Here is a 144179-nt window from a genome sequence, read left to right on the forward strand (position 1 = left end):
GCACCTGCAGCAATTGGAGAGACCACAAAGGTTCCTCACAAGGAAAATTCTAGATCTTCAGCATCTCTCCTATGTGGATCATCTGAAATCACTGTCACTTTATTCTGTTTCATACAGATTACTCAGAGGTGATCTCTGGCTTGCATACAAGGCAATCACTGACTCTGATTTATTGGAAATGCTGCATATGTGCAAGTCAAATGGTACATGGCTTACTCGCTCTAAAGACCTTAACTTGGTATTTGACATTAATAGAACCTGCTTGAGGGACAGATTTGTCTCCCAGAGGTTATTACACATTTGGAACAGACTCCTACTTTATGTCAAAGAGAGCACCTCATTGGCCCTCTTCAAATGCAATTTGGATGATCGGATGGGTAACCATAAATTCACCCCAGACGTTCCACCTGTGTCCCTCTTGGACAGGGGCAGTAGGTCCTGGAAATAAGGGTAGAACTTGACTAGGCTTGTAAGGGCCCAAGGGCCATTAGCCTAGTAACTTCCTATGATCCTAAGATCTTTTAAAGAAAGAATTTCTGAAAACAATAAAAAATGTGTATAAAAATTACACTGCCAAGTGAAAATAGGATAAACTAACAATTTAAACAAACAACCCCCTCACATCCCCTTTCACTTTAGATTTTATATAGATCAGATACCATGTGACTGCTCTTAGAACACTGTTTTTCCCATAACCATGAGCTCTTTATGCACTGTACAGTGTACACTAATTTATTGTATACCACTCTGTCACATTTGGCACATCCATGTAAATAATGGCTAAGATTTCCATGCTAGTTTTATTTATATGTCACCACCTTTTAAATACTCCTTTTTTTCAAGTTTTAATTTTATTATCTTGTGCACCAAATACAGCCAGTTTAAACATCTGCAAGAGGAAAAATATGGTGCTGGTAACACACATATATATATATGAATAACGAGCAGCAACTATTATTAATACAATATTCTATAGTAACAAACCATGCACAATATCTACAACAGTGCTACTAGGATATGAATAGGAAAGAGGGATGCAAACGTATAGGCTCAGTCTTGCTACATCTTGAGAAGAGGTGAGAGTAATATTTTATGACTGTTATATGTGTATGAGTTGTACTCGGTACACCATACTATTAGGTATGTTTATTAGAATAAGATGTAGCAATGTCATGTACTCAAAATATGCTTGAACAGAAGATTCCAATATTTCTGATAGTAAACTAATTTTTTAGGTTGGTTATAATTAGTCTTTGAGAGGATATATAAGTTGAGGCCATACTTCTAAACCCACTCCATGTAAGTTTGGTACAATCTAAACAATTTTTGGTTATATATAGTTTCATTAATGAGGTGATTAATAAGTGCAGTTCCATTTTAGGTCATTTAAAGTCTATAATGTGGAGAATGGCTACTTTCCAGGACAGTGTTGATTTGTGATAACCCATTTTTTCTAGATGTATCTTAAGCGATCCCCATAAGTTCTGTGAATATTTGCAATACCATAAGACATGTAAAAGGTCAGCTTGCATGAGGGAGATATTTTGGGATCAAACCTGTTCAGAGTCACAGGAGTAAAATATACATTATTATTAATCATTAATTGTGTATAAAGAATTTTTTTAAATGGGGAAAGGTTTATAGTAAGATTAATTACTTCGTGTTTTTGTTCATTTGTTAGCATCTTTCCTCTAGATTCCCAATAGTTTGCATAAAGTAAAGAACTTTCATATTTGATAGCACTAATATGTTTATATGTTTTGGATAGTGTTTTCTTTCTGCTACCTAAATTTACCATTGTCAAGTAATCTATTTAAGAGCATCTCATTAATATGTGAGTCATTTATTATTGGAGAGATTAGCTCCCTAATCTAACTTAGAATAATGATGTATTTTTGTTGGCTTTTAATGCTTTGCACAAATCATGCAAAAAATTATTTCTATATTTGTAGAAATCCCACACGGTGCATTCCTTTATTAGTGGAAAGTCCATTAAGTTTAGTGTTTTGTTATTAATTTTTATATTAGGATTTAAGTGGATTGGTTGAATAAAAGGTAAGGCTTCTTCTAGATTAAAGGTTTTTATCAACTCTTGAAAGCTTTTAATTTTTTGCTTTATAATATTGTTTATATTAATGGTTCTTAGATTTGCAGGGGTTATGAAGGGAATAGATTTGAGGTTTATTTTGTTTATGAGAATATGTTTGTGCCAGATCCTAACCCAAGCTGGGGATCAATGATCTCTGTCTTCAGAGTAGTTTGAAATTAGTACTGGTCTAATGGCACTTGTAATTTTTGGTATAATTGAAAGTCAGGTAGATTCAGGCCTCCTTTTCCTTTGGGGTAAATTAGCTTTAAGTAGGATATTCTGACAGACTTGGGGAACCAAATAAATTTGGCTAGTTCTTTGTTTATTTTCTGAAAAAACTAGTTTGGGATGGTTGACATTGATGAGTTAAAATGATAAAGTAATTTGGGTAAAATGTCCATTCTGATTATTGATGCTTTAGATATTAAAGATAGCTTTAGTTGTCTCTATCTATGTAGACCTTGTATTATGTTATTCCATAACTTGTTTACATTATTATGTAGCAATGATAGATGGTTGTGATCAAAGGATATACCTAGATATTTACTATTATGTACTATTTTGAAAGGGGAGTCTGGAAAGTAATTTTCCCTGTGATTTAAAGGGTTGATGGGGAAAATATAGGATTTATTTTCATTAATTTGGTAGTTCGAAGCTTTTGAATATTCATCTATTGATTTTGTAAATTTCTTAAGATCTGTATTTGCTGTTTCAAAGTAAACGTTCAGATCATCTGCGAATGCAGACAGCATAACTCTGGAGTTTAATAGTTTAGGGATTGTGTGAAACATCCTTTGTGAGATATGGAGAAAGGGTGGCTCAATGTAGAGATTGAATAGGAGTGGGGATAATGGACAGCCTTGCCTTGAACCACAAGTTATTTTAATGGGGGTTGAAAAAGATCTATTAATATAAAGTCATGTGGCAATTATTGTATAATATTTCTATTAAGTTTTTAAAGTCTCTAGGGAAGTTGAAATGTGAAAGTGATGCAAATAGGAAGTTCCAGTTTACTCTGTCATAAGCCTTGCAAGCATCTAAAACTAGTGCATATCTAGGGTTTCTTTCTTTTCTAATAAGATAGATCATGGAGTCTAAAGTCAGGGTATTGTCCCATGCATGTCTATTGGACATGAAACCAGATTGTTCCGGGGAGACAACCGAGGCCATAACTTTCTTGAGTCGTTCAGCTAATATTGATGTTAAAATCTTGATGTCTACATCAATTAGGGATATCGGTCTGTAATTATGAGGATTGGCTTTGTCAACATTATTTTTGGGTATGAAAATTGTTTTTGAATTATTTATATACAGATCAGTTAAACTGTTCCTTCTAATGTAGCTGAACACTTTCAATAGTATGAAAAAATTATGAGGTTAAACTTCTTGTAAAAAATCTGTGGAATAGCCACCTGGGCCTGGAGCTTTGCATGGTTTTAGGTTCTTAATGGCCTTGACTATTTCCAGTTGTTTAAAGGGGGCTGACAAGAGTTCCGTTTGGTTTTCTTTGATTGTAGGAAACTGAAGATTACCTAATAATTCTTCAATAACCATAATAGGAGTCTGATTTGCATCATTTCAGTGTAAATTTGTTTAAATATTTCTACTATTTGTTGATCAGTTCTGAATATTTTTGTCTTGGTACTGTATCGAGGCAATCCTTGAAGTTTCCTGCTTGTAGTTTATTATTCTCGCAAGGGTTCTGGATGGTACATGTGTCCACCCCGAGTATCTGGCAATGAATTTCTGTTCTTGAAGGGTATAATTCTGTTGGTGTAGATCAAACAATTCTTTTTGTGGTTTACGTAGTTTTTTCCCAACCTCAGGGCAGTGTTTAACTGTAGTTTCCTCTCTAGTTCCTTGAGGTCAAGAATTAACCTATTTTAATTCTCTCTCCTTGTTTTTTTAAAATATGAGGCTTTCTGAATTAGAATGCCTCTCAGCATTGCCTTACAGGCTACTCACTGGACATCATATGGAAATCTATGGAAGTTAGATTATTATCGAGCTCTGTTAAGATGTCAGATATTTCTCTTATCACTTCTGGTTTAAAGAGTAGATTGTTATTGAGAGACCAGTTGCTTGTATTACTGTTGTTTAGTGATTTAACTGACCAGTTTATTTTGAGCTTAATCAATGAGTGATTAGATAAAAATCTTGGTTCGGTGGTATAATTTATTTCTCCCCTCGTTATTGATTCAGAAATTAAGAAAAAATCCAGCCTAGACCAAGAGTTATGACACTTAAAATAATAAGTAAAATGTTTTTTCTTCTCTAAGTCCACTCCAAATGATATAGGGTCAATAAGGTACAAGTCCGATATGAGTTTGGATAAGGCTATAGAAGCTTGACTGTTGTACGAGTTAGTTTTACCAGTGCGGTCAATCACAGGGTCTATGATTGCATTCCAGTCTCCCCCTAGAATGAGGTAATGGTCTGGGAATTTACAAAGCAGGTTATGAATTTCCATCACGAAATCCTGCTGTTTTTTGCACAGGCCATATATATTTAAAACAGGGTTGGTTTTGGCATTTTGGGGTTAACTGTAATGAAGAAGCACCATCTACCATTTGCGTCAGAGTCAAAACTCTATGATAGAATCCTGGAAAGATTTTTAAATTATGATGGCGACTCCCTTGGAGTTAGTATAATCTCCCGCTGCTATGATATCTTTTTATCCATTTTTTGTTTACATCTTTTACCTACTCATCTTTCACCATATATGTCTCATGCAGGAAGTACACATTAGCCTTAATTTAGAGATATTGTAACATTGTAATATTGTAATTGTAGTATTGTAACTCTCATGGGTATATTTAAACTTCCTCATGAAAAGAAATATACAAGCAGGATAAATTAATCACAATACTTTTGTAGATTAACCACTGCGGTGGTGGTGCTGTGGTAGCATTGTTGCCTCACAGCAAGACGTCCTGTTCGATTCTCAGCTAGAGCGTCTTCTGTGTGGAGACCTTCATTGAAGGTTGTGCGTCAGGGCTGGTAACTCGGCATGTAAAATTCTACTGCCAATCATTAGCGGACCGGAGTTCCACTGTGGCGACCCCTAACCGGGAAAAGCCGAAAGACACAACAACAACAACTTTTGTAGATTAACCAGTAAGTTTTTTTTTTTTCTCAAAAATCTTTTTATTAAATTATGGAATATAACAAGACATCAACCAACAAACATTGTATATATAGTCAATTAGGAGTTGATTTAAGTTATACAACATTGTAAAAGCACATTTCAACTCATGAAAGTGAAAAAAAAAAAATCAAAAACAATAACACAAAAACAAACTTTATATACAATATAGAGCCATTGTCAAGGGACAATTGGTTCGAGCTGCAAGAATGTGCAGTACGTTGGAAGACTTTCATATTGAATGTGATACTCTTTCAGAAATGTTTATTAATAGGGGTTACCCTATACAACTTATTGATGAACTAGTACATGAAGTCAATACAAAAAGAACAGAGGGATTTTTTAAGCCTATTTTACCCATTAATAACCTTAGTGCTGAAACTTATTCTCTTGTTGAAAATATTTTTTCCTTCGATACCACTTCGTTAGATACAGTTATAAGTACCAGTTTTAGAGAGCCTTTTGAACCTTCCTTGAATTACATTACCACATTTAGTTTTGATTCTAGTGCTATTGTGACAATTATTCGGAAAAACTGGGACTTTATTTTAAGTAACCCTACTTTAACTGAAAAATTTGGATCATTTCCTAGATTTGTGTTCAAAAGGAATGCTAATTTAAAAGAGTTACTACAGAGGAACTTTTCAAACAGATCGTTCAACAAGAGATTAGGCATGTACCCATGTGGTTTTTGCAATAGGTGTTACAAAGTCAGAGCAGGTCAGACATTTACTGCTAGAAATAAAAAATATTCTATCAGATTGCCGCTCAATTGTGAAAGCAAATCTATAGTTTACATTGCTTTGTGCGATTGCTGTCCATCTTTCTATATTGGAAAGACCGATCGCAGATTACGCGATCGTATGTACGAACATCTGTATGCAATCAAAAACAGAAATGACAGCAACGCTTTAGCCAAACATATTATAGAACAACCTGGCCATAGTTTTTCTTTCATGGCCATTGACCAAATAACAACTTCTTTTAGGGGGGGTCCTACTCCATTACTACTTGAAGTTTGTGAACTTGAATGGCAATTTAGAACAGATGCTTTTCATTTTCCAGGTTTAAACGAGAATTGCAATATAATACCAGTTTTGAAATTGAGACGTTATTTACGATAAATTATATTTATTGAATGTATTGCTTTTTATTCAGCATTCTAAAATGTCTTTTTAACATCATTGTTTACTTAATCCACATGACTTTTATAAAAACATATGCTGATTTAGTATTAAGTCCCCTAATGTGGTTATTATTGCCTGTTACTGTTGACGTTAAAAAAGTTTTGACACTCTTTATTGTACTACTTGCTAGCCTTTTCAAAAATATTAATATGGTAGTTTAAACATGTTTTTAAACTTAGTATATCTTAATAACTCTTTTTATAACTACCTATATGGTGGTATTTTACGCCATTATTATTATTAGATTTTTGCGATTGAATGCATTTTTGTGTATATATTTACATATATATTTTTAAATGTGGTTATGACATCACTTCCCTTCCTACCCTACTTAAGCTTGACTTAAACTTTTGTATTTGTTGTTTTCTCTGATGAAGCCAAGCCAGTGTGCAAGGCGAAAACGCTTCTAAGTAATTAAAATTGCGTTAAGAATTTTAAACTATTGCCTTTTCCTTTGGCTCGTTTAAGCTACTTGGTTTACGGAAGTTCTTAAAGCAATTTATTTTCTGCCAGCTGGAGCAAGGTGACCGTGGTCTTTTTGTGTTTATAAACTTTATATACAATATATACAAATGGTAACCAGGATGCAAATGATAGAATGAGACCACAATCATATGAGAAAATAAAGTAGAAGAATAAATAAATCCCACACTGTACAAAAGATAAAAGTTTATAATCTAATATTCATAATTAATAATAGAAAGGACCTTTTCTAAAACTTTATTATTTAAAGCCATTTTTTTAGGACTTTTCAACATAGTTTTTTGTGCTGAAACATACAAGTATGCCATTGTTCTAAAGGCATTCCAATTCAATTTAGTACGGTCAAGCCAATTTCTGGAAATGTAAAGTTTTATAAGAGAACAGATAAATATGAGTACATGTGTATCTGGTTTAGACAGATGTATCTTAGGTATGTGTAGAATGCAGTCTCCCAGGAAAGAGTTGGCTTGTGATACCCCATTTTCTGTAACCTTACTTTCAAGGAGGTCCAAAGTTTATGAGAGAATTGGCAATACCAAAAAATATGTAAGAGGTCAGCATTAGGAGAGAAGCAACAAGGGCAGGAAGGCGAGTTATTTGCATCAAATTTATTAAGTTTGGAGGGAGTATGATAAGCATTATTATTTATCATCAACTGAGTATAGAACAATTTCTTGAAAGGGGAGTGTTCCAAAGTATTTCTAATGGCCAAGAGTTTTTGTTTCTCATTTAATTGAGGATTATGTTTGTCCCAGAAGTTAGAAAAGAGACATAATGAGTCTTGAATTAATTTGTTTATCAAATTATAAGATTTTGATAACCTTTTCTCAGGTAATAATAATGTTCTAATTACCGTATCAATATTATTAAAATCTTGCTGCCTTGGGATTATATAAGCACAATTAGCCAAAATTACATCTCTTAACTGACGCAGAATTATAGTATATTTACAATTGACTTTCAGTGTAGTTCGAAGATTTGCCAAAGACAAGTCTTTGTGTTTCAAAAGATCCCAAACATTCATATTCTTTATAAGGGGATATTTAGTTAAATTAAATGGTGCATTATCTAACTTTAAGTTAGGGTTCAGATGAAGTGGTTGTATTAGATGAAAAATATTATCAAATTTAATAAGTTTTAATAAGTCCTGAAATGCTTTGATCTTATGTTTTAGAAAGTTTGAGATTTTAAGTGAATTCAAAATATCTAAGGAGATAAATGGAATGGCAACAGGGTTTATGTTTTTGGATAAAATATACTGATGCCATAACTTCATCCAAATTGGACATTGATTATAATGAATGATATTCAGTTTAGAAATGGACAGTAGTTTGCTAGCCAAAATAATTAAATAATAGAGATACAAATTTGGTAAACCTAAACCACCCCTATCTTTAGAAGTTGATAATTTAGAGTAAGAAATCCTAACTGTTTTAGGGAACCACAAAAATTTAGCTAGTTCTTTGTTAACTTTATCGAAAAAAGATTTAGGAATGATTTGATCAGAAGAGTTGAATTGATAAAGAAATTTGGGAAGAATATTCATTTTAATAATTGCAGCTTTGGAAAGAAGTGATAAGTTGAGAAGTTCCCATCTACGCATGTCTAACATTATTGATGTCCATATTTTAAGTAAATTATTTTGAAATGAAGACAGATTATTATGATCTATATGTATACCCAGATATTTAACCCCAAAAGTAATATGAAAATAGGAGACTGAAAATAAATATGATTTATGTGCCAGATGGTTTATGGGGAATATATAAGTCTTTTGGGAATTAATGTGATAGTCCGACGCTAGAGAAAATTTTTCAATGGAATTAATTATTTTTTTAAGATCTGTAATAGGAGTTTGAAAGTATATAACTAAATCATCAGCAAAAGCAGAGAAAAGTAAATTATTGTTTAAAATCCTAGGAATCCTATGAAATGTGTTTTGTGCTAAGTATAAAAGTAATGGTTCTAAGTATAGATTAAAAAGAAAGGGAGATAAGGGGCATTCCCTGTCTCATGCCACTAGTAATCTTTATAGAATGTGATGTGGATCCGTTAATATACAATTTGGTAAAGGATTCTTTGTAAAGGGTTTTGATAAAATTAATATATGTGATGGGAAAATTAAAGCAGGACATTGTTTGAAAGAGGAAATCCCAACTCACTCTATCAAATGCCTTCGATGCATCAAGAATTAATGCATATATTGGGTTGTTGTCATTTTTTGTAAGATGAATAATGGATTCCAAAGAGAGAATGTTATCCCATACATGTCTGTGCGACATAACACCTGCTTGTTGTGGGGAAATTATTGATGATAGAACCTTCTTCAATCTGTTGGCAAGAATGGAGGATAAAATCTTGATATCTAAATTAATTAATGAGATGGGTCTATAATTATGAGGGTCTGTTTTATCTTTGTTGTTTTTTAAAATTAGAATAGTTTTTGAGGTGTTCCAATAAAGATCTGAAATATCATTTATTTTTATGTAGTTATAAACTTTAAGAAGGAAGGGTGCAATTACTGACTTAAATAATTTAAAGAATTCAGAAGTAAAACCATCAGGACCTGGGGACTTAACAAGTTTGAGTCTATCAATTGATTCAGATATTTCAAGAAGACTTAATGGGGCCGAAAGAATACTTTGCTGATTTTCATTCAAAGTAGGAAATGTTATAGAACTAAGAAAACTGTTTATATGACAATTTACTAATAAATTAGAAGATTTGGAATAAAGATCAGTATATAGTAATGTGAAGAGTTGCATAATTTCCTTGTCCGTGTTGTATAAATTATTTTTGAATTGTATGGGCGATATTTTGGGCCTATCAAAATTATTTTTAATTATTCTAGCTAGGGTTTTCGAAGGTACTTGAGCCCATTCAGAGTAGGTAACTAATAATCTTTGTTCCTGTATTGAAAGATTATTTTGATCTAATAAAATCAGATCTTTTTGAGAATTTATAATTTGTTTATAGACATCAGGATCAGAATTTAATCTATATTGATTCTCAAGAGACTGAATTCTTAGTTTTAACAATCTTTCTTTATTATTGAATTGTTTTTTAAGGTATGAGGCCTTACCAATAAACATACCCCTTAACCTTGCCTTACACGCCGCCCATTGAATATCATAGGGGAATAACTGTTGAGTCTAAGTTGTTTTTCATCTCTTGAATTATTTCTATACACAGTTTACTAACTTCTTTATTAGAGAACAAGTTGTTATTCAAAGTCCAACAGTTCCGTTTGAATGCATAAGCAAATTTAAACTCGAGATTCAATTTTAATAAAATTCTAGAATGATCAGAAAGAAATCTGGGCTCAATAATAAAATCCAAAACTGATTGTGTAAGAGAATTAGATAAGAGAAAGAAATCTAACCTTGACCAAGAATGATAACATTTTGAATAATAAGTGTATATATCTTTTTTCTTTGAGTATTTAATGTATTGTAAAGGGTCTATAAGGTTATAATCCATTATTAAATCATCAAGAGCAGAAGATGCTTGGTAATTATATGAAGAGGAAGAACTAGTTCGATCAATGTCAGGGTTAATTACAGCATTCCAGTCTCCGCCCACTATAACATAATGATCTTTGTAATAAGAGAGGATATTATATATTTGTAAAATAAACAAATGCTGATGGTTACAAGGACCGTATAAATTTAGAACCAAAAGTGGTTTATCAAGATTGTATATATTAGAAGTAAAGTAGCACCATCTACCCTCCTTGTCATATTTTTCTTCAATAATAATCACCTGAAATTTTTGTTTAATTATAATAGCCACCCGCGTGGAATTAGAGGTATCCCGCGAGGCTATTATTTTTGATCCATTTTTATTTTTATCCTTGTACCAATCATCTCTAGGTATATGTGTTTCTTGTAAAAACATATATGAGCTTGAGATTTATAGATTAAATGAAACAATAAAGATTTTTTGTCTTTATTTTGGATCCTCTTACATTCCAGGAATCTATTGTTAACAGATTAACCATACGTCAATCTAAGGTCCATTAATATTGATGGAATAAACTAAATAAATTTATAAATAAAGAGAAGATGAACGAAAGGAACAAACATAACTTAATTTTGTTAAAATGATTATTCTGAGTACAGATAAGTTTCAGTATAGGATTCATTGTAGTCTCATTTTCTTCCTTCTTCCCTAACCCAGTGCCTATCCACCTTAACCTAACGAAAGAAGGAAGACAAAAAAGTCTATACAAAAGAAGTAAGTACATGGTCACCCTTAACATCAAAATAACAAGAAAATTATGTAAAGTCCTAAAAAGGACTATAAACAAGTTATCAAAGCTAAACATATTTACATATCTATCAAAACACAAAATGCCCGGCATACACATTCCCTATTCATCTGTATATTCACAAGCTCCTATACAGGTAAATATGATTGTAATGAATATAAATAAACCATGCTAAAACAGCATTATGATATGAATTTGTAAGGAGATATAGTGGAACATAAATATAGTTAATAAACCAATAATATGGCTAAACACTGATAATCATAAATGTATATGAAAAAATGTTAAATGTATGTCATAAACCTTAAAAATATATGTAGTTTAATGAAATGGAGTATTGTCAATTAAATATAAAATTGTAATATTTTATGTTAATAATATATCTAAACAGTTAACACTAATTAATCTTCTTCACTTAGATTAAATTAATTAGTAAGGCTCTAGTAAATGTGGTGTCTAAATAGTAAGAATACTAACCAAACTAGTCTAAAGTCCTACTATAAAAATGACATCACGTGACATCTAAAAATCCATTCAAAATTAATAAAATATATAGCATGTTATTATAAAAATAAATGAGAGCCTCTTTATGTATCATGTTGTTCTTATATTCTATTATATATAAATTTATCATTCAGGTGTTTGAATCATACACATTAGAATTTATAACAAAGGCATCATATAGCCCTTAGCAACTATGTCTAAAAATATAAATTCAAATAGTACAAGTGACATATAAATTCCTAAACTTGAATAAAAGACTTATTATTTGTTTATAATGAAGGATCAACAGCAAATAACGGACCCCTAGTTAGTTAATCACAATCCCAGGTTCAGTGTGAAACAGATAATAATAAAATAAAACACATTTAAAATTATGCGCCTAGAGCGCTAACTAGAATATATGAAACAATATAAACATGAATGCTTGACTCAATGCACGACATACTGAGGTAATGGAATATGTAAAGAGAAGTTAAATCAGAGTCAGGCAGATAAATAGCCTGCTTCACAGGCACAGAGGCAGCAAAGCCTCCACACATCCGTGGAAGGCTTCCTGACCTCGTAACAAGCTTCTTGCAGTGGATAAATCAGAATAGCCATCCTCAGCGAGAGAAAATAACTTACTTGCAAAACTTCATGATGGATTAATCAGTTGCAGTCAACTGCGCAGAGTCTTAGCGGTTTTCATCAGGTGCAACAGTACGAAACCAGGAAGACATTGTATTTAGTGATCGGAATATTCAGGGATTCAAATTACAGATACCGATCACCTTAGAAGCAAGCAGTTAAGTTGCAGACAACGTAGCGGCACTCAGGATGATTTCAACAGGACGAACATGTCACAGTTTCCTTGGGAATCATAACGTCATCATGCAGGCAAAACAGGAGGGAAAATAATTTGAGACTATGAACAGAAAACAAAACAACAGAACTCTAACCAGGTTGGTGGCGCTACTTTAGCACGAGAGTCTAGAAGATTTTCCCTCCATTCTGTTTGGGTGATATTTCATACAGAAAACCATATATCCACATAAACAAACTATAATGGAGTTTCTCAAAAATGATGGCACCTTCATATATTGGAATAAAGATGTTTAAGATATTATCATCTCTATAAACCAATAAAAACAGATATTACACACTATAAAGTCAGAGTGTTTATTCGTGTGGTAAACCTTGTCATAACTTCTGTTATTTAAAGAATATTTACAATGTCATGTAAAATCACCAGTTAAATTCCAAAGTACTTACAATGGCTAGGAGAATTACTTTTGTATGACTGTGTCAGGAAGGATTTTGAATAATTTCAAAAAGATATCCTTAGCTTCTTGAGGTTCTGAAGCCATATAACTTCTGTCATTATAATTAAAAGAAAGTGTGTTTGGATACCTCATTCGAAATTTTATTCCCCTTTTGATTAGGTCAGCACAATAAGGTGATAATTTTTGTCTGTTCAGTTTTATTTGTGGGGGTAAATCCTGTGAAAAAGTCAGCTTGTATTTATTCCAGATGAGATATTTCTTACTTTTGGCTGCTTCTAAAATACTTTGAGTGTCCTGGTAATTTAGTAATCTTGTATAAATAATCCGAGGTAAAGTAGAGTCTTGTCTGGCACGCAGGGCTCTATGCGCTCTTTCAACAATTAAGGTGTTAGTAGTTGTCTCAAAGTTAAGTAATGCATCAAATATTTGTTTAGTCATTGAAATTAAGTTTTGGTTTTCATAAGATTCCGGTAATCCTCTAATTATTATATTATTCCTGCGACTCCTTGCCTCTAAATCCAGTAATTTGGCTTGTATTTCTGTAATGAGAACATCTTTGGATTTTAAATCACGTTCTATGGAGTCTGCTCTTATTTCCATATCCAGATTTTTATTTTCAATTATGTCCATTCTGTCATTAATCTGTCTTAGAGTTTTACCAAAGTCAGTAAATTGTTCAGAAAAAGACTGAATAGCACTTTGAATGGGCTGTAGTGCCATTTTCAAATCATCTAAATGAAAATTGGAGTCATTTTATCTTTAGTACTTACTTTAATGTTCTCAGTAGCTTGTTTGGTGGTTCTTAATCTTTTAGAGCCAGAGTCCTTTTCTGGAGAAAGCATAGAGGAGAATTTGGCCTTGGTTGTCTGCATCTCCATGGAGTCAGAGTTGCCAGCCATGTCCAGAAAAGAGGTGTGAAAACAGGAATACTGACCCAGATAGGAGCTTCTATAGTGCACATGTCCAGAGACTGTTGAGGCCAAAAGATAGTCTGAGGTAAAATAATATAAAAGTTGCACTTTTTCCAAAAATGAATAATCCCAGAATGAAGAATATATACCAGAGATACTTTCTGTAGAAAAAACTGTGGAAAAAATTATCTTAAAAGTTATTAAAAATTGCTGGTAGTATCAGAGTATTGAGGAGCTCAGTGAATAGGGAGCAGTCTATCCGGCGACCATTTTCATTATCCTAGATTAACCAGTAAGTTAAGTTATCTAGAATTACTGTGACTAGACAAGACTATAACAGTATTCATATGGATCAAAATAACAGTAGGACAATAGGAAGAAGCATTACAACAGATACAAAAATCCAGTCTTTTCACCAGACATTACAACCATCAATGATCATTTTTTTTCCAGTTTCTTTAGGAATCTGCCTTATGGATGAATGCGGATTATCAGGTTCTTCTATGTTAGTAACCTTTTTGTCTTTGGTTTCTGTTTATGTCCGTCGGCTCAAAATAAAGTATATTGCTAAGCATACATGAAGGTCTCATAGAGATTCTCTTTTTTAAAATATATCTAATTGAGCCCTAAACAGTAGGCAAGTACAAACAGTGATCTATCCAATAAAACATCATATCTGTTAAAGTTTGATCAGTCAAAGTCTAGTGATATAGGGCAAGAACAAAATCTCATCTATACAACTGCCTTGATGTGCAAATCAACTAATCAAAGTCAGACTAACATATTCTACATGGATAAAGGAAAGGTTTGAGGCTGCTTACATAACTTGACCACTAGCTTAATTGGATAGTGAACAATCAGTGCAGAAGGAGATGCGGTAATTACACCTACAGTCTCTTCATTCACCTCCATAGAAGGATGAAAAAAAAAAAAAACATGTACATACAAAGACCCTTTAAGATAGATTTATTCGGCAATAATAAAGCAGGAACATTTGAAATTATGATATTAAGCTCCATGAAATCTCCTTACTTTGAATTCAACTTGTGGGGTGAGTCATTTTTCTTTTCTGGGCATGTTTTATATAAGACCAGGAGTTTCTGAGAGTTCTGTCATCAAGATTTGCTGCTTTGTGTTCTATCCTGTTAACGTTACAATGCTAGGGTGAACTTGCAATGCAGGAAGTTGTTACATTAAACAGGCTCTACTGGACAGCACACAGTGTATTAATCATTCCTATGCTATATTCTTCAGGCAGAGTATGTCCTTCCAGTTATTAAGTAATAGGAATAAACACAAAACACAGCAGTTAAAGCTATGTGAAGCATAAAGGGAAGAAGCCAGAAATGTTACCTCATCTGTGGAAATTATACCCCATCCCAAGAATGACTATACTTCCGGAGCTCTGCCAAAACATTTATTAAATGCAGCCTTCGCTTCTTTGGGTGAGTTAACAGCATATTCAATGTCTTTATGATGAAATATAAATGTATTTGGGTACCGCATTTGAAATTACATTTTGCGACTGATCAGGTCAGCACAGTACAGGGAGAGGCATTGACGTTTCTTTTTAATTTCAAGAGGCAGGTCTTGTGCCAGTGTAATCTTTATTCCATTCCATGTTACTTGTTTTTGCTTTTTGGCTGCTGCCAGAATTTTTTGTGTATCCTGGTAATTTAAGAGTTTTACATAAATCTGTCAGGGAGTACTTGTGTCTTGTCTTTTGTACAATGAGTGGTGGGCCCTTTCTATGACTATTTCTTTAGAGTGATCTTCTTTCAGGAGTAAACTTCTGAATAACTGATTAATGACTGTTGGTAGCTGACTGTATCCGTAGCTCTCCGGTAACCCTCTGATCAGTATATTATTCGGGCAGCTTCTGGCTTCTAAATCAACCATTTTCTGTTGCATTTCCATTATTATGTCATTTTTGGTGCCAATTTCTTCTTTTAGTTTACTGATTTGATATTATCTTGCATTTTAGAGTCAATGGTATCCATGCGCTCTGCTATCTGCTTCAGTGTTTTACTGAAGTTGGAGAGCTAATCAGAAAAGGTTTGCATAGCTGTTTGAAGAGGAAGGAGAGCTTGCTTTAGTTCCTCCATTTGGAAATTAGATTCAGGCTTCTGCTTAGTCATTGTTTTCATGGATTCATGCAGTTTGCTAGTCTTCTGTCTTTTGGAACCTGTGCCTTTCTCTGGTGAGACTATTGCAGATATTTTTGTTTTTGTGGTCTGAGTCTTCATTATTTCTGTTTCTTTAGACATTTCTAGTGTTTTCCCAGCTCAGATTTGCACTTCAGGAATAAAATTGCTTGCTACAGGCCTAGTCTTCCACGAGGTATAATCCCAAAGGCTGCTCAGACAGTTAAATATTGCTTATTTCTCCAATCTGTTCTTATTTGGGATCCAAGCTGAAATTAGCATTGAAGATACATTGCAGTATTCTTTAAGACAGACTCTTCTTGTTCAGGAATAACTGGCATTGAGCTAGGATATTTGAATTTTGTTAGGAGCTTCGTGAAGAGTGTGTTTACTGCATATCCACCATCTTGGAATCCCCCCATAAATACTCCTTATGGTCTTCTGTGCAGCTGGGAGTCAAAGTTAGTTCCTTAGCAGTACAGGTGTTATCTTATGCCATGTTTCTAATACTAAATTATGTACTAACAATGCATATACAAATTATAATTTCAAATATATAAATTATTCTCTAAAATAAATAATGTTCATGGCTCTAAATAATCATTTATTTGTGCATCTTTCTCCTTTGGCCTTCATTGAAAGTGAAGAGTGACACGTTGCTGTCTAGGACAATAAAACATAAATAAATGAGACAGAAATGCTGTCCATGACAGATCAGTTTATAACATGAAATCACTGAAAGCAGCACCACATTAAAGATTCTGCCATAAAACTATAATGTCAAAAAACTATTATAAAATTGCTTAATTCTAGATCCTCTAGACTTGATTCTATCACAGCTGACACTACTCTCTCCTCAGCCAATAGGCAGGACAATTAGCCTACGTCATTATCCATCTTTTCTCTGTCTTCATCTTACAAAGTCCACCATGGAGTGGTACTGATTCAAAGAAGGGGCTTTTCTCATAGTGAAAGGAATGAACAACTCCAGCTCCCCCTTCAGTGAAGAGGAAGAATACTTGGACCTCATCTCTGATTTCTTCTGCCGATACAAGTCACCAGCCACTAGGCCACTCTTCAGTTGATTCTTGACTCGCTTTCTCTACATATTTCCCTGGTGGTTTTAGCTTTTTTGGAATTGTATAGGCTACTTGTTTACTCCATCTGTCCTTTTCAAACTGAGATGAATGTGGTGACAGATGAACAGACACCAAAAATAGAACAACCACTCTGACAATATGAGGTACACCAGGAAAATCAAAGAAAAAATATATTTTATTAAAATAAGTGCTTTCATCTGTATACAAGTTGAATCAGACTCTATCAGAATCTGAGTAGTGTTATCTCAGAATGTTCTTCTAAGGCAATTAGACAAGTTCAAAATGATTGACTGCAAACTATGCTAGACACCCTTATAACAGTTCTTAGGAAAAAATAATGATAACTGAACTGCATGGTATTCTAGACAGCAAAAATAAATTTAAAAACATCTTAATCATATCTGCCATGACCTTATCTGAGCCGTTTTCTTTCCCTGACTTCATTTTCCTTAGTGCTGTTCTTATTTCTTCTAGGGTGGGTTCTTCTTCCTCTTTTATTGTAGGCTGTCACAAAGAGGCAGGCTAGCAAGTACGGTAGATGCATGGGCCAGGCAAACTATGACAAAAAAAAAAGAGAGAGCCAGCACATTGGGAGCGTGAATGTTTATTGAAAAAAACAGACCCGTTTCAGCTTGTTGCTTTCATCAGTAGTACATAAAATGAGGCAGTATGAAGACTGCAATATATACTCAGTATAATTAAAGACAAATGACATAATTTCCTGTCTAATAAATATTTAGTCTGACACTAAATCATGAAAATAGAATATAATCAATATAAAAAAGTAAAAAAAATAAAAAAGAATGCAAATAACAATAAATTATTTTCTTTTTTTTTCTCTCATTAAACCAACAGATAAGATTAATAAATTCATGAATAGTATCAAGACCCAAAAAGAAAAAGGAAAGGAAATATTGACAAAACCCTACAGTTTGTCATTTAATCCCGGTGGGAATAAACCCCCTAATTTCACAATCTATTTCCTTTCCTTCATGTTTAATATACCATGCCACCCTCTTTTGAAAGATCTGTTGCCCGATATTTTATCTATGACTGTAAAAGTAAATTTGGCAGTGTGATGAACAAGTGAATGTCTATATAAAGCGTTGGTGGCCCTTGCATTCCTGATATCTCCTAAATTCTGCATCTGAATTGTTTACAAGTCTGCCCACGTAAAAGGCTTGACAAGTACAGGTGGCCAAATATATAATCCAGCCCATTCTACAATTGGCATAAAAATTCATGTCATACAGCTCCCCAGTATTTTTGCTACTGAAGGATTTGGTTTTAAAGACGAATTTGCAGAAGGTGTAGTGTCCACAAGGGTAAAAACCAACCAGTCTCTGTCCTGTTAATGTAGTTTGATGGTAAATGATATCCTGATGCATGTTTTTTTTATAGTAAGAGAAATGGGACCCTAAGGTTTTACCCCACCTGAAGGAATATGAGCATTTGTCCCCCAAAATGTCACCCAGTTCTTCATTAGTCTTCAAAATATTCCAATGTTTATCAATAACATCAGTCAAAAAGGCTGTATTTCTACCAAACGTAGTGACCATTCTCAAGATATCCTTATTATCCCTCCTGGTTGTATGTTTGTATTGTAATAGAGTACCCCTAGATAGATTATTTGCCCATTGCATTGCCAAGTTCACATTCTGTGTACCATATCCCCTGGCTAGAAATCTGTTGGCTAAGTCCTGATGGTATTGCGTCAAATCCTGCTGTGAAGAACAAATTCTATTCTATTGTACCTATTTTTCGTTGTCTAAACTACTCTTCGTCCCAAAAGACAATGCTTAGATTCTGTGGTCCTGCCTTCTTTTGGGGTAATTTAGAAATGGAAACAGCCAGTAAGTCTCTTGGCCCAACCCCAAAGAGACACAGGGAGAGCATGCAGACTTCACACAAGTATTGGTAAGATGTTGGACTCAAACTCTGTACTTTGGAGACAAATAGCTTAACCATTATACCAACTGTGTCTCTCAAATGAAGTCCTTATAAAAAGCTACAATAACTCATAATTCAGAAAATGTTAAGCTATAATTCATTATTAAAACTTGGTTTTCTATCACTATTCAAATACTGGGTTAAATAGATTATCACAAAATAAGAAATATAGGTACTTGTTGTGGAATCTCTGTTTTTCTCTGCAGTTTTCACAGATAACCCCTAAAATTGTATTTGCACATTTTTATATTGTCTAGTTCTTGTATAATATCCAAACATTTTAATTATCCCAGCATTGATTGTGGAACTTATTGTACTTTTTCTACATATGGACAAACATTTTAGGAGATTTTGTACAAAAGATGTTTCAATCTGTTTTATACTTTCCTTAGAAAAGGCCATAATGCATTAGGTCTTGCATTCATCAATAAGCAATTTTAAGCAATGCTTTCAAAATGTTCATGTATCTCTATTAACTTTTTAACTGACTCAGTGTAACACAACATTTCCCCCGATGTCATTTAGTGTCCCTCCTGTCTTTGTCTTGAATTTGACAGCACAGCCATTTATAGGTACTTCAGGGCCCCCAACATGGACACACCTCCATCCCTCTCAACGGTCCCTGATTGCATAAAATGCTCCTGAGTTTGACTCTCATACTTTCCCTGTCCCATATAACTCATGGACCATTACAGACTGGAACATTATTGTGCAGAAAATAAATCTGGAGCCAAGAGCAAGCCTGTAGCAAAGTCTTCAGATGGTGTAGAGAGCTAAAGCTCTCTTTGCTATGGAGCTGCTGTCAGTTTCAACAGTACAGGGTTCAATGGTTTGCTATCCCTTGTCAATATTTTTAAGTGACTTAATAGTACAGTTTCACTGGTGGCTAGTGTTAGTACAGAGATCTAAAGCTCTGCTTTGTTAATGAGTTGCTCTCTCTGCTGAGGGTGCAGAGTTTGAATTCCCCTACCAACTTTAAAGAGTATTCCTGGTGACTAATGTTGCCCATGCCAATATGTCTTTTCATAATGCAAAACTTTTATTCTATTAACTTTTCAAGTGACTTTAGAATAACATTTAAATAGTATCCCTGATGTCTAGTGTCAAGGGGAAAGTGCATAGCTAATTAGTATGAGTCACGTAGCTAATTAGCATGGGTCACTCACAGGAATGCCTGATTAGCTCTGGCAAGAAGATTACATAGGATCACCATGTTGGACCTGTGTATGAATCAGAAAGGGCCACCATCCATGGCAGCAGCCCATATTAGGGATTATTTCTGGTGGTGGCCCTTTCTGAATCCAATACAATACACACACACACACACACACACACACACACACACACACACACACACACACACACACACACACACACATGTACACCTACATACAAGCATGTAAAAATGATATTGCTTAGTAATATGGTGCAATGTAAAACATAACAGGAAATCCCAGTATTACAAAAAAAGTCACTTAAAAACTACAGATGTAATTCTGTAGTAAGCATGTATAACACATAAACTTTAATGTACATGTTGTCAAGAAACATAAGCATAAGCCATCATAAGAGACTAATGGTCGTATTAGAATAGCTCTGTTTATGATATCACACTGAAGAATCAGTTAACAGAAAAGGAAAATGATATCTCTTTCTAAAAGCAATGCAGCTGCTCAGAAACATCTATCTAAAAAACAAGTTCTAATTTAGACATCATTGCGATGATCACAATACTTATTGTCTGTGAGTTATACAGCAGCAGCAAACTACAACATCTAGAACAAGAAGTGCTGCTTATGAACTATTTACGCACAAATGTACAAGAAAGAAAGATAGCAAAAGCATAGCTCACAGAGAAAAAAAAAAGAGCTTCTGACATTTCAGCATTTATTCAGCATTCTCAGGAGGTCCTTTTGCAAGGGTAGGAAATACTTTCATTTATGTTGAAAGCAGGGGCAGACTGGGCATCTGGCAGTTCTGGCGAATGTTAGAAGGGCTGGTGCTCTTCAAAATTGTATGTGTAAAAAATGCTTTTTATTTAAATCAGTAGCCACAAAATCACAACTATCGTTGCCCATTGTCCAAATGCATCCAAAGTGTTATTAGTTATATTCAAATATAAAATATTTATAGCTGACAAGGTTGGCACTTGAGGTGGGTCGTATATTCAACTATGTATCTAGATGGTCATAGTCTCATATGTGTTTATTTTTATTAATTTATTAGTCTATTTTGGAGACTGTAAAGTGGTGACAGGGGAAAGTGTAGTTAGGCAGCATAGAATGGTGGTTTGTAGGATGACGTTGGTGATCAAGAAGAGAAGGAGGAGTGTGAAAGCAGTGCCAAGAATTAAATGGTGGAAGTTGAAAAAGGGTGTTTGTGAGGTGGAGTTCAGGGAAGAGTTAAGACTGGCACTGGGGGGCAGTGAACAATTACCGAATAGCTGGGTAACTACAGCAGAGTTGGTAAGGGCGACAGCTAGAAAGGTGCTTGGTGTGACATCTGGACAGAGGAAGGAGGTCAAGGAGACCTGGTGGTAGAATGAGGAAGTACACGAGAGTATACAGAGGGAGAGGCTGGCGAAGAAGAAGTGGGATTGTCAAAGAGATGAAGAAAGTAGACAGGAGTATAAAGAGATGAGACGCATGGCAAAGAGAGAGGTGGCAAAAGCTAAGGATAAGGCATATGGAGAGTTGTCATACCTCCCAGCCGTACCAAATTACCCGGTAAAATACGAGTTTTGGGGTCCAAATAATGGGGTGCCACAATTCCCGAGTGGCACCCCTTAAATTCCGAGTTTCCCAGCACTTGTCCTTTAATTTCCGAGTTTTCCGGCACTTGGATTTTAAATTTCCTGGCTTTTTGAACTGACATCATCACGTACGCGATGACGTCAGCTCTGTGAAACAGCCTGCAAAATTGAGCTGAAGCTAACGCGTGTATGCATTTCTGGATGAAATGCTTCTTAAATCCTTAGCAGGAACACAGCAGCCATTTGAAACAGGAACAGAACAGCAACCGTGTGAAACTGCAAGCAAGGTATGTGAAATTGCTGGGAAATTGCAAGCGAGCCTGGATGACTACAATGGGAATAACAGCCGTTGGATCTAGGCTGCACGGACTAGAACTGCCACCGACTGGATATCTCTATGCTGCCTGCTGTACAGAGAAAGAGCTGCTGCCAACTGAAAAAGTAGGAAGTGGTGTGTGTGTGTGTGTGTGTGTGTGTGTGTGTGTGTGTGTGTGTGTGTGTGTGTGTGTGTGTGTGTGTGTGTGTGTGTGTGTGTGTGTGTGTGTGTGTGTGTGTGTGTCTGAGAGAGAAAGAGGGAGTAAAATGGAAGTTATATTATAATAATAATTATAAACTCGATCCATAATCAGTGGCAACACTGAATGAATGACTAGTGCAGTGCATCACAGAGAATTCTAAACACTTTTCAGATTAGAAGAAAAGGAGGTTTCGCCATCCACATTTCTTAAAAAAATGAACATGATGTGCAATGCAAGGTTGGATAATCCCTGTCCTTGCTTGACGGCATGTATGTGTGTGCAGACTTCTGTTCCTCTGGTCACTAGCTGTTCCGCTGTTAACCTATTAGCTGACTGTGGGAAGGGAAGCACAGAGATGAAGTTTCGAAGTGTTATGTAATTCGATGTGGCAAGCTATGATTGGAATTGGGAAAGATGAAAACAGCTGGTATGATGCAGAAGTAAAGTGACTCATTATGACCAAACTGTAAAATGTTTTGCAATTTATTAGCTTTACTCACAGAACTACTGTTTACTATTTCAACTAAAATACTTGGAGCTGCCAGAGTCCTGCCGCAAAAATCTACTGCCAATCATTAGCGGACTGGAGTTCCACTGTGGCGACCCCTTACCGGGAAAAGCTGAAAAGACAAACAACAAACTTGGAGCTGCCAGAGTTTGCAAAAAAGAAAACGTGACAATTTATGAAAAACTGATATTTACATTGCAGTGCTTCTCTCATTTGTACAGTGTAACTCAGATTATTTTATGCTGTAGAACAAATAAATATATTGCACAAGTGTCAACAACAATGGGTTTTCTTTTCCAAGTCTGCATCACTGATAACTGTTTAGCTAATTATTACAACCTGTATAGTTATCCAGTTGACAGGTAAGTTAGCACTGGAAATATAATTAGGACCAAGAAATGGTGCCAATCCCAAAAATCACATTCTAAAGCTGGTATCCTAAATCTGTAACTCACTGACCAAACAGGGAGTTCTTAAGATACAGGGCGTTTCCGAATATTTGATTAAGGCTTTGTATATTATAGAACCTTGCTACAACTTTAAATTTCAAGGAACCTTGCAATGTTTTCAGTGCCTAATTTCTTTCACTCTCTCCACTGTTGGCCTATAGCTTTATATAGATGGTAAGAAGAGAAATCAATAATTGCAACACTTGCAAGTTTCACAATTACTATTCAGATTTGACCTTTACATTATTAGACTACTATCCTAGCAAGGGCAATGTAGTCATGCATTTTTCTCAAAGTATCTGTAAATGCAAATTATAATTTCCTTCATATGTTCATAGGTGTTTACTAGACTAATGACCACAAGGGCCTTTTTAAGCCTAGCCATGCATCCCAAATCTCTGACAAGTTCTGACACCCTTGATAAGTCTAAGCAGGATTTTAGAGATGAACCATTTACAGGTTATCTGTGTCCATTAGAGACATAGGTGCCAAACCAGGAATGAATTTCTGGTTTCCCGTACAATTGTCCAAGTTGCACTTGAATTGTGTTAGGGAGGATGTTTTTTGTGTGTGCAAGGGTCCTATGATTTGAATTTTGAAAACAGCCCAAAGGTAATCTTTATCCACCACTGGCCAGATGCATTTTTTTGGATGTGGCATGGGTTTCAATGCTGTTTCCATGAATGTGAGTTTCAAGGGCAGAGAATGTTTTAATGCTAAGTCTGTTTTCATTGTGATTTGTTGTGAGACAGTATTGCTTTGTTTAGCAGATGTCTTAGTGTTTGTGCATTATGCTATAAAATGTAAAAATAAAATCAAAATCATTGTAGAAGTAAAGCGATATGCACATTAGCGTTTATGGTAAATGGGGTACAATAACCAGGTAATGGGACATTGGAATGGCTGCAGGGGGACTCTGGTGCCATATTTTGGTTGTCTGTTCAGTTTTGTTTGAAAGTTGGTATCCCACAATTCCATTGGAGTGGGTGGGGTTAGGTAATTATGTACGCAAATTTTATGTTAATCAGCATACAGATTTGTACCTATTTTTCGTGGGCCTTGTCCAGATTTTTGAGGTTTCCATGTTGAGAGGTATGAGAGTTGTATGGAAGGTTGGACACTAAAGAGGGAGAAAAGGACCTGTACTGATTAGTTAGACAGAGGGACTGAGCTGGGAAAGATGTGCAGCAGGTAAGAGTGATAAAGGATAGTGAGGGAAATGTACTCACAAGTGAGGAGAGTGTGCTGAGCAGATGGAAAGAGTACTCTGAGGGGCTGATGAATGAAGAGAATGAGAGAGAGAGAGAATGTTGGATGATGTGGGGGTAGTGAATCAGGAAGTGAAACAGATTAGCAAGGAAGAAGTAAGGACAGCTATGAAGAGAATAAAGAATAGAAAGGCTGTTGGCCCAGATGACATACCAGTGGAAGCATACAGTTGCTTAGGAGAAATGGCAGTGGAGTTTTTAACAATATCCTGGCATGGTAAGCCAGATACTATTAGGTGGTCTATGTGTTTTGTGGGCTGTTGATGACTTTCTGTTTCTTTTTTTAAAATATAATATCCTGGCAGGGTTAACCAGATACTAGGGAGGCAATGTGTTTTGGGGACTGTTGATGATGATTTTCTGTTTCTAATATAATACACTGTCATGCTCAACCAGATATTAGTAATTAAGCACTTATTTTATGTAAATTGGTAAGTATTGTCAGGGTTGATCCCACTGTAACACTGCTCTGTCCCTTTCTAGTTGGCCCCACCCATTCAGCTGCCTCCTGCAGCCCCCCTTTGATCTGAAGTCACCAGCAGCCACTGGTCTCAATTTATATTCACAGGAGTTAACAAAAATGATACTTAAAGTGCTTTCTCTGAAACAAATACCATCAGTACAGCCATACTCATTGTTATTGAGGTCTATGGTGGCTTCATTAAAGATGGGTCACACTTTGTTTGAAATTAACGAAGAGTGTCTGTCTGACTAGCTCATTAACCTATGATACATTAAGAGTTTCACCTCTAAAAATCAAATATTTTCTAGCCTTGAATAAGTCTAAGCTGAAGCTTTCAAAACATTAAGCTACAGACATAATTATAAATCATAAAAAAACAAGTAAATTAATGAATGCAAATAACAGTTTGCTAATATTGTAAATTGGACATTACTGATGCCATTTCTGGCTTAACCATTAATCAATGTGCATAGCTAGCATTGTGTATCCTTTTAAGCCTGAGGGTATAGTCAATGATCAGTCTTTTAAATGTGAATATAGAGAAAGCAGCACAAGAATAGAAAGCAGTGAGAATATTGTAGTTCAGTAATGAATGTTGTTGGAGCATAAGAGGTACAAGAGATTGAAAGACTGAGCAGTGGACCAATTCATTGGCATCAGTACTACAGGCATTATACTGGGCTGTGGTGGTGAAGCAAGAGCTGACTCATTGGGCAAAGGTCTAAATGTATTGGTTAGCCTGTGACTCCATCCCCATATATGGTCATGAGTTTTAGGTAATATCAAAGACGATGAGAAACATGGCAATCCAGGAGTAGCTCAGATTGTAAATATTGCTCCTCTATGCTGATAGGAGTCATCACACCCAATAAGGATGCTTCCAGAGTATCTCCCATTGGAAACACACCAAGTGTGAACCACAGGAAGAAGCTTTTAGGGAAGACCCAGAGCACATTGACAATGTTAAATATCTTGGACACCTTGGCAGACACCAGGAGGTTCCAAAGGATGAACTGAAGACATTTGTTAGGCATTAGGAAGTCTAGTCTAGGTTACTCCAACATATAGAAGTTCAGTCTAGATTAGTCTTGCAAAGCAGAGTATATTCTGCATTACTGTGGCATTGGGAAGTCTGGTCTGGATTACTTTGGGATGGGAAACTCTAATCTGCATTACTCTGGCATACAGAAGTCCGGTCTATATTACCCGGTCATACGAAAGTCTAGTCTCGATTAATTGAGCATAGGTAAGTCTAGTCTGCATTGCTCTATCATAGAGACGTCTAGTCAAGATTACTGTAGCATAGGGAAGCATAGTCTGCATTTGTCTGATATAGGGAAGTCTAGCATAGAAAAGCCAGGTCTGGATTACTCTGACATAAGAAGGCCTGGCATAGAGACGTCTAGTCTGCACTACTCTTTCATGGGGAGACCTAATCTATATTAGTCTGGCACACAGAAGTCTAGTCTTTATTGCTCTGGCATAGGGAAATCTAGTCTGCATTATTTTCACACAGAGAAGTCTAATCTAGAATGCTCTAGCATAGGAATGTCAAATGTGCATTACTCTGGCTTGGGGCAGTCTAGTCTAGATCATGCTGGCATAGTGAAGTCCAGTCTGCATAACTTTGCCATAGGGAAGTCTAGATTAGATTACTCTGACATAGGGAGGTCTAGTGTGCATTACTCTGTCATAAGGAACTGTAGGCTAGATTTCTCTGGCATTGAGAAGTCCAGATTGCATTACTCTGCCAAAAGAAAGTTTTCTTTGCATTATTCTGGCATAGGGAAGTCTAGTCTATATTTCTCTGGCATAGGGTAGTCTGGTCTTCATTATTCTGGCTTAGGGAAGGATGGTCTGTATCACTCTGGCACAGGGAAGCCTAGTCTAGATTATTATGGCATAATGAAGTCCAGTCTGCATTACTCTGGCATAGGTAAGTCTTACTTTCTGGCATAGGGAAGTCTAGTCTAGCTTAGTCTGTCAGAGGGAAGTCTAGTCTTCATTATACTGGCATAGGGAAATCAAGCCTGTATTACTCTGGCATAGGGAAATTTTGTCTACATTACTCTGGCATAGTGAAGTATAGTCTGCACTGCTCTGCATAGGGGAGGTCATCTCTATTTTACCCTGGCATAGGGAAGTGTAATGTGCATTACTCTGTTATAAGTAACTCTAGACTACATTTCTCTGGCTTTGGGAAGACAACACTGCATTACTCTGCCATAAAAAAGTCTTCTCTTCGTTATTCTGGCATAGTGAAATCCATTGTGTATTATTCTGGCATAAAGAAGTCTAGTCTAAATTACTCTGACATAGAGAAATCTAGTCTGCATTACTTTGGCATAGAGAAGATTAGCCTAGATTACATTGGGTGTCTTATCAGTTTGTCGACCACTTATTTGAGCGAATCACTAATCATCGGACCGTATTCAGTGAAAGCTCAATTAAGTGAATGATCGTTTCATATAAACAATTTCCTAGGGAAAAGACATGGTTGGCCATCATCGGGGATTTGCCCTTTTCTCCACTGTAGTGTGATCTCAAAGTTGTTATATTTAGTGAGGGGGTGTAGGGGCAAATACCCCCACTTTGCAGGGCTTTAAATTTTGTTGTATTTGTTCTGGTAGCAGCTGGTCTACTTTTTTCCCTAGGAAATGTTTGGCTGGAACTGTCATTCGTTAATTAAGTTTGATGATTAGTGATTCGCTCAATTAAGCTTTTGACAAAGTAATATAGACCCTACATAGAGAAGCCTTGTCTGCATTACTTAAGCATAGTGAAGTCTAGTGTTCATTATTATGTCATTGTGATATCTACTCAGCATTACTCTGGCATAGGGGTGTCTAGTCTAGATAACTCTGGCATTCAAAAGTCCAGTCTGTACTACTCTGGCATAGGGAAGTCTAATCTAGATTACTGTGGCATAAGAAAGTCCACTCAGTACTGCAATGGCTTAGGAAAGTCTAGGCCAGATTACTCTGGCATGGAGAAGGCCAGTTTACATTACTTTCCCATATGGAATCTTGTCAGCATTACTCTGCAATAGAGAAAAATAGTCTGCATTACTATGGCATTAGGAAATCTAGTCTTGATTACTCCAGCATGGGGAAATATACTTTGCCTTATAGTTGCATAGGAAAGTGTAGTCTGCATTATTCAGGCAAAGGGAAGTCTTCTCTAGGTTACTCTGCTATAGTGAAGTCTAGTGTAGATTACTCCAACATAGCAAAGTATAGTCTGCGTTACTCTGGCATATAGAAGTCTAGATTACTCTGACATAGGAAAGTCTTGTCTGCATTATTCTGGCATAGAGAAGACTTGGATATATTACTATGGCATAGAAAAGTCCAGTCTGCATTACTTTTGCATGGGTAAATCTAGTCTTGATTACTCTAGAATAGGGAAGTCTAGTCTGCTTTCCATTGACATAGGAAAGTTAGTGATGATTACTTTATACAGGGAAGCATGATCTGCATTAGTCTAGCATTGGGAAGTCTAGTCTGCACTGCTCTAGCATAGAGAAGTTGTTTCTGGATTAATCTGGCATAGGGAACTCTAGTTTGCATTTCTCTGGCAAAGGCAAGTCTAAGCTGCATTATTGTGGCACAGAAAGTCTAGTCTAGATTGCGCTGACATAGGGAAGTTTAGTCTGCATTACACTGGCAAAGGGAAGTCTAATCTGTATTACTCTGGCATAGGTAAGTCTAGTCTAGATTTCTCTGGCATAGAAAAATCTAGTCTTCATAACTTTGTCACAGGGAAGTCCAGTTTGTATTATTCTGGCATATGGACATCCAGTCTAGATTATTCTAGCACAGGGAATTCCAGTTCTTATTACTCTGTCATAAGAAAGTCTAGTCTATATTTCTCTGGCATAGGGAAGTCTAAGCTGCATCGCACTGGCATAAGGAAGCTTAGTCTGCATTACTCTGGCATAGGGAAGTCTAGTCTAGATTACTCTGGCATAGGGAGTCTAGTCCGCATTATTTTGGCATTGGCAAACAGTCTGCATTGCTCTGGCATAGGGAAATCTAGTCTGCATTGCTCTGGTATAAGGAAGTCTAGTTTAGATTACTCTTCCATTGGGAATCTTGCCTGTATTACTGTGGCATATGGAATTCAAGCCTTGAAAACACTGGCATAGAGAAGTCCACTCTGCATTACTCTGGCATACCAAGGTCTAGTCTAGATTAATAATCAATGAGAAAAATTCACAAACTGATAAAAAAAACACTCGAGCCTTGTCCACAGCTATACATTAATCAGTTAGAAAAATAGCATAAATAAACTTTTATATTTTCTTTCTGTGCTTTTTTTATATTACATTAAACAATATATTAACAGGTTTATGTTTTTTTCACATGTATTCCACCTATTTTTTGTAGCTATTTTAAAAGAGGTTTTTTATTGTTTATATATAACTTATATACATATTTTTGTAGTAGTATATTTATTAACACTGTAATAATTAAATTGGATAGTATGTTTTTAAGTATTGGTATTTTAGAATAAATCATAAAAGTTTTGTCTAGAAGTAAATGACTGTTTTTTTAAAGAAAAAAGAAAGGGAATGAAATATAATTTTAATGACATGTTAAATTGATTGTAATTACACCATGTGATTTCTTTTGTAATTTAAATGAAGATGATTTGTAAAGGAGTTATCTGATGAAGTTTTGCAATCTGTAAAATGAAAGGGCTTACCAAATTAAATACTTTTGTTTTTTAGTGGACAAGCCTCAAGTGGTTTGGCATTTTTTTTCTTTATTTTCTGATGTAGTCTAGACTACTCTGGCATACAGAAATCCAGCCTGTATTATTTTGGCATATGTGAGTATAGTCTATCATATTGTGGTATAGCAAAGTCCAGTATGCATTACTCTGACATAGAAAAGTCCTGCAGTACACTGGCATGGGGATGTCAAGTCTAGATTACTCTGGCATAAGGAAGTCTAGCCTATATCACTACGATATAAGGAAATCTTGTCTAGGATACTGTGGCCGAGGAAGTCCAGTCTGCATTATTCTAGTATAGAGAATTCTATACTAGATTACTCTGGGATAAGAAAGTTGAGTGTGCATTACTCTGGCATAGGGAAATCTAATCTGGGTTACTGTGGTATAAGGAAGTCTAGTCTGAATTAGTTTTGTATGGAAAGTCTAGTCTTCATTACTCTGGTACAGGTAAATCTAGCGTGCACTATGCTAACATAGGGAAGTATTGTCTAGGTTATTCTGACATAGTCAAGTCCAGTCAGCATTACTTGAAATAGGGAAGTCAAGTCTAGATTACCCTGGCACTGGGAGTCTAATGTGCATTACCCTGTCATATTGAAGTGCTGTTTATATTATTCTAGCAGAGTGAAATCTAGTCTTCCTTTTTGCTGGGATGGGGAAATCTATTCTGCATTATTCCAGCATAGGAAAGTCTCGTCTAGAATATTCTAGCATTGGAAATTACAGTCTGTACTACTCTAGTAAAGGGAAGTCTAGTCTAGATTAATCAGGCATAGGGACATCCAATCTGTATTACTCTGGCATAGAGAAGTATACTCTAGATTACTCTGGTGGGAATGTCCAGTCTACATTACCGTGTCAAAGGGAAGCCTTGTCTGCATTTCTGTAGCATATGGAAGTCTAGTCTAGATTATCATAGTGAAGTCTAATGTGAATTACTCTGTTATAAAGAACACTATACTAGATTTGTCTGGCATAGAGATGTCCAGAATTTATAACCCTGTCATAGGGAAGTCTTGTCCATATTACCGTAACATAGGGAAATGTAGTCTGCATAACTCTGGAATATGGTTGTCCCATCTTGATTAATATGGCTAAGGGAAGTCTAGTCTGAATTACAATGGCATAGGGTAGTCAAGTCTAGATTACTCTGGAATACTGAAGTTCAGTGTGCATTACTCTAACATAAGGAATTCTTGTCTGCATCACTCTGACATAGGAAAGTCCAATCTGTACTACTCTGGTGTAGGGAAGTCTTGGTTGCATCACTCTGACATAGGGAAGACAAGCCTTCATTATTCTAGCATTGTTAAATCTTGTCTAGAGTATTTTTGATTAATATGACTTAGGGAAATCTAGTCTGTATTATAATGGTATAGGGATGTCTAGTCTAGATTACTCTGGCATATGGAAGTGCAGTCTGTACCACTCTGGCATAAGAAGTCTAGTCTATGTTACTCTGGAATAGAGAAGTCGAGTTTAGATTTTTCTGGCATAAAGAAGTCTTGTCTTGGTAACTCTGGCATAGGAAAGTCTAGTGTGTATTACTTTGTCCAGGAAACGTCTAGTCTAGATTACTCTGACACAGTGAATACTAGTTTAGATTACTATTGCATAGGTAAGTCAATTATGCATTACTTTGGCATACAGAATTCAATTCCACATTACTCTGGCATACAGAAGTCCAGTCTGCTTTACTTTTACATAGGGAAGACTAGCCTTTACTACTCTGGCATAGGGAAATCTAGTCTGCATTACTCTAGCATAGTGAACTCTTGTCTACTTTACTGTGGTGTAGGGAAGTCTAGTTCAAATTGCCTTGGCATAACAAAGCCTAGTTTAGATTATTTTGGCATAGGAAAGTCCATTATGTATTACTCTGGCATAGAGAAGTCTAGTCTAGATTACTGTAACATGAGAAAGTCTAGTCTTGGTTACTCTGGTAGAGGGAAATCTAGTCTAGAATACTCTGGCAAGGGGAAGTCCATGTTGCATTACTTTGCTATAGGCAAGTCTTGTCTGCATTACTCTGCCATAGGTACATCTGTTCTGCATTACTTTGGCATATGGAAGTCCAGCCTTGGTAACTCTGGCATAAGGGAGTCTATTTTCCATTACAATGATAGAGGAAATTCTAATGTAGGCTACTCTGGCATACAGAAGTCTAGATTGCATTACTTTTGCATAAGGAAGTCTAGCATGGATTTCTCTGGAAGAGGCAATTCTAGTCTAGATTACTCTGGTGGAGGAAGTTTTGTCTGCATTAGTCTAGCATAGGGAAGTCTAATATGGATTACTGAGACTTTAGGAAGTCTAATCAAGATTAGTCTGGCATGGAAAGTCTAAACTGCATTATTTTGGGCATAGGAAAAGTCTAGACTAGATTACTCTGGCATAAAGAAGTCTAGTCGAGATTACTCTGGCATATGAAAGTCTAGTGTAGATCAGTCTAGCAGAAGGAAATCTAGTCTAGATTACTATGCAATTTGGAAGTCTAATCTTAGTATTCCTTACTCTGGCATAGGGAAATCTAGTCTGCATTACTCTGGCATAAGGAAGTCAATTGTAGATTAACTTTTGTACCGGAGAGTCTAATGTACGTTACTCTACCATAAGGAACTGTTGTTCATTACTCTGGTATGTGGAGTTTGTCTTTTTTGGCTGTGGATTAATACTTCTTGTGGAACTATTTGGCGTAATCTATTCCATCTACCTTGCTATTTTGAGTTGGTTTGGTTTATTTGGAGCATTTGGTGTTTCTTAGTTTCTGGTATAGGGATATTTAGTCTGTGTTACTCAAGCATAGGAATGTTTAATGTAGATTACTCTGGAATAGAAAGTTTAGTCTGCATTACTCTGAGAATAGGTAAGTCTAGGCTACATTAATCTGGCAAGGGTAAGTCTAATGTATATCACTCCACTGTAGAGAAATCTAGTCTAGATTACTCTGCAGTAGGGAAGTCTAGGCTTGATTTTCATTACACTGGCATAGGGAAATCTGGTCTGCATTACTCTGGCATAGGAAAGCCTTGTCTAGGCTACCCTGGCATAGTGAAGTCTAGCCTGCATTACTCTAGCATAAGGAAGTCAATTCTAGATTACCCTGGTACAGGAAGTCTAATGTACCTTAGGAAAAGCTGAAAGGCTGCCAGCCCAGCTAGATAGAATTTTGTAGATAATTCTATGTCATTGTAAATATTAATATACTCCACAGGCTGTTTTACAAATGTAAGAAAACTAAATGTAAGAAAAACTGTGTTATATGTTCTGAACTTCAAACATTTAATTTAACCACAGTGCACCCTGCTGGAAGAAAGCTAATAAAGTAAAGCATTTTATGACTGTTTGATCTCAAAGCTTGGAGACAGAATGTCTGGATGAAGGAATTCTTTCTATTGTTTTAAGACCAGAGTTAATTGCTAAATTTTACATTTAGAGTGTCTTTTATTGCTGTGGCTTCCCGACCAGGTGCAAGCTTACTAAGAAATGTAAATTTAGAGTATCTGGTAGCCTGGGAACCAGAGAAGTGTCAAGAATGATGTAATCTAAAATGCGTCAGCAGTCATGTATTATCAATTTAAGAGATCTCAGAGAGAAAGAGATAGCATTTTTGCATTTGTCTTCAGAACTGACATTACCAGCACTTGCTTGCTCTGTATGTAAGTAGAATCTTAGACTTTAGTATTTCTCTTAGAAATAGAAAATAGTAAGATTAGACTTGCTGTTTTCTATATTTATGTCAGACTATTCTACAGTATTATTTTAAGCATTTTCCTTTTATCTCTGAACTCTTGACTAGCACTGTGTTGAATTGAGGAGATTTGTCTTGTGTTTTTATTATTTATTATTAAATATTTTTAAACCGTTCAACTGTGGCTGTTTTGTGTAGAGATAATTTAAGCTCTAGAGTACTTGCATGTATTTAGTGATACTGTACTAAGCCACTCCAATAGCCATAAAAGTTCTGGTCACACTTACTATTTGGATAATACTATTGCACAGGAAAATTGGACAGTAAGGGTATTATTAGTAGCTGATATTAGTGGTTGGTGGCAGTAATTACTACCTTATAGTCTGGGCAGAAAGGGGCCACAGCTGGAGAACCTGTGACAGCCTTCCCCAGGAGTGTCTGTGTGTTTGTATATAAATCAAATCTTAAAGTGAGTATGTTAGCCACAAAGGGGGTGCCACCACAGACCCTGGGAACTACCTCCCCATTAGCCTGATGAGCCTGGTCTGCAAGGCCATGGAATGTATCATCCTAGAGCTTATAAACAAAGACATAGGTAACCTCCAAACTCTGGACCCCATTCAGTTTGGGTTTGTAAAAGGTAGATAATGCCTCCTAAACCTAATTGACTTCTTCGAAGCAGTCACTAGAGCTGTAGACAAGGGTAAGGTAGTGCACACAGCCTATCATGACCTCACCAAGGCTTTCAACACCATCCCCCACTCTGGTATTATAGATAAACTCACTGAACTAGGAATAAATCCCTATGTCACAAGATGGGTGGCCAACTGGCTCACTGACAAACCCCACACAGTGAAAGTACCCGACTCCAAATCCAACTCCAGACCAGTGACAAGCGAAGTACCACAGGGTTCAGTCCTGGGTCCTCTCCTGTATGGTATTTACTTCTCTAAAGTCCAGGCAAATACAGCTGGTCTCTGATGACTGCAAACTAGGAGCCATAATCGATTCACCTAAGGATGTGAACATTCTACAAAGAGGCCTCACTGAGACTGATGCTTGGTGTCAAAGTCATGGCCTAAAGCTCAATGCCAAGAAGTGCAGTCATCCCCTTTGGGAAAAATACTGTACCCATGAACTACCACATAGGCATTAGCCTAATAAACACTGAAAGTGTGATAAGAGACCTTGGGACACAGGTGGATAGTAGTCTCTCCTTTGATAATAATGTCACCACAGTAGTCAGTAAATCCTTCTACATGGCACACCTCATCACAAAGGGGTTCTCCTCCAAAAAAAAGAGGTCATCGTTCCTCTCTACTCATCCCTTATTAGACCCATCATAGAGTACAATGCCCCATTTGGCATGTACCTTACAAAACATCTGCAACAGCTGGAAAGGCCACAGAAATACCTCACTAAGAGGATTACTGGCCTCAAACAGATGTCATACGCCGACCATCTCAAAGAAATCCAGCTCTACTCCATCGCATATCACATATCGCCTACTCCGAGACGACCTCTGCCTAAAGAACAAAGCCATGTCTAACCCAGACCTGACGGACATGTTAAACTTAAAGAAATTCCAATCTCTCTGAGCCACATGCTCCTGGGACCTAAACCTTGCACCACAATAAACAGAACATGCTGGAGGGATAGATTGCTGTCCCAGAGACTTCCCCTGCTCTGGAATAGGCTGTCCATTCATGTCAAGCAAAGCTCTTCATTAGCCCTCTTTAAGAGAAATTTTGACAATTGGATGGGTAATAGGAAGTTTAGCCTGGGAATCACTGCTGTGGCTCTGCTCGACAGGCGCACAGGAAAATAATTTTCTTAGGTGGCAAAAGCCAGGGAACTTGTTTGGCTAGGCTTGTATAGGCCCTAGGGCTGATAGCCTAGTACTTACCTATGAACCTATGAACTTGGGCAGGGACACGAAGCACTGGTTGGACAGAGGGAGTGCTGGGAGGACTTGACTTGGAACCCTAACTCCATTATATAGCTATGCCAGTGGGGAGTCTTATTGAGGATGTGGATAGAAAGGGAGAAACCAGCCCCAGACTGACTGTGATCTCTGTGTGCTCTTAAGGGAAATTGTACTTTACTGTGTGTGTACTTGTTATCCTTTCCACTCTGCATGCCCTTCACTGGTGCTAGTGGTGAGGATTGAGGCTCCTTGATTACTGGGCCAGTGCACAGGCATCACATATTAATTGGTTGGCAGTGGTGGGATATCCACATCAAATATTAATTGTTTGATAGTGGTGAGTTAGCCACATCACATACTAATTGGCTTATAGTGGTGTGGATAGTGAATTCCTGTAGCTTGTGGACAGTGATCACTGAAGGGGTTTTTGTACTCTAAATCAGCCCCCCAGTGAATATTCAGAGTTCATAACTTTTGTTAGCTGAGTTAGTCAGGGAAAGCAGGCAAGCATGTCAGCAGAGGAGTGTGGCAAGCTGACAAGGAGAGTGTTGGCTGAGATGTGCCATGCTAAGGGACTGGTGCATAGAAACCTGACTAAGGCAGACATGATTGCAGCTTTGGTCACAGCTGCATCAGAAAACAGCAATCGGGAAGATGATCAGACTGGCCGTGGAGATGTACAACAGTCAGGGAATGGACAGCTCAGCCTTTCTGCAGAGGACTTAAAAATCCATCTGGAGGTAAAGAGACTTGAGTTGGAGGCCAGGCATTTGGAAATAGAAGCTAAAGAGAAGGAGAGACAGAGGCAGCATGAAAAGGAGATGCTGACTCTTTGCCAGAGTCATGGAGGTAAAGGGGAAGGGAGTAGGTGGACTCCAGAATCACAAAAGGTCAGTAGATTTCTTCTGCAGTTTACAGAGGGGGATAATTTTGATAGTTTCATTTATATGTTTAAGGGGGTATGTAAACAGTAGGATGTTAACCAAAGGCTCTGGGTACAGTTCCTGACCCCCTTACTATATGGTAAAGCTGTAACTGTGTTGCCTAAATTATCTGATCATGAATTTTTTGATTATACTGCTGCTAAGAATTGCTTGCTAGATTTTTTTAAGCTAACACCTGAAGCTTATAGGAAAATGTTTCATGAGCATAGACGCAAGGCAGATGAAAGTGTGTTTGAATATGTTGCTGAACTAAGCACTTATTTTCATAGGTGGGTGAGTGGATGTCAGGTCACCACATTTGAAGGGATGGCAGATCTTTTGGTGAGGGAACAAGCCCTTAGCACTTTGCCTGAGGACATGAGGATCTGGTTAGCTGATAGAAAATGTGCTACTTCAGAGGAGTTGGGGAAGAAGGAAGACCTATACCTAGCAAGCAGGGCATCCCTGCACAGGAAAAAGACACCCAGTGCTGCTCATGGGTCTAAAGGAACCCAAGGTGGGCAGCCCAGACTGCCCCAACAGAATCTGACAGTAGCAGGGGAAGCCACTAGTCTGGGTACATATCCAGAACCTTGGTTTAATGTTTTGAATGCAACCAGTGGGTCCATGTGGCATATAGATGTCCACAGAGGCAAGGTGGGGAACAAAAGGTGATGGAGCCAGTAAGTGGGAAAGACAAAATGCCAACAGTAGGTTATCTTGAGACAACAAGGCTACCAAACTACCACAAGAGATTATATCCTATCATAGTGAATGGCAAAGAGACCATTGCTAAGAGAGACACAACCTCTGACATAACCATTGTGAAGCCTGTAATGGTTACAGAGGAGCACTACTTGCCTGGACAGTCTACTCCAGTCAGAGCTTTATGAGGGACCCCATTCCAAATACCTTTGGCTAGGATTCACCTTGACTGGGAGGATGGAAAAGGAAGCCAGCAAGTATGCGTGTTTGAGAATATCCCTGCAGATGTCCTGATAGGGAATGATTTTGATAATGCAGTACTATGTGCTCATGCAATTACACCCAGTTAGGCTTGGAGACAAGCATGTGGGTATGGTAGCCTGGGGGATACCCAGACAAAACACACACTTACAGCCAGGACTGGTGAGGTGGTTACTTCAGGGAGGGAGCTATGCTATAGCAGTGAGACTGAAGGTGAGCCACAGCTGCTTGTGTGTACTGATATTCACTTGGACAGAGTGACTGCAAAGGTAGAGGTGAGTAGTCGTACTCAGGCTGACAGAGAGTCACCACTGTCAGAGGATGCCAGACTTCCTGTGGAAGGGGAGCTAGGAAGGGTTACAAAGAGAGAGTTGAGACAGGCTCAGCTCTCAGACCCGACATTGCAAGGCCTGAGGCAGGTAGCTAGTGAGGCACCTGATTCTCAAGGGAAGGGGGAATTTGTATATTGGGGCAAAGGGGTACTGTATAGAGAGTGGACCTCTACGGGAGGGCTAGAAGGTGAGAGAATACAGCAGTTGGTAGTGCCTAGAGCCTACTGTCTGGCACTTCTAGCCATAGCCCATGATATTCCCTTTGCGGGTCACATGGGCATAAAACATGCAAAGAGACGTATTATGCAGAACTTCTATTGGCCTGGGATTTCCAGAGATGTAACAGGGTACTGCAGGACCTGTGAGCAGTACCAAAAGGTAGGCATGGCAAGAGACAAGGTGAGAGCTCCTTTGATGCCTTTGACTGTGACTGAGGAGCCATTTCAGAGGGTAGCTATGGATATTTGGCGGCCCCTGAGTACCCCAAATTCCACAGGGAAAAAGTATATCCTAGTGGTAGTGGATTATGCTACAAGATACCCTGAGGCAGTGGCTTTGTCCTCCATTGAGGTAGAAAAGGTGGCAAATGCTTTGTTAGAGATTTTTAGGAGGATAGGTTTCCTAAATGAAATGCTGACTGACAGAGGTGCCAATTTCATGTCAGACCTGCTGGCTTTTATGTGGAAGTACTGTGGGGTGAAGCATCTAAAGACTACCCCCTACCATCCGCAGACTAATGGTTTTATTGAGAGGTTAAACTCTACACTCAAGTCCATGCTACGGGCATTTGCAGACCAGATTAAGAGGGATTGGGACAAATATCTGCCCCCATCTGTTGTTTGCTTACAGAGAGGTTCCCCAAGAATCCACAGGTTTTTCACCCTTTAAGTTGCCTTATGGGCATAGGGTGAGGGGGCCTCTAGATTTAATTTGAGATGAGTGTGAAGGTGAGTGTGAATCTCACAAGGAGTCTGTGGTGGCATATGTTCTAAACCTCAGGACAAAGCTCAAGGAACTCATGGGCTTGGCCCAGGCGAACCTGGCAGAAGCCCAACATCTGAAAAAGGTCTGGTATGACAGGAATGCTCGAGCTAGAGAGTATGCTATAGGGCAGCAGGTAATGGCTCTCATTCCTGTCAGACACAGCAAGCTGCAAGCAGCTTGGGAGGGACCCTACAAGGTGGTAAGAAAGGTAAGTGATGTTAACCACATGGTAGAACTGCTAGGCAGAAGCCAGGGGCACAAATTGTACCATGTTAACATGATGAAACCTTACCATGATAGGTAGGTCCTTATGCTGAGTATTTGCAGTGGATTGCAGGAGTAGTCTGAGGTAGATCTGGTGACTGATCTCCTCAGTGAGGCTTGGACACCATGGTGGAAGGGGTAGCAATTTCCCAGCAGCTATCTCCTACCCAAGTACAAGACATCCAGGCAGTGTTACAGGAGTTTGGAGACATGTTCACTGGGAAACCAGGGTGCACCCACCCGGTGCAGCCCCAGGTGGATACAGGACCCCAAAGGCTTATTAGGAAGGTCCCTTATAGGGTGCCTGAGACAGAATAGGGTGCCTGAGACAGTCAAGTAGACTCTGAGGGAGGAGATAAAGGAGATGTTGGGACTAGGGGTAATCCAAGAGTCCAACAGTCCCTGGGCATCCCCAGTGGTGCTGGTGCCAAAGAGGGATGGCAGCACCAGGTTCTGTGTGGACTACAGGAAATTAAATAGTCACACAGAGTCAGATGCTTACCCAATGCCTAGGACAGATGAAGCCCTAGAGCAGCTGGGTGGGGCTAAGTATCTTACCACCATTGATCTTACCAAGGGTTACTGGCAGGTGCCCTTGACTCCCAGTGCTAGGGAGAGGTCAGCCTTTGTGACTGCCTTTGGCTTTTATGAGTTCACAAAGATGCCCTTTGGGATGAAAAATGCCCCAGTGACTTTCCAGAGGCTGGTAGATCATATCCTAGCAGGAGGGTTTACCCTTGCTTACCTAGATGATATTGCCATCTACAGCCATTCCTGGCAAGAGAAAACCTTCAACATCCAAAATAGACCGCCAAATAACCTCCAGAACCAATAACCACAGCGAGGAAGCGAACAGCTAACACCAAACAGCTTTATTGGAAATGTTGAGCACTTTCTTCCCTTCAATGACAAGGGACTTCTTCAGAACAAATTGCAAAAAACATACATACTAACTCAGCCTTATATATAAAATGATGAAACACTAATATAATACATCAATTAAATCTTAAAGAGACATAACATTTTTTAACCAGGATGCATGGAACATTGTTGATATTATTTTTAGTAATTGGGACATCTTATAAGTTGATAACAATGTGGGGCAGAAAGTTGGGGGTAAACCTAAAATTATTTTTAAAAAAGACCGGTCTTTTAAGAATATAATGGAAGGGACTAAGTATAATAGTGAGATTAGTATGAATAGAAGTAAAGGAAATTACAAATGTAAGCTTTGTAAGTTTTGCCCCCATATATTGGAAACAGGGGATAAGTTTTAAATGGAAAAACTCTGAGGATTAACGGGCATTATAATTGTAGTACCACCAATGTGGTTTATGTGGCAAAGTGTCTCAAGTGCCCTATTTTCTATGTAGGGAAGACTGCTAGATCTTTTAAGAATAGAATAAGTGAACATTTATTAGACATTAGACATAATAGACAAACGGATGCACTTGCTAGACATATTAATGAATGTAGGAATCATGTTTTTCGATGTCTAGATGTTCATTTGGATGTGTGTGAGTTAAGATGGCAACTGAGGCTTGACACCACTAGGTATCCAGGCATAAACAAAGCTATTAGTATAATTAGTATATCTAGCATTTTGAAGTTGAAAAATATATTAGGGTAAAGTCTTTTTACTATAGGGGGTTAGCATCTAGTTTTAATAACTTTTTCTATTGTATATTGTATATATAAATTCATTATACACATTGTCATATATGTATAGGTAAATTATTTAACCTTTATATGGTAATTTTATATAAGGTTCTATTATTATTTTTAACATGGATATTTCTGAAATTTTATGTCTCTTTAAGATTTAATTGATGTATTATATCAGTGTTTCATCATTTTATATATAAGGCTGGGTTAGTATGTATGTTTTTTGTAATTTGTTCTGAAGAAGTCCCTTGTCATTGAAGGGAAGAAAGCACTCAACATTTCAAATAAAGCTGTTTGGTGTTAGCTGTTCACTTCCTCGCTGTGATTATTGGTTCTGGAGCACCTTCAACATGTCAGGGAGGTGCTGGGCAGACTACAGAGGGCAGGGTTGACCATTAAGCCCAGCAAATGTCAGGTGGGTATGGCAAAGGTGTTCTACCTGAGACGTAAAGTGCAGTGTGGTAAGATCAGACCAGAACCTGCTAAAGTAGAAATCATTCAGGCATGGCCTGCACCTGTTACCGAAAAGCAGGTGAGGGCATTCTTAGGGACAGCAGGGTACTACAGAAAGTTAATCCCCAGTTATAGTACCATAGCTGTTCCCCTCACAGACCTGACAAGGAAAACAGGCCAGATAAGATAGTGTGGACCATAGCATGTGAGGAGGCATTCCAAAAGCTTAAAGAAGCTTTAGGTGGGCCCCCCTGTGTTAGCCAGTCGAGATTACAGCAAATAATTTGTTGTGCAGGTGGATGCTTCTAACCATGGGGTGGAGACTCTACTTAGCCAGATTTCTTAAAAGGGAGAAAAGCACCCAGTGGTTTATCTCAGTCATAGGCTGCAATCCAGGGAGGAATGCTATACAGCTGTAGAAAAGGAATGTCTAGCCATAGTGTGGGCACTGCAGAAACTTCAGTCTTATCTGTATGGAAGAAAATTCACTGTAGTTACAAAATCATGACTGACTGACTGTGATCTCTGTGTGCTCTTAAGGGAAATTGTACTTTACTGTGTGTGTACTTGTTATCCTTCCCAATGTGCATGTCCCTCACTGGTGCTAGTGGTGAGGATTGAGGATCCTTGATTATTGGGCCAGTGCATGAGTGTCACATACCTTACTCCACCATAAGGAACTATTCTACATTACTCTGGTATAGGGACATCTAGTCTAGATTGCTAATGCATAGGAAGGTCTAATCTAGATTACTTTGGCATAGAAAGTTTAGTCGGCATTACTATGAGCACGTGTAAGTCTAGGCTACATTACTCTGGCTAGGGAAGTCTAGTGCAGATCAGTCCAGAGAAATCTAGTAAAGATTATTCTGCAGAAGGGAAGTCTATACTTGATCTTCATTACGTTTGCATAGGGAAATCTAGTTTGCATTACTCTGGCATAGGAGAGCCTTGTCTAGGCTACTCTGTCATAGTGAAGTCTAGTCTGCATTATTCTGGCATACCAAACCCAATTCTAGATTACCCTGGCACAGGGAATTCTAATGTACACTAATTTGCCATAAGGAACTATTCTGCATTACTCTGGCATAGGGACAACTAGTCTGGATTACTCAAGCATAGTAAAGTCTAATCTAGATTACTCTGTCTTAGAAAGTCTAGTCTGCATTACACTGAGCATGGGGAAGTCTGGACTAGATTACTTTGGCAAAGGGAAGTCTAGAGTAGATGACTCCATCATAGGCAAATCTAGTCTTGCTTACTCTGCAATAGGGAATTCTAGTCTTGAGCTTCATTACTGTGGCACAGGGGAAATTTAGTATGCATTACACTGGCACATGGAAGTCTTGTCTATGCTGCTCTGGCATAGCAAAGTCTAGTCTACATTACTCCTGCATAGGGAAGTAAATTCTAGATTACCCTGCCACAGGGAAGTCTAATGTGCCAGTCTGTATTACTCTGCCTTAGGGAAGTCTTGTCTGCATTACTTTGATATAGGGAAGTGTAGTCTGCATAACTTTGGAAAAAGGTGGTCCAGTTTTGATTACTATGATTGTCTACTCTGCATTACAGTGGCATAGGGAAGGCTATTCTAAGTTACTCTGCCATAGTGAAATCCATTCTGCATTACTCTGACATAAGGAAGTCTTGTCTGCAACACCCTGGTATAAGGAAGTCCACTCTATATTACTCTGGTATGGTGAAGTCAAGCCTCCATTACTGTGGTATATGGAAGACTAGCCTAGATAACTGTGTCATAGGAAAGATGTTTCCCTTACTCTGGCATGAAAATGTCAAGTCTAGATTACTCAAGAATAGGAAAGTCTAGCCTAGATTACTCTGACACAGGAATGTCTAGTCTAGATGACACATGCATAGGGAAGTCGTGCCTGCATTACTTTAGTACTGGGAAACCTATTCTGTATTATTATTGCTTAGGAAAGTCTAGTCTTCATTACTCTGGCATTGGGAAGTTTAGTCTACATTACTCTGGCATAGAAAAGTCTAGTTTGCATTACTCTGGCATAGGGAAGTCAGGTCTACATTACTATAGCATAGACAAATATATACTAGATTACTGTAGCATGGGGAAGTCATGTCTATCTTTCTCTGACATAGATACATCTTGGCTGGATTACTTGGACATAGGGAAGTCAAGTCTAGATTACTCTGTCTTGGGGAAGACTTGTCTGCATTGTTCTGTCATAAGGAAGTCTAGTCTAGATTACAGTGTCATAATGGAGTCAAGTCTAGACCACTCTGCTATATGGAAGTCTAGTTTCCATTACTCTGCCTTAGGAAAGTCTTATCTAGATTACTTAGGCATAGGGAAGGCAAGTCTAAATTACTATGACATAGAGAAGTCTAATCTAAATTACTCTGGATAAGGAAGTCTGGACTGGAATACTAGGGAATAGGGAAGTCATGTCTAGATTACCCTGGCTTCCTGGTTTATGGAAGATGTGCCTGCATTGCTCTGGCATAAGGAAGTCTAATCTAGATTACTCAGGTATTGAGGAGTCAAACATAGATCACTCTGGCATAAGAAAGTCTATTCTAATTTGTGCTGATATTTGGAATTCTAGTCTGCATTACTCTGACATAGGGAAGCATAGTCTCCATTACTCTGGCATAGGGATACCTAGTCTGCCTTGTTCTGGCAGAGACAACTCTAGCCTAGATTACTGTGGCATAAGTAAGTCTAATGTACATTAATCTGTCATTGGAAATATTTGACTAATCTGGAAGAGGGAAGTCCAGCCTGTATTGTTTTGGCATTGGGAAATTTAGTCTAGATTACTCTGGCAAGTCCAGCCTGCATTACTCTGTTATAGAGATGTCTAGGTTAGATTAGTTTGACATTGAAAAATCTAGTCTGAATTACTGTAACATATGGAAGTCTAGTCTAGATTATTCTGGAATAGAGATGTGTAGTTAGCATAACTTTGGCATAGCCAAGTCTTGTCTAAATTACCCTTGACATAGGGAAGTCTAGTGTGCATTACTCTGCCATAGGTAAAACTAGTCTGGATTATTCTAGCATATGGAAGTCCAGTCTCTATTACTCTGCATAGGGAAGTCTAGTTTAGATTATTTGGCATAGCTAGGTCCAGTTTTTATTACTTGGGCATAGGTAGGTGCAGTATTCATTACTCTGGCACAATGAAGTCTAGTCAGCATTATTCTGACATTGTTGAAGGCTAGTCTATATTATTCTAGAATTGGAAGTCTATTTTGCATTATTTTGGCATAGGGAAATCCAGTCTGTATTTTTAAGGCATAGGGAAGTTTAGCCAACATTAGTTTGGCATTGGAAAGTCTAGTCTGCATTACTCTGTAATAGGAAACTTTATTCTAGCTTAATCTGCCATACAGAAGTCTAGTCTACATTACTCTAGCATACAGATGTCTTTCTGCTATGGTGAAGTTTTGTCTAGATCACTGTGGCATAGGGAAGTCTGGTCTACATTACTCTGGTATAGTGAAGTCTTGATTTCATTATTCCAGCATACAGAAATCTACTCTGCACTACTCTGGCATCTGGAAGCTTTGCTATGTTACTCTGGCATATGGCAGTCTAGTCTGCATTACTATGGCATAACAAAGTCAAGTCTGGATTACTCTGGCACAAGGAAGTCCAGTCTGTATTAAATGATTGTGGCATATGGAAGTTTAGTCTGCATTACAGCATAGGGAGTTCTGCTGTCTATTACTCTGGTATAGGAAAATCTAGTCTAGATTACTTATCATGGGGAAATGTTTTCCATATTACTCTTTCATAGGGAAGTCAAGACTACAATACTTTATTTATTTATTTATTTTACATTTGTTAACCGGGCTGGTCTAGCTGGATACATATCCGTTTTCAGTAGAGGCCCGAGGAGAAAAGCTCCAATACAAAATGGAAGTACATGTTTAAATTACAAAATTCAAAGTATAGTTACTACAAAGAGAATATAGATTACATATGCAGGAATGAAAAATTACATAGATGTTATATAAGACAAGGACAGACAGGAGGTTATACACAAAACATTGATTTTGTTATATTACTGGAAAATAGACTGAAATCGGAGAATCTTCCTAAATTGTTATAAGGAAAGAGAGATTTTAGAGATCTGCAATTAGGGAAATGGGCTAGGGATATGGGACTAGAAGGTATGAGATATGTAGTTAGTCAGGTTCACGACATGGGCATATCCATTGTGTGGAGAGATATTCTTTAAGGTTAAATTTGAACTGATTGAGCGAAGTAGTAAGTCTAAGGTTGTTTGGCAGGGAGTTCCACTGCTTGCCAATGGAATTGGTGTAGAGGGCATCCCCACCTAAGTTTTTGCTTTAATAGTTAGGATCTGGATGCTGTTTGATGATCGGAGACTGTTGAGGTTAGTATATGGAGTCAGAATTCTGCACAGTGAGGGAGTTCTATCAGGATGGTTGATTATTTTATAAGCTTGGTGAGTTGGCTAAGTTTGAGGAGATTTGGCAGTTCCAACCATCCAAGTTTCCTCAGGTTAAGGCAATGATGGGTTCGATAAGGGAACCTGTAATAAATCTGGCAATGTGGTTGTAGGCAAGAGAGAGCATGTTAAGTTCACGTTTATTGAGAAAAGAGAGGATCGGGGAAGCATAGAGGAGGGAAGAGAGGAGATGGGTACGGGCAATAGTTAATTTGGTAGTGGGAGTTAGGAAGTTTTTAATTCTGTACATAGATCCTAGTTTTTTGTTAACAGACTTTACTGTTTGGGTAATGTGTATGTCGAATTTGAGCTTATGATCAATAGTAACACCTAGCAGTTTGGTACTGGTGACAGGGGTTATGAGGGTCCCATTATTGGATTTAATATGGAAGGTTATGTTGTTAGTGTTTGGGAGTTCTTTACCTAGAGGTGAGAAGACGTTGGGGAAGAAAAGTAATAGTTTCGTTTTAGCTGGGTTAAGTAGGAGTTTTAAGTCAGTGAACCATTTTTCAACTAGTGAAAAAAATGTTGTGTGATCGTTTGGAGATTCGAGAGGGAGACGTCGGAGCAGATTAAGGTGGAGTCGTCGGCATATTGGATGCAGGTGGATTTAGGGATGACTGATTGAAGGTCATTTATGAAGATGGAAAACAGAAGTGGGCCCAGTATTGAGCCCTGAGGAACACCTATGGTATTAGGGAGCAGTCCTGATATTCTGTTTTGCCACAGGACAGCTTGTTGCCTACCAGTGAGGTAGGCATTGAACCAGTTTAGTGCTGGAGTGTCCAGACGTAGGGTTTCAAGGATGTTAAGAAGGAATTGATGATTGACCATATCGAATGCTTTTGATAGGTCCAGAAAGAGGGCAGAGGATATGAGTTTGTTATTACGATTGTTGTTGATTGAGTCAACAAAGGAAAGGAGGGCAGTAGTTGTACTATGGTGTGGGCGAAAACTGTGCTGGGCATTGGACAAGAGATGATTAGAGGTCAGATAGTGAAGAAGTTGTTTGTGGATGCATCTTTCCATGATTTTCGCTATCGGGGACAGGATGGCTATTGGTCTATAATTTGACGTTTCCAGGAGGTACCTCCTTTGTGAAGCGGAATGATATAAGAAGTCTTCCAAATGGAGGGAATGTTCATCTCAGTTATAGTTCTATTGATAAGGATTGATATGGGGTAGGCTATTTCATCAGACGCAATTTGTAAGAATTCCAGGAAGGTGGTCAGCCGCTAGGGTGGTTGGTTTGAGTTTTTAAGAGGGCGTACATAGGAGGAAGAGACTGGCTTTAAATTGAAGGGGTAGGGGTGTCAAGATGCACTTCGCAGCAGGTGGGGAAGTGGAGGTAAGTTGACTGGCTAGGGTTTGGATAGTCTCAGTGAAGAAGGAGTTAAAGGTGTTGGCTACTTCTTCTTGGCCTTTCTCTAACAATTTCTCGGGGGTTGGGGTGGAAGTTTTGCCTGGGTGCAGAAGGTTGTTAAAACCTGCCCAGAATTTCTTTGGGTTGTTCTGGTGTTTTTGCTGGAGGTTGCAGAAGTATTGTTTTTTGTCTTGGGTAATGGCAGTTTTAGTGGCGTTTCTTAGTTGTTGAAATTTATAACGGTCTTGGGGGGGTTTTGTGGCTCTCCATTTATCCCAGGCTTGGTCACGGAGTTTGATTTTGGATTTAGTATCACTAGTTAGCCAAGGTGCTATGCGAGTTTTGGTTCTAATTTGTCTATGTGGGGCATGTGAGTCAAGTATCTTAAGGAATGTGTCATTGAAATGGGACACACTGTCTTCTAGTGAAAGAGTTTTTAATATGGTCCAGTTGCAGGATTTCAGGTCGGCAAGAAATAGTTGAGGGACGAATTTTTTTTTGTTTCTGATTAGTCTATATAGGGGGGGGGTTAGAAGTAGGGCATTTATGTTTAATGATATAAGTTATTAGGTGATCGCTGAGGTCACAGGGAAGGGTACCAGTGGTGTAGTTATTAGAGTCCCTATTAGTAAGGATCCAGTCAATAATACTTTCTTTTTGAAGTGAGTTGCCTATTCTGGTTGGGGATAGGATATTTTGGGAAAAACCATGTAGGTTAATAGGTTGTGGAGTTATATGGGTAGAAAAGAGAGACCAGTCAATGTTGACGTCTCCAAGTACTATGGTTTCTTGTGGGTAGTTGATGGCTAGCCAGCTCAGGGTATGCTCCAGGTTTTCTGTGTTCTTCCCTGGTGGGATATAGGTTACAATAAGGTTGATGCATTTTTGAGTGTTTAGGCAGATCTGTAGGGCTATAATTTCTAGGTTTGAGATCGTAGGAGGTTGTACTTGGTTCTTAAGGATGTTAAGGGTATTTTTAAACATAATAGCTATTCCTCCACCTTTTTTCTTTGCACGATCAGCCCTGAGTATATTGTACCCGGGTGGGAGGATCTCTTTGGCATAGGGCAGTCCACTGTGCATTTCTCTGGCATAGGGAAGTCTTGCCTGTATTACTTTGGTATGTTGAAGTCTAGTCTAGATTACTCTGGTATAGAAAAGTCTACCCTAGATTACTCTTGCATGGGGACATCTTGTCTGCATTACTCTGGCGTACTGAAGTCTAGCCTAAATTACTCTGGTAGAGAGAAGTCTAGTCTAGATAACAATGGCATAAGAAAGTCTAGTATAAATTACTCTGGCATACAGAAGTCTATTCTACATTACTCTGGTTCACAGAAATCTAGTCCAGATTACTCTGCATGATGGCATAAGGAAGACTTCTCTAGATTACTCCAGAATAGGGAAGTCCAGTCTGAATTACTTTGGTATTGGGAAGTGTAGTCTATACTACTCTGCCATAGCAAAGTCTAGTCTGCATTACAATGGCATAGAGAAGTCTAGTGTGGATTACTCTGACATAGTGAAGTCCAGTCTGTATAACTATGACACAGGGATGCCTAGTTTTCATTACTGTAACATATAGAAGTCTATTCTGGATTACTGTCTGTTAGGGAAGTCTAGTGTAGATTTGTCTAGCACAGGGAAGTGTAGTCTGTACTCTTGCATAGAGAAGTCAAGTCTACATTACTCTGACATATGGACGTCTAATGTGCACTACTCTGTCATGGGTAACTGTAGAATAGATTAATCTGGCATAGGGAAGTCTAGTCTGCATTATTCGAGCATTGGGAAGTCTATTTTCCTTCACTACACTTAGGAAAGTCTAGTCTCAATTACTCTAACATTGGGAAGTCTAGTCTACATTAGTCTGACATATGGAAGTCTAGTCTATATTACTCTGACATAGGGAATTCTTGGCTGCACTACTCTGTCTAGTTTGGATTACTGAAGCATAGGGATGTCTAGTCAAATTATTCTGGCATTGATAAGTGCATTCTGTATTGCTATAACACAGGGAAGTCTAGTCTACATTACTTCAATAAAGGTAAGTCTTGGCCACATTACTCTGGCATAGGTTCATAGGTTCATAGGTTCATACTAGGCTATCTGCCCTAGGGCATTTATAAGCCTAGCCAGAATGTGTTTGGCTTTCGCCACCCATTTTACATTTATTTTGCTATGCCCTTTTTCGAGGTTAGTATACTGTGCCTCTGTCTAACAGTGACACAGAAGTGATACCCAGGGTAAACCTACGATCTCCCATCCACTCATCAAGATTCCTCTTGAAGAGAGTCAATGAGGGACTCTGCCTAACCTGGACTGGGATTTTATTCCAGAGTGAAGGGAGCCTCTGGGTTATGAATCTGTCCCTCCAGCATGTCCTATTTATTTCAGTGCTGAGGTTCAAGTCTCTCGAGCGTAGCTCGATGGGATTTGGATTTTCTGAGGTGCAGCATGTCCATTAATTCCGGGTTGGACATCGCTTTATACGTCAGGCACAGATCGCCTCTGAACAGGCGGTATGCCACTGAGTAGAGCTGGAGTTTCTTTAACCGGGCAGCATATGGCATCTGTTTGAGCCCTTTGATCCTCTTGGTGAGGTACTTTTGGGGTCTTTCCAGTTGCTGCAGGTGTCTGGTAAGGTACATCCCAAAGGGGCATTGTACTCAATTATGGGCCTGATGAGGGATGAGTAAAGAGGCACGATGATGTCCCCTGATCTAGATGTGAATCCCTTCATGATTAGGTGGGCTATATAAAATGTTTTTCTAACCACTTTGGCCACGTGGTTGTCAAATGAGAGATTGCTATCAACTTGGGTCCCCAGGTCCCTAATTACTTTTCTGTACTTAATGGATTACCACCTATGTGGTAATTTGTGGGCACTTTGTTTTTGCCAAAGGGGATGACTATATACTTTTTGGCATTTAGCTTGAGGCCATGGCTCTGGCACCAGTTGTCTGTTTCTATGAGGCCCTTTTGGAGGATGCTTGTGTCGGCTGGAGAGTCGATTATGGCCAGTTTGCAGTCATCTGCGAACTTGGTCAGCCACAGTCCTTCCGTGTTGGCCTGTACCTCTGAGAAATATATACCGAACAAGAGAGGTACCAGGACTGAGCCTTGTGGGACACCACTTGTAACTGGTTTGGAGTCTGACATGGCTCCAGCAATTCTAACCATGTGGGTTCTGTCCTTGAGCCAATTTGCAATCCATCTAGTGACATAGGGGTTTATATTTAAGCTGGTGAGCTTATCTATAATGCCCGAGTGGGGTATTGTATCGAAAGCTTTTGCGAGGTCCAGGTAGGCTGTGTGGACCACCTTCCCCTCGTCAATGGCCTTGGTGACTGTTTCAAAGAAATCATAGGTAAGCCTAGTCTAGATTACTCAGTCATAGAAGATTCTAGTCTAGATCACTCTGGCATAGGCATGTGTAGTTCAGACTACTGTGGTATTTGGAATTCTAGTCTGCATTACTCTGGCATAAGGAAATTTAATCTCTATTACTCTAGTATAGGGATATCTAGTCTGCATTACTCTGCAAGGCAAGGCTAGTCTAGATTACTGTGGCATAGGGAACTCTAATATGCATTACTCCATCATGGGGAACTGTAGACTAAATTACTCTTTGCACATGGAAGTTGAGCCTGTGCTACAATGACATAAGGAAGTCCAGTGTGTATTACTCTATCATTCGGAAGTCTATTCTGTATTAGTCTGACATATGAAAGTCTAGTCTTAATTACTGTGGCATAGGGAAGTTTGGTCTAGATTACTGTGGCATAGAGATATCTAATTAACATTGGTCTGGCAAAGGGAAGTTTTTTTTAATTACTCTGGCAAAGGGAAGTCAAGTTTACAAAACCCAGGCATGGAAAAGATTAGTCTTGATTGCTCCAGCATTGGGAAGTCAAGTCTGTATTACTCTCACATATGGAAGTCTAGTTTTCATTGCTCTGCAATGTGGAATTCTAATCTAGATTACTCTGCATAAAGAGGTCTAGTTGCATTGATCTGACATGAGGAAATGTACCTAGAATAGTCTACCATAGAAAAGGCTAATTTGCATTACTCTGGCAGTGGAATGTTTAGTCTAGTCTGTCATATGGAGGTCCACTCTATATTACTATGGTATAGGGAAGTCTAGTCTAGATTTCTCTGGCAAGGGGAAGCCCAGTTTGCATTACTCTGCCATAAGGAAGTCTAATGTTGATCACTCTGGCATAGGGAAATCTATTCTGCATTATAATAACATAGGAAAATCAGTCTAGACTACTCTTGCATAGGGAAGTTCAGTCTGTATTACTCTGGCATAGAAAAGTCTAGTCTGTATTACTATAGCACAGGGAAGTCTAGCCTAAATTATTCTGGCATAGGGAAGTCAAGTCTAGATTACTTTGTTTAGGGAAGTGTTTTTGGCATTGATCAAATATAGGGAAGTATATTCTGGGTTACTCAGGCATAGGGAAGTTTAATCTAGATATCTCTATCTTTGAAAGTCTAGTCTGCATTACTTTGGGCAAGGGAAGTCTAGTCTAGGTTACTCCGGTATAGTGAAATCCAGTCTGCATTACTCTGGCATAAGGAAGTATAATCAAGATTACTCTGGTATAATGAAATCCAGTCTGCATTACTCTGGCACAAGGAAGTCTAGTCTAGGTTACTCTGGTATGATGAAATCCAGTCTGCATTACTCTGGCATAAGGAAGTCTAGTCTAAATTACTGTAGCTTAGAGAAGTCTAGTCTGCATTACTGTGTTATAGGGAAGTCTTGGCTGCACCACTCTGCCATTAAGAAGTCCCAGTGTATATTACTCTAGCACAGGAAAGTCTAGTCTAGCTTGTTCTGACATAGAAAAGTCTAGTCTGAATTATTCTAGTATAAGGAAGTATAGTCTAGTTTACTCTGACATATGGATGTGTAGTCTGCACTACTGCATCATAGGGAAGGCTGGTATGCATTACTCTGTCATAGATAAGATTGGTCTGGATTACTTTGGCATAGGAAAGTCCAGTTTATATTACCTGGGCATGGGGAAGTCTAGTCTTCATTGCTGTGGCATAGGGAAGTCTAGTCAGCATTACATTGGCATTGGGAAGTCCTGTCTGCATTACTCGGATCTATATCCCCATGTTGACAGGGCTGTTCATTGAATGCCCTTATGTCAACACATATACACCAGAATACCAAAATCTTGAAAGGCCAGAAAAGTGATTTTTTTCCTCAGGGAAAAAAATCGCTTCACCTTTGTCGGGAATTTGCCATTTCCTCCACTGTAGTGTGATCTCAGAGTTGATATAATTAAGTAAGGGGGTGTGGTGTCTGTCAGTTTGTTTTGTTTATTGTTGGCCCAACGATTATTTTCCCTTGGAAAAAAATCACTTTTAAAAAATCACTTTTGTGGCCATTCGAGATATTGGTATTCTGGTGTGTATGTGTCAACATAAGGGCAGTCGATGAACAGCCCTGTCAACATGGGAATATAGTTCCCATTACTCCACCATAGGAAATATTACTCTAGTTTAGTCTGGCATAGGGAAGTCTAGTCTGCATTATTCTGGCATAGGGAAATCTAATCTGTATTTCTCTGGGATAGGGATATGTAGTCTGCCTTATTCTAGCATAGGCAAGTCTAGTCTAGATAGGGAAATCTAGTCTGCATTACTCAGGCATAGGGCACTCTTGTCTAGGTTACTGTGGTATAGTGAAGCCTAGTCTGCATTACTGTGGCATAGGGAAATCAATTCTAGATTACCGGAGCACAGGGACATCTAATGTACCTTACTCTACCATAAGGAACTATTTTGCATTACTCTGGCATAGGGACACCTCTTCTTGATTAGTCAGGCACATGGAACTCTAATCTAGATTACTCTGGCAAAGAAAGTCTAGTCTGCATTACCCTGGGCAAGGAAAAGTCCAATGTGCTTTACACAAGGCATAGGGAAGTCCAGATTGCATTAATTTGCCATAGAAAACTCTTGTCTGCATTACTCTGGTATAGGGAAACATAGTCTGTATAACTCTGGCATAGGGTAGTCCCGTCTTGATTACTATGACTTAGATAAGTCTAGTCTATATTGTAATAGCATATAGAAGTCTAGTCTACATTACTCTGCTATAGTGAAATCCAGTCTGCATTACTCTGGCATAAAGAAGTGTAGTCTAAATTGCTATAGCATAGGAAAGTCTAGTCTTTATTACACTAGCATAGGGAAGTCTAGTCTGCATTACTCTCATATAGGGAAGACTAGCCTAGATAACTCTGTCATGATGAGGTCTAGTCTGCATCACAATGGCATATGGAAGTCTAGTCTAGATTATTCTAATATAGTGAAATCCAGTCTGCATTAGTCTGGCCTAAGGAAGTCTAGTCTAAATTACTCTAGTATTGGGAAGTATATTCCACATTACTCTGGCACAGGAAAGTCTAGCCTTCATTGGTTTGGCTTCAGAAGTCTACTCTTGATTATTGTGGCATAGAAAAGTCTAGTCTATGTTATTCTGACATTGAAAAGCCTAGACTACATTATTCTGGCAGAGGGAAGTCTTGTCTACATTAGTGTAGCATAGGGAAATCTATGCTAGACTACAAAGGGGTAAGGAAGCCTTGTCTATATTATACTTGTATTGAGAAGTCTAGTGTGCATTACATGGGCATTGTAAAGTCTAGTCTAGATTATTCTGGAATAGGGAAGTCCAGTCTGTATTACTATGGTATAGGAAAGTCTAGTCTAGATTACTCTGGCATAAGGAAGGTCAGTCCACATTACTCTGCAACAGGGAAATGTTGTCCCTGTGATACTTGCATTTGAAGTCTAGCCTGCAATACTGTGAAATAGTGCAGTCTAGTCTGCATTAAAATAATATAGGAAATTTAGTCTAGATTACTCTGTCATAGGGAAGTCATGTCTGTATTACTCAGGCATAAGGAAATCTAGTCTGCATTTCTCTGGTATTGGAAAAAAATTCCCTTGGTTACTCTTGCATAGAAAGTCTATTCTGCATGACTCTGGCATAGGGAAGTCTAGTCTAGATTACTCTTGCATAGGAAAGTCTAGTCAACATTACTGTAGAATAGAAAGTCTTATGTTGCTCACTCTGGCATAGAGACGTCAGTCTAGATTATTCTGGTTTTAGGAAGTTTAGTCTGCATTACTCTGGTTGAGGGAAGTCTTGTCTTAATTATCTTGACATGAAGAAATCTAGTCTGCATTACTCTGGCATAGGGAAGTCGGGTCTTGATTACTATGGCAAAGAGAAGCCTAATGTGCATATCTCTGTCATGGGGAAGTCTAGTCTGCTTTATTGTGGTGTAGTAAAGTCTATTCTTGATTACTATAGTATAGGGAGGTGTAGTCTGCATTACTCAGGCATAGAGAAGTCTAGTCTAGATTACTCTGGCATTGAGAAGTCTTTTTTTGCATTATTCTGACATAGGAAAGTCTTGTCTGCAGTACTCTGGCATAATAAAGTGTAGTTTAGCTTACTCTGGCATTGGGAAGTCTGTTCTGCATTGTTATGGCATAAGGAAGTCTTGTCTAGATTACTGTTGCATATGGAAGTCTAGTCTACGCTACTATGGAATAGGGCAGTCTTCTCTAGATTAGTCTGGAATAACAAAGTCTAGTCTACATTACTCTGGCATAGAAATGTCTAGTCTAGGTTAGTCTAGCATAGGTCAGTCCTGTCTGTGTTTCTCTGGTATAGGAAAGTATAGTCTGGATTACTCTGAAATAGGGGGGTCCAGGTTTCATAACACTTGCCATACAGAAGTTGTGTTCTGCATTATTCTAGCATAAGGAAGTCTAGTCTAGATTACTCTGGTACTGGGAAGTATAGTCTGCCTTACTCTGGCATAGGAAAGTATTGTCTTTATTAGTCTGGCAACTCACAATCTACTCTGCTTTTCTCTGACATAGGGAAGTCTTGTTTAGATTAGTCTTGAATATACAATTCAAGTTTGCATTCCTGTGGCATAGCAAAGTCTAATTGAGATTACTCTGGAATAGGAAAGTTCAGTGCAGATTATTCTGTCATTGGGAAGTATAGTCTTGATTATTCTATCATAAAGAAGTCTAGTCTAGATTATTCTGCCATAGTGAAGTCTTATGTAGATCACTCTGGCATATGAAAGTCCAGTCTATATTACTCTGGTATAGAGAAATCCAGTCTGCATTAATATGTCATTGGGAAGTATTTTCTATATTCACTGGCATAGAAAGTCTAGTCTGCATTACTCCAGCACTGGGAAGTCTAGTCTGCATTATTCTAGCATTGGGAAGTCTATTCTAGATTACTCTGTCATAGGAAAGTCTAGTCTGCATTACTGTGGTTTAGGGACATCTGGTCTAGATTATTCTGGCATAGAGGTGTCCAGTCTGCATTACTCTGGGATATGCAAGTTTTTTTATAGATTAGTCTGGAGTCACAGGAAAGTCTAGTTTGCATTATTCTGCCATACAGAAGATTAGTCTGGATTACTTTGGCAGAGGGAAGCCAAGTCCGGATTACTCTGTCATAAGGCTGTCTAGTCTTCATTATTTTGGCATTTTGATGTCTAGTCTAGATTACTCTAGCATTGGGAAGTCTATTTTCCTTTACTCTGGCATAGGAAAGTCCATTTTGTATTGCTCTGCCATAAGGAAGTCTAGACAGCATTACTCTGGCATTGGGAAGACAGTCTGCATTACTCTATCATACAGAAATTTATTCTAGTTTACAGTGGCATAGGGAAGAGTAGTCTTCATTACTTTGGCATTTTGATGTCTAGTCTAGATTACTCTAGCATTGGGAAGTCTATTTTCCATTACTCTGGCATAGGGAAGTCAATTTTGTATTGCTCTGCCATAGGGAAGTCTAGACAGCATTACACGGGCATTGGGAAGACAGTCTGCATTACTCTATCATACAGAAATGTATTCTAGCTTACAGTGGCATAGGGAAGAGTAGTCTACATTTCACTGACATAGAGAAGCCAAGATTATTCTGCCATAGGGAAGTCTTGTCTAGATCACTCTGGCATAATCAAGTCTAGTCTATATATCTCTAGTATAGTGAAGTCTAGCCTGCATTACTCCAGCATTGGGAAGTCTAGTATGCATTACTCTGACATAGGAAGGTCTAATCTGCATTATTATAGCATAAGAAAGCCAAGTCTAGATTACTCTGACATAGGGAAGGTTAATGTGCCTTACGTTGTCATATGGAACTCTAGACTAGATTACTCTGGAATATGGAAGTCTACTCTTCCTTGAAATGGCAGAGGTATTTTTTCTTTAGATTACTCTGGCATGAAGAAGTGCTGCCTGCATGATTGTAGCATAAGGAAGTCTTGTCTAGATTACACTGCCAAAGGGAAATTCAGTCTCTATTTCTCTGGCATAGGAAAATCTAGACCAGATTATTCTGGCATAAGGAAGGCCAGTCTGTATGCATTATCTTGCTACAAGGAAGTATTGTCTGCAACATTCTGGCATAGGGAAATTTGATCTGCATTACTTTGGCATAGGATTGTCTAGTCTTCATTCCTCTGGCATTACATAGTTTTGCCTTTATTACTCTTGTATAGGGAAGTCTATTCTGCATGACTCTGGCATAGGGAAGTCTAGTCTAGATTACTGTGGCATAGGGGAGTCTTGTCTGCATACTCTATCACAGGGGAGTGTTGTCTATATTACTCTCACACAGAGAAGTCTAGTCTTTATTCCTTTGGCACAGTGAAGTCTATTCTAGATTACAATGGTATAGTCAGATGTAGGAAAGTGTAATCTACATTACTTTTGCAAAGGAAGTCTAGTGTAGATCACTCTGGAATAGTGAAGACTAGTCCAAATTACACTAATATTGGGAAGTCTGGTCTGTATTATTCTGGTATAGGAAAGTATAGTCTTTATTTCTCTGGAAAATGGAAATCCTCTGCATTACTCTGGTGTAGGAAAGGAATGTCTATATTACACTCACATAGGGAAATCTAGTCTACATTTTTCTGGTATAGGGAAATCTAGTCTAGATTATTCTTGACAGGGAAGTCTAATGTCTATTACTCTGTCATGGGGAACTCTAGACTAGATTACTCAGGCATAGGGAAGTTCAGTCTGCATTACTCTTCCATAGAGAACCCTTGCCTGCACTATTATGGCATAGGGAATTCTAGTCTACATTCCTCTGGTATAGTGAAGTCTAGTCTAGATTACTCTGACATAGACATGTTTACTGTAGATTACTATGGCATAGGGAAGTATACTCTAGATTATTCTGGCACAGGAAGTCTAGTCTGCATTAATCTTGTATAGGGAACTATAGTCTGCATTACTCTGGCATATGAAAGTCTAGTATAGACTACTCTAGTTAGGGAAGTTTAATGTCCATTACTCTGTCATAGGGAACTGTAGACTAGATTAGCCAGGCATAGGAAGTCCAGTCTGCATTACTCAACCATAGAGGAGCCATGACTGCATTATTCTGGGATAATGAAGTCTAGTCTGCATTCCTCTGGTGTAGGGAAGCCGAGTTTAGATTACTCTGGCATTTGGAATTCCAATCTTCATTACTGTTCCATGGGGAAGTCTTGTCTACATAACTCTGGCATAGGGAAATTTAGTTTGCATTACACAGCAATAGTCTCAATTATAATGTCTTAAGGAACTCTAGCCTAGATTATTCTGATATAGGAAGTCTAGTCTAGATCATTATGGCATAGAAATGTCCAGTCTATATTACTCTAGCTCAGGGAGGTCTTGTCTGCATTTTTCTGGCAGTGGCAATTCCTCTGTTATGGGGCTCTCTAGACTAGATTACTCTGATAAAGTCAAGTCCAGTCTGCATTACTCTAGCAAAGGGAAGTCTAATGGGCATTACTCTGTCATGGGGAGTGCCAGTCTAGATAACTCTGGTATAGGGAAGTTTAGTATAGATTACTATTGTACAGAGAAATATAGTCTAGATTACTCTGTTTTAGGAAATTCTAATCTGCATTACTCTGGCATAGGAAGTCTACTTTTAATAACTCTGGCATGTGGATGTCTAGAGTGAAATACTCTGGCATATTAATGTCTAGTGTGCATTAGACTGGACTAGGGAAGTCTATTCTACATTACTCTAGCATAGGGAAATCTAGTCTTGATTACTCTGGCATAAGGAAGCCTAGTCTAGATTACTATGGCATATGAAAGTCTAGTCTGTATTACTCCAACATAGTTAAGTCTAGTCTGCTTTACTCTAACATAGGGAAATCTAGTCTACATTACTCTAGAATAGGGAAATCTTGTCTAGATTACTCTTTCATTGCAAAGTCTAGTGTGCATTACTCCAGCACAGGAAAGTCTAATTAGAATGTTCTGTCATAGGGAAGTCCACTCTGCATTACATCTGCCATAGGGAAGACTTGTCTGCATTTCTCTAGCAGACGGAAATCTATTTTAGATTACTCTGGAAAAGGGAAATCTAATGAAGTACAGACGCAGCTACCCAGGAATGAATTGCCCTAGTAGAAAACAGTCTCCATAGAACAAAGGCATCCACGCACATTCAGAAGGAGAAAATGCAGAAGAAAAAGGGGAGACCCTTAACCAGAAGGGAATCCAAAACAAAAAAAACAGAACAAACAAGAGAGGATTGAAGAGAAGCACATCTACTGTTATGGTAAGATTTTGCACAACTGTACTATGTCCTTCTGTATCACTGTTGCAGTATTCTTTACTATAGTTACTATAAGGAGAGTAAAAAAGCTGAAAAAAACAGAATGGGTGGTGAAAGGTTGAGAACAGCCCTCAACAAACCAATGCAAAATGGTTCTAGCAAAGCCTTCTCTGGCTCTAGAAGCCATATACAACTTATAATGCTTAGTAAAGGTATGCACAGAATACTGTATGTTGAAGCCAGTAAGGCTTACTAAAGCTACCTCGGCTGTGAACACCTTCAATGCATTTATCCCAAGGCTGTGCGATGTTATTACATTACTGTACACCTTACATCCTTTGTATAATTTATATTCTCACTATGAAAGGTGAATTGTATATGTGTATGTATATATATATATATATATATATATATATATATATATATGTGTGTATATGTAGACAAATGGATGTGTATATGTATATCTATATATATATATACTCATACACACCTACATCTACTTGTTGCAATAGATTCTCTGTACTGTTGACTGACTGTGATCATCAATATGTTTGTGAATACGTCAAAGATATGTATCTGTGGGATAGCTTTATTTTATGGTATTCTTGGTCATTGCTTTGATCCCAGCAAAAGCTGTGTATTCTGTTGCTGGGCAGAACAAGTGCTATTGCATACAGTGTGATTAAGTCCCTTGGTTTTAACTAGGGTGTGTCATTGGAGGCTAAAGCACTACATCTATGATTATTCATTGGTACCGATCTTGAAAGCAATTCCTGTGTGTACTGTAGTACTAACTGAAGCTCTGGGCCTGTACAGCAAAGTATGGTGTATGTCCACATTGCTTGCATCTACTGTTTTGTGTGGTCCCTGTATTCATCACAGATTACATTTCTCAAGATTAAGGTTATGTAAGTACTGACACACAGTACTGTTTAGCACACACTGAAAGCTTATCTGGGTTGTCATACCTTTGTGTCCTGTAATTATGTCTGACGTGTGTGTGGGTATGTTTGTAACATGTCCTTTGACATATGTGTGGTAATACATATAACTGTGTATCTAGCAACATTCATAGTGTACTGCAACAGTATGTGACCTATATTCCCAATTGTGCACATATTTTGCCATGGGTTTGGCATTAACAAGTTGTGTGGTATAATATTAATACATTTACTGGACCTTACACTGATTGTGATGGACGATATATTTCTTTACACATCAGCTTGATGTATATCTGCTGTGGCTAGGTGGTGCATCATGTTGCATACAGTGTGCCAGGTACTCTTTTATAGTCTTATATAGTGATTTTATTTTGTTGCTGTGCAGAACATGGTTCATTGGATAGAGAGTGAGTAAGGCACTTTCAAGCAGTTGTGGGATGAGCAGTGATAAGTGGCAGTTACAGTGTTTCACTCTTGGTTAGCTTATAGGTTGCTAAACTTTCATAAGCTGTGCTTACCCTTCTGAAAACCCATTTGCAACTGCTGAAATGTGCCTTATTCCATCTGTAGCCCCTGAACTTTGTTTTGGCAAGTAACAAAATAAAAAGCATTTACTAGGAAAAAACCCACAACCATTCACATCACAGCATACATGATTTGCCACTAAGCCATCTCAGATATACATATCATTTATGTATTCACAAACATAACATCCAGTACAGTCATACAACACTATATGTGTGTGAGTAATTATTTTAATCTGTGCTCAGGTACAACATATTGTATTATGTATGTATATATATATATATATATATATATATATATATATATATTTGCTCAGACATATTTTTGTATTTATGCCTTTCAGGGATCATGGCCCACCACAGGAACCCAACCTACAGTAGGGCTGAAGATGATATCATCACTAGCATTATGATTCAGCACTACCATTTACTCTTTTTACAAACCAGCCAGGACCAGCAGGGGCATACTGCAATGTGGCAAGATCTTGTGCACAGGGTCAATGAGGTAGGCCTGCATAACTGCACATATGAGCAGGTACGCCACCACTGCAGTGATCTTCTCTGACATGTCCGTTAGCGTGCTGCTGCTGTACATACGGAACAGCTTGCAACAGGAGGTGGTGTTAGCTAACACCACCACCCCCCTCACAAGAGTGGAGGATCTGCTCATGAGCCTGGTGGCACCTGCCCAACAACAACAGCAGCAGACATACACCATGATGGAGGTTGAAGTCATCCAGCAAGCACACATGGAGCATGCAGGTAACATGGCATATCTGTAGACTACTGTTATCTGTATTGGTAGGTCATGCATATGTGAGATGTGGAGTGTTTCGTTCAAAGATGTGGAGCCTCTTGTTGTGCAATACTGATCATTTGGAACATAATATGCAGCCCTGTGAATGTAAACTGTTGTACTGTAAGATTGCAAACACACAGTAGCAATGCCACAGTTGTGGCCACTGACAAACTGTCTCATCTCTATGTAGGTACCTCTGGGGTGATGTCAAGGCAGTGGACAGATGCTGGTGAGTGTGTGTTCTACATTTATTATTGGAAATAAAAAGTGCATGTCATAATTAAGGTGTAGGCCATGTACACATGTAACACACCTACCCATAATGCATGCTGTCCATGTTTGGTGAAAGAGCACGCACATCTCACTAATGTGATTAGCAGCCTCAAACACATGCAATACCCAGACCATCTCAAACAAATGTGGCTAGACTGTAGTGACCATTGGATAGTCACAGTTGATACTCAACCTCCACATAACATACACATCTATGTCATACACAGAGCATTTTAACATGCTACACATAAAGGATTCCCAAACCCTCTGTAAAGACACACTCCAGTATCCAAAATCTAGTCCACACATTACACAGAATATACCTGAGGGGTAGAGGCCTATCCTGGGGCATTTAAACACTCTGCAACACACTACACATTCATGTTAGGGAATGCTCCTTATTGGCCTCCTTACAAAATTATGTAACAACTGGTTGTGAAATGATGAATTTAGCCAAGGTAGTACAGTTCCAGCACAGCATGATTTGTGCTGGTTTGTGAAACATTTGTAGCCTTGAGTAACCACCTGATGCCTCATGATGACGGCCTATGGTACTATACCCCATCCAGTTATTGTAACCACAGTACTACACATAGCTGTCATTGCTACACACCATAATGATGAGTGTGTGCACACATATGCACCTCTAAACAGTATACATACCAATCACCATTTGCACAACTGACACATATATGTCTTGTAATGCTATTCAGTGGCTAGGTCATATGACACATATTGGGTATGTGTAGTGTTTAAATATGCAGTCATGTTTTAGCATGCCATGTCATGGATGAGACTGGCATGTCCACAATATGATCTACACTCACCATAAGTACCGTACATTGGGTATGTGGCCGAATGGTATTCTATTAGTTATCCATGCACCACTGATGATGTTGTGTGAATACTCATCATGCATGTGCTAAACATGTGCCCACAATTATTTGCTAAAGACACAGAGGCTGTAATCAGCATTGGATACCTATCTGACACACAGATACACATCCAGCAATGGTATGTACACCTGTGAGTTATGGTGCACAGTACATCACAGGGTTATGAATACCTGCACAGCAATGTTGTGTCTATGTATGCATTGTGTTCCAGGGGAGAGCCATCACCTAATAACAAAACACATGCATCAAAGCCATGTATACTGTTAGTAACAAGGATTGACTACACTTGCACTGCATGCTGTTGAGCAACACATGTCCTGCATGCTGACAGGTGTGATATGACTGTTTTGCTTGTGATAATGTACTCCACCATCACCTGCTATTGTGTATGTTCTGTGATTGCTGGTGTTGTGTGTGTCTGTTTTCAGGAGGAGTGTAGTTTTGTGTGTGTGCATGTGTGCATGTGGTCTGAAGTCATGTTCAGGTCTTAAAGTGTGTTTCCTGTTTTCCTCTCACAGGTGGTGAGGTGGGGCTGGTTCAGTACAGCAGGGAACCTGATGTCACTGAAACAGACAGTGATCATGAGGATAGGTGTGTTGAGGCACAGGCAGGTTTGTCAGGGTCTTTTGCTGGGCCACCAATTGACAGTACACAAGTCTCCACCCCATCCATGCACACGGTCATACTGCCTGTACATCCATCATCACCATTGCCCTTAGCTGAGGGACAGTGTATGGTTGGCACTGGCCAGAACAGTGTGGTATCTATGGCACATGTATCAGGACACAGCAGCCATAGCCAGATGTCTGGAATGGTACCACATAGGCAGATGCTCAGGGGTTCTTGTCAGAGCACTGCTAGTCATCATGCCCCTGGCAGGTGTGCCACACCTCTTTCTACCACACACATGTTCCAGGCTGTCATGGAGGCACAGACATGAATATGGCGGTACACCAGACAGGGGCTAAGGGCACAGAGGGCTCATTACACCTCTGTAAATGACAGTATCCATGACCTAGCAGGTGCCATACGTAACTACACTAAGATCATTGATAGACATTGGGGTGAGACATTGGATGTCCTCCACAATGTCATGTCCATGTGTCAGGACAGTGCGGGATGGTTGAGACGTCGACGTGGATGTATGCCAGTAACATCACCAGCTGGAAGTCGCCGTGGACATCCAACAAGTCACAGCCGCTCCCGGAGTGCCAGTACCAGCCCCAGTAATGTTGGGGGGGCCTGTTCATAGACCGTCCTAGCAGACCACGTGGACGTGGCTCTGCCCAGTCCTAGCAGAGACCTGGAGCCAGTGGACATTTGTCAACCTCTGAGGATAGTACCCAGTCTGGATTAGTACCTGATACTGTCTGTAGCACCCCTGCCAGGCACAGGTTCCATATCCATGGCCAGAGATGGTGATTTGTAAAGCCTGCCAGGTACAGTCTGTAGCTGTCTCACAAATCCCCGTGTATCGCAGCCACATGGTGGAACTGTGTGCATGCAGACACACACACATAAACCAGAAACCTAGGGCAAACACATACTCGCACACATGACATCAACATTGGCCCATAACAGTACTCATAGCCCTCACACACACACTCACACACACATGTTGATTATATGGCTAAGTGTAGGCCTCTGGCAAACCAACAACACACCCTGTGCATATGATGAAACCTGTGCCATCTCCTGTCATCTGTAACATTGATGCAGGAACAGGCTAACATGGTGCTGATGCACAGGGTGACTTTAATAAAGTATAGCAATGGTTGGATGTGTAGCATGTTGTCAGCAGTAAAGTGTAATGATATCCTTGAAGGTGTAGCTGAGCAGGCATGATACATTAAAGCTGTAATTAGCAATGTTGTATTGTTTTCACCAGTGTTTATTTCAATTGTGCTTTGTTTGCCCATGTGCCACTTGGCTGATGTGTGTAGTTGTATCAGCATGCGTTATACAGTGGACAGTAAGTGTGGGGTGTGTGCAACACAGGTTTGCAGGTATCCATTTGTGAACATGGTGGAGGTGCACTGTCTCCATGTACATGCATATTGGATACATGGGCAGGGTGACATGCCTTGTATTGGCCAGTGTTAACACTCCATAGTTTCTATTGGTGGCCAGTATGCATTGTACTACACACATTTTAGAACTTGAGTACGCATGTGTGTGTATGACACGGGTTGACACTTTGCTGTGGGTGATGCTGTTGTTTCTATCTGTCATTGGCTTGCATTACTAAGGTTAACACTGTCCCAGCTGCATAATCCTTTAGTAATGCACACTGTTCACCTACAGGGTTGCATGGACCGTGCTATCACAAACACAAGAAATACTCACTTATACAGTAAAAGTGCATTAGTCTCATGGACCCCTGCCATAAACTAAATATATAATAGAAGGTGTGAAGTTGTACCAAAAAGAGTTACATACCAAGAAGGGATAACCTCTCTGGTCAGTATCATTGGGACAATACAAGCCCTTATTAATCATACAAGGCAAACTTCAAAATACAAATTGGCAAGGATTCCAAAGACAACACTAAAGCTTTCTTTAGTGTTGTTTATAATCTAGAGGGGAAATCTCAGATTGGGTCAGAGTTAATGCAAATGGTCACAAAGTACACTTATCTGAATGGCATTACCAATATCTTGTCAGACAGTTTGAATTTGTATTTCACCACCCTGTCGTTACACAAGGGCCACATTTCCAGACCTGAAGAATGTAAAACTTGATGATTCACAGACACTCTAGTTAAAACATCTCTTTACCAAAGTCCAAACCACAGTGGCAATGGTACTGGACAGTGTCCCTGGCTGTGTCATACACAAGCTGACATATGAAGTAACCACTCACCTAAACACTCTGTTCAGATGCAGCCTCTATACAGGTTACATACTTGTGGAATGACGCACAATAATGGTGTTCACAGTCCACAAGGGTTGAACTACAACTTCTTCTTCTTCTTCTCCTTTCGGATACTCCCATTAGGGGTCACCACAGTAGATCATCCATTTCCCTTTCTTCCTACCCTCTGCATCTTGCGCTGTCACACCATCCACCTGCATGTCCTCTCTCACCACATTCATAAACCTCATCTTAGGCATTCCTCTTTTCCTGTTACCTGCCAATTTCATCCTTAACATCTATTTCACAATATACTCTGCATCCCTCCTCAGCACATATACAAACCAACATAATCCTGCCTATCTGGCTTGGTTTACTAACCTTCAAACCTGGGCTGACCCTCTAATATACTTATTCATAATCCTGTCCACCCTCGTCACGCCCAATGCAAATGTTAACAAAAATTGATTAAGGATAGAGCTACAACAGATCCTGGAAACTCTCACCGTGTAAGCCAGACAAATGTTATCTGGAAGGCTATGGAGCACAGCATTATGGAACTCATTAACAGAGACATTATGAACCTGCAAACACTGCACCATACCCACTTAGGTTCTCTAAAGGCCAGAACATGGCTCCTACACCTAGTAGACTTCAAGCCAGTTAACAAGGCTATAGGTGAGGGAAGGGAAGTCCACACAGCCAAGCTATAGCTCACCCAGCAATTCATACCCATCCCACATTCTGGTATTATACATAACCTCAACAGACTGACCATAAACGACTGTTAGATGATGGACTGACAACTGATGCACAGATGTAGGACACAGTAACGTTTGCAGCCTCCATGTACAATTCTATGCCGGTAACAAGTGGTATTCACCTGCACTCAGTCCTGGGAGACCACTCCTGTTTGGCATATAGTTTTTTAGGTACAGGCAAACACAGTAGCGATATGTCTGCCCACGTTTGATGAAAATGCATACTTTGGGCTATACTTTATTCTCCAGATAACACACACATCCTCCAAAAGGGTATCATAGAGACAGATACCTGGTGTCAAAATCATGCTGTAAAGCTATAAGCCAAAGAAAGCATAGTTATTCACTTTTAGAAAAATAAGTATCCCCAGAGTACCACATAGGTAGTAGCCCCCAAAATGTGGAACAGGTACTAATGTATACACAGAGTCATGTGTTTAGTCATCTCTCCTTTGATAATCACATTACCAAAGGGTTTTGGAAATCCCTCTGTGGAGCACATAAGCAATAAAGGGTTTGCATGCAGATCAACAGAGGTTGTTGCACACCTATAATGATTAGTCATCTTTGCCAGAGTTTGCTTGCTTTGGAACAGGATTCAAATATACCTCAAGCATAAACCCTCACTCACACTCTTCAATAGAAACCATGATGAGTGGATGTGAAGCAGAAGACGTAGCCCAGGGATCACTGCAGTGGCTAAGCTTGTCACAAGCATACAGAAGTAACCTAAGGTCTGGAAAGAGCCAGCACGATCTGGCAAGGCTAACAGATGCTTTCATGGAGAAAGCATAGTACCTACCTATGAAAAAATTGAGGTCACATGTATGTATATGGCTTTGCCCCACAGCTACCGTACATGTGTTATGCACATACAGTTGTCATTGTGATATGTAATACACTAGAAAAATCAAAACCCACTCCATCTTGACTAACGGTGTCACACACTCAGCAAGTGCAGGATTCAAACTCCTACCTAACTACATTCCGATAGTACAGCAGTATGCATTCACATGACACGCTATACACATTACTTGGATTTTACCTTCCCACAGGTGTATTTGTAGGATGGTGACATCATCAGACTTGACAAAGATGAGTATATCACTTTTAAGGAGTGTGAGTAGTCTCCAAAAAGGTTGCTTTCTCCCAAGGGAGAGACACACACACACAGTAGGCAAGTGCGGGATTCAAACCCCTAAGTAACTACATCAGTATGCATTTACATGACACATTATACACATTACTGGGATTTAATTTTCCCGCAGGTGTATTTGTAGGATGGGTGATATCATCAGACTTGACAAAGATGAGTATATCACTTTTAAGGGGTGTGAGTAGTCTCCAAAAAGGATGCTGTCTCCCCAGGGAAAGCCAGATGCAAACACACAGTTGGTAAGTGCAGGATTCAAACTCCTACCTAACTACATTATGATAATGCAGCAGCCCACATTTACACAACATGCTATACACATTACTGGGATTTCACTTTCCCATTCGTGTATTTGTAGGATGGTGACATCATCAGACTTGACAAAGATGAGTATATCACTTTTAAGGGGTGTGAGTAGTCTCCAAAAGGGTTGCTCTCTCCCCAGGAAAAGACAGACACACACAGTTGGGAAGTGCAGGACTCAAACCCTGACCTAACAACATTATGATACTACAGCAGTACACATTTACATGACACACTATACACAGTACTGGGATTTTATCTTCCAACAGGTGTATTTGTAGGATGGTGACATCATCAGACTTGACAAAGATGAGTGTATCACTTTTAAGGGGTGTGAGTAGTCTCCAAAAAGGTTGCTTTTTCCCCAGGGAGGGACACACATACACACAGTAGGCAAGTGCGGGATTCAAACCCCTAAGTAACTACATTAGTATGCATTTACATGACACATTATACACATTACTGGGATTTAATTTTCCCACAGGTGTATTTGTAGGATGGGTGATATCATCAGACTTGACAAAGATGAGTATATTACTTTTAAGGGATGTGAGTAGTCTCCAAAAAGGATGTTGTCTCCCCAGGGAAAGCCAGACGCAAACACACAGTTGGTAAGTGCAGGATTCAAACTCCTACCTAACTACATTATGATAATGCAGCAGCCTGCATTTACACAACATGCTATACACATTACTGGGATTTCACTTTCCCATTCGTGTATTTGTAGGATGGTGACATCATCAGACTTGACAAAGATGAGTATATCACTTTTAAGGGGTGTGAGTAGTCTCCAAAAGGGTTGCTCTCTCCCCAGGAAAAGACAGACACACACACACTTGGCAAGTGCTGGATTCAAACCCCTACCTAACAGCATTATGATGCGACTGCAGTATGCATTTACACAACACACTATACACATTACTAGGATTTTAGCTTCCCACAGGTGTATTTGTAGGATGGTGACATCATCAGACTTGACAAAGATGAGTATATCACTTTTAAGGAGTGTGAGTAATCTCCAAAAAGATTGCTTTCTCCCCAGGGAGAGACAAACACACACACACACTTGGCAAGTGCGGGGTTCTTAATCCAAACTAAGTACTTATTTACACTTCAGCAAGCAATATGGAGTTATAGGATGCAATACAGACATTACTCGCTGACAGTTTGCCCAAAGGTTTTTTTCACATTTGCTAACCTCAGCAGGCTTATCATACTAGGTGTATTGTGAGTGTATTGTATGCATAGGCCATAACCATATCATATATGGGTTGATGCACCACATGCTGGCACACACAGGGTCAAACTGGAGGCTAAGGTCTGTCAACCCAATACTGGAAAATACAGTCAAGAAGAGTGGGGTCATACAAGCACAACACCAACAGTCTCACATAAACCTACAATATAAGCACCAGAAAAGCACACACATAAATACACATTAACATACTTGGAGAATACAAATATTAATCTGAAAAAGAAAAAGTGTCCTCCTAAGCAGACAAGCAAGCAAGCAACATGCACCTCCAAGCACACGCCAGAAAACACATAATACACCAAAGCAGTGTGCCTCACAACAAGCCCTAAGGCAAAACAACATACCCAACACACTAGTAATAGGTGACTCCATAATCAGGCACACAGATGTTCCACTCACTAGGCTGGACAAGGGGAACGCTACTGTCAGTTGTCTGTCAGGTGCTATGATCCGCCACATAACACAAGCACTTACATCACTCCAGAACAGGTACATATATAATGAGGTCTTTGTACATGTCAGTGTGAATGATCTGAGACATACCTCCCAGGACAACATGACAAGAGATATATAGTAGCTGTTTGATCATGTAGCCCAGGCTGGTATGACCCTGACCTTGAGTAGCATCTTACCTTCACCTACATGATACTGCAATATAACAGAACAATGATAAACTTCAACAATTGGCTGAGCTTCTGGTGTCATTCAAAGGGGATCCAGTCTCTGTCTGCCTGGGATGACATGATAGACAAGCCTCATCGCTTCACTAGAGATGGTTTGCACCTGTCACCCCTATGCTTCTGAATACTGGCCAAGGCTCTGGCTCAAAGGACAAACCAAACCCTGTAACCAACACAAATAACCACAAAGTGAGCTAAATGCTACTCAATGCCAGAAGTCTCAGCCTCCAAATGCACACACTCGAGGCACTCCTCAGTATGGAGAATATTGATATCTGTGCAGTAGCAGAAACCTAGTTCAAGGCTCCAGAGAGCACACCAGCACTACCAGGATGCTACTCATTAGATACCTTCCGGCATCAGAACCTGAATCATAACACATAGGGCGGGGGTTGTATCCATATTCATCAAGGATACCTACACCTCTCTCTACATCCTCTCTACAGGATATGTACCCATAGAATGTTGCACAGCAACGTTCTTCCCACTCCACAGGGGTGGGGCCACAACATACCCTTGGCATTCCTGCTGTATGAGCCTGATGAGTCTGATCTGCAAGGCAATGGAGCCAATCACAATGGAACTCAACAATTAAGACATTGGGAACCTTCACACAGTTGAGCATACCCAGTTTGGCTTTGTCAAAGGTAGATCTTGCCTCCTGAACTGGGTGGATTTCTTTGAGACAGTTACCCAGGCTACAGATGATTGAAAGGAGCTCCACACAGCCTACCTATACCTAGCTAAGGCCTTTGACACCATTCCCCAGTCAGGTATCATAGATGAACTCACCAACCTGGGCATAAATCCATACATCACAAGATGGATTGCAATCTGGCTCACAGATAGATCCCACAAATTAAGAGTTGCTGGCTACATGTCAGACTCTAAACCTGTAACAACTGGTGTCCCCCAGGGTTCAGTCCTGGGGCCCCTCCTGTTTGGTATATGCTTCTCAGAAGTACATGCCAACACAGGAGGGTTGTGGTTGACTAAGTTTGCTGGGAACTGTAAAGTGTGTGCCATAATAGATTCTCCGGATGACAGAAATATTCTCCAGAAGGGACTCTATGAGACAGATGTGTGGTGTCAGAATCATGGCCTCAAGCTCAATGTGAAAGAATGCATAGTAATCCCCTTTGGGAAAAACAAAGTACCCACAAACTACCACATAGGTGTTACCCCCTAAAAACTGACGAGGTAATAAGGGATCTGGGGACACAAGTAGATAGTCATCTTTCCTTTGACAGCCATGTTGCCAAAGTGGTTAGGAAATCATATGTGGCCCACCTAAGCAACAAAGGGTTTGCATCAAGATCAAAAGAGGTAGTGGTGGCCCTCTACTCTTAAGTCATCAGACCCATCATTGAGTACAATGCACCATTTTGGATGTACTTGACTAGGCATATCCAGCAGCTGGAGAGACCACAGAGATACCTCACAAAGAGGATTACTGGCCTCAAACAGTTGTGTTATGCAACACAACTAGAAAAACTAAATCTGTTCTCTGTTGCGTACCGCCTACTCAGAGGCAAACTCTGCCTAACATACAGAGCCATGTCCAACACATAACTGTTGAACATGCTCCATCTAAGGAAAACAAAATTGAGTCACACTACACACTCCAGGGATATGAACCTCATCACAACAATGAATACAACATGCTGGAGGGATAGAGTGCCATCCCAGAGACTTGCCTTACTGTGGAACTGAGTCACGATGTACATAAGACAGAGCCCCTTGCTGACATTCTTCAATAGGAACCTGGATGAGTGGATGGGAAGCAAACAATTCACGGCGGGGGTCTCATCAGCAGCCCCACTAGATAGGGGCTTAGGGTACTAACTATTAGAACTACGGCTTAGGAGACTAACCAATTGGGTGGTGAAAGCTGCACAACTTGCCTAGGCTAATATATGCCTTTGTGAAGATAGTCTACTACATACCTATGAACCTATGTGACAGGTACATGTCTACAGATAGTAGGTGTGTACTTCATTGTACAGTCATGTTGTACAGCAGGCACATGCACCACATACTCTGTAATGCTTACAGATACTGATGGCTATTATGTACAGTGGGTGAGATGTGCACCTCATGTCTTTTGTGCCATTGGGATGTGTGCTGGGTGGGACAATCCTGGATGGCTCCTTGTCATGGTCACCCTCTTACACACATCTCTGCCCATCCATCTTTGGCTTATTATACTGTGTTCCCCCTACATATATAGGTACATAGGTAGGTAATAGGCTATCTGCCTGAAGGCATATATTAGTATGGCCAGAGTGTGCAGCTATCACCACACCTGGGGTTAGTTCCCTATGCCTCTGTGTAGTAGAGCTGATGAAGTGATCCATGGTGTGAAAGTTCAGTTTCACATACACTCATCAAGGCTCCTCTGGAAGAGTGTCAGTGAGGGTCTCAGCTTAATGTAGGTTGGGAGCCTGTTCCAAAGCAAGGGAAGTCTGTAAGTTAGTAATGTATCCCTCCAACATGTTCTGTTTATTGTTGTGATGATTATATCCCTAGAGCATTTGTCACTGTGAGCTTGGGTTTACTTCAGATAGAGCATGTACATCAGTTCTGCATTGGACATGGATCTGTATGTTGGGCAGAGATCGCCAGAGTAGACGGTATGCAACAGAGTACAGACTGAGTTACTTCAGTCTTGTTGCATGGGACAACTGTTTGAGGCCAGTAGTCCTCTTGTTGAGGTACTTTCTTGTCTTTCCAGCTGCTGAAGGTGCCTAGTCAGATACATTGCAAGTGTGTCGTGGTACTTCCTGATGGGTCTGATGACTGATGAGTAGAGGGAACCTCCTTTGACCTACATGCAAAAGCTTTGGCAATTAGTGGGGACACATAGCATGATTTTCTAACCACTTTGTGAATGTGTTTGTGAAAGTAGAGATGACTATCCACATGTGTCCATAGATCGCTTATTATTACCTCCATATTTAGGGTGTTGGCACCTATGTGGTAATTGTATGACTGTAGCTCGAGGCCATAATTCTGACACCACATTTGTCTGACTGAGACCCATTTTAAGGATGTCTCTGTTGTCTCAAATATTGATTATAACAACCTTTTTGCAGTCATCCACAAACTTTGCTAACCATAGCCCTCATGTGTTTGGCTGTACTTCTGAAAAGTATGCACCAGACAGGAGGGGTCCCAGGACTGAGCCATGGGGGACAGCAGTTGTTACCAGCTTACAGTCCAACAGGGAGACCACAATTCTTAACTTGTGGGATCTATCTGTGCCCCAGTTGGCAATCCATCAGATGACATATGTGTTTATGCACAGGTTGTTGATTTTGTGGATGCTATGTCAGGTACTCCATTTCAGTCTGTACTGTTGCCTATCGTACTGGCTTGAGGCATACCACTGTACTACAGACCTTAGCTTCCAATTACACGCATATTAGTTTGTGATTTCATAGCCTACCCAATCCACATCACACTGCCTGGTCTGCTGTTATCTGTCTGCATAGACCTGGGGGGAGGTTACCCTAGGCATCTTCAGAGGGCATGATACAGCATTTGTTTGTGTTTGCGTTTGTCTACAACTGTCCAGCTGGCTGTGACTGTTAGGTATGTGACACCCCAGCTGGTATGTGTGAGTGACTTAAGTTGTGTCTGTGCCAGTATTGAGGGTGGTGTTGCAGGGCTACCAATGTCAGATGCACATAGTACACTCCCTATACAAGTTTGAAAACAGGTAGTGTCAAGTTAGGCATCCCTTTTACTGTATGTGCAAGTCAGAGAGAGGTATCATTTCCAGGGTTCCTACTGAGTCAGTGAATGTGCTATGTGTTGCCTCTTTGCCAAGGCCAGGGCATTCTGGGCACGCCTCCTTCTGCCTACTGGGGCAGGCTCAGGTTGTTCCTCCTCCGAGTCACACTGTGCCTGTGCAGGCCTTGGCAATGATGGGGGGCTGTTTGGCCCTGCCCCATGCTGTTCCTGCTGCAGCTGTTTCCGCAGGATCATATTGTGTAGCATGGCACATACCATAACAATTTGGGTACATGTAGTTGGTAAGTATTGCAAGGCTCCACCAGATGTGTCCAAGCACTGGAAACATGACTTGAGCATCCCAAACACATGCTCTATTATGATTCTTGTTTGTGCGTGTGCCTCATTATGAAGTTCTTGTTCAGGTGTGTGTGCATTTCTGATGGGTGTCATCAGCCACAGCTCCAGTGCATATCCAGCATCCCCCACTAGGTGACCATCAGGGATGTCCCCGTTGGCAAATCTCTGGTACAGCTGCGTCAGATGCCAGATGTGGGAATCATTATAGCTTCCAGGGCAGCCAGCACACACATTCATTATTATGCCCTGGGCATTGCACATGACCTGGCAGTTGATGGAGGGGAAGCCCTTGTGGTTGATGTAGACCCTACCTTGCTCACCAAGTGGTGCTTTGATGGATATGTGCGTGCAGTCTATAGCACCCACTACCTCAGGGTATTCTGCTATTTGGTGGAACAGTTGCATATTGCTGGCCAATGCCTCACAGGTGCTGGGGAAATATACGTGCTCACCGACATGTGCTGTCATGGCATCCAGGAACTGGTGGAGTATCCTGGATGCTGATGCCTGTGAAATCCCTATCATATCACCAGTTGGTCTTTGGAAGGTACCTGTAGCTAGTATTCTTAGGCCAACACATACCTTGGTATCCACTGGGATGGGTTCCCCTCTGTTGGTTGTGTGTGTGAGGCGTGGCCGGCACAGCTCAACAATTTGCTGTAGGAGGTCCCTGTCCACTCTATAGCGCTCCACTATCTCCAGCTCATGTAGCCCCTGGTAGGTTACCCTGGGTCTGTACACTCTTCTCAGTCTCCTCACTGTGGGTTGCTCAGCAGCACTGACAACATCACCACCCTCAGCACCTTGCACATGTTGGTTTATGATAGCAAGAGCAGCCCCTAACATTTTGTCTGACTTAAGCTTTTTAAGCCTTCCCTCTTTGTATACTGCAGTTTTGCAGAGTTCTTGAGAAAAAAACAGGGGGGAATGGTGTTTGCAGAGTTTAAAGTGATGGGCTTTGCTGGACTAGTCTGCTGCCTGTGTAATTGGCTGATTCTGATATATTTCACCTGGCAGCTCTGCTAGTTCTCCTTGGATAACTTCCTACTACTTCTTTTCCTTCCTTTTGCCTTTCTGTTTTCGCCCGGGGAAGCGGCGTGCAAACGCACGCCAATACGCACACATGCTGTGTGCATGTTTGCAAGGAGTTTCCTATTTTATAACAGTGTGCACCTTGGGTTTGAGGTTTTCAAATAGGACAACTGTAGACACACCTCTTTGATATCCTGAGCAACTCAGGGCAAACACGAACCACTGTGCTCCAATTAGCTTACAGCCTGTCTGACACACACCCTCATGATGTCACCTATATTCTAGCCTTACACTCACCTACTCCAAATCTTACACTCTTGGGACATGCCTCACATGTTGGGGAAAATTGGGATTCACTATCCTTATCCTCATTTGCATAGGATTGCCTAGTGATGCATGGTTACATCTCTCACACTGAGCTTCCCCTCTTAGCAACCATTAGTCAGTAGCCATGTTGTCTTCAGCTTGCCATTCACCTGCATGGCAGAATAAGCTTTTTAGTGAAAATGCCTATTTTTGACTTTTTGTAAATAAGTTTCTTGTTTTTTTAAGCGCCGCACGTTTGCGTGGTGCTGCGCTATGCTTAAACATCGGAGATCGGGGAAAAAGTTAATTTTTTTGTTTTTAAACATTTTGCACTGCCAATGACCTTATATTTGGCTATTGGCATGCTTCCTCAACTGTATGCATCCTTTATTTGGAGCTGTCATAGCTCCGTTTAGCTATTTGCAGAAATGTACTCCGTTACTAATGGAGTACATTTCTGCAGGTAACACTAATCTTCCACAGACAGGTTAGTGGTTGCTGGATCTCAAATTTACCTCATTTGCATGAATTTCACCAGCAAATTAGGTAATTTGCATACCATGATGCTGTCCGTGCAAGACTAGCTTTAGCAGCTCTCGTGCACGCCCCTGCAGGCTGTTACTGGATCACACGGCAGACATCCTGCCTGTGTGACATCATACACTACTCTAACACTCCGTGCAAGCTTTTGAGAATCTGGGGGTAATATAGAGAACTTTCATCTATATTGCTATATATGTGATTTTGTGTGTGAGTGTGTGTGTGTGTGTGTGTGTGTGTGTGTGTGTGTGTGTGTGTGTGTGTGTGTGTGTGCGTGTGTGTGTGTGTGTGTGTGTGTGTGTGTGTGTGTGTGTGTGTGTGTGTGTGTGTGTATCCGTATCTGTGTTTGGAGTCCTAAACCAAAGAGCTGAAAACTAATCAAACACTGGAAGATTGATAAAAATAATTGTAACTGATTTACTTTAATCTCCAAGGCTTTTCATTTTATTTAAACTGAACAAGTCTTGGCAAGTGTTGCAAAGCATTTCATAAAGTCAGAAATGACAGGTCCCATTTAATCTCCAAGACCTTTAATTTTAAACCTTGTTTTGCTATTTGCTATGCTTTCTAGAATTCATAAAATATTTAGCATACAGATGTAGGTTCTGAGATGCACAGCATTCTTCCGAATGACTAGACTCTTGAACATATTTAAGCACTTTTTGACAACATGACTTTGAACCTAGACATGTTATAGCTTTGGTGATAATCATCTTGTAAAGTAAGCAGCTGACTTTACAGAGCTCAGAATATAAGCTGCTAGTAGTCCCTATCAAAACATTATAGATATTAGTAATAGAAAGACTGATTAACATGTATTAGGGCCTCTGTGACAGTTGGTCAGTGCAGGAACTCTGAGAGTCATAGTGAATAGAAGGTTCTTGTTCTGTAGGCTAGTGTGGAATTACTCTTCTCAACTTGCCCTTTCTGAGAGAGAGAGAGAGAGAGAGAGAGCGAGAGAGAGAGACAAAAGGGGAAAGTTTCTGCTTGCATTCTAGCATCCCCTGTTGGGGTAGTGCTGTAATCACATAGCAGGTAGCTGTTGAATTAGGTAGACAGAGGGTAGCTCACTGACCCTATGTGCAGTGATGTGCATAATGTCAAACAGCCCCACACAGTCAGGGCATTAAAACTCTCCTCTGTAGTATAACAGTGTGAGTGTGTGTGTGTGTGTGTGTGTGTGTGTGTGTGTGTGTGTGTGTGTGTGTGTGTGTGTGTGTGTGTGTGTGTGTGTGTGTGTGTCTGTGTGTGACTATGCATGCACATTAGAAGAGAGGCTTGTAATGGTTTGTACTATGTGCATCTGACAACAATGGGTACAAATGTATTATTGTGGGTATTATTTATGTATAATTTCATTAATTGCATTACTATCAGACATCTGAGTTGTACACAGTCGATAATGTAGTTACATATGTCTCTATGTGTTTCCCTCCAGGGACTTTTGCAATGATTTGTACTGTATATGTCTAATAGAATTGAAGTAAGTTATATGACTGCAACTATTATGTATTTAATAATTCAATAAAGTGGCTTTAAATGGTGGGTACTTCTGTGTTTGTGAGTGTGAGTATGTGTGTGTGTGTGTGTGTGTGTGTGTGTGTGTGTGTGTGTGTGTGTGTGTGTGTGTGTGTGTGTGTGTGTGTGTGCATGCGTGTGTGTGCTGTGTGCGTGTGTGCGTGTGTGTGCGTGTGTGTGTGTGTGTGTGTGTGTGTGTGTGTGTGTGTGTGTGTGTGTGTGTGTAGACATTATTAAATATGTCCCTAACTTATATTTTGGATATAAAATGTTTATACCAACAGTACTTATATTTCTACACCAACTTTGAAATATTAGGTGGAGAAACTATTTTTACATAATATGTGTGTGTGTGCATATACAAAGCTATGTCAAAGCCAGAGTTGTTGGACATGCTCCACTTAAATAAATGCCAATCCCTCCGAGCTACATGCTCTAGGGACCTAAACCTTGTCACCACAATAAACAGAACATGCTGGAGGGATAGATTCCTGTCCCAGAGACTTCCCATACTCTGGAATAAACTACCTATCTATATCAAACAAAGCTCCTCATTAGCACTCTTCAAGAAAAATCTTGATGGTTGGATGGGAACTAGAAAATTCACCCCGGGGATCACCTCTGTGGCTCTGCTTGACAGGGGCACAGGAAAATAATTTTCTTGGGTGGCAAAAGCCAGGGTACCTTTTTGGCTGGGCTTGTATATGCCCCAGGGCCAATAGCCTAGTACCTACCTATGAACCTATAGTTTATGGATGTGGATGTCAGCACATGGAATCTATTTTCCAGCTGGGAGTTTTGAGGCAGTGTTCCCTTTGAAAGAACAGTTTCCTATGTGTCTAAGGAAGTATAATTTACTTATTTTGATGCATGCCTTTAATTTTTGTCATGCTTAATAGGTTCATTGGTTCATAGGTAGGTACTAGGCTATCTGCCTGAAGGCATTTATAAGCCTAGCCAGAATGTGTTGGCTTTCACCGCCCCCTTAGATTAGTTCCTTGTGTCTCTGTCCAGCAGAGCCATTTAAGTGATCCCCGGGAAAAACTTTCTGTTTCCCATCCACTCATCAAGGTTTCTCTTGAAGAGGGTTAGAGAGGAGCTCTGCTAATGTAGATTGGAATCTTGTTCCAGAGCATGGAAAGTCTCTGGGATAGGAATCTATTCCTCCAGCATGTCCTATTTATTGTTGTGCTGAGGTTTATATCCCTGGAGCATGTGGCTTGAGGGGATGTGGTTTTCCTTAGGTGGAGCATGTCCATCAATTCTGGGTTGCACATGGCCTTGTATTTCAGGAAGAGATCACCTCTGAGTAGGTGGTATGCAACCAGGTACAGCTGGAGTTTCTTCAGTCAAGCTGCATAGGGCATCTGCTTGAGGCCAGTGATCCTCTTGGTGAGGTACTTCTGTGGTCTTTCCAGTTGTTGCAGGTGTCTTGTAAGGTACATCCCAAATGGGGCATTGTACTCAATGATGGGTCTGATGAGTGATGCATAGAGGGGCCCAATGACCTCTTTCAATCTGGATGCAAACCCTTTTGAGATTAGGTAGACCACATAGAAGGATTTTCTAACCACTTTGGCAATGTGATTATCAAAGGAGAGGTTACTATCTACTTGGGTCCCCAGATCCCTTATCACGTCTTCCATATTTAGCGGGCTACCACCTATGTGGTAGTTTGTGGGTACTTTGTTTTTCCCAAAGGGGATGACTATGCACTTTTTGGCATTTAGCTTGAGGCCATGGTTTTGACACCAGGTATCTGTCTCAGTGAGACCTTTTTGGAGGATGTCTGTGTCAGCCAGAGAGTCAGTTATAGCCCCTAGTTTGCAGTCAAACTTGGTCAGCCATAGTCCTCCTGTGCTTGCCTGTACCTCTGAGAAGTATATGCTGAACAGGAGGGGTCCTAGGACAGAGCCCTGAGGAATGCCACTTGTAACCAGTCACACCTAGCTCCCGAAACTCTTACCATGTGGGTTTTGTCCATGAGCCACTTGGCAACCCATCTCGTGACGTAGGGATTTATTGTTCAGGCTGGTGAGCTTGTCTATAATACCTGAGTGGGGAATGGTGTTGAAGACCTTTGCAAGGTCTAGGTAGGCTGTGTGGACCACCTTTCCCTCATCTATAGCCTTGGTAACTGTCTCAAAGAAGTCCACCAGGTTTAGGAGGTATGATCTGCCCTTAACAAAGCCGAATTGGGTAGGGTCCAGTGTTTGGAGGTTTCCAGTGTCTCTGTTAATGAGATCCATGATGATGCACTCCATAGCTTTGCAGACCAAGCTAGTCAGGCTTATAGGGTGATAGTTCACAGGGTCCATTGTGGCTCCACCTTTGTGGAGCGGAATATCTGTTGCTATGCGCCACTCTGTGGGCATGTAGCCTGTGGAGAGGCTGAGTTTAAATAGTGTGTTTAGGTGAGGGGTTAGTTCATCTTTGAGTTTGTGTAGGACGCAGCCTGGGACACTGTCCGGTCCCATTGATGCTGTGTTTTTGGCTTTGGAGAGGGCTGCTTTAACCTGAGTGTCTGTAATTTCGGGGGCACTACATTCTTCTGGTATAGTTATGGGCCCTTTTTGGGGGTGAGAGGGAGGTAAAGTTTGCACTGAACCTGTCTGCCAGGATGTTGGCTATATCAGTCGGTTCAGTGTATTTTGTGCCATTCTTCACTAACTCTGAGCAGATCTGAGAATTGCCACTTAGATTCTTGACATAACTAAAGAATAAAAAACAAAAAAGAACTCACGTATTATTCCACTTCCCACAACAACGTAGTTAATCTAAAAATATATGTGGGAAGCAAATGCAGAGTAAAAGCAATAGTTCAAGAAGTTCACTATGATATTCCAAGTGCGATGCACATCAAGTGTCTCCTTATTGTAAGAAGCCTTATTCATCCAAATAATCCAAATAATCGTAACTAGGTATAACCAATGTGCAATGCTTCTGTAGAATAGCGACAACGCTGACTCTTTCTTTCAGTAAAAAACACTCCACTGAACAATAGTCGATGTGTTCCTGACAAGCTATTGTTCAGTGGAGTGTTTTTTACTGAAAGAAAGAGTCAGCGTTGTCGCTATTCTACAGAAGCATTGCACATTGGTTATACCTAGTTACGATTATTTGGATTATTTGGATGAATAAGGCTTCTTACAATAAGGAGACACTTGATGTGCATAACTAAAGAATGCCTTGTGGTTATCTTTGGAGTCCATGGCAATTTTTCTTTTGAAGCTAGCCTTAGATGATTTTATGAGGGAATGTAGTTTCTTGCTGATACTGATCAGGGATGTCTTTCCTTCTTGGGATTTTACTCTTTTCCGTACTAGTTTCCTCCATCTATTGTATAGCTTGTGTATGGCAGGGTTCCACCAGATTGGTTTCCTTTTCTTGGAGGAGTGAGTCTTAGTTTTGTTTGGGATAGCACTATCCATGCATTCTTGTAGGTGCCCGTAGAGTGCAATAGTAAAGGATTTTGCAGCTTGGACAGCATTATCTTAAAGCATGGGGGCTTTGAAACTTCCCACCTTGGTCTTAAGTAAAGTGAAGTTTGCTTTTGAAAAGTTTTTCATGGTGGTTTCTTTGACCAGGGGTGGTGGTGGAATGTGGATATCCAGAGTGATTAGTTTATGGTCAGATCTAACCAGCGAGGGGTTGACCTCCGGTGTGGAACACTGGTCGCCCATGTTGGTGATGACCAGGTCCAATATGTTGTCACCTCTGGTGGGGGTGTTGACCAGTTGATCCAGGGCATTTGAGTTTATAAATTCTAGGACATGTTGGGCAAGGGAGTTTGTACTTGAGTAGTTCTCCCAGTTAATGTTTGGGTAATTGAAATCACCCAATATCAGGGTGTTTGGTAGGACCGTTATGTTTCCCAGTGTTTCCAGGAATGTGGAGTGGGGGCCCTGGGACATGGTGGGTGATCTGTAGCAAGCTATAATTTGAATAGCAGTTTTGCTGTTGTTAGTTGCACGTGGATGATCTCTGAAGCATCGTGCTGTGCCACTAACCTGGAGATGTGGGTATCCTTGATGAATATGGATACTCCCCCACCTTTTGTATTTTGGTCCGGGTTTTGTGGCCAAAATGTATGGTATGAGTTGTAGCCTGGTAGTGCTGGGATGCTCTCTTAAGTCTTACACCAGGTTTCTGTTACTGCACATATATCGATTTTCTCCATGCTGAGGAGTGCCTCGAGTGCATGCATTTTGAGGTTTAGACTTTTGGCATTGAGTAGCATTACCCTCAGTTTTTTGTTACTTGTGCTATTTACGGCAGTGGGTTTGTCTTTTGAGCCTTGCCTAAAAAAGGCACTATGGGGGTGGCAAGAGCCTTGGCCAGTATTCAAAAGCCTAACGGTGACAGGTGCAAGCCGTCTCTAGCGAAGCAGCGTGGCTTGTCGAGCATGTCATCCCAGGCTGCCAGACACTGGATCCCTTTTGAATGACAACAGAAGCTTAGCCAATTGTTGAAATTGATAATTTTTTTAAGATAAAAAGCATTCACAACCACATATATGGATATAGTACTGTGGTACTAGACATATGCCCAGGTACTTAATGGCAAGGATTGTTTCATCTGGGGGCTGCCCTTTGATCTCTTTAAATGTTAGCACTGGAAAAAACGTTATCACTGTGGGAGAACTAGCAACCTATTTGTTTTACCTTTGGTGATGCTGAATTATTCTTAACTAAGCTGCACTTAGAATGGACCCTTTTTAAATTTAGCCCTATATCAGTTTACACCTCCTGGTCATTTGGTGCATGTTGTCCCACCTTGTCTTGAAGTCTCTAGCTATCTAAGAGACAAATTTATGTACCTGGACTTTTCTAGAGGCTTTGTTAGTGTCAGACATTCAGCTTTTATCGTTTAGTACTTTTAACCTGCATTTAGTAAGTATCTGCATGGGGTTAAAATTTGTGAGATTAAGCTTCCTATTTAATAACATCTGAATGGGATCAGTCTGAATGTTTGGCCTGTTGCCTTACAAGTTATGATACCAAACACCTGACACTTAACAATATTAACTTGTTTCATCTGCAACTCTTTTAACACTACTGGTAAGCACCTCTGAAAGTCATGTTTTTAAGGACTTAGGTGTCCTAACAGATAAAAAAATATATTTTTCCCAGTAATTTTCTTTTCGGCTGTAATTTATTGAAAGTTGTCTGTTGCAGTGGTGTAACGTCTCTCTAACTCCCCAACTTCCTTTCATCCATTTTTTCATTTGAGTGGGTGTTCTGATATTTAGCTAACCTGTTAGCCTGTGTGATTCCAGCTTCCTTGGTCTAGAATGCTGTCCCTACAGGAGTGGAGAGAGAGACCTGAGAGCTGTCACTACTGCCCATAGCAGCTTGGGTTTCTTATGCTGTTCAGGTCGACATCTTTCTATATACCGGTGCCAGTGTTATGAGGATGACTTGCAGTGAGGTTTGGTTACTAGAAGTGATTCCACCCCTAGACCCAGGGCAAGGAATGCCCTAACCCACCCACTATCCAGCCCAGTTCCATTCACATTCTCAGCTCTGGCCTGCACCAGAAACACAATGAGAGGTTCAAAAACCAACTCTGATACCGCCCCTCTGAAGAAATGAGCAGATAAATACCTCATCATTTCTTCCCAGACTGCCAGGTTCAACAGACACATTAGCAGCATTTCATTTGTATTGCCTGGATCACATTCAGGACTGTATTTCTCTGTCACAGTGCTATCTTATTTTTCAGCTGTTTGACAGCTTGTACAATTCATTATTAAAAGCCCATGACTGTTTAGATTTAAATTATCCAGAATCTCTGAAGTACATCTTCCACTGTTTAATGTGTTCATTCAGAATAAGATGTTCTGCACATGTTCATTGTGGAAACCATATACAGACGTAGGGAAACTATAGAGAGAGAGTAGTCCTAAAGAGATTAATGAGCTTTAGATATTTCAATTATGAGATAAGCCAGAAAAAATGGATAGATTCTCATTAGCTGATGGAAAACTTTTAGGGGGATATGATTCTGATTTACAAAGCTTTCCACGATAAGTTTTGTTTGAAATATTTAGGTCTTAACATTTTTACAGGAATTTTAATCTATGATTTTTATAACTGTGACTGCAGAGGAACTGTTATGCATATCTTGCCACTGAAAGAATTATTTAATCAGAGGAAGGAATAGTTGTAAAAAAACTGACTAAGTACTGGTGAGGGGGCCAAGTGGTCCTACTGAGCTTATTGAAGTCAGCAAGCTTGTACATCCTACATGGGTGTGAGGATCATCAGACCCAGAGATTAGTTATTAGTGTGGGAAGCTAACAAGGACAGGTACTCGATGTATGACTGCTACTGTCAGCTATGCTTTTGTGTATGCAAAATGGAGGTGTTTTACTGCACTTTTACTTCTGGGTTACCTTGGTAGTCACACTAAGAAAGACTTCTCCCATCTATGTTTGTTCAGGTGAAGCAAAACTTCTTCTTTTTGTGTTTGTTCAGGCATGTGGTTATGAACTATCAGATAGGGGAGGTTTCTTAGTTCATATGGTTCTTCAGAAGTGGAATACCCATATCTGGCTGTTAAGTGGAGAAAGAACATGAAACAAACAAACAAACTGGATATCAGTAAATAAAACGTCTATTTAAATTAATGAGTAACACTCCTTTAAGTACCCACAAAACAACTTCAGGCATGATTCACAAGATACTGTGACCTAAATCAGTATTCATTCATCCATCCATCCATCCATCCATCCATCCATCCATCCATCCATCCATCCATTCATCCACAACCCATCTTCCCATTTTTACTCAAGGGGCCAGGGTGTCACTTCAACAGTGACAATATTCTAGAGCCAAGGTTCACTCCACAAGATGGCTAGCCCTGCCTTGGCTGTTTTTCCATATCACATACTTACACCTATGGCCAATTTAGAATGCCCAATCCACCTACTGCTTGTCCTAGAGAAAACCCACACAAACACAGGGAGGACATGCAGATTCCACAGCCAAGAATTGAACCAGAGAGCCTCTTGCCATGAGGTGACAGTATTATCCTCTGCACCACTGGATGAGAACTAAACCAGTATTGCTTTTGAAATTACACAAAGAGTTTTTCTAATTTTAGGACCTAACCCCTCATTGTTGCTGACATATCTTCCCTCTGTAGTAAAATCTGTATATATAATTCTTCTGCACTCATAATCGGAGGACTGTCACACAAACTTAAGGTCTTGCAGCACCAGGTGCATGTGTTTGGACCATAGTCTTATCCATATCACACCCCAGTATCTACAAAGTTTTGACAGTGCAGTATTGTATTGTGAACCACCTGCTTTGCCATGGATGGGTGCCACACCTACCCCATGACTCCTCCAGTACCAACAAAAGGATTCATAATAACTAAACAAAACAAACAGAGAAATTAAAAAGGATGTTAAAATAGTTACAAAGCAGAGCAGGAATTGAAATTCTAAGACAGGGAAGAACACAGATAATGACAAAGAAAACTACCAACTAACTCAAGGGATAGTGGGTGCCACAGTAGGAGACCATAAACTGAATAACAGGGTATGCTAAACTGTACAGGCAAAATGAGTGACTCGCATTCAGCAGATCTGAGCAAAAAAGTAGACAGTTAAACAATGACCAGGCAGAAAAGAAATAGTTTAAGAGGTTTAAGGGAAGATGAACATACATTTCATAAAAGGATGGTGCTCTGTTAAAGGCCAGCTACTTAAATAACTCATGAAATTACATGTAGTCATTAATATGCTCAACAACTTATAACTGATAGGAGACAAAGCAATACACTTTTCATAAAGCTGAATAACCATGTTAAGAAGTTAATTTAAAAGGTTGGTAGTGTGGAAAACAAAGTAAGTATTACATAGGGGTTGTGTGGTTGACATACAAAGCTTTACTAAATAACACTAAGGTCAGATAACATGTACATATAATACAAAACCCAATGGAAGACTCAGGCATTTGTGTACAGGAAGAAGAGTTAGCCATTTCCTATGAACTTCACACCTGCCTAATGACTGAATACATCACCCACAGATCAGAGAAAAAAACATGCACCAAGAAACACATGAAGGAACTGAATTTCCTGTTTGAGAAATGTAGCAGCTTAATGTTCAGACACATTCAAAGATTAATACACTAAGCGTAATATCAAGAGAACGAGCTAGTTTCCAACTAGAAGCTCAAAGATTGTGACAAAGCCATATGGCATACTTTGCTGTGCCTGTTTGGACATTGACTCTTCTATTAATCTGGATCAACATACCCATTTGGCTTTAAAACACCCTGTTCACTGAATGCTGTCACACAGAATCACAAGGTAATCAGCAGTTTAACTTTATGGTCAGATCGAAGTGTGCAAAAGAGAATGTGTTGGAAATCTGAGAACAGTGGAGTGTGCCAGATGTCAGCAGGGCAGTAAAGAAAATGCAGGCTTGACATTTGCATTATTACAGGCTTAGGCAGCTAGGAAACAGTTGGATGACTACTGTGTGTAGTCTATATTAATTCATTAGAATTGGCTAGAATAACAGGAAAAGTATGTATTAACTGCAGCTTTGATATATATGTTGTGTCACACTATGCTAATATTATGATGGGATGTTTTATTATTTCTCTAGCTAACTTTAAGATGGTATGTTTTTAGCTAAAATTATAAAGGGACGTTTGTTTCATTATTCAAGAATTTGGTGACCAAAATGTGACATAGCAGAACAGAATATTATTTAATTGCTCATCAGGCTAATGGGGCTGTAGTTCCTGGATTCATCGTGGCTCCCCCCTTGTGGAGTGGGATAACCTTCGCTGTGCACCATTCAGCAGGCACAAAGCCTGAGGTGAGGCTGTGATTAAACATGGTACTTAGGTGTGGTGCCAGTTCATTCTGTAGTTCATGTAGAACGCAGCCTGGGATGTTGTCTGGTCCCATGGATGCTGTGTTCTTGGCTTTGGAGAGTGTGGTTTTACCTGTGCAGCCGTGATTACAGGAACTTTGCATTCTTCCGGTATAGAGATGGGCTCTTTAGGTGGTGAGAGGGGGGTAAAGTTAGCACTGAACCTATCTGCCAGGATGTTGGCAATATCAGTTGGGTCTGTATATTTAGTGCCATTGTGCTGTAACTCAGAGCAGATCTGAGTGTTGCCATTGAGATTCTTGACACAGCTGCAGAATGCTTTGTGGTTGTCTTTAGAATCACTGGCAATTTTGTTTTTGTAACTAACTTTAAAGGATTTTATCAGGGATCACAGCTTCTTACTGAGGCTGACCAGGGAGCTCCTCCACTCATGGGATTTTACTCTCTTTTGCAACAGTTTCTTCCTTCTGTTGTACAGTTTGTTTATGGCAGGGGACCACCAGATCGGCTTCCTTTTTTGGAGGATAGCGTCTTGGTTCTGTTTGGGATAGCACGATCCATGCACTCATGTAAGTGCTTATAAAGTGCAATTGTGTAGGATTCAGTAGTCGTAACTGTATTGTCCATCTGCATGGGTGTCATGAAGTTCACCACTTCTGTCTTAAGAAGCATGAAGTTGGCTTTGGAGAAATATTTTATCATGGTTTCCTTAATGGGGGGGTGGGGGCAGGCTGTGGATATCTAGGGTAATTAGCTTATGGTTGGATCGGACCAATGAGGCTTTGACTTCAGGTGTGGAACACCGGTCACTCATGTTGGTAATGACTAGATCTAGGATATTGTTGCCCCTGGTGGGGGTGTGGATAAGTTGATCCAGGGCATTGGAGTTTATGAATTCCAGAAAGCGTTGAATGAAGGAATTGGTACATGAGTAGTTTTCCCAGTTAATGGTGGGGTAGTTGAAATCGCCCATTATTAGGGTGTTTGGTTGAACTCTAATTTTTCCAGTACATCAAGAAAAGAGGAGTGGGAATCCTGGGGCATGGTGGGTGATCTGTAGCAAGCTACAATTTGGATTGCAGTTTTGCCCAGAGTTAGTTGCACTTGGATAACCTCGGCTGCATTATGTTGAGCAACTAGCCTGGAGGTGTGGATATCCTTAATGAATATGGACACACCTCCACTTTTGGTGATCCAGTCCAGGTTACATGGCTGAAAAGTATGGTATGAGTTATAGCCTGGTAGTGCAGGGGTGTTCTCTGGAGCCTTGAACCAGGTCTCAGTCACTGCACAGATATCGATGTTCTCCATTTTAAGGATTGCCTCGAGTGAGTGCATTTTGAAATTTAGATTTCTAACATTGAGTAGCATCACCCTCAGTTTATGCTTGCCTGTTCCTGTTACGGTGGTGAATTTGTCATTTGAACCTTGCCTAAAAAAGGCACTATAGGGTGGCAAGAACCTTAGCCAGTATCCAGAATCCCAAGGGTGACAGGTGCAGGCCATCTCTGGCAAAGCATCGTGGTCTGTCGACCATGTCATCCCAGGCAGACAGATACTGGATCCCTTTAGAATGGCACCAGAAGCTTAGCCAGTTGTTGAAGTCAATCATTTTGTCCTTGTACTGCGGCATCATTCTGGGTGATGGCAGAATGCTACTCAGGGCTAGGGTCATACCTGCCTGGGCTACAAGATTGGAGAGCTCTTCCATGTCTCTTTTCATGTAGTCCAGGGAGGTACGTCTAAGGTCGTTCACACCAACATGGACAATGACAGAGTCATATTTGTACTTGCTGTGGAGTGACCTGAGTGCGTGGGTTATGTGGCGGATCCTGGCACCCAACAGGCAGCTGACAGTAACCTTCTCCTTGTTTAGCCTGGTGAGTGGGACATCAGTGTGCCTGACTATAGAGTCACCTATGACTAGTGTGTTGGGTACGTTGTTTTGCCTTATTGGCTGTGGTTGAGTGGCACACTGAGTCTGCGGGCTATGTGTCATTTGGGTTGTGTTGGGAGGTGGAGGTTGCTTGCATTTCTGCTTTGGAGGTCTCTGTTGCTTGAGCAGATTATTATTGAGAGCCTCCGTGAATGTTTTTGTGTTTTTATGTGTGGATTTTAGTGGTGTAGATTTAGTGAGACTATGTGATGAGTGTGGTGTGGTGCAAGTGTTTACCTTCTCCTCTTGACTGTCAAGTTCAGTCTTTATTGTTGAGAGTTTTACCTCCAGTTTGGCTAGATAAGTGCATTTCTCACAGGTTGGAGAGTTGGGTGGTAGGAGGAGAGGGTTGTCTGTGTACATGAGGCAATTTCTACATTGCTCCACGATGCCCAGATTCATCAGATAGACAGGAGAGAACACTGGGAGCTGATCCTTGGACATGCCTGAATAAAAAACTATTTTTTCTCTAGATAAGTGAAGAAAGTGAGTACAAGAGCTGTTTTTCTCTAAGCAAGTGAGGAAAGTAAGTACCAAAATTATTTTCCTCTAGGTAATGAGGAAGGTTGAGTGCTGTAGTAATTAGCAGCTTATTTAGTGCTTACAACAAGTTCTGAACAAGTGCTGATCATGAATAATCAAATTCAAGTGCTAAAACTAAGAATCTGTATCTGGACTAAACTAGTTACAGGAAAGGGGGAAACAAGTGCAAATGCGGGCTTTTAAATCAGAAAGTTGAGAGAGATGAAAAAACTGCCCAAACGGCCAGTAACTACAATTTCTGGGCCAGAACCACTCCTTATGTGGTAGATAGATTACCTAGTGCTTACCACTCCCACTGATAAGCTAAAAGGCTTCCCTCCAACACAGAAAGCTTGGGGGGGGGGCTCAGAAGCTTACATACAGTCCTGGATACAGCAAATCTGAATCTGGACTACACTATATATATATATATATATATATATATATATATATATATATATACAGAAAAGTAGCTAAAACAGCAGTAAAAACTATTCAAATGCAGTGCAAGCTAGCACACTTGAGTATGTAGCAATGTTAGACCAAACAGTTTAAAAAATGCAATTAAATTAAAAATGACTAAAAACAAGTGCAGAAGGAGTCTATTAGGTAGAATGAGGTAAAGAGATGGGACTGGGAGGAGTGTCCCAGATCAAATCTACAGTGGGGGTGGGCAACTGCAAAAGCCTCCAAATTTAAACAACAACACAGGAATAGGGAGGGTGGGTATAGGAAAACCAACACCTTCAGCAGAGATCTGAAAAGCTATACAGTGAAGCAAAAATAACAGTGCACAACTCTGAAGTCAGCCAGCAATGATATAAAATTAGCCAAACAACAATTACCAGTACACAACTCTGAAGTGCCAGAAAAATATACTCAGCTCTGTATACCTCCAGATAGTTTGAAGAGCACTCTGTCAGGACACAGGAAGGCTCCAGCAATGATATGCAGACTTTTACTAAGAGGGTCTAATTTTATGCATATATCAACAAACTTGAGTATATATGCTTTTCATATTTTACCCATCAAGGTTAGTGGAAGGAAAAAAGTTATTAGCACCACTGAGAGCACTGCCGTTCTCAGTGAGTCATCCCCTGCAGTACCAGTTGTATGAACATGCAGAACAGGTATTAGCTTTAGTTCTTGGAGCTTTGCATGGGGGTGTTTATGATTATGATTATAAATGTAAAATGACCTTTGAAGCAGACTGAAATTCAGAAATCTGGCTGGCTAAATATATTTCTTTATTTTGTAAAATGTATAGAAAGAAGTGTCAGCTAGCCTCAGTACACACTGTTCAGTAATTTACTGAAAAACATTGCTCCCTCTCACCCAGCTTTTTACTTTATGATATTACTTAACTGCTATTGACTTAACATATACCTGAAGTAGTCACCTCTAAAAATTAAAATGTATTCCATCCCATCACCTTTTATGGCACTGAATACAGATCATGTTTTTTTAACACAGCACAGGTAATTCCAGCTCTTAACTTAAAAATTCTTAGCACATGGATGTAAGACTCCCAGCAAACAAAAAGCAGGAGATGTGTTCTTCCTGTCCTTTGCTGGTGCTGTGAAAGTGCAGAAAATGTGCACATCACCACCATCAGCTTTAATTTAATTATAACCATCATACAGATGTAAAATTATATTTTAAAAACAATGTTAAATAATTACAGATTTGTCTGTGGTACAATCACCGTTCAGCATTTACGCACAGCTATCATAAGGTCATAGGTTTATAGGTTAATACTAGGCTAAAGACCACCAGGATCTTTACAAGCTTAACCATGCAACCCAACTCAGTTTTGTCCCCAAGTTCCTTGGATACCTATTTGGTGGAGTATGCTAGTAAAGAGGTAGCTAAGTTTATGTGGGGTGCATGTTAGTTGGGGATTAATTTACTTACTGTTGACCTCTGTGCATCACAGACATAGGGGTCAGACCTGGGGCGAACTTGTGATTTCCAATCTAATGATCATGGTATTTTTTTTAATAGAGTCAGGGATGAACTCTGCTTCATGTAGATGGGGAGCTTATTCCACAGCAAAGGAATCCTTTGAGACACATATTGGTTTCTCCAGCATGCTCTATTTATGCTGCAGGCAAATTCAGGTCCTTGGATCTAGTGTTTTTGGTGCTCTTTGTTTTGCAGTTGTGCAAGAGATCCATCAGAACTGCATCTGAGGATGCCTTATATGCTAGACATAGAGCTCCTCTCAGTAACTTGTGGAAGACTGACTACAGACATAGGGCCTTAAGGTAATCTCTGTAGGACAGGTAATTCATAACTTAGATTCTCCTGGTGAGGAATATTTGAGGGCATTCCAACTGTTGCAGGTGCCTGGTTGGTACATGCCAAGGATAGGTCTGATAAGGCCTGACTTGAATGGTACTATAACATCCTTGTACCGAGAGCATTCCAACTGTTGCAGATACCCGGTTAGGTACATGCCAAAGGGGGGCATTGCACTCAATGATGGGTTTGATAAGGCCTGACTTGAATGGTACTATAACTTCCTTATACCAGGAAGCCATACCCTTGCTTATGAGCTGAACGACATAGAATGATTTTCTTACTATCCTGGCTACATGTTGGCCAAAGGCCAGATTGCTGTCTACATATGTTCCTAGATCCCTAACTATCAGGTCAACTCTTAGGGGTGTTTTATCGATGGAGTAATTAGCATGAGTGGACAACATTCCAAAGGGCACTATAATGCATTTCTCCACACTGAGTTTTAATTCATGGCTTTGATACCAGTCATTTGTTTGTGTTACACCCTCTTGTGGGATGTTGGTGTCATAGGGGTATCTATGATAGGTCCAAATTTGCAGTCATCTGTGAACTTGGTGAGCCAGAGGCCCTTGGCATTGGCCTTGACTTCCAAGAAGTGGATGCCAAACAGGAGCAGGCCCAACAAGGAGCTCTGGGGGTACTCCACTGGTGACCACTCTCCTAATGGAGGTGGTCACACCAATCCTGTCTCCTTGGGTCTTATCTATGCACCAACTAGCAATCCAGTGAGTTGCGTAGGGATTTACTTCTAGTTCTGACAGTTTGTCAACAATACCTGAGTAGGATATTGTACTAAATGCCTTGACCAGGTCAAGGTAGGTAGAATGCACTGTTTTCCCAAAATCCATAGCCTTGGTGACCCTCTTGAGGAAGTCTACCAGGTTGAGTAGGCAAGATCACCCCTTAACAAAGCCAAACTGGGATGGGTCCAGTGTCTGTAGCTTACCAGTATCCATGATGATCATTTCCATGATAATTTATTTCATGGCTTTGCATATTACACTTGTCAGCTGATGGGTCAGTAGTTCCAAGGCTTGAGTGATGGATTTACAACTAGTCTCCATAGGAAATTTGAACATAGAAATGTATTTTTATATGGGAGTAGTTGTCACCCCAAACATTTGGTTAAGGTACTGCCTTATAATGAATTCTTATGAATTCATAGGCTATGTAGCCTTGATATGAGCTTTGTCAGAGAGAGATAGCAGAAAGTATGTTTATTAAACATGGCTATGATGTTCAGTTGGTTAGGGAAGCTAAACAAAAAATCATGGACATGAGGTATTCTTCTAACCCCCAGGGATACTCTCATTATGCCCGTGTTAGTGGGAAATATAAAGTTGGTACATGTGGAAACAAGTCCACCAACACAGTTAGAAATAATGGGGACCAGAAGAAAGTTTTCTTAGTGACAACTTATAATGTTATAACTGAGGAAATAGTTAAAAAAGCACATTGTTTCTGGCCCATGCTTCAAAGGGATAAAATATTGAACTCTATATCACCTGTCTTTGTGAGTATTGCATATAAAAGAGCTAGGAATGTGGCTGATATTCTGGTACATAATCAATTTTGTTTACCAGATGTTAATGTTAGTCAGAATTTAAGCACAAATAAGGGCACTGTTCCATGTGATGGCTGTTCCATCTGTCATTATGTAGTGAGTTCTTTTCCCTATATTAATGGTATTAAATTTACAGCTAGGTATGAATACAGTTGTAATGCTGAGGGGCTAGTGTATGTGCTGAGATGTGGATGCAATAAGTTCTACATAAGGGAAACTTATAGGAGTTTTAGGGTCCGGCTACAGGAACATATCAGGGACATAAAAAATAAAAAACTAGAGAGTCCCCTTGGGAGCCATTTCATGACAGCACACAATTCTGATCCTGATTCTCTTAGGGGTTGTGTTCTGGAAACATTGCAAGTTGGTATAGGTGAATGTGTGTCCTTAAAAAATAAACTTTTAAAAAAAGAAACCCTCTTGATTTTAAAGTATGGTACTTTGGAGCCTCAGGGACTCAACAAGGAATGTAATTGGAAGTATGTGATTTAAATTGTACGCTTAATTGATTAATTGTCATGTGCAATATGCTGTATTTAAGTGAAGAGTGTTTTGTCATGTTTTTACTCTTGGAAGGCTGTGCAAGCCAAGGCGCTACGTGTTTCATTAAAATTGCTACTTCTTGGATTGGTGGTCTTGGTGGTATTTTAAAATTTTATTTTTTGCCTTTTTTAAGTTGTCTTTGTTAATTGATGGTCCACCCTTATGAAGAGGGTGGTTCATAGCAGCCTTCCATTCACCTGGCACATAACCTGTTTTGAGGCTATAGCTGAAAATTGCCTCAAGTGGTCCTGCTAGGTCATATTTTAGGCTATTTATAAGGCAACTGGGGATATTGTCAGTGCCCATTAAAGCAGTGTTTTTAGCCTTATGAAGTGCCATCAGGACCTGCCCCCTGTTTATAGTTGAGGAGGATATGTTAGAAGGTATTTATTAGGGGGTACAGGGTGGGGGAGTGGTATGTGAGAAGTTAGAGCTAAATTTATCATGCAGTATATGAACTATGTCACCCTGGCCAGTTCTACACACTGCTGAGTGTTACCTTTAAGGTTCCTGACATGACTGAAAAAGGCCTTGTAATTGTCCTTAGCCAAAGAAGCTATCCTGACCTTATAATTGGCCTTGTTGGACTGTATTAGATCTCTTAGTTTTTTTGTTTAAGTGAATCAGAGAGCTCTTGTCTCTATGAGAGGTACTCTTTCTGATTCTGGCCATGGATTTTTTTTCCTTTGTTATATACCCAGTTAAGGTAAGGATTCCAACAATGGGTTTTATTTTTGGTGTTAGATCTAGGCTTACTTCTGGCATGTACGTCAGCCTCAATGCAGCCACTTACATGTTTGTATAGTGTTTCTGTAAATAATTCTGCATAGGTAGCTGTGTTTTATGGGTTTGTGGGAGCCATGAATTTTGACAAACTGTCACTTATTCTGAAGCAATCTATATTCTAATAGTTCCTAACTTTTATGGGTTTAGGTTGGTTTTCCAGGTTGATTTTTATTTTGAGGGAGACAGCTTTGTGGTATGACCTCACCAATGCGGACATGACATGGGGGGTACAATGCTCTCCCATGTTGGTGAGTACTTGATCCAATATGTTTGATCTTCTGGTTGGAGTGTGCACCTTCTGGTTCAGGGTGTTTGTGCTGATAAAGTTCAGAAAACAGTGTACCTGTGAGGCAGTGTGTTCCCCAGTGTATAGAGGGGTAGTTTACATATCCCATAAATAGGGTGTTTGGTTGGATGGTGAGCACCTCTAGTAGGTCTTAGTAAGAGTTGTGAGCTTCATGGATCATAGATGGTGACCTGTAGCTCACTGGGACATGGTAAGGTACCTTGTCAATGGGGACTTATTTGTGGATGAACCTCAGGGCATCATCCTATTTAATGAACCTGGAGCTGTTTTTGTTGCTAATGTAGATCGACACCGATACCTTTAGCCCCTGTCTGTGTTGCTGTTGACCTGAATGTGTGGAAGCACTGTAGCCTTCCACTGCTGAAGTACTTTCTATGGCTTTAAACTCAGTTTTGGTAACAACACAGATGTGTACATTCTCCAGAGTGAAGAGAGCTTGTTGAGTGTGGAGTTTCTTGTTTAGGCTCCTAGCATTGAGCATTGCTTTGAGGTTTTTTTTCTTTTGGCTGTATTGCTAGTTTTGTCATTTTGACATTGCCTAAAAAAGGGATATAAGGGCTGGATAAATTTTAGATAATATCCAAAAGCCCAAGGGGGGACAGGTGCAGACCATCTTTGGCAATATGGTGTTTACTATGTCCTCCCATGCTGATAGATATTGGATTACCCTGGAGTAACACAATTAATTAAGCCAATTATTAAAATTAGTCATCAGTGCAAGACATGTAACTGTCCGTGATGCATATTCAGAGAGAGCCATAGTGTCTCTTTTCATATAGTCTGGTGAAGTATGTCTCAGGTCATTTACTCCCACATAGACACTGATAGAATCATATTGGTACCTGTGATACAATGACTTTAGTGCGTGTATGATATTGTGGATCCTAGATCCAGCTAGAAAACTAACTGTTATCTTCTCCATGTCCAGCCTGGTGACAGGGGCATCTGTGTGTTGTATAATACAATCCCCTATGACAAGAATACTAGGTAAAGTGTTTGCTTGCCTTATGGATTTTATTCTTAGGAGATCATTGGGTGTAGACTTACGTGTGGTGTTGGGTGTTGCTTTTGGTGTGTGCTTTAGTGATTGCCAATGATAGGTGTTGCCATTTGATGGCTTAGGAGGTCTTTGAGGTTTGGAGAGGTTTCTTTTAAGTGCCTCAGCATAAGGTCTGTATGTGTGGTAAGTGGTATGTCAGAAGGATGTAGTGTGTGTTCTTGACAACTTTGTAAACATTTATCCACCTGGGTTTTACTCACTAGTGAAAAAAATGGAGGATTTAGATAATTATATTGTATATTAGCTATGAAGCAAATTAATGACATATCATAGTTATTTTAAGCACTTCTTAAAGTGCTAGACCCTTAGTTTTATGTACTATTTTATTGATGAGAAAACTTTTCAGATACAGTACTTGTTGGATTTATTATCCAATGTTTAAACATTATTACAGATAGAGTTAGTATTACTCTTATGAAACATATGGAGATTTCTTCTGCACTTTTATAAATCGTATAGAATCGAAATGTACATTACAGGCCTTTGTTGATAAGGGTTATATCTCTTTCAGTCTGGAGTGTTAATTTTACACAATTAGCAAATGATAAACTGCAGCTTTAGACTCATTTCTTATATTTCTTAGCAAGGTAGCATTTTTAGAGTGATGGTAGACTTTTGGCTGGGCTTTAGAAAAATGTTCACACAGTTAGGTGAAGTATATAATAAAGGTAGGTAATTTATGCAATCATGGGAAATGCAGTTCAAAGCTACATTTAGACGCAATAAGGAAGACCTCATTATTGTCTAATTTGCATGTATCTGAATCTCTCCTTATTACCACTGGTCCAAAAATGATCCCTGACTGGCATAATCCCCCCATACACTCTCAAACATACACAGACGCATCCACACTCTACTGCACTTCCTCTTAGCCAAAAAGCAAAGAGCTTTTAATCCCTAATGTGACTGCACCCTCAAATGAGCAAATAGATATACCTACCCATTCACCCCCCCCCAGCACACGCAAACACATCCACACTCTACTACACCTCAGAGCTTTTAATCCCCTAATGTGACTACCCAGGCAGGCACACACTCAGACATACACACCCACACACATATAAAAACGCATACAGAGACATATCAGTCCATTCATACCACTGCAAACAAACATGCAGACTAACACATACATGCACCACAGTCACACACCCCACTACTACCATTACACTAAACTATTCTAAACTTACCTGTAATGTAGCCTATCTCTCTTAGTAGACTAGGTGGCTCCAGTATTGTGGCTGGGTTTATTTTAGTGGCCAGCCATGCTAATTTACACAGCTTTTTTAAACTGATAATGTTGTAAATCTTATTTTGATTTAAGTGTTAATTTTGCACAATTACCAAATGGCAAAACTGAAACTTTAGATTTAGTTATTATATTATTTAACAAGTTTGCAGAACTCAAATGAGTAGTACACTCTTTATCTTTGGAGTATTACATATTTATGAGAAAATGTTCTTAATGTATGATTTGTTGCATATAATACCGAATGTTTAACCAATATTTCTGATATCATTTAGTCCTGTTGTCATAAGATCTATAGAGCTTTTATTGCACTTTTTAGCAATAACCCATGGCTTAGTGTGGGTAATGCTTGTTCCACCCAAAGTTGGCATGGTCATAATGGCGAAGCCCCAGTGACCAGACAAAATCAACTGTAGGTAAAACAAGCATTACACCCACAGCCATGTGTTATTGCTATTATAAAAATTGTATTAGTTTTGTGTAATATTGTTTAATTGTTACGCATTTTAATTTTCTGTGTTTAGTTATGTGTTTTTCTACTCTGCTGTAGAAAAATAATTCTCTGCGCTTGTATTTCTTTGATGTACTGGTTTATTTTTATGAAAGCATACAACTGAAATGGCCCTATTAAGATTATAAAGACAAAAAAGACAATTAGATAATATTCACAAAACTAATCAAGTCTAACAAAACCTGGTACATCCTATAAGAGTTTTGTCATTCCTCACTTAACGGTGTTCAATATTCTATGATGTTTTGATGTACTCTTGAAGTTAAATTACTTTCTGAATCTTCTCCTTTTCGTAATATTTATAGTACAAGTTGGTGTGTGTGTGTGTGTGTGTGTGTGTGTGTGTGTGTGTGTGTGTGTGTGTGTGTGTGTGTGTGTGTGTATAGGAAAGATAGGAGGTGTTGAGAGGCAGTTACTGTGGAGCAACTTTTAGCCGTTTCTATTTTTTCAAAAAGTTCCTGGTTTTTCCTCATGTAATTGGTCTGCTCCTCATGCAGTTTTTAGTTTTCTAGGAAACCACTGGTATCTGCATTTGTTAAATGACAAGACATTTCCCTTTCAGACTTCATATTCTTTAGAAAAATACATGCTAATGCAACACCTACTCATCTAGCCAATACTTATAAAAGAGCAGTATTTAAAAATCTGTCTCTGATTGTCTGCCTTTGTCTCCCCTTTAATTTTGACTTTGTCCCTGATTCATGTGTTTAGAGGGTAAGATCCATGTACAATTAGAGTGAAATTTAGGGTAAAATCAGTAGAAGACAACAACATTCATTAATATTAAGCACTTTTGTCCAACAATGGTCATGCTTTCCTGTACGTCATTAACGTTGTTGGACAGAAGCTCTTAATACTATATCTTGCCATTGGGTCTTCTCCTGGCTTAGCTGCTAGTCTCATTTACGTTTTCTTTCTAATAGTTTTCATTTGGTTGCTTCAGTGTGAACCTGGGATGGTTGCTAAAAATATAGCAGCCAGGTCCCCTCTGCAATCAGGACAAAAATCGTTGAGTTCATGTTTAATTAAATACACGTGATTCTCTACACATCTCATTTGCAGCTTCGTGGCATGGAGGAAACAGGTTTACCAGCCAGAACTCTTCCTGTTGCTAACTGTGGAATTACAACAGCCACACTGATTAGGTCATCCAATCAGTGTGCACATGTTTGAATATTAATGAAGTGATGCTATATAATTATAAATGTATAATATCGAAATGTTGTAGTCATTTGTTGATAAGAGGTATACCATATTTTGTTTAGAGTGCTAATTTTACACAATTAGCAAACAATGGACTGTGTTATATTTGGAAGGAACTGAATGTGTATGCCCATATCATTTTTATTTTATATAGTTGAATGCTAATATTTTAAACTGTATGATGTTTTGATTGTTCTGGAAAATTCTGGAAGAGGAGTTTTGAATAACTGTCTAGACCAACTGCAATACAGCTGAGGAGTGGTATGAGAATATGCCTTTTGCCAGAAAAGGGAACCTCTTAGCACAGAGCGGTGTGTTCACTTTAAGTTGTAGGGAAACACTGGTGAGAAGCCTTTTAAGCAGTTAAATAAAGAGTATGAAATACTTGTTTTAATATCTTGGAACATAAAGGATGTTTCAAATTGTATGAAAAGGAACAAGATGTTTAGGAAAGTAAACAGAGAAGATGCTCACGTTATTTTATTGCAAGACCAAACCTGAAAGAACAAAATGAAGAGAAGCTGACATAAAGCAATTATGAAGAAGTTGTAACTGACTGCAGAATTGAAATAAGTAAGAAAAGGAGTAGCCATCTTATTTAGGAAAAATGTAGGGATAGTAAGTAGAAAAAATATATGTAGTAATGATGCGAAATGATTCACATAGCATGGTAAAATAAATGCTCTTATTGAAAAAAACGGAAATGTTTATGCACCAGACAGAGATGATCTTGAATTTTTCAGGATTTTTGTATTTTGTATTAAACATATATATCTCTGTGTGTAAATAAAATACTTGGACAGAAGTTCAACTTAACATTAAATCCAAGTCTAGATAGGAAGTTTGGTAAGAAAGAGTATTATAAAAAAATCTGTGAAAGTGATCAAAGAAAAGACGTCAAAGGAGAATTGATAGATATATGGAAGGAAAGGATTAGTCAGATCAAATGGTTTACACTGACAAGAAATGTTATCAAACAGTTTACTGCATTAAACGTGTTCTTCATTAAAGATAGTTTATATGGACTGGGCTTTGATACCTAAATAAAGGATAAATCATTTCAGGTCATGTTATTGTTCCGTTGGTGACAAACTGTAACTGATCAAATAAAAATAACTGGAGGTTGGATCGATGTAAAAAGAAAAATGAGGAGAAAATATTTTGAGATTTTTTTTTTCAAATTTAAGAAGAAAACATTAAGAAAGCAATAATGCCTGATGGGTGTGTGTTAATGTGTAATTAACACTCATCTAGGGGTGTTATGAGGCCCGATGTGGCAGGCAGAGGGCCTCTGTACCCCTGGAAGGGTGTTAATTACACATTAACACACACCCTGGAGGGCATCATTGCACTTAGCGAATGGACTTTCTGTAAAATTGTTGTTTTACGTATTCATTTTTTAAGTACTATATTATTTTTTTATACATTTTTTATGTAAAATAATTCCTCCACCTAATGTTTCAAACTTGCTGTAGTATATGTTAATGGTGTCGGAGGAAGCATTTTGCATCCAAAACATAACAGTTTAAAACTGTCCAGGTATTTATTTTATTTTTTTTTAGTTATTAATAGACTATGAAAAAATACTGTAGGTCATATCCAGCTATGTGAAACATATTGTATGAAAGATAATTACAACTTTGTAGTGGATGTACCTGATTAATATCCAGCTCTAACTGGACAAGACACTGAGAGACTTAACACTGGTCTAATAACAAATCCGAACAAATTAGTAAAAACATTATCTCTCTTAGCCAATAATAATATAGCATGAGTATATCAAAATTGTTAACAGTAAAAATAATCACAAAACTATTTTAAAAAAAAAAGTTTTTTGCTTTGAAAGAGGAGATCAGACACCTCAACTAGAATGAGTGGAAACTCTGAGCTCCATGTTGATTGCCTTTAGAACTGGGCTGCAACCCATTTTAATCATACAGGTTAAGCTAGTATATTATAAGCCCAACAGAAACGAAATCATGATTGCAACCTCAAACATGATCATGCAGGTTATGAAAAACTTGTCAAGTCATATTATTATCTATCATGATGATACTTCAGAAAGTATTTGAAAATTATTAGAAGACAAATCTAGCTTTTCCCTTCATTGAATTTGTGCTCAGTACAAACGGAAATGTTTCAGCTACCTGTTTTGTTTTTGGAGACTGCTTTGCAGTGAGGATTGATAATCTGCTGGCCCTTGGGACAAATCAGGATGAGGTGCTGAAGCTATCTGCTGCAGTTTCTCCAATGCCTCTTTAGGACAGCTTAATCAATCTGACTGTTCACTGCCTCTCTCTCTCTCTCTCTCTCTCTCTCTCTGTCTCTTTCTTATACACACATAAACAGTCTTTTCTGCTTTCTCACACACATACATATACACACAGACACACACACACACACACACACACACACACACACACACACACACACACACACACACACACACACACACACACACACACTTTTTATTTTAAATTTCTTTTCTTTTTTACTTTACACTCACTAAACAGCAAAAGCACTGCTTAGCAAGTGTAAAATAATCGCTCAATCTATCTCATTTTCACTCACATGCACATATACACGTACATACAAACAGACATAAAGAAACAAGTTCAAGGTACCAATGAGTCAAAACCAGCCAGGAGAGTCCATAAACCGATTTTAATAAAGAATAGAACACATGAAAGCAGCCACATAAAACATAGCATTTTCATTTTAAAACTTCATCAGATGTGGATCTAACAGTCAAACTCAGAGTTATATAGCATGCTAACTGACTTTAACTGAGTTTGACTGTTAAATCCACATCTGATGAAGTTTTAAAACAAAAATGCTATGTTTTATGTGGCTGCATTCATGTGTTTTATTCTTTATTAAAATCGGTTTATGGACTCTTGTGGCTGGTTTTGACTCCTTGGTACCTTGGACTTGTTTCTTGGTGTTTGTTGGGTGCCAGTTTGCCCATTTTTATGCATACAAGTAGACATAAACACACACACTTTTTCTTTTAATTTTCTTTTTTTCTTTACATTTTACACTCACTAAACAGAAGAAGAATGGCCATTAGTTTTCTTTTCAGTCTGAGCTCAATGGCAGCTTGATATGCTGCCATGAAGTGGCAGACTCATTTTTCAGGGGGCATTACTTGTACATTAATACCATCAGGGTGCTGATGTACAGTTTCCCCACTCTAAGGAGTTTTAAAATATAGGCCTTATTTGATGGAATGACATAAAACGAAAACATGCTGGAGCCAAGGTAAAAACACTAATAACCCAGACTAAACCTTGGTAAACAGCTAAAAATCCAAAAACACTCCTCAGAAATAATGGCAGCAGTAGTAACACACAATCTCTTCAAGAATTTTATTACTTGATATAGCTCTTTTGTCTTACTGGAAGACTTCATCAGAATAAAATCATTTGTTTTTGATGTATGTTTATACCAACCAGTATCTATTCTTAACCATTCACTGCATAATTAGTTTATATAATTTCCTGACAAAATACAGTACAAAATTCATGAACCATATATAATGTTAAAAACTTTTTCTATTAAATCATACACATACCTAAAATCACAATTAAAAATCCTACTTGCAAAAAGTTCTATTTAGTTCACTTGTGCTTTTTAAACTTTAAACAAAATGTTCATGCTCAAGGATTCAGTCATAATTTGGCCGCCTTAATTTTTAACACAGGACAGATTGAAAGTTGGCCATTAAGCATCGGGGGTGTCCCTGCATTCAAATGTAGTTGCCACAGTAATTCATGGTATTCTAAAAGAGTTTCCCATTGTCCACCCCTGGGACTAGGTTCAACTTGCTCTAACACCCAAAAAAGAAACGTACCTTTTTAATATTCTTTCAAATGTTTATAAAGTGCATTTGTTTCACTGCACTTCGAAGTTTCATAGTAGTGCTCATAGACAATTGTTTTTAGCTGTCTCTCTGCCTTTCCAACATAATAAGCAGAACAGACTTGGAAAAAAAGATACGCATACCCCTTTGAATGAACAATTAAAATAACTTTTGGCTGTTATGGCGGTATGTATCATGGTAAGCTGATGTTCTCCTCTGTGGGCCATATGCTTACATTGATTACACATCCTGCACTCATAGGTACACACTTTCTTGTGGAAATGTTCACCACTCAGTTTTTTAAAACCTCCTTCAAATGGATTTTTTTATACTTTTGTCAACTTTTATATCCATATAGGGGTGGTTTTGAAAAGACATCTGGTCTACTGGGCATTTTTGAAATAAATGTCTCAGTATTTCTGTATTAATTTTCTATTTCTTTGGTGTCAGAGCTAAACTTCAGTATTAGGGAACTCATATAATTCTTATCTGACCCCACATTAATATGGGCACCTTCATTAGGTATTTGTTGGTCCTGTGTTGTATGACCATCATAATTCTGAACAATCTCTCCATCTAATTTGTTACTGAAACCAACTAGGGAGACATATTTTGTACCCCATCCTTAGGGCTTTGGGTATGCTGGCACAATGAATAGCTGAGACACACAGATGAGCTCCTGTTCTAGATCTTCTAAGCTAGAACACAAACAAGCGATATGGACCATTTGCCCTTTAATTATGCTTCTCTTCTGGTGGAAGGGATGATTACACTATAATGTATGTAGAATTTGGTAAAATTATCTTTCTTATAAATTCTCAATCTAAATCTCATATTGACAAGATCTTTTGTAGGTTGTACATCCAAGTAGTTCACTTCTTGCATTCCCGTATTATAAGTGAATTTCAAGAACTCAGTCATTTGGTGTATGTAAGAAATAAACTTTTCTGACTCTTCCTTTGTATCTTTCCATATGATGAAGATATCATCCAGGAAGTGCAGGTACAGTTACATCTTAGAAAAATAAGTCGAGCTAAACACATAATTCTGTCCCCAATTCAATAGAACCAGATTAGCAAAAATGGGAGCATAAACTGCTCCCATGGCACCCCACTTATTTGCTTGTAATGCTCCCATTCATAGAATACATAATTATTGTCTAAGACAAGATTTAACATTTCTATCACTAGCTGCAGCTGTGTGTTGGATAGATATTTGTTTCTAATGATAACCTCCAAAACCCATTCTAATCTAATTGAATGAGGGATGACTTTTGATTATGAATGAATCTTGGATATCAATGGTAACTAACATAACATCAGGGTGGTAGTAGTTTTCAGTTATTTTAGCTAAAAAGTCCCATGAATCCACAAAAAGATAGGTATTCAATGGTGGTATATATTTCAGTTTTCTATCTATGTAGACAACCAAAGTTTAAGTTTTTGAATCAGTGGCTGCTACTATAGGCCTGATGGGTGGGTTGTTAAGATTTCTATGAAGCTTGGGTATCCCAAAAATTGGCAGTATAATTGATCTTGGATTGCATAAAAAAATTATACACATTTTTATCAATAAGGTGCTGCAAAAATTATCTTCCAAGGATAGGTCAATTTTCCTGTAGGCCTATTCAGTTTTGGAAACCTGCATATACCTGGAATTGCTGTTAAGCAGATTGAGCATCTTGCCCAAATAAATCCAGTAGTCCATTATAACCAACCCTCCCCCCTTATCAGGCTTCATGATTCTTATTTCTTTGTTAGAGCTTAGATTTTTCAAAATTGATCTGTCATTGTACTGAAGATCGGGAACACTTTTTTTCTTTTTACTTAAATAAGTTGTAATGTCATGCTCAACTAATGTCTCAGTTTGCCAAAATAGGATGCACTGGGGATTATAAATACTCTTCTTTTTCAAGGAAGTAGGGTCCAAGCCCCCTTGATTCCCAAACACAATGGACAGATTTATTTTTCTTAATAATCTCAGATTTATTAAAACCTCACTTATCTCCATTTTATGAGTGAGAACAAAGGTGAATCCCTTGGACAGTAGAGAAAAAATTGGGTTGGGGTTAACTCCATACTGCTATAATTATAAGTATTAAAATTGTTGAATGTTCAAAGTTGTTCCAGCTATAGTGCCTGGTTCTGAGTTAATATCCACTTCCTCACCTACAATATTTAATTTCTTCCTCTTTTACCCCTTCCTCTCAATTGTCTGGTGTTTCCCCTGTAATGATGGATCTGATACTGTCAATTTTCATTTGTTCTTTAGTGTATGAGTTTTGATGCAACACTCAGATCTGAACTGGTTATTACTCCAGCTCATGGAGATGAACAAACTCTCAAGCTCTTTTCCTACCCATAGCGTATCAAGCCTAAACCCCCTCTTATCTCATCTGCCGTTTTCTCAACTGGAGGTGGTTAACAACTGCTCTCCTGTACTCATGTAAAAGCTAAGTGTTTTCTTAAGAATTTTCTTTAAATTTTCTCTCTATGCCTTCCATACATAATTAATAACTTATTTTGCTTCTTAAGTGTAATTTGCTACCTGTATGTGTGTGTGTGTGTGTGTGTGTGTGTGTGTGTGTGTGTGTGTGTGTGTGTGTATATATATATATATATATATATATATATATATATATATATATATATATACAAAATAGCAGGAGGTGACAGACACCCAGGCTATTTTGTTAAATGTCATCAAAAACTTTTAATTATACACCAGTTTTCCCCCTGCACCCCCACACCCCCTGTAAATTATATATTCCAACTCCAAGATTGCACTACAGTGAGGAAAAGGGTAAATTTCCCGATCCCCACTGCAGTGTCTTCTCATATTTAATAGGAGATAAGCCAATTTTGCATATAAAAATTGCTCCAGTTTGAAATGCCACCTATGTTATAAAGATATGACAAATGTTATTCCTCGACAAACATAAAAACTAGGTACCTTCCCCTGTTATAGTTGTGTATGCTGTAAGGTCATTGAGAAAAATAATGAATTTACACACCCAATGACAAAGAGAAAATACATATTTAAATGCTGTGCCACATGTAATACATCTAATATTGTTTATTTGGTGAATTGCATGTAATGGCCTGCTTTTTATGTTGACAAAAGTACATAAAGACTGAAAGATCAGATAATAGAACATAAATCTGAGATACGAAGAAAAGTTAACACCAATGTATTTGTTAACCATAGGTGAAAAAGGCACTGATCATGCCTTCCATTTTAGAGTGAGTGACATTCTGCATAAAAACAGAAGGGGTGGTGATTTAAATAATAGCCCTGAAATTTGCTAGTATGAATGGATCATATGATTACAGGCAGATTCTGTACCAGGTATAAATACAACCGATAGTATCAAGTTTATATTGTTCCTAAAGGAAACAGATGTTTTTAGGTAGATAAATAAAAATAAAAAAACATTTTATATATATATATATATATATATATATATATATATATATATATATATATATATATAAAATTGCAAAAGCTGTCTTTCACGAATACATGTTCACCAACACATAAACGTCAAAGAACGAGGACAGCGAAGTACCAAAAGAGAGAAATGGAGAACGCCGAATGCATTCCCAAAAGTAACAATGCCATACAGGTAAGGTAAACCTAACTGTACAAACCTTACCTAAAACACTTTTTCAAACATTTTTGCAGGGGGGTCAGCCCCCCCTGCACCCTCCACACCCCCCTACTTATATATACCAACTCCGAGACCGCACTACAGTGGGGAAAAGGATTAATTTCCTCACCCCCATGATCACTCTGCTGGCCAAGAAAATCCATTTGGCATTCTCCATTTCACTCTTTTGGTACTTCGCTGTTCTCGTTCTTCGTTTTTTATGTGTCGATGAACATATATTCACGAAGGACAGGTTTCACGATTCTAATATACACCCGTATATATATATATATATATATATATATATATATATATATATATATATATATATATATATATATTTGTTTTTATTCTGAGCATTTTATATGATTTTATAATATGTATAATGTTATTATTTATTTAAATAGTTAATTGATGCTGTTTTTTGATTGGGGCTTTATCACATAGTTATTATCTTGATCTTGAATTGTACTAATGGAGATATGATTGCATTTTGTTTGTTACATACACACTGAAGAAGGGCATCTGCCTGAAAGCATTGTGGTTTTATTGATTTCTTTTTCGTATAAATGATTGTATACCTGCTCAGCATTTCCAGCTCCTGGAGATTTTGTTTACTATTTTGGATTTTCTGCTCTCCAGTAGCAGTTTAACTTGGTACTGGTCCTATCTGCTGCAGTTACTACAGTCTGATATTACTCCAGCTGAAGAAAAAATAGTAGTTAAAACTACAATTGGGGGTCCATGTGGCTTTCCCATCAAATCCCATAAATGGGGAGACAAACAGCCCATATGGCTTATTAGCTAAACTGTTTAGTATAATTACACACTGAAAGTCAGCTAAACTGTTTAGTATAATTACAGACTGAAAGTCAGTTGTAAGCTTACTGAAAAGGCTACAATGCTACTTTTTCCAAAATACAAAAATAATATTGAATATCCAGTAAACAATGGGCTGATTTCATTATTAAATAAATACATACATCAAAATTTGGTACTTACGTATTATCGCAACCACATTTTCAAGTGAATGGTGGTTGCTTTCCCTTGTGTCAACTGGGAATGATTAAGTATGAGAAAACCTCAGACGCATGTTTTCTTTAATGTGTTCTTGTTTTTAGGAAGGTTTCTCACTTTAGATGAAAAAAATTAAGGTTTGAAATAATAGGTTCCCCATTTACTGCCAGTGTCTCAAGATGTCAGTTAAGCAAGTTCCCCCATTCCACACTTAAAAACACGTTCCGCGTTCCTTTTTTTTCAGCCTTTGCCCTGACAAAAGAAAGTATCGGGAAACAAAAAGCCAAAGCAGTATACCCTGTCTGACTCCTTACAAAGTGATCGGGAAGGGTAGTAGACTGTTAAACACTATCTTGGTGGTTTTTGTATTTATTTTTGGTTTGTAAAACAAGTATGGGTTTTCAAACGTTGCTTGCGATTTTTGGCTAGCTAATCCGTTGGAGGATTAGACGTCTGATAGGAAGCAAAGACAATCAAGGGGATTTTCGAGTAGAAAACGGCGGCAGTACTGAAAAATCATTTAAACATCTGATTAACCTCTCTAATATCATTGATCCATAAAGTGAGACTAGCATTGGGGGGATGAAAAGAAGTTAGCAGATGCAAAAGATTTTGCAGTACTGCTGTTTTCTACTTAAAAAAAAAAAGTCTCCCTTGATTGTCTTTGCATCCCATCAGACATTCTTCTGATGCACGTAAAAGGGCCCAGAGACTGCAACTAGTTTCTCCAGTCAAGCCACCGCAGAGTCGATGAAGAAGCAGCGGAAGAAAATGGTGACTGCTTTACCAAGCCCTCTGTTTACAACCCAGCCTTACACCACACCTTAAAAATGTTTAAAATGGTGACTGCTTTACCAAGCCCTCTGTTTACAACCCAGCCTTACATCACACCTTAAAAATGTTTAAAATGGTGACTGCTTTACCAAGCCCTCTGTTTACAACCCCAGCCTTACATCACACCTTAAAAATGTTTGAACTTTCTTGTAAAACACGTATCAGACAGACCTTACAAGGTAAGACCAAATGTCCGTTCTTCAATTTTATGTCAATTATCGCAGCATGAAAATGTGGTTGTGATAATACGTAGGTACCCAAAATTCTTGGAAAAGTATTGGCTAATATACTAGGCACTGTCTAACCTAAATTAATATAAAAAGTACAGTCTGGATTACAGCATAGATACCTATCAGTCTCTAGCTATTTTTTTAACTGGATAAGGAACGTGATTATAATCAGGCAGACATTATTTTGTCATCAGAAAAACATTTGATACCATCAATGAGAATTCATATTTAAAGTTCCTAAAATTTGAGATGCTGGTGATAATATCCTGTTTTTCTTAAAGCATTTACAAGGGACAACTAAAAAGATATGTTAATTAATAGCAATGTGGAATACAGTATAAACATTAGAAGAAATAGTAGACTAGGCTACCGTATCTATTGCCATCTGCATTATTTATACTAGTCTGTTTTAAAAGTCAGGAAAGAACTAGAATACCTTTGCATACAAAATACAGCCACAATTCCAAAATACTTGCTCTTAGTGTAAGTGACCACTTACACTGGAATCAGGATCAGAGCATGTTCTTTTGGGATCTGGTACCTGGTATAAGCCTGTCTATAGATAGACCTTACACTGAAATAAGTTACTTATACTGTAAATACATCTTTCTATATCAGGGCAGATGTACACTGAGATAAACTCTTTTGGAATCTGGCCCTAGGTCTTGGTTTAGAATAGTAACCGATGACTGTATACTGATTGCAGAAAAGTGAGATCTTACCAATAGTATTCAAAATATTCCATAATTTTTGACAGTGTTCAGGAGTAAAAAGAAAAAAATGAAAAGTTACTGAAGTCAGGAAATGACTGGGTATCTGTGTTGGTATGTAAGAGAAACTTGATCCAGTTGATGAAGGTTTAATATTAGCAAAGAACCTTAAACATAAAATTGACAACATACTCAGAAAATTTAAGAAACAATTGTGGGCATTATTGCAAGTTATTAGTTCAAAACCAATACTCTAACATGGAGAATTAATATGGTTTCCACAAATATTTTGCATTTGATAAGGCACATATTCATTTCACATGGTCATGAATGCAAAATGATGTTAGCAAATTTGTAGAAAATTCTAACAGCATAAGAACAGCTCATTACTTTAAAGTAATATGGGTAAAGGTTTTGACAGATACATAGATAGATAGATAGATAAATAGGCACTTAGTGGTTCAGTGGAATAACTTAAAGAAATGCATCCCTTAATTAGGATTGTGGTGGCGCTGCGGTAGCGTTGTCGCCTCACGGTAAGACGCTGTCTGGTTCGATTCTCAGCTAGAGCGTCTTCTGTGTGGAGACATGCGTGAATGGGCGTACCTTCATTGAAGGTTGTGCATCAGGGCTGGTAACTCGGCACGTAAAACTCAACTGCCAATCATTAGCAGACTGGAGTTCCGCTGTGGCGACCCCTAACCGGGAAAAGCCGAAAGACACAAACAAAACTGTCAAGGACCAAACTGATGGAAACTATATTGATTCAACAGGCATAATTTGGAATTCCTTTTTATCATATTGAAAGGATGTTTAAAGAAAAATGGAAATGTGATGTGGGAAATAGAGTAAGAGCAAATTGAAAGTTGTACCTTGGAAGGGATGGAAGAATGTATTGAAAAAGGTAGAGAGGTGCAAAAGTGTCTGCTGACTTGTTGAAGTGAAAGCCTATTTATACTAGATATGAATTTTCTGATAAAATAATGAAAGTATTAGTCTAACAATTACAGAATAGGATAAGTATGGGATAGATGTTGTTCATTTATTTATTTATTGCATTTGCTTATTGAGAAAGTGTGACTGGGCACTGGGGACAGTCCTGGAAGAAAGGCTTCATACAAAATTACAGTGATTAGTTACATTGACAAAAATGCAACCACCACATGGGAAACACTGCAGAAATATAAATGAGTGCAACAGTAGTATACAAATGTAAGTACAACAGTAATGTAGAATAATCTAGTATACAAAGAAGCAGATGCAATCTGATATAATACACACATGAATTTTATTATTTATTTTTATTTATTTATTTACATTTGTTGACGGGGAAATTCCGACTGGACGCAGATCCTTTTTCAGCGGAGGCCCGGGGAGAAAAGCTCCACAAAGTAATGTTAATACAATCATAGTTCTTGTTGAAGAACATAGTACATATAGTAGACACATAACATCTGTGCCATCTAAGTTGGCATGTATTCTAAGAAGTAAATAGTAGTTATTAACATTGTTACAGTAAGAAATTACAGCAGTATTATAAATAATAAGCATGTAAGCATCAGAGTTGGCTGTAATCAAAGGTAGTTAGTGGGGTGGAAGAGAGGTTGAGGGTAGATGGAGTGGGAGATGCTAGTGATGGAGTTACAAGGGCATAACCAGCATTTTTTAGGTGAGCTTTAAGTACAGCTTTGAAGTAATTGCATGACGGTACAGAGGTTATTGTGGGGGTGAGGGTTCCATAATTTGGCTATTGAGCTGGAGAAGAGTGCTTCTCCAGCAGAGTTCTTGGCTCTAGTTACCTGTAACTGATTTTTGTTGCTTGATCGTAGTAGTCTGGTGGTGAGATAGGGCTGGAGTAGATTTTGGAGGGATGGGACTTTTTGAGGATGGTTTACTAGTTTGTGGGCGAATGAGAGTTGATACCATTGAAGAAGGTGAGGGAGTTCTAGCCAGCCAAGTTCAGCAAGTGAGAGACACTGGTGACTATGGTAGGATGCCCCGGTGGTGAACTTGGCGATTTTGTTGTAGCAGGACTCGAGTTTATTTAGATTGCTTTGCCTTAGGTTGGTATATATTGGAGAGGCATACAGAAGGGTGGAGATAAGGTGGGAATTTGCAACTGAAATCCTGGCTGCTTATTTCTGTATAAGGCTCCTAGTTTTTTTGTGGACTTGTTTTATGGTCATGGATATGTGAATGTCAAATTTGAGATTATTGTCTATCTCATCTCCTAGAAATTTGGTGTGATCTGTTGGGTGGATAGTGGTGTTGTCTTTGGCTGTGATATTAAAGTGAGAGTAGGTCTGAGTATGTTTGATGGTTTGGAAGATGAGCAGTTTAGTTTTGTTTGGATTGAGTATTAACTGGGCATCAGATAGCTAAGTTTCAACAGAAAAGGCATCCTGTGTGACATTTTGCAGTTTGGTTAGGGACTGGGCTGAGCAGATGATGGTTGAGTCATCTACATATTGTATGAGAGAGCCATTTTTGGTGGCAGTGACTAGATTATTGGTGAAAATGGAGAAGAGTAGGGGTCCAATGATGGATCCTTGGGAACACTAATAGAGACAGGTAGTTGGGAAGATATGTCATTTTGTCATACAATGGATTGCTGGCATCCAGTCAGGTAGCTCTGAAACCAGTTGGTGACTGACTGACTGAGAGAAGTATAGGTTATTGAGAACAGAAATGAGTTGTTTGTGTGGGACCATGTCAAATGCTTTAGATAGGTCTAGGAAAGTTGCAGAGGAGAGATAGCTATTGTTTTTATGCTGAAGGATAGTGAGAGTAACGCAGTGATAGTGCTATGGTTTGCCCAGAAACCATGTTGCCTGTTAGAAAGGAGGTTGTTAGTAAAGAGGTAGTCTAAGACTTGAGTGAATGCATCTCTCTAGTATTTTGGAGAGTGGAGAGGGAATTGCTATGGGCCAGTAATTGGTGAGTTCTGTGGAGAGAAATAATGTGTGATATTTTCCATAGTGAAAGGATGTAGCATTCTGATAGAGATCGGTTAATCAAGATTGATACTGGGTAGGTTAGGGTGTCGGCTGCAATTTGTAGGTATTCACTTGGGAAGTTGTCTGCTGCTAGTTTAGTGGGTTTAAGTTTTGTTAAGAGTTTTTTTATGTTGGAGGTAGGAATAGGATAAAAAGAGAAGGCAGTGGGGAGATTACTAGGTGAAGGTGTGGGGTGGAGGGGAAGGGGGTTGTGTTGTCTAGCTAGTGATAGTACGGTTTGTGTGAAGTGTTTATTGAATGAAGTAACAATATTTTCTGAAGAGTGGAGAATGTTAGGTGGAGGGGTATTGATTTTATCTGGGTGGAGGATGGAGTTTATGGAGGACCAGAATTGTTTGGGGTTGTGTTGGGAGGAGTTGAGGGCAGACTGGTAGTATTGAAATTTGTCCTGCTTTATTAGCTTTTTGACTCTATTGCGTAGTTCTAGGAATTTCTGTCTAGCTGAGGGGGGTTTAGGTTTTGCGCCAGTGATCCCAGGCTTTATCTGTTTTTCATTAATGACCTAGTGGTTTTTTGTAGCCATGGGGAGGATTGGGCTTTGGTTCTGGTAAGTCTTATGGGGGCATGGTTATTTAGGATGCCAAAGAAGGTAGTATTGAAAAATTGAACTGCGTCATCTAGGCTGAGATACTTTAGTGGATTCCAGTTACAGTCTTTGAGGGATGAGATGAATGTGAGTGGGTTAAAGTTTAGTTTATTATGTATTTGCCTATAGATGACAGGTTTAACTTGGTATAGTTGTTTTTTGAGTAGGAATGTTGGGGAATGATCACTGAGGCTATCCAGTAGGCAGCCTGCTATATATGACTGGGGGATCTTACTGACTGGAATTTGTTCTTATGTAATCGTTTATCATAGGCAGGTAGTGGATCATTTGTGCATTTTATAATTAGAATAATTTAGGAGGTTCAAGAAGTAGAATAGTATCAGAACAGCAGGCTAGCTGTGGTCAGTGATTATCAACTATGTGGGAAGGATACAGCAGGTAATTAGGAGTGATTAGTAAGAGGAGATATTATAAGATGTTAAAGCAATTAAGTTTAAGTACTATAATGGAGTGGATGAGATAACAGGTATAGAGTATATAAGTAGGTTAGTTAGATGTGAAGATTAAGCTAGTGGGAGACAAAGATGTGGGCTTGGGTTTATTCCTTACAAAAATGGATATAAATTTGGAATAAACAGTTCAGACTATTTTGTAGGTGTTTTTTTTTTCTTTTTTAGGACTGTTGAGGAGAAAGGAAACATAGATGCAAAATGCTGAAGAAGTCATTCTCCTAAGGCAGACAGTGAACATATGTTTTTGATTTGGTTAACGTAAAATATATTTGGAAGATGGCATACAACATATGGAGAATGATGTTTCAAAATATAAATTTCAAGAAATATTTGCAAAGTAGGTATTGGAGGTGGCAAATGGATCTTGAGTAATAGACAGGATATGAACAGGTTTGGTTGTTAATATATGGTTAAACAATGGAAAACAATACAATGGCACAAATAAAGGGGTTTAATATTAATAACTGGATTTCATTTAACTAGTACATGATTATTCAATCCAAAACATTTTTAATCTTTGGAAGTCACTACTCAGAACAGTGATCTCTCCTAAGGTCACTAAACACAAAAACAATTTTCCAGGAGAGCAACCCCCTGCACTCATCTATGTGAGAATAAGTTATACCATCTCTGAGATTGTGATTCCCATGAAGTTGCTGTCTGCATGATTATATCATAGGTTTGAGTGGTTCTATACTTTGGCTGGTTTGAGTTATACACAGTCTTTTCACACATTTTGCCTTTTTTTGCTCATTTGTGGCTGATCTCTGAGACTGCACAAATTTGGAGAAGGAGTAATCAAGAAAAATGCAACAATCATCTTCACCCTCTTCTCCAAGTCACTAGCAACCTTCCAGTGATTACATTCTGAGCACTGATCAAACACCACCAACAGTAGTAGGTGTAATTGCCCATTATCTTGGTTCTGAGGATAATACTCTTGGTAAGAAGTGACACAAGACACCAAGACACAAGCTTAAGCAATTTATTTAAAATTATTAAAATGATCTTTTATTTACAAGCATCAAAATGATCATCTTTGCTCACTGATAGAGGGCCTCCATATTCTAACAGTACAACTATCTATTTAGATCAATACAATGCAGGCACTAGCATTTCTTTAAAATGCCCAGTCCAAGCCAGAGACCTGTGCTGATCAAATCAATGTAATGCAGGCACATGCATTATAAATCTGAAGTCCATGCCAGAGATCCATGGTGATCAAATCAGTATAATGCAGGTACTTGCATTTAAATGCCCAGTCCATGCTAGAGATCCATGGTGATCAAATCAATGTAATGCAGGCATGTGCATTATAAATATGAAGTCCATGCCAGAGATCCATGGTGATCAAATCAATGTAATGCAGGTACTTGCATTTAAATGCCCAGTTCATGCCAGAGATCTGTGCTGATCAAATCAATGTAATGCAGGCACGTGCATTATAAATGTGAAGTCCATGCCAGAGATCCGTGCTGATCAAATCAAATCAGATCAGTGCAGGCACTAGCATTAAGATGCCCAGTCCATGCCATGCTAGGAAGTCCATGCAGGCACTAATACCAAGATGTGAAGTCCGTGCTCAAGATTTGTGCAGGTGAGTCCAGTTCTATTACTGGCTGGTGGACATTTTATAGTCTTGTACAAACAACAAGTTCAGCAAGGTCATGCCCCTTTACCTTTGGTATGTACTTAACCAGGCATATCCAACAATTGGAACATCCACAGAGGTTCCTCACCAAAAGAATACAGGGCATAAGTAATATGTCCTATGCAGACTGTCTCAAGGCTCTATTCCTGTATTCTGGTTCCTACAGGCTTTTGAGGGGAGATCTATGCCTGGCATACAGGGCATTGTTAGACCCACTCTGATGGACCTCCTGCATATCCACAAAGCAAACAGCACGAGAATTACCCATTACCCCATCTATGGAACAGCCCCCCCCATCCGTGTGAAGCAGAGTTCCTCCCTAACCCAATCCAAGTGCAACTTGGACAAATGGATGGGAAACTGGAAATTCATCCCTGGTTTGGCACCCATGTCTCTAATTGACACAGGTAACCTGTAAATGGTTCATCTCCCAGGCCCATGCTTACACTTCTCAAGGGTATCATAATTTGTCAGAGATTTGGGATGTATGGCTAGGATTAAAAAGGCCCTTGTGGTCTTAATCCTAGTAAACACCTATGAACCTATGACAGTTTTGAACGGGCAGAAATTTTATAAATTACAAATAATTTCCTATGTTGTAAACAAGATATATCATGTCTGTTTTTTTTTATTTTCAGTGTCTCTGTCATATAAACATGTCTAGTTTTTACTTTCAGTACCTCTACATGCTTCTTCTAAGAGAACAGTTATTCCTTAGCTGACTACAGCTTTGAGATAGTTCCTCTTATTTGACTCTGTGTGCTGGTAAACATCTTACCATGCTAAACAAAGTTCAATGTACTAAAGTTCAGTAAGCGAGGTTTGCCTTGAAGCATGTTTCTAGCATATTTTACAAATATTTCAAAAGCTATTTACTAGATGCACTCCATTGGTATAGCTTTTGTTATTTCATCATATGCAGGGGGTGAGGTGGTCAAGGCATCTATCGATCTTGGCAAGTTGTGTGGGCCCTTCACAGAAGGAATTTTAATATTGACATGATGAAGTTAATGTGAAGAATAATGAAAGCACACAACATGAATGGACAGAAACCTACACACAAGACACAGACACAACATGAGCCACAAAGATTCATAGAAAATGATGAAGTTTACATCACATGGGATCACCCAGTACCAACAGTTCAAAAGACAGATGATAGAAAACCGGATATAGTGGTCCAAGAAAAGAAGACAAAAGTAGCATTGATCACTGAAATCACCACACCTAGTGACTACAGTGTCTTGCGTACAGAGAGACACAAAGTCATAAAATTCATGGATCTGCAGGCAGAAATGAGAGCCATGCAGAAGAAATATACCCAGACAGTTCCAAAGGTAGTAGGAGCAACTGGTCTTATAAAAAATAATTTACAATCGTATTTACATGTTACCAATTCATGTAACACCGTATGAATTGCAGGAGTCATTACTGGGCACATTACGGGTGCTGCGAAGAGCACTTTTGGCTAACATCAAAGAGTGAAACAATACTAATTTCATGAACTTTAATCGTACTTTGACTTAGGAATGGGGTCCATTCCCATCATGGTATTAGAAACCCAAAAGACCTGGAGAAATTAAAAGCACAAACACACACACACACACACACACACACACACACACACACACACACACACACACACACACACACACACACACATATACAGAAAAGAAGCCTTAAAATACTATCATCTGCATTCTAATGAGTTTTATATAGACAAGGCTATGCCAAATGTATCCGTATAAATACTGTAAATAATATTATTTTAAATACGTTTTACAAGTTCTTGTTGCTGAAAATAATTTGAATAGATGTAAATAATTGCTAATGTTGATTTATTATATTTTAAAACATGTTAATAAATACTACTTAAATGGAAATATTTCTGCTTGCAATTGTGGGACCTCAGCAACTGCCACAATTTGCAACTCCCAACTTTCTTTAATTATATGACACATGGGGTGCCGGCCACAGGAACCCCTTGTTGCCAGACTTCCATGCTATGGTGTGAAGATTCTTAACATATTTCTCAGCCTGGATCATAGAGAAGAAATCAAATCACAACCTAATTATTCAATCCACAAATAGTACAGGAGCATCAGACTCCTAAATGGAGGGCTACAAGTCTATTAGTGCTCGCATAAAAAAGTAATGGGTAACTGTAATTCTAACTCTTTATTGTTTAGCCGAGCTCACTGACCTAATCATTCAGACAAGATCAGAGCAGCAGGTGGGATTGTGGGATTGGGGAGGTCACTGACTTGACACTGGCATGACATCCGTCTCATGCTCATTTGTTTCTTGCTGCTTTGCCTAGCAGCTCACATGCAGTTTAGAATGTTAGCACATCTCATGCTCATTTGTTTCTTGCTGCTTTGCCTAGCAGCTAACATGCAGTTTAGAATGTTAGCACATCTCATGCTCATTTGTTTCTTGCTGCTTTGCCTAGCAGCTCACATGCAGTTTAGAATGTTAGCACATCTCATGCTCATTTGTTTCTTGCTACTTTGCCTAGCAGCACACATGCAGTTTAAAATGTTAGCACATCTCATGCTGATTTGTTTCTTGCTACTGTGCCTAGCAGCTCACATGCAGTTTAGAATGTTAGCACATCTCATGCTCATTTGTTTCTTGCTGCTATGTCTAGCAGCTCACATGCAGTTTAGAATGTTAGCACATCTCATGCTCATTTGTTTCTTGCTGCTATGCCTAGCAGCTCACATGCAGTTTAGAATGTTAGCACATCTCATGCTCATTTGTTTTTTGCTGCTATGCCTAGCAGCTCACATGCAGTTTAGAATGTTAGCACATCTCATGCTCATTTGTTTCTTGCTGCTATGCCTAGCAGCTCACATGCAGTTTAGAATATTAGCACATCTCATACTCATTTGTTTCTTGCTGCTTTGTCTAGCAGCTCACATGCAGTTTAGAATGTTAGCACATCTCATGCTCATTTGTTTCTTACTGCTTTGCCTAGCAGCTCACATGCAGTTTAGAATGTTAGCACATCTCATGCTCATTTGTTTCTTGCTGCTTTGTCTAGCAGCTGACATGCAGTTTAGAATGTTAGCACATCTCATGCTCATTTGTTTCTTGCTACTTTGCCTAGCAGCTCACATGCAGTTTAGAATGTTAGCACATCTCATGCTCATTTGTTTCTTGCTACTTTGCCTAGCAGCTCACATGCAGTTTAGAATATTAGCACATCTCATGTTCATTTGTTTCTTGCTACTTTGCCTAGCAGCTCACATGCAGTTTAGAATGTTAGCACATCTCATGCTCATTTGTTTCTTGCTGCTATGCCTAGCAGCTCACATGCAGTTTAGAATGTTAGCACATCTCATGCTCATTTGTTTCTTGCTGCTATGTCTAGCAGCTCACATGCAGTTTAGAATGTTAGCACATCTCATGCTCATTTGTTTCTTGCTGCTATGCCTAGCAGCTCACATGCAGTTTAGAATGTTAGCACATCTCATGCTCATTTGTTTCTTGCTGCTATGCCTAGCAGCTCACATGCAGTTTAGAATGTTAGCACATCTCATGCTCATTTGTTTCTTGCTGCTATGCCTAGCAGCTCACATGCAGTTTAGAATGTTAGCACATCTCATGCTCATTTGTTTCTTGCTGCTTTGTCTAGCAGCTCACATGCAGTTTAGAATGTTAGCACATCTCATGCTCATTTTTTTCTTGCTGCTTTGCCTAGCAGCTCACATGCAGTTTAGAATGTTAACACATCTCATGCTCATTTGTTTCTTGCTGCTTTGTCTAGCAGCTGACATGCAGTTTAGAATGTTAGCACATCTCATGCTCATTTGTTTCTTGCTACTTTGCCTAGCAGCTCACATGCAGTTTAGAATGTTAGCACATCTCATGCTCATTTGTTTCTTGCTACTTTGCCTAGCAGCTCACATGCAGTTTAGAATGTTAGCACATCTCATGTTCATTTGTTTCTTGCTACTTTGCCTAGCAGCTCACATGCAGTTTAGAATGTTAGCACATCTCATGCTCATTTGTTTCTTGCTGCTATGCCTAGCAGCTCACATGCAGTTTAGAATGTTATAGCACATCATGCTCATTTGTTTCTTGCTGCTATGCCTAGCAGCTCACATGCAGTTTAGAATGTTAGCACATCTCATGCTCATTTGTTTCTTGCTGCTATGCCTAGCAGCTCACATGCAGTTTAGAATGTTATAGCACATCTCATGCTAATTTGTTTCTTGCTGCTATGCCTAGCAACTCACATGCAGTTTAGAATGTTAGCACATCTCATGCTCATTTGTTTCTTGCTGCTTTGTCTAGCAGCTCACATGCAGTTTAGAATGTTAGCACATCTCATGCTCATTTGTTTCTTGCTGCTTTGTCTAGCAGCTCACATGCAGTTTAGAATGTTAGCACATCTCATGCTCATTTGTTTCTTGCTGCTTTGCCTAGCAGCTCACATGCAGTTTAGAATGTTAGCACATCTCATGCTCATTTGTTTCTTGCTGCTATGCCTAGCAGCTCAGATGCAGTTTAGAATGTTAGCACATCTCATGCTCATTTGTTTCTTGCTGTTTTGCCTAGCAGCTCGCATGCAGTTTAGAATGTTAGTACTTTAACATACTGAGTTATAACTGGGGGGGAGGTAACAGCCAACATCACAGCCTGGATATAAATGCCAAGATTGTCATATTTGCTGGATTATTTTAAAAGACAGTACAGCAGTCAAGAATTTTGAGTGATTTTTCATTCTTTCCATTTTGTTTAAGGACTCAACAGTTGGTGCCAATTGTATTATTTATTAGTAAATAAACTTTGGAAAGTTGCAAAAAATGTGCATTTTAAACTAAAAAAAAATGTTTTTAAGTGATTTGGATAGCCTTCAAATGTTGCTATTGAAATACCAAGAGTCTTTATATGTTAATTGTGTAATAAGCCAGCACGTAAAAATCTACTGTCAATCATTAGCGGACCAGAGTTTCGCTGTGGCGACCCCTAACCAGGAAAAGTCGAAAGACACAAACAAACAATTATTTGGATTATTCAATGTATTCCTACATTGTATGACAATACATTATGTTGAATGCCTTCCTTTCTGTGAATATATTGTAAATATGTTAAATTAATAAAAATTTTCTTAAATATTTCTTACCAAAGATGGAGGGGTTGCAACCTAGCAGCCCAGTCACACTAGCTGATTCTAATCTGTTTGCACCTTTTAGCTACGTTTTCCATGAATTTACAACTGATCACAGGTTAGCATAGAGTCTGATGACCTGCAAACATGTTATGAAATATCAGGGGTTGTTCTATCTAGAATTCTTTCAAACAACTCCAACGCCAGTCTCTCTAAAAGGCAACATAAACCTCATAGAAGAATGATAGGGTTATATTCCTTGAGTTTCTACAGACTTTGCCTTGAAAAAATGGATGACTTGTATAGGATTCCTTTCTTCAGGAACATTACTGACGTTTACTAATCAAGAGTAAAGAAGCAAATTTTGAGATTTCTCCTACTTCCTTATTGGGTGTGTGTGTGTGTGTGTGTGTGTGTGTGTGTGTGTGTGTGTGTGTGTGTGTGTGTGTGTGTGTGTGTGTGTGTGTGTGTGTCTGTCTGTGGTCGAGATAAGTGGACTACATTCTTGCAGGTCTGACTCCTGCAAATCATTCAGAGAAACTGATTTAACCATTTTATTCCTTTAAGTACTTGCTTATATTTCACTTTCCAAAAAAGCGGCAGAAATAATAACTAGAAATTATTGCCAATAATTCTGTGACTCCAACTGCTGTAGGGCCTATAGGCTCTGTTTACTAATGAAATCTTATTACTCCAGTTCCTGCAACTAAAAAAGGCTATGCATTTGCTGCAAGTGCTGAGCTTAGTGAGTATCATTGTTATAATATAAAGGTTAATGGTAAATCAAAGCTGTTTAAAATTTAGTGTATGGCACATCTATTATGAAGGATGACACATGAAGTACTCCAGGGGATCTGAACTGTGTGAACTCCTGTCCCCGTGATATTCAAATCAGGGTAGAAGAAATGCAGTATATCCTAAGTCTTTGGAAATTACTTTGCTGCCATTGCCACAAGCAACATGCAAGTCAGAATAATAACACATTGTCGGATGTCACCTACAATGTGAGTAAACTAAACCTATGTTTGCACTTTTTATTTATCAGAATGACATATTCATCTGTTTTCATGACATGAAAGGCATCTGTTTTTCCTTTCAAAAGAAACCAGAATATTATTGCAACAGTTTACAATAAAGAAACATAATGTGGTTCCTTTAAGGGGTGTGTTTGGCTCCCCCTTACTGTTTTGTTAACAGGATATGTACAAAACAGAACTAAAATGAATATATTTGTGCCTATCCTTCCAGGAGACAGAACCTGACCTGTCCCTCCTAATCATAAACTGAAATAACACATGCAACTGCTGCTTGCAGGAGTAGAATCTTTACTTATTTATAATTTTGAAGGTACCCCTTTAGAGCTCTGAGCTTCCAGTACATTAGAACCACCTGTCAATACTACATACCAAAAGCAAAACCCTACAAGTTGTTGTTGTGTCTTTCGGCTTTTCCCGGTTAGGGGTCACCACAGCGGAACTCCGGTCCACTAATTATTGGTAGATGATTTTTACATGCCGAGTTACCAGCCCTGAAGCACAACCTTCAACAAAGGTATGCCCATTCACGCATGTCTCCACGCAGAAGACGCTCTAGCTGAGAATTGAACCGGACAGCGTCTTACTGTGAGGCGACAACGCTACCACAGCACCACCAAAACCCTACAAGAAGACAATAAAATAATGCATGCTGATGCCGGAACTAGTACTGTCACATTCAGTATGCAGGACATTCTGAATAATTCAAAATCTTCAATATTTACTTTTTTTGAATGAGTAAAAAGATAAAAAAGCTATTTGAAGTCCAATTAAGCTATTCATCAAAGCATGCAAATTACATACCTCAAACATGATGAGAACCGATACAATGATGCAAAAACAATCTGCAATAACAGATGAAAAGGAAACATTTTTAAAATATGCATTATGTTGCTTATGTCTGCTGTTAATCATGGAACCTATTTGCATTTTAACTTTCTTGCATCAAGTAAGTCTTTTACAAGTCCTGCTGATATTTAATCATTTGTAAAATCAGCATCAGACATGCTTCTTTAGTGACATCATATTAGCCAACTACTTCATGCAGCACCATTTCCCCTGCATCACAATTTTTTTCAAAATGAATTATTTTCCATAATTTTATTTTACGTTAGAGTTTTACTTTTGCCAAGCCTGTTGCTTTATAAATACATAATGAATAATTTCATGGCTTTGTACACTGTAAATAAGATCAGAATTATTCTTCTTCCATTAAAATGTAACCCAAGGAAAAGAGATAACCAGATTCAGGCATATCACCCATCAAGCTGTAAAGTGAAAAAATCACAAAAATAATTGTTTCTTTTATCAGTTATGCAATAATAAAGCATATAATTTAAACTGCTAAGTTTCTGTCACTGCAAGCTGAAGTGAAATACAGCATGCATCATGATTTCCATCCGCAAGTGGGTAATTAATTTCATATGTTTCTTTCTTTTAATTGGCTGTTTGGTTACATCTCCTGCAGAACCGATCTGATTCTCATAAGCCTTCAGGTGGATATTGTATGATTCTGTATTATTCAGGTCACCAGACCAAATCTTTTGGACAGTTGTTGATAAAAGACAGTTGTTCAGGTTCTGCTGATCTAACAAAGTTAAAAAAGTAAATATAGGTTATCAATATGAGTTGTCAACAGGAAATAAACAGAGGGCCGGATTCATGAATGTGTACACCATTCTGAGTGAATGAACAACACAAGCATAGCTCCAACCTTCTTCCTCCTAATTTTAGTTTTCCATCTGATTTTCTTGGAACCTTAAATATCGAGGGGGATTCATAAAGGTTACTGCAATATGCAGACTATGTCTACCCTTAGTCCAATGTAGACAGCACAAAAATGTGGTAGGGATGTTCTTGAAAACAGATCATGTAACTTAGTGTAGGTGTTCATGAATCTGGACCTATTATTTCTGATCATGTATTATCTATGTTAAGTGTGTTACTTTCAGTTTCAAAAAGTAATCATGGAATTTATTGATAAGTCTAATGGGTAAAAGCATATTTTCATTCCACCAACATGACTTCTAATCACCTGCTGCCTATAGGTTCATAGGTGTTTACTAAGCTAACAACCACAAGGGCCTTTTTAAGCCTAGCCATGCATCCCAGATCTTTGACAAGTTCTGGTACCCTTGGCAATATACCTCAACAGGGGCCATTTTGTTCTCCTTTAGCATGGGTGCAGGCCTCATATGATCCAGAAGGATGAATCATTTTATATATAAAAAGAAAACAATTATTTTATCTTGGAAGATGATGGGCAAAGGTTAAAGAGTTCATACAAGCAGGTAGGCCTTCAGATAAGCTGGAAGGGATTTTTTTTATGTTTGTCCTATAGTCCCCGGCATATGCATATAACAAGGAATGTGCGCAAAATTATCCAAAGTCAAGTAACAGCTATATAATCTCCTTCAGTTCATACAAATCATTCCTTGCTCATGTCAGGAGCAATTGTACACTAAATATTTTAGTACTCCATGCTTTCTGGACCAGAGGTGCATGAGTCTAACTCCAGGAGATGGAACACTAATCAAACTCAGGCCACCAAGCAGAAGATGTGCCAGATAACTGACCTGTTATAATTAGTAAGTGTTATTTGTTACTGCACATTTATAAACAAGGTAGGCAATACTTGTTACTGTAATGTGTCCATCCTGGGATGCTACTGTGGTGGAGGTGTTTGTGTATCCTAATAGTCCACAGAGCTACACTGCATACAGCTTCAGTTCTAGTGGAATCAAAGTTGGTGAATTGGTCAGCAATAGTGATCTGCAATGACCCCTGTTATCGGTTAAGTAAAGAATCCTAGAACTTGCTTGGGACAAGGATATTTAGATCAATTGCTCGGTGGCCCATACAACCCGATGGACTCAACATGGAAAAGGTAAACTGAGTAGCCATGCTTGCTCACCAGCCACAAGCTGAAGGGTGAGGTTCAGGTGCAAAGCCAGTGGAATGGTTGGCAGGATCGGTATGGATTATGATGGAGTAGCTCCTGATGGCAGGATCGGTATGGATTATGATGGAGTAGCTCCTGATGGCAGGATCGGTATGGATTATTATGGAGTATCCACTGATGGCAGGATCGGTATGGATTATGATGGAGTATCTCCTGATGGCAGGATCGGTATGGATTATGGTGGAGTAGCTCCTGATGGCAGGATCGGTATGGATTATGATGGAGTAGCTCCTGATAGCAGGATCGGTATGGATTATGATGGAGTAGCTCCTGATAGCAGGATCGGTATGGATTATGATGGAGTAGCTCCTGATGGCAGGATCAGTATGGATTATGATGGAGTAGCTCCTGACAGCAGGATCGGTATGGATTATGATGGAGTAGCTCCTGATGGCAGGATCAGTATGGATTATGATGGAGTAGCTCCTGATGGCAGGATCAGTATGGATTATGATGGAGTAGCTCCTGATAGCAGGATCGGTATGGATTATGATGGAGTAGCTCCTGACAATGGAAGCTGGCTCTTGGAATAAGGAATATTACCACTTTGCTGGAAAAGGAGATGGAGCTCTTCACAGCAGTTGAAAAGTGCCAGCTAAATTTAGTTGGTTTTACCTCAGCACACCTCATGGATTCTGGAACTAGATTTCTTGAGTGGGGGTAGTTTCTTAACAATTTTGGAGTTGACTCTGAGAAGATGCCCCAGGCAGGTGTGGGGATACAGACAAGCCCCACACCTTATGCTGATCAACTGGAGTTTGTACCAGTAAATCAGAGGATCCCTTCAGTGTGATTGTGAGCTGCAGAAAGGAAATCCCTGTCTGTGTTTGAGCACATGGACCTAAGAGCTTTTAGAGGTATTCGCACTTATTAGAGACCTTGGGTGCAGTACTCAGCTGAGTATGATGACAGGATGAAAATCAATACCTCAAAATTAGAGTTTATGGCACTATCCTGGGAAAAAATTGACTTCTCTCTGTAGATGAGCAGGGAATAGATACCCTAAGTGGAGGAGTTCAAGTGCCTCACTGTCTTTTTCATGAGTGTATGTAGAAATGATCAGAGAATTGGCTGTCAGATCTATGCAGTGGCAATGGTATTGATGACTCTGTACCAGGATGTGGTAGTGAACTGAGTCACAGAACAATGTTTTATATGCATTTCTGTAATATCTTTGTTATTTAACTGTAACCATATTATGTCAATGTGGAGCTTTTCTGCCCAGACCTCTGCTAAAAATGGGATATTATCCCAGTCAGACTTCCTGGTAAACAAATGTCAAATAAATAAATAAATAAATTTACTGGTCAGTCTGTGTCTCCATCCTCACCTATGGTCATGAGCTCTGGAGGGTGACTGAAAAGTTGAGATGGCATACACATGGCAAAAATGAGGTTCCTTTCAAAGCTAACTGGGTGCACTCTCTGTGATGTAATAAGGAGCTCACCCAAGAGGAACTTCATTTACAGCCACTACGCCTTTGTTTTTAGAGGAGTCGGGTGAAGTGGACTGAACACCTCATTAGGATGACCCCTATGTGACTCCCATGGGAGTCAGACATTTCCCACTGGAAGGAGCCCCAAGGACAAGCCCAGGATGACCCGGAGCAATTATATGTCTCAACTAGCCTGGGGGAACCTGGGGATCGCATAGGATGGATTGGAAAATGTTGCTGGAGAGAGGAAAGTCTGCAGTACCAGGCCTGATTTATCACTGCTACTCACCAAGATAAATGGTTTAGAAATTAAATTAATGTAATATGCATTACTTTCAATATCACTTTAGAAAATGTAGCAATAATCATTCACTATACTGTTGTAAGATGTGATAAGTCAAGAATGTTGGAAAAATAACAAACAAATATTATAAAATTGAATTAACCATGACTGATATATGTAATCTTGGTTTACAGCACTACAATGACTGATGGAAGACACATTCCCAAAATAACATATCAATAGCACTAATCCTTTATCAGGTATTCTGTCACCCCCAAAAGTACATCAACAGACCAATGCTGTCACCTTGATATGTTGTTTTAGAGCATGAGGATGCAAAGGTTCAAAGGTAACGCATTCCAGCCCCATATCTCATAATGCAAAGGATTCCACCCTCCCATCTCTGTATGAAAACAAAACTACATGTCTGCAACCTACCATGCAGAGCATTACTGCCTTTAAAATGGACAGCACAGACCATGATGGAACTTACTCAGCCTTCTAAAAGGTATACAAACAATATGGCCAGCTGGTCATTCAAGTTTGCTTTGGATGTGTAGATACCAGTCAATTTTTAAACTCAGAATTTTTATTTTATGTACATTAAAATTAACAGAGTATGCACAGCATTAATGTATAGCAGGTTATTGTGCTGGACAGGGGAGATCTGTCTTGGAGGTGTGTCTTAGTGGGACAAGTTGTTTTACTTACAAGCAATTTGATAACTACTCCATGCCCTATACAGATATGATGACTCAGCTGCTTAGTCCTGCCAAATATTTTTGCAAATGAGGCACTAGCAAAAACTTTTAATGGTAATTAGTAAATAACATGCAGCATTCCAGCGATCTCTTTGCTTATTATGTGACTTGCTTCTTCATTCATTATAGCTTATAGGTTTATAGGTGTGGCTTAGGTTAACAGCCACAAGGGCCTTTTTAAGCCTAGCCATGCATCCCAAATCTCTAACAAGTTCTGGTACCCTTGATAAGTGTAACCAGGGACTTGGGAGAAGAAATATTTACAAGCAGGTTCCTGGGAGATGAACCATTTACAGTCTGCCTATGTCCATTAAAGACATAGGTTCCAAACCAAGGATGAATTTCCTGTTCCCCATCCAGTTGTCTAAGTTGCATTTTAATTGTATTAGGGAGGAGCTCTGCTTCACATGGATAGGGAGCCTGTTTCAGAGAAGGGGTAGTCTCTGGAATACATACCTGTCACTCCAGCAGGTCCTATTTATAACACACACAAGGTTTAAGTCTTTAGAACAGGTAATTCTAGTGCTGTTTGTTTAGCAGATATGCAGGAGGTACATTAGGGTGGGGTCTGACAATGCCTTTTATGCCAGGCAAATATGTCACCTCAACAGCCTGTAGGAGACAGAATACAGAGATAAGGCATTGAGGCAGTCTGCATAGGACATGTTACTTATGCCTTGTATTCTTTTAGTGAGGGACCTCTGCGGATGTTCAAATTGTTAGATGTGCCTGGTCAGGTATATACAAAAGGGGGCATTGTACGTGATGATAGGGTTGATTAATACTGAGCACAATGGAACAATGGCCTCTTTGGACCCAGATGCCATACCTTTGTTTATATGTTGCACAACAGAAAATGGCTTCCTCTCTACTGTAGACATATGATGGTCAAAGGCTAGATTATTTTCTATGTGTGTCCCCAAGTCCCTGACTACTGGGTCAAGTCTTAGGGGTGTGTTGTCAATACAATAGTTGCCAGGGATGGATGACTTCCCAAAGGATACTATTCTGCATTTCTTGGCATTTAATTTTTACTCTAGTGCTCTAACACATGTTATTTGTCTGTGTCAACCATGCCTGAAGAACATTTGTATCAGTGAGTGATTCTATGACTGCTTCTACTTTGCAATCACTGGCAAATTTTTGTCAGCCAGAGGCCCTTGACATTAGCCTTGACTTCAGAGAAGTAAATGCCAAAAAGGACCAGTTCCAGGGCCGATCTCTGAAGGACTTTGCTTGTGACTGGCATCTTTGTAGAGGTAGACTCCCTAATTCTAACTTCCTGGTTTCTCTCTGTGTGCCAGTTGTCAATTCACTTGGTGGCATAAGGGTTTATACCTAACCTCTTGAGTTTGTCACCAATGCCTGAGTTGAGTATTGTGACAAATGCCTTGGCCAGGTCCAGGTAGGCAATGTGAACCATTTTTCCCTCATCCACTGCTTTGGTGACCTTTTCAAATAAGTCCACCAGGTTGAGTAGGCATGACCTGCCCTTGACAAAAGCAAATTGGGTTGTATCCAATGACTGGAGGTTTACCATGTCATTGCTTATTTCCATGATAATTCTTTCCATGGCTTTGCACATGAGATTAGTGACACTTATTGGTCTATAGTTTCCAGGGTCTGTAGGTGGTCCACCTTTGTGCAGAGGGATGACTGTTGTTGTTCATCATCTGTGAAGCAAAAAAACTGTTTGGTGATTACAGTTTAGCAACAACTCTCAAGAACCTGATAAGCCATGTTTAAATCTATTTGGAAGGCATCTTGGGATATTATCTTAGCCCATTGATGCAGTGTTTTGGCCTTAGAGAAAGCATTCAATACCTGTTCCAAATTGACAGTAGGGGGAGTTATATTTGTTGGTATTTCCTGAGGAAAGGTTGAGGAGGAGATGGGGGAAAGTTAGAATTTGTCTGCCAGTCGGTTTGCCATATTTTATGGCTCAGTATTGGTGGCTCCATTAACAATGAGCTCAGCACACAATTGTGTACTGCCTTTGAGGTTGCAGACATAACTAAAGAATTCTTTGGGTTGTCCTTGGCCTGGGAAGTCAAATTTACCTCAAATTTGGGTTTGGTAGACATTATTTGTCTTCTGAATTGTTTGGTTAGTTTGAGAGTGCTTTTATTCTGCTGGGTGCAATATATCCTGATTTTTGCCATGATTGTCTTCCTTCTGTTATACAGCCTATTAATGTTGTGATTCCATCAAGGTGGCTTATTTTTTTTGTTAGATAGTCTTGTATTTATTATGGGGACTTGACATTTTGCTAGGTTATCACTTAATAGTAGAAAGTTAGCCTTAGAAGTAGTTTCTGAACATTCCAAGGATAGCAGGTGTTACGGGTTTTATTTGTACTTTAAAGGAAACTATTTTTGTCCCGGTCCCCTTCAATAACACACATCACACCAAATTACATTTGACGACCTTTATTAGATTTCCGTACCATAGCTTTGATCACCAACTTTATTAATTACAACTATTCATGATATAATTGATACTAAATACAGCATAACATCCTTGTAATGTTAATCAGGGCAGCGTACCTACTCACCCTGCCCCAGTAAGCAGCGTCCATACCTCCACTCACTTTACTTATGAAACAGCCTCCCATCTCACTTCATACACCATTCATTGTAATGTTAATCAGGGCAGCGTACCTACTCACCCTGCCCAACAAGCAGGGTCCATACCTCTGCTCACTTACTTTACTTATGAAGCAGCGTCCCAACTCACTTCATACACCATCCATTGAATTATCATCCACCAATTAAACATCATCCTTACCTCAGCTTGTTTATCTATTGAGCAAGCTTCCTCCAACTGCTCATTTCCTTTCCTCAGATCCTTGAAATGAACATCCAGACATCACAGGGGGGGAACAGAAGAGGGAAATCCTATCCCTCTTCTCCGCCAACCAGCCTGACCAGGCTGTTCCCCCTCCCTTCTACCCAAAATTGTTCAATCCACTCCCCATAAAGGGAAGGGTCAAGCCAAACATCATTTGGTGTACAATAATTACCCAGACATTACCAGCCCTTGGCAATTACCTAATGCTTACCAAAGCCTCACCTGCCACTGGAGCAAGAATACTCAACCCCAACCACCAACACTACCTGACCCCTAGCAAGGAAGACCCCAGCTAACAATACAATGTAAAGTTCAATTCTGATACTCCCCAACAATTTCAAGCAAACAAGACATTACCTTGTGACTACATATTCAGCTGCACTGCTTGAAAATTGAACTTCTTTCATCCCCTCCATCAGCTGCCACATTCCTCAGCCTTCAATCTTGCCTGTTGAGTCCATGTTCCTTTAGCCCATCAAGTAAAATCCACTCTGCACATCCCCATCTGCCACCTCAGTGTTGTCCAATGACCCCACTGGTTATTCGACACCAAAGCATGATCATCTGGGAACACTGTATCTCACCACTGGAACTCATCACACCATCATCTACAAAGAAAAGGACAAAGTAAATCCTCTAATATGTAAGGAGAAGGCTCCATCTTATACCCACCTATTCCAAACTACAGCCACAGCATTCCAAGACCCCATCTGCAAGAAAGAAAAGACATGTAAGTCATCCAATATACATAACACACATTCCAAGACATCTTCAAGAAAACCTATCCTGCCAACCCGGGAAGGAATGTACCACTGTCATCCACATCTATGACAAAGCAGGGCCCAAAATATAGGGGCAAGGCGTAAGTTGCTAGACTAACAGACTATCTATTAACATTAATTTTGAAGGGTATGAAGTACTAAGCTCAAATGTCTGTCATTAATTTCTAAATAAACAGCCTCTGTTAAACTCAAACCCAGGACCCTACACACCATAGACGTGATTTACCTTGAAGCCACGACAAATATACACGTTGGAATGGAATGTTAAATTGAATCAACATTTCCTCATTTACAAATAACAAATGAAGTATTAATATAACTATACAGCAGTCAGCATACCCCTTACCTGTTACACCTTGCCATCTCCACCAGTCTTAAATTCAAACCCAATCCTTCATCCCTGATAAACTATCTGCTCAGCAACATGAGGTGTAACAATTCCAGTAACAGCCGAGAGGTATGCCCTAATGGTACACCCATGTGTGAAAACCATTGTTATTCCTAATTACCGATCAGCCCCTGAAAATAACCCAGCCAACCAGCCCAACACTGAATAACCAAACCACCAATGCAGTGTCCCCTATCACATGCTTTCTGATCAATGCTATGTCTTGGGACATTATTATTTCTCAGCAGGGCTTAGGAAGGCTGCTGGACTGTAATATATGAATGTCAGTATTTTTACAAAGAGTCACATTAACTCTGCATTTTATGTACCACCGCCACTCACATCTATGACAACCAACTCGTTCCTACCACCCCTCCTGCTTATTAATTGCTTTAGTACTTGCGTATTAGTCATAGCCATGTTCCAGAAACCCCATATTAAAAGGGGCCAGGAGTCATCCACTTTAGGCAGGATTAAGAAGGACAGAAGTAGAATATAAATCAAATTCAGAGCCAGTGGAGACGTATGTCCCCAGTCCCCAATGAGCAGAGGAGGAAAATAGATTCCCTTCAGTGGATTCCACATGAGATCAAATCAGGATAAACCATAAAGAATCGGGAGGGCAAAGGCACAAAGTTAGGACCCTTAAATCTGGACATCACACAAAATCTGTATAGTTGAATGGCATGCCTCAAAGTCCTAGATCCCAAATTCTAGTCAGCCACAAACAGAGGGACAACCCTTAACTACTGTTCTGACAAACTCAATGTTGCTAAAATAACCACTGCTGTGAAGAGTAAAATTTTTGCAACTCTAAACCAATCACTGTCTCCCAGCTGCAACCCTCTGTACCCGGTCATGCATTGTCGACTCATCCTATATCCAGCATCTGCTATGCTCGACTACCCCCACACTGTCAGCAGTAGCTCATTTACCTGTTTTTTACCTTTTCTGTAAAAATATGATGCTGTGCAATATTCCAGTTTCTCAGAAAGCTTTCTACAGAATAATGGGTCTTGCATTAGCCTAAATTGTATGAAGTCTAAAACTCAAATGACCGCCCTTACTGTGTAACTTTCATCCTTAACAAATTACCACTGATTTGCCAGAAAACCACCACTACTGAAAACAAACCGACACATAAACAACCTCTGTACATACGGCAAAGTCTGTACAGTTGAGAGGTAATCACTCACCCTCCCCAACAGCAATCCTAGCCACCGCGCCTGTGCAGAGGCAATTTTTACCAGTACCTCAAAGCCCACGACATTAGCAATAAACCAGACACTACCATAGTAAAATTAGGAGTTGGCATCCAGAAGTCTGCACCACATTCCGACGCACCATATCACACAACCACAAAAGTCTGTGGAAGACTAAGTAAGTCCTCTAGGAATTGCAGCCACTGAAAACTGGGCAACGCTACTCTAGCTAAGGAAACAGCAGTAATATAAAATCATGACGGAACAGCAAATCACTACCCTTTTCCCCACTTGACAATCAAAAGATGGGTCCTCAACCTCCTTGTGCATCAACCACTTACTTTTACCACTTCCCTTATACCTTTACTATTCTCTCTTTTTTTTTAAGTCCGAAGCATCGCAAGAAAACACCAAGGAATCCTGACCCAACCAATTATTGCTCAGCCAACATTTCTTAAATTTCAGAACTCGGCAACTAAGCATCGGTACTCATACAGCCTAATCCTACATGCTTTTCCCCAATTTATATTTCTGCCCTTGAAGAAAACTGTTAACCTTAATTTGCTGCGCTGTAAGTTTATACTTTTGTGACACCTTAGCTAGAGACTGTTTAGAGAAAAGTTAAGTGATATATACTTGTGTCACCCATAAAAGTAAAGTGATCTCTTTGAAAAAAAAAAAAAAACATTATAATGCATGAGACAACGTTCCCCCCCCCCCCCCCCCCCGGCACCTGCCCCTACCCCTCAACTTTATAATGCAAGCAATCTGAATGAGCCTGCAGAATGAGACAGAGGCCTAAAATAGGGTCACATGTTAACTAATGCTATGATAAACTAAAAGTTGTAAGACAGAATTTTATTAGCATGCACTCTATGAAGTCTGACACTCAACTGACTATATCCTCAGCTGTTTCCCCACTGTTCAATCAGCAAAGCACAGAATCTTCCCTTACTGTCACCAGAAAAGAACCAAAGACTGTCTTACAAGACCCTCAAAACCAGTCCACTTTTAGTAAGAAATCTGTACAGGTACGAGATATGTCCTCTGCAGGAAAACATTCCAGACCACCCTTAACAGCAACACCCTCAATACAACAACAGAGCAGCTGCAGCTGTAACCATGCATGAACAGCAGAAAATCGACAACCGTATCTCCTCTCAAGCTCACGAAACGTCTGCTGTACGAAGTGCACACCACTCCTAGAATCAAACGCCCGAAAATAGGGACACTTTTAAAATATTTCTCTCACTCCTACAGAGTTGATAGGCATCAGCACGAATATAAAGTATGAAACTAAAATGTCTGCTACCACTTCCTGACATTAGCCCTCAATGATTTGCCAGTAATTTGTCCGAAAACCACAACTTTATGAGAAACAGGCCAAAATGTACAGTAAAAGTATTGTACAGGACAGACATCTGGGATATAATGTCCTCACACTGAAATATTTCTGACAACAGCAAAATAAGTTGAACTAAGCTATTTCCAAATAAAATATTTTCTGACAAACACACAGCCCGGCCACAGTAAACCTCCGTGCACCACTTCCCCAGCTTCCACTACACATTCACTGAGGGCAACCATGCCTCCGACCCTGCGAAATGCACCATTATCAAGCACATCAATCCTATCAGCTAAAACTGATGCCATCCACCGCCAAAGGCTGCCCTGCAAGCAAAGCCTCTAATTGATCAATGCATCCCAACCACCAAGAAGAACCGAAACATCAAACCTCTCTTTTGACTGCAACCCACACACATTAATTGCAAATATCCACCTTATTGAAAATTAACATTTTCGATTCTACCACCTAAGCATTTCTGATGTAACCACGCAACACTGAGGGCATGCAACCAAGCCACTAACCCGCCAAACAAACCAAAATGACAACCAAATGAATACATCCCCACCCACTCAAGCAGCACAGGGCCCAATGGCGCAAACCGGGCACTATACCCAACACCCTCATATCTAAAGGCCACCACATCTCCTAGCCCGACTGCCATGTTGTAGGATCAACAAGTGCAAGGGACCCTGCATACCTGAAATACTGCTTCCCTGAAAGCAGTTAAAAGGGAGTCCAATCACCAGAGTACAGGTTCTAGACAACAGCCTCAAAATTCAGACTAGTTTGCTGTCCAAACTGCTACCATATGAACTTAAAGCATCCAACCAACTGACACCAGAGCTAGATCCAACAGACAATATTGCCCATACTGAAACTCCAACGCCAATGCAACCACACAAAACAGCAAGGTTTCAAACCGACAAGGGGGTATGGGATCGCAACTGCATCTCACCACTCACACAGACATCCCATACCACACTCAGCTATGAAAATGCAGAACTCAAACATCCACAGTCTGCATAGAAAATGGAGCAAACCTACCTCTGAAGGCAAACCAATCGGGATCCTGACACCACATAACAAGGCTGAATGATAAGCGAAAATAGCCCACTTCCCCACCTTAATTCCTAAACCTCTGCCCCCCCTGAAAACACTGTATACCAGAAAATGTCTGTACCTCAGAGAAGCACCTTACCCAACAATGAAAGCCTATCTCAAAGAGAAGAAACATGACAAATACTATTATTCCAATTTCCCTTTTAACAAAATTAAGCCCAGGCCTACCTGATCCCAACCACCTATAGGTCGTCATGGACATGATCCTTGCTGTAGCAAGTTCACGCCAAAATGTGACTGCTTAACCCAACTACACTAGACTAAACCTCTTAAGCCCCTCCCCATCATTATCTCACTTCCTCCCAACCATCTCTGCCTCCACTTAACCCTTTCACCTCCCCAACCCACTTAACTCCCCTTAATATTAACCTATCCCCCCATGAAGATGTCCCAGGACAACTTAGTTTGTTGCCAAACTTCATTTATGGTCTGACCTTACCAGAGAGGACATTATAGTAGGAGTGTGTGCATCAGTCTCCCATATTAGTGAGGACCAGATCCAGTATGGTTGACCCCCTGGTTGGCATATTGACAATCTGGTCCAGGGAGTTTGTGTTTACAAAATCCAGGAATTTCTGTGTCTGAATATTTGGCGTTGTACATGATACCATTTTAATATAATTAAGACATGAATATGGTAATGGGTTAGATGGTGAGCATTTCCAGTGAGGTTAAATACACATTATGGGTTTCCTGGGTCATAGTGGCAAACATATAGGTTGCAAGGAGGTGGTATGGGATTTTTCCTGTAGTGATTTGAATGTGGAGAAGCTCGTGTATTTTCCTGTTTGACCAGGCATGAGGTAAATTTATTTTTTATGTAAATTGCGGCATCTTCACCTTTAGTCCCTGTCTGTGTAGTAGCTTGTCTATATGTGTGGAAAGCATTACAGCCTTGCACCGCTAGCATGTTCTCCATGACTTTAAACCATTCAGGCGTTAGCATTCTCCAGGGTGAAGAGAGCATGCAAAGAGTGGAGTTTCTTGTTTAGACTCCTGGCAGTAATTTCTGGGCCAAGTATTAATACGTCTGCAGTCACTTGCTCATCCTTACTGTATATTGATGATATTCATATTTTCATTCAGACACAGAAGCAGTGCATAACTCATTTAAATCTCTGCTTCATTTGTTACAAAATGTGAATTCAGTAATAAAACCTGAACAGTGCAAGTCTGCTATTACAGATGAAGAATTTTCAAGATTTGCAGTGGTAAAAGGTATTGTTAAACCCATCCTAGGCAAGACACAGGCCACAAGGTAGTATGAATGCTGAAATCATCAACATGAAAACATATCTATGAGGCGTTGTAGTGCTCAGTGACTCTAGGTTGCTTGCATAACTTTTCAACCCTGAGTCACCCATAACAGAACTGTTAAATGCATAAACAAACGTCAAAGTCTAACGATGATTTATGAGGTTACTGTCTTTCTTCAATTGCTCTGTTGTGTCTACGTGAGCTAAAATATATATGAGTATTAAAGTATTTTTCTTTTAGTTTAAAAATATGTTTTTTTATGCAGCCTTAGTGTGAATGGTAGAATTATCAGTTGTACCCAAGATGCTGTTTTTAGATCTCTGAAGAGTGAAAATGAGATGTCTGTGCAGAATGAGCAGAATTATGAAGAGCACATCATGGATGTGCAGGCCGCAGTCTGTGAGTAAGGCAATCACCGATCAGTCATGAAGAGCACATCATGGATGTGCAGGCCACAGTCTGTGAGTAAGGCAATCACTGATCAGTTATGAGGAGCACTTCATGGATGTGCAGGCCGCAGTCTGTGAGTTAGGCAATCACTGATCAGTTATGAAGAGCACATCATGGATGTGCAGGCCACATTCTGTGAGTAAGGCAATCACTGATCAGTTATGAGGAGCACATCATGGATGTACAGGCTGCAGTCTGTGAGTTAGGCAATCACTGATCAGTTATGAAGAGCACATCATGGATGTGCAGGCCACAGTCTGTGAGTAAGGCAATCACTGATCAGTTATGAGGAGCACATCATGGATGTACAGGCCGCAGTCTGTGAGTTAGGCAATCACTGATCAGTTATGAAGAGCACATCATGGATGTGCAGGCCACATTCTGTGAGTAAGGCAATCACTGAACAGTTATGAGGAGCACATCATGGATGTACAGGCTGCAGTCTGTGAGTTAGGCAATCACTGATCAGTTATGAAGAGCACATCATGGATGTGCAGGCCACAGTCTGTGAGTAAGGCAATCTCTGATCAGTTATGAGGAGCACATCATGGATGTACAGGCCGCAGTCTGTGAGTTAGGCAATCACTGATCAGTTATGAAGAGCACATCATGGATGTGCAGGCCGTAGTCTGTGAGTTAGGCAATCACTGATCAGTTATGAGGAGCACATCATGGATGTGCAGGCCGCAGTCTGTGAGTTAGGCAATCACTGATCAGTTATGAGGAGCACTTCATGGATGTGCAGGCTACAGTTTGTGAGTAAGGCAATCACTGATCAGTTATGAGGAGCACTTCATGGATGTGCAGGCTACAGTCTGTGAGTAAGGCAATCACTGATCAGTTATGAGGAGTACTTCATGGATGTGCAGGCTGCAGTCTGTGAGTAGGGCAATCACTGATCAGTTATGAGGAGCACTTCATGGATGTGCAGTCCACAGTCTGTGAGTAAGGCAATCGCTGATCAGTTATGAGGAGCACTTCATGGATGTGCAGGCCGCAGTCTGTGAGTAAGGCAATCACTGATCAATTATGAGGAGCACTTCATGGATGTGCAGGCCACAGTCTGTGAGTAAGGCAATCACTGATCAGTTATGAGGAGCACTTCATGGATGTGCAGGCCGCAGTCTGTGAGTAAAGCAATCACTGATCAGTTATGAGGAGCACTTCATGGATGTGCAGGCCACAGTCTGTGAGTAAGGCAATCACTGATCAGTTATGAGGAGCACTTCATGGATGTGCAGGCCGCAGTCTGTGAGTAAGGCAATCACTGATCAGTTATGAGGAGTACTTCATGCATGTGCAGGCCACAGTCTGTGAGTAAGGCAATCACTGATCAGTTATGAGGAGCACTTCATGGATGTGCAGGCCACAGTCTGTGAGTAAGGCAATCACTGATCAGTTATGAGGAGCACTTCATGGATGTGCAGGCCGCAGTCTGTGAGTTAGGCAATCACTGATCAGTTATGAGGAGCACTTCATGGATGTGCAGGCCACAGTCTGTGAGTAAGGCAATCGCTGATCAATTATGAGGAGCACTTCATGGATGTGCAGGCCACAGTCTGTGAGTTAGGCAATCACTGATCAGTTATGAGGATCACTCACTTCATGGATGTGCAGGCCACAGTCTATGAGTAAGGCAATCACTGATCAGTTATGAGGAGCACTTCATGGATGTGCAGGCTACAGTCTGTGAGTTAGGCAATCACTGATCAGTTATGAGGAGCACTTCATGGATGTGCAGGCCGCAGTCTGTGAGTTAGGCAATCACTGATCAGTTATGAGGAGCACTTCATGAATGTGCAGGCCACAGTCTTTGAGTTAGGCAATCACTGATCAGTTATGAGGATCACTTCATGGATGTGCAGGCCACAGTCTGTGAGTTAGGCAATCACTGATCAGTTATGAGGATCACTCACTTCATGGATGTGCAGGCCACAGTTTGTGAGTAAGGCAATCGCTGATCAATTATGAGGAGCACTTCATGGATGTGCAGGCCACAGTCTGTGAGTTAGGCAATCACTGATCAGTTATGAGGATCACTCACTTCATGGATGTGCAGGCCACAGTCTGTGAGTAAGGCAATCACTGATCAGTTATGAGGAGCACTTCATGGATGTGCAGGCTGCAGTCTGTGAGTTAGGCAATCACTGATCAGTTATGAGGAGCACTTCATGGATGTGCAGGCCGCAGTCTGTGAGTTAGGCAATCACTGATCAGTTATGAGGAGCACTTCATGAATGTGCAGGCCACAGTCTTTGAGTTAGGCAATCACTGATCAGTTATGAGGATCACTTCATGGATGTGCAGGCCACAGTCTGTGAGTTAGGCAATCACTGATCAGTTATGAGGATCACTCACTTCATGGATGTGCAGGCCGCAGTCTGTGAGTTAGGCAATCACTGATCAGTTATGAGGATCACTCACTTCATGGATGTGCAGGCCACAGTCTGTGAGTAAGGCAATCACTGATCAGTTATGAGGAGCACATCATGAATGTACAGGCCGCAGTCTGTGAGTTAGGCAATCACTGATCAGTTATGAAGAGCACATCATGGATGTGCAGGCCACAGTCTGTGAGTTAGGCAATCACTGATCAGTTATGAGGATCACTCACTTCATGGATGTGCAGGCCGCAGTCTGTGAGTTAGGCAATCACTGATCAGTTATGAGGATCACTCACTTCATGGATGTGCAGGCCGCAGTCTGTGAGTAAGGCAATCACTGATCAGTTATGAGGAGCACTTCATGGATGTGCAGGCTACAGTCTGTGAGTTAGGCAATCACTGATCAGTTATGAGGAGCACTTCATGGATGTGCAGGCTGCAGTCTGTGAGTAAGGCAATCACTGATCAGTTATGAGGAGCACTTCGTGGATGTGCAGGCCGCAGTCTGTGAGTTAGGCAATCACTGATCAGTTATGAGGATCAATCACTTCATGGATGTGCAGGCCACAGTCTGTGAGTTAGGTAATCAAGTCTGTGAGTTAGGCAATCACTGATCAGTTATATGGCTAAGGGAAGAGATATAGATGGTACTGTGGATGCTAAATGGCAACAAGTGAAGTGATTCTAGGTTTGTTGAGTCATTGAGTGAAGCATCTTGGTACACATGGAGTTTACTCCAGTGAATTCTTAAAAGAGTAGCAGCTGGTGGAACTGCCTAGAATTTAGACATGTTAAAAGACAGAGCAAAGAGGTGAAATTTGCATCTCATTGATATATTTGAGAACAAAGAAGGGTTTGACAGTCTGGAATTTGTGGAAGCTGAAATGGTGCAGCAGACTGCTTTTTCAAAAGATTATTGTTCATTGAGAAGGCTGATAGATTGCCATTGCCTGTGGCAGGCAGGTGGTAAACTTAGCTGAGAAGAATCTGGTTCTTTTTGTTTCTTGCTACAAAACTTAACAAGACCTGTCTCAATTAGTGGCAGCCTGGAAAGAGAATAATAATGCCAGGAAAACTGGTAGTGGTGGAGCATGATTTATCAGAGATTAATATGAACCAAATGTCATTAGGAATGCATCTGCTTATTTTATTTGTTAACCAGGGTAGAGCACCAGTCTCCAAGGATGTTTTTAAAATGACTCAGCCTGGGAGCACTTTCTGGTTAAGTGACTTACTTACAGTTAGGCAATGGAGGCTAAAGGAATCAAACCCTGGGGCACTGGGCCATGGGAAGTAGCTCATTACCACCCCCTTATTCCTCTGTACCAACTGTCAGACACTGTTTACTGCAGCTCAGTCCAAAACTGATGGTTTGCAAGAGCTACCATGTAACATGGTCTATGTCAGAGTGGAGTCAGTGACTTATGAGCCTAGGGAAAACTAATGATTATTGCAAAGCTGTTGATCTAGGAGATGACTGATAGACTGCTTGTGAACAAGGAAACAGTGAGGTGGCTGTGGTCTGCAACCTAACTGGTAGGTGGTTATACATAAGGAGTTCAGATACTGCTTGTTAGAAAAATATGTATTAATGTGTGTATGCCTCATGCCAAATTAATAATCAAGTGTTTTTAATATGCTTTTCATTCTATTTTTCATGCACTGTGTTATATACAAATTGAGTTTCATATGAGACTGAAAAAGATGCTTTTTGGAAACTGCAGCATGCTTTCTGAAACTTGCAAGTTGCCCTCTGACCTTGGAACTGCTAGCACAACAATATTCTTGTTTATGCCTTGTGGAAATGTACTTGAGAAGCAGGTGTTTATCTGCTAGGTCAGAAGTAAATGAATGAACAATGCCTTATATTATAAATGTAATGATTCTAGACAAACAGCCTTGTCCAGAGGATGGGAACCTCTGCAGCTGCAGTAATTTAGAGATAAAGTAGACAAAGGATTATTAGAGAAATGAACTGCTAGCATTGTGCTTGATTTAGCTGTAGTATCTTGAATGTAACATAACAAGTATCTAACTGAAAGTAACCAAGGCCATGTTGTTTTCCTCAGGAAGTTTCACATAAAAATTGTTTAAATCAGCAGAAATTCATGGGAAAGATGATCAGCAGATGATGATGAAAAGGTGGTGATCTGTTACGTCAGCATGGTAGGACAGGATTAAATTGATAACCTATAAAAATGAATGTATTTCCTGTTTCTGGTCAGACAAACTCTGTATTAGCACATTTTTGTCTCCTTGCTGCAAGATTAAAGTGCCTTAACCTGAACCTACCATGTTTTTATCATTTTTAAAGTATATTTTTCCTTTGACAGATTGGTCCTTCGGACCGGAAACGTATCTCTCGCTCTAGGCCTAGGTCAGAATTGGGCCCGGTGGCATGCATCCATACGGAGAAGAGGCCAAATCGGCTCTTCTATTTTGAAAGACATCCGACTGAATTGTCGTTCGAAAGAGGCCAACCGCTGTTTCTGATCTGGGATTGGAGAACGAGTCAACGATCCGGTGGATCAACTCACGGAGGGTCAGGTAAGGAGGAATTACCTTATTTCTGTTTTAAGATCAGGGACTAAGTACAGAACTGTTTTTTGTCAGGTAGATTTGCATGTGCAGATCAGGGACAGAAAAAGGGGTTACTGTTTTTATCATAGATCAGGGAAACAGAATAGGTAGGCAGTTATTCTAGATAAACTGTAAAAAGGTATAGATTTGTGGTACCACGTGATAGAAAAGGGTTACGTAACAATTTACAGCTTAGCTAAGACACCAATGGGAAATCAGTGCACAAAAAGTTCCCGAGACACGCCCCTAACTGAAGACGCGAAGTATATGCAATTACAACGTGCCGATAATGTTAAATATTACACCAAATGGGTCAATAAGTATAAATTCGAGGGTAATTTAGATAAACTTGCACTTATGAAACTTGTAAAACAGTTAAAAATAGATGCGAAAGGTCAATTAAAAAAGCAAAGACAATTAGGAGTCCCTCAGGCGAATAGGTGGCTTGAGGAAGCAAACCGTAGGGAACAGAGAATTAAAAATTCAAAGACAATGTTCTTGGACAAAGAAGACAATAACTTAGTAATAGCGACAGCCCCTCTTTCAACCCCTCCACTTCCGTTACCAAAATATGAAGCGAGTGGACGAGCTGATCCACCTCAGCTATATCCAGCTGTCCCTGCAAAAGCACAGCCGTTTGTCAGAGATCCCATCCAGACTAGGTCTCGAACACGTGACTTGAGGAGGGAGATTGAATTAAATGAATTAAACAGAGCATCACAGGCTATGAGTGAAGAGGAGATATGTCCGCTCATAGAAGTACCGAATCCTCAGGCAGGACAGGATCCGACCCTTTTGGTTTATAGACCGTGGACACAGGAAGATATCCGGAAAGCCACGGAAGGTATTCCCCACCCAAAAGTGAATTTTAGAAAATTTTTAGAGGACTTACAGGGTATGAGATTAAGTTACCATTTAAATGGAGAGGAAGTAGAAAATGTAGTTAGACAAATTGTGGGTCCAGATTGGCACATGATCAGTGGTGACTGGAATCCTCGTGACGCACAACTTAGACCACTCCCACATACTAATGCAGAACTGGATGGCAGAATGAAAGGTCTGACAGACCGAATCTCTGAAAAGTGGAAGCCTAGGGCTGATTGGACCTGCATTAATCAATACATTCAACAGGAAGGTGAAACAGTTGATAGATATTATGCTAGATTGTTAGAGTGTTTTAATAATCACTGCGGAATGCAGATTCTGGAAAACCAGACACATGATTCCTCATATGAACAACAGTTAAAAAACGCATTCTTGAAAGGTAGTATAACTCCCATTAGTAGCTTTATTACGAAGCATATGGTAGATCATCGAACGAGTAGATTACAGCCATTACTTGAATATGCTAGACATGCAGAAAGACATTTTAATAGTAAAAAGACAAAGAAAACTCAAGTATTTTCGGCAGAAGATGGGTCAGAAGTATTTGTAGTACAAACTGGGAAAAAGGGTAAGAAAAATACCCAGGGAAATAAACAATCTGACAAACGATCAGAAGATTTCGAAGAAAGAAAGAAAAAGGGTGAATGTTTTAAGTGCGGGAAAAAAGGACATTTAGCAAGGGATTGCAGGCTAAACAAGAAGGCAACTACAGAAAATAAGGAGGATGAGGAATGACTATATGATAGTCAGGAATCATTGGAAGAGAGTGAGCAGGGAAAGGTAAGCGAAAATGTGATAGCAGGAGCAGAGGATGTGACACAAGGGGTAGAGGATGTATCTGAATACACAGACATAGAAGAAAATGAAATTTTAGACCTAGCTCTTTTGAGCTTAGAGCTTTACTTAGCAGACACAAAACCGGAAGTGACGCTTCTGGTAGAGGGGAGGGAAGTTAAATTTTTGTGTGACTCAGGGGTCTCACGGACCCTGATACACCCTTCCAAGCTACCGGAAGATACAGAATCACCAGATTATATACTAGTGAAAGCAGCCAATGGACAGTTGTATAGGGAGCCACTCTCCCATGACGTAACAATAACAGACCCCGTTTCAGGGATGACTCAGAAAAGTAAAATTGTAGTTTCTGCAAAATGCCCAGTAAATCTTTTGGGTAGAGACTTGATGCAGATATTTGGCATAGCCGTAGTTCCAACCATGCAGGGTATGGAAGCACAGCGACAAATGGACACCTTTGTAGTGCGATCGGAGGGTGAAATGTATTATTGGTACAGTCAGGACTTAGTTACGACTGGTCCAGGGGCAGTAACCGAAGAACTGATGAACGTAGCCATCAGCAAGTCCCCCTCCCTTGATATTGACAGACAGCATTTGTTGCATTGTACTCTATATTACTGTAATAGACCAGGACCTGATAAAGATTATGAACAAGAATTTTCAGAACCATGCAAACAGGCTAGTACTGCGAAATTTGTACTGGGATGCAGAGGGGAACAGTGTAGCAAGCTGTTCATTGCCCCAGGAATTTTTAGCACTTTACAGATCTAATCAACTGCCACATGTTAGTTTAACTAAGAACAAAACTTTGAAGTGGGCAGACTTAGGTGAAAAAGTCACGAGGTGGGAAAAGCAGACAGAATTAGAGCTCTCCGAACAAGGAGTACAGAAACAAAAATTGAATTGGATTACACAGACACACCCAGCTGTACACTCACAGGCTAGTGAGAATAGCTGAGTATTACTCTTATTGGAAGAAGAGGAAAAAGCCTTGCAAGACATACCAGATATTCTCTGGTCAGCAGGGAAATCAGATGTAGGGCTTATACGAACAGCAGGACCAGTTACCATAACACCAAAGTCAGCATTTAGACCCCAGAAAAGACAGTATCCCTTGAGAAAGGATGCAGAGATAGGAATCAAGCCTATCATAGTCACCTTACTTAAGGAAGGAGTCTTAATAGAATCTCCTGATTCACCATGTAATACACCTTTATTTCCTGTCAAGAAAGCAAACGGGGAATGGCGTATAGTCCAAGACTTACAAGCTGTAAATAATGCAGTTATACCCAGGGCACCAACGGTGCCAGATCCACACACCTTACTGAATGATTTAAAGCCAGAACAAAAATATTTTTCAGTGGTAGACATTAGCAATGCATTTTTCTCAATACCGATACACCCTGACAGCCAGTATTGGTTTGCATTTACATTTCAGTGAAAGTGGTACACATATACTAGATTACCACAGGGATATTGTGAAAGTCCAACAATATTTGCACAGGAAATGGCAAGCAACCTGGCGGGATTTATCCCACCGAAAGGTAGTCAGATTCTACTTTATGTAGACGACATTCTGCTGGCAGCCCCCACCCAGCAAGAATGCAAGGAGGACACGGTAGCTTTATTACAATTTCTAGCTACTCAAGGTCACAAAGTAAACAAAGACAAGTTACAGCTTTGGAGAAAACAAGTTAAGTATTTGGGATATGTAATATCCAAAGAAGGCAGAATATTAGATGAAGACAGAAACACAGCAATTTTACAAGCACCTAGACCAACTACCAAGAAGGAAATGATGTCCTTCCTGGGAACTACTAATTTTTGTCGGAGTTGGATACCGAACTATGCTTTGGAATCTGCTCCACTGGCTGATTTAATATTTAAGAAGCCAATGGCAGCACAAGATTTATTACAATGGACACCTGAAGCAGAAGCAGCTTTTTGTAAGCTGAAATAATTGATAGCATCATCCTTAGTTCTAGGATTACCAAAGTATCACAAGCAGTTTATCCAAACTGTTGATTGTAAGCAAGGTTATATGACATCAGTATTGACACAGCAACATGGGGACAAACAACGCCCCATAGCTTATTATTCATCACAGTTAGACCCAGTGGCGCGATCCCTGCCCCACTGTGTACAAGCAGTAGTTGCAGCTGCAATGGCAGTGCAGGCTTCGGCCTCAGTAGTGCTATTCCACCCTCTCACATTGAGAATGCCTCATGCAGTTGCAATTATTTTACTGCAAGAAAAAGTAGCATATCTTTCTCCAGCTAGGCATCTTTCCTGCATGACCATACTGTTGAGCCAACCTCATATGACAATTGAACGATGCACAACTTTGAATCCGTCAACTTTGCTTCTGATCCCTGCAGATGGAAAACCACACTGCTGCCTGCAGGAGATTGAACAAAAGACATTACCTAGACAAGATCTTATGGATGTTCCCTTGGATGATGCCGAGGTGACATGCTATGTGGACGGCTCATGCAGGAGGGGTCCTACAGGACAGAACCTAGTGGGGTATGCAGTCGTTTCTGATACTGAAACTTTAGAAGCAAAATCTTTACCACACAACTTATCTGCACAAGCAGCAGAATTGATTGCCTTAACAAGGGCATGTACCTTAGCAAGAGGTAAGAGAGTGAACATTTATACTGACAGTCAGTATGCTTTTTCTACTGTACATGTTTTTGCGCAGCAGTGGAAAAATAGAGGAATGATAACATCTACTGGTAAACCGATCAATCATGCGCAACTTATTTTAGACTTGTTAATTCAATTCAGTTACCTGAAAAAGTAGCTATTTGCAAATGCGTAGCTCATACGAAGCAACACGATAGAATTTCAAAAGGTAATGCACGGGCTGATACAGCTGCAAAGCAGGCAGCCTCAGCCACAGAGACTTTTCTTTTAAGTGAGGAATTACAACCCTCAGAGACTTTAGAATTAGAAATGTTAAAAACAATGCAGACACTTACTACAAATATTGAGAAACAAAAGTGGATAAAACTAGGAGCAATCCTCGAAAAAGGACTGTACATCTCCAAGGAAAAGAAACCAATTTTGCCATCTAATTTGTTTAGATATGCAGGGTTCTTGAGCCATGGGCAGAGCCATGTCTCAACAGGGGGGATGGTACAGTTAGTGAATTGGGTGTTTACAATCTACAGGTTTACAAATTATACAAAAAATTTTTGTGCAGCATGCCATGTTTGTAACAAGCATCATGCACAAGGGGTGTTAAAGCCTAAGCAGGGGAATTTTCCTACACCACCATATCTGTTCCATACTATTTGTATGGACTTCATAGAATTGAATAAATGT

This window comes from Protopterus annectens, chromosome 10.part0, assembly GCF_019279795.1.
Source record: "Protopterus annectens isolate FY-2018-M chromosome 10.part0, PAN1.0, whole genome shotgun sequence".
Lineage (NCBI taxonomy): Eukaryota > Metazoa > Chordata > Ceratodontiformes > Protopteridae > Protopterus > Protopterus annectens.